Genomic DNA, 144,179 nt, shown 5'->3' with positions numbered 1-144,179 from the left:
GGGACTCAGGCAACCTGGGTTCTAGTCCTCACTTAGCCATGGCGACAACTGGGTGACTTTGGGCCAGTCACAGACTCTCAGCCCAACCTACCTCACAGGGTTGTTGTTCTGGGGATAAGACTGAGAGCAGAAGGCGGAAAATGATGTAAGCCACTTGAATTCTTTGTAAGAAAAAGGTGGATAGAAATCTAATAAATAAATGTGATGACCTCCATCTACTCCATCCATAAAAGCTGAGCAGATGAATTCTACCTCAACACTAGCGATGGGGCAGCATCCTCTCCTGCACCTGAGGGCACAAGGCTACCTTAGGGGTGCCACAAACTTGCCCCTGAAGCAGCTGCCTCACTCTCCCTAATGGTAGGGCCAGCCCCAGTTGCATCCACTACTGGAAAAAGCAGACATTCGAAGCATTTGGATCCACAAGGACCAAATCAACCCACTCATGATGAAGCCACCAACTGCGACCACACCATAGGTGCTCTGTGACTTGTTAGGCAGCAATGGACTCTACAGATGGAGGAGCAGAGTCTGCGTGGAAGTGTGGATTTCATAATGCTAATGCAGGGGCATTTGCTGTGGACAAATGGAGGGGTGGGAGTGCTTGAGTCTGCATGTACATGCCGCTGTCCCTTCATGAGCTCTCCCCATGCACCCCACCCCACTGTTTCTCCGTCCAGTTGAACTCTGAGACTAGAAATAATTGGTGGAGCTGGGAATGTGGAGAAAACGAATGAGTGGTGGACAAGCACCCCCTGCTGCTTATGAAGTCTATCCTGCACTTCATCGGTTCTGCTTGGTCATCCTGGTCCTGCTTCGAAACGTTAACAGTACAAAATCCCACACATGGCTTCTCAGTGAACCCCAATGAATTCGACGGGACTTGCTTTGGGTCAACCTACGGCGCCGACCCCATGCATACCTACACGCCTGGGGCCGGATGTGCTCAGGGCTCTGCTCCTTTAAGAAATGATCGACGCGCCTGCGCTGACGAGAGTGCCTATTACGGTGGAGAGCCGCTGGGAGGCGCCTCATCCATCAGTGGAATGCCCTCGCGCGCGGGGGCGGGGACTGAGGCTGCGGGGGCCTCGGCAAGCTCAGGCGTCCGTTTATTGGACTCTTCTGGTCCCAGTCGGCACCCGTTGCTGTTGCCCGAACGGTGCCCGGGAAAAGCCAAAGTTTTCCAAAACGAGTTGCGCAGTTCGTCCACTCCCTAGCCTCGTTCCTGCTCCTGCGAAGGAAGGCTGCCTTGCTTCCGCGAAGCTGCGTAGAGAGTCTGGCCGGAGTCCTGGCCCAGGTGAGTGAGAGTGGCTTGAATGAGCGTGGAGGGCCTCGCTTTTTCCCTTTTATGAATGGTTCTTAATGGGGCGCTTCAGTAAATGCGTTGCTAGCAAGTGTCCGCGCCGCCCCTAAGCACGTGCAGTTTCGGAAGTAAGCCTCACCGAGTTCAGGATTGTTATTTAGAAGTATGCCTTAATCCCGTTTTCCTTCAAATAAATTCCAAGCTGCTTGCACTAATGACAGCGATTATTAGTAAATACATAAGCAAGCAACAATAATATAGACTCGAGTGCGTGGAACATTGCTGCTTTAGAACGTAAGGACAACCTGGCTGGATCAGCCCTAAGTATGGTCCAGCATCCTGTTTCCCAGTTCTGGTCATCACACCTAAAAAGGATGTTACCAGGCTGGGAAGGGTGCAGAATCAGGCAACCAAAACAGTCAGCACTGAGGAAATCAGCTCCTCACCGAGGAAAGGTTACAACCCACCAGAGCGATTTAGCTTAGGAAGAAAGCAAACAGTGATAATAGAGCTTTGTGGGAAGCCTTTGTAGCATGGTTTTGTGAATATAAACTCACTCTTTCCTTCAGCTCTGCTTCTTCCTGGACCTCCAGGAGGATGTGTTCCCTAGCGCTCTTCCCACCCCCACCGCCTCCAGGAGACATCACCCTTTATGAATTTAACAATGCCCTGGTTTCTGGTCGCAGCTATGAGAAGCTCCCACTTTCTTTTCAAGGACAGGTAAGGAACAATTTTTAACAACAGGAAGAAGGCAACCTTGAGAGAGTTGGATCTGTCTGAGATGCCCTCCAGATGTCGGGTTACAATCTCAGCATTCCTGACCACTGACCATGCTGATGGGCATTGGAAGTCCAAAATATCTGCAGAGCATCAGATTGAGAGGGGTTGCAGTAGGTATTCTAGTTCATACTTAGCAATATTTTCATTAGGGGAAACTGGAAGGCAAGGGGCAAAAGGTGGACTGATTTTTTCTGTCAGTTAGAAAAACAAAAGAATAGGCTGGTCACCTGCCTCTGGAGGACCAAGGCTTTATCTCTGTTGAGCGGAATTAAATATTTTGAGTAGGACTGACTGGGAGAGAACAGAAAGTTCAAAGAGCCAGCTTCAGAGTTCTAAATGTTGTCTGGGAGCTGCAGTTGAACTACTATTTGTTCTGAATCTGTTTGATTATTCCTACCCAAGGCCTCTGTGGCTAATCACATGCTCTTTCCTGCATAAGTATGAAATTCAAAATGAAGCATTTAGCCAGAGAAAGGTTTTTAAAAGAATTAAGATGGAGGAAACATGAGGGTATAGTAAGTGAATATATAAGCTGTCCAGAGAGCTAAACCACCCACAGATCTTTGACTATGGGGCAGTATAGAAATGGAGTAATAATAATATATGTTAACATGTGTTTTCTTATAAAAATAATAAGTTTGGCCCCAAGAAAACCTGGATTCTGTGACCTGTCTAGTTTGCGTCATTTGTTCTATTCCTCTTAGTCATGTGGAGAGGCAGAAGCAAGGACCTATGCAGAGTATGAAGCTTAGTACTTTTCTTAACCATTTCACAAAGTCTGTTTTTGTAGCTTGAAGGAAGAAGTGTTTGGTGGTTGTTGTCATTGTTGCTGGTGTTCCTGTTAGGTGATACTGTCAGATTCTGAATTCTGCAGTCTTGAATTCCAGTCTGTACTTGTGGCCTAGCAGAATGGTTTAGCAAGCTCCTGCCTATTGTGCTGCTCCAAAACTTTGCTTTGGCCGGTTCTCTGTCTCTCTCAGTACTTTTTTGTTCAAGCAGTTTGGGTCAAGGCTTTTCATTCACTCTTGATTGTCTGGATGCAGCTGGAGGACCTGCCTGTCTTGACCATCCGCAAAGACAGCCTGAAAGCTCACAGCCGACTGGAACATGCCTCCAAGCCGGCCTTCATTCATCATTCTGAGTCTCTTTGGAAGAGGTGCATCAATGCTTGGTGAGTGTGCATCTTCCAGGTTACAGATCTGTGTTTTTAATACCATAGACCTGCCCCAAGTATGTAGGAAAATGGTGTGTGCATTTTGGCTGGTGGAGAGGGTCAGTTGTTGGTGAAGCACTCAGTGGGGCCTTGTTGGTGAAGCACTCAGAAGCTGCCCCCTCTGGATGCTTATCTCTTCTCAGCTCCTCTTTCCAGCATTTCTCTCTGAGCCAAGTTCATGTCCAGTTTTGGAGCTTGGTTGCAGGGAAAATAACCCCTGGAGACATGGGGCAGACTGTGTAGGGGAGTAAGCTGTTTTTTGTTATTAAATAATGCATGCACACATTTCTGCCAAGTGAAAGATCTGTAAATCCACAGATCTGCTGCAAGTGTTTAGAAAACGGTATATGCATTTGGGCTCATGCACCTCTTTCAGTGGGATTCAGACTATCTTTAAACACACAGCTCTGCCAGTTTCATGTGTCATTTAGCCCCATATATTCCTGTCCAATTTGTATGGAAAGGGGTTGGCAGTGTCTGTGGCAGCAGTCCTGTGGAGCATTTCACCCTTCATAGGTTTGTTGCCCAGGTGGGCCATCTCGTTTAGCAGCACACTGATGTGTCCTGTGATTCCAAAAGACACCACTGTCTTTGTGTCAGTCGAATTGGGGTGAGGGTGGGAGATTAATCTTGTAATTGACCTCGTAGAGGAACTGTGTGTGCTCCAGCCCTTTGACTGGTATCAGCCAAGCAGCCTCAGCCCTAGCTTCTCTGAGCCTTGGAGCTCAACTGCAAAAGGCTCAGAGAGATGCTTCGGGGCAAACCAACCAGACCTGAAGCCAAATCCCAGGTTTTGAGCTCACATAGCAAGTATCTTTGCCCGTGATTAGCTTGTGTGCTGAAGACAGAATACTCACAGCCCTCCCTTGGATGTTCAAGAGATGTCGTGTGGTTCTCTGCCCGTAGGCGTGATGTTGGAGTGGCTGGAGTGCTTGAAGAGCTTGCAAATGCAGAGGAGGAAGGAGACATGGACCAGGGAATGAATGAGCAATCTTTGGCGGACTCTATGAAGGAGCTAGGTAGCTTTCCAAATAGTTCTGCACCTGGAGATCTGCCTTTCTTTAGCTTCTCACCGCAAAGGTGTTTCCTGTTTATGGCTCATGACCTTTCCCCGCTTTCCACTTGCTCTTGCAACCCTTTCCTGGAGCCTGTCCTGAGACACCCTGCCTCTTCGACTGCTGGTTCAAATCTTCCCTGCTAAGACAGCTCTGAAGCTGAACAGAAGCCATGCTGCTGCACAGAACAGGAGCTGTGCTCCTGACACAGACCAGGCTCCCTGAACCTAGGAACAAGATTGCAACATCTTCTGTGTGGAGACCTTTGTCAAAGGAATCTCGCATGAACATGGAAGCTTCTTCTCCATGAAGATAGTTGACAGTGTGTTCACCATGGTATCTTTTTTGTTGCTTCTCAGCCCTTCGGTGGATGAAAACTGGATCCCGTTATACATTAGCATTTTGCTGTTGGCTTTCCTCTCTCCATGGCTCCTTCTTTCCCCATTTGTCGGTAAGGCTTGTGCAAAGTAGGCCTGAGCAGAACAGGAAGAAAAGGGTGGCCGGTGGCAAGAGGGTGGCAAGAGTGAAACAGTCCAAACGGACTAAGCTGTGGCAGTTTTCTTTAAAAATGAAGGCAACCTTTTCCTATGCGTTCACAGATTGGACAATGGCCCATCCTTCAAGGCTGTATTCAGGGCATGGCTTGCTTTCGATTCAGTTTTAAAACTTGTTCTTTAAATTATTGATTTATTTTCATGAAATACATTAGAAAGAAAGGAGGAAAGTATAGAAAAGAGGATACAGGGGATATTCCTCAAATATGGCATATAGTTTCAGTATCTAACAAGTTCATGAAAAAGTGAAAATTTCTGTCTATGGTTACATTTAAGTCATTCAGTTCTTGATCAGAATTCTCATGCAGATTAATCTAGTTTATGAAACTAATTGTGAATCCTATCATAGCTTTAGTATTAGAATAAGAATCACTGACAATATTTTTAAAGATTCTGTTTTCATTAGCATTAGTTCAATTGCTCATAATAAGGTTTCCATTTTTCAGTAAATTCTTTAACAGGTCTTCTGTTAACGTAATTGGTTAGTTTCATGATTGTAGCATACTCTGCCTGTCTTTCCAGTCTTCACCAGCTGGACAGCCTTCAGTCTTCCACTTGGAAGCAATTGTTACTTTTGCCACTGCAATCATATATTTAAATAAGTCTAGTATAATCTTTGGATGGGTATTTGGTATGATACTCAGTTCATTCAGTATGAATGAGTGTTTTTAGCACTCATAGGAAAGTCAATTTTAAATGTTTTTGGCATTTCCTCATGTATCTGCTTCCAAAATCTTCTAATTCTGTCATTCATCCACCACATATGGAAAAAAGTCTCATCTACCTCTTTACATTTCCAGCATTTCCCATTGTAATTCTAGTCTGTTTTCTGCATATCTTTTGGGGTAATATGCCTGTTTTAAAACTTGGTCACATTATGAGCGGCTGCTGTCACAGCACTGATTCTGTCTCCATCTGTCCTTCCTCCAAAGCTGCAAAGTGAAGACATGATATCAAAGTTCTCCCAGGCCATGGATTGGTGAGTTCTATATGTTTATGGTTCTTGCCACACATGTAATGCTTTGTTCTATAGGATCTAGGCAGAGGCTGACAAATGTTGGCAGGCCTTATTGGCCTACCCAAAATCAGAGCATTGTTTCTTGTCCAGAACTAGCCAGGTGTTGTTCTTGACCTGGTTTTCCATCCCAAACACTGCATGAAGCCTGGTGAAAAATCTTCTCTCTTTTGCAGCCCTAAGCTTGGGGTTGACGGGCAGGGGCAGGGACCACCCCACCGCCCCTCAGAAACTCACAGCTTGTGCTGGGGAGGGGAAGCTGGGCTTGCTCTGCCGCTGCACGCAGTAGGCATCTTGTGCGCAGAAGGGAAGCCTCTGCCTTCTCCCTCGAACCCAGGCGCTAGGGCACAGGCTGCTCATTCCCAGGTCACCCCTGCAAGAATCCTTCATAGCATCCAATTGCAAACTCACTGACTTCTTTCCCTTTCCCCATAAAAAATTGCACTTTTCCACAGAATTTTTACTCCCGGTCAGTGGGTGGCATATCACCAGCTGTTCTGTGCTGAATTCAGTTACAGTGTTTATGGTTGTTACTGACATTTTATGGGGTAGTTGAATTTTACGGATAGTTGCTATATTCTGTTGATTGATTGATTGATTGATTGATCTATCTATTGCATTTGTATGCTGCCCCATAGGCAGAAGCTCTCTGGGCAGCTCACAGTGCAATATAAAAATACAAAATTTTTAAAGTGTTGTGGGTTTTAATTCTACTTGAAGTCATGCTGAGTCTCATTTTGGGGAAGGGGATGCATCTCAGAAATGTAATATGGTGATAATGATGCTAATGCTGTTGATTATTATAATCATGTAGCCTGTACAACCCATTGGTTCTGTATGCTTAGTCCCCAACACAAACTGGAATCCACCGTAAGTATGTATTAAAATGTTGGTTGGGAAGGAACCTCCTCCTCAACAGTGTGTAGCCATCCTGATTGTGAATGCAAGGGGGTTTGTGGGAGCTTTTTCAGGGGCACTCACTTTGCGCTTGCTTTTTCTGAAATGTGTACTTTAACTCACCTACCCCAAATTTGGCTTTCTTCTGCATTTTAGCTCCCATTGTGCATGAGGCGTGCCTAACACTCCCTTCTCTTCTCTGCCTTGACTCTCCAGGGCAGGCTGCTCCATCCGAGCCTTTGCCTGGCATCCCCACACGAGCAAATTTGCCGTGGCCCTGCTGGATGACTCCATTCGTGTTTACAATTCAAACAGGTAAGGGCCTGGCTTCCCTGCACAGACTTGAGCTGAGCGCTCAAGGACACACCAGACCCATTCACTTGCTCACAGGCAGCAACTTTTAGCAGTGCCTGCTGTACACCAGCCTTCCTCACCCTGGAGCCATCTGGGTGTTTTGGACCAACTCAGGCCTATCCCTCGTGTCCAATGATCAGGAATGCTGGGAGCTGTCATCTGATGCAGCTGGAGGGCGCCAGATTGGGAAAGGCTGCTGTGCACAGCCCAGAAGCTTTAGCTCTCCGTCCATCGCATCACATCAGTCTATAGCATCAGTTTGCAAACTTTAGTCATTTTAAGCCTTCCTGAGGCAATGGGTTGGACCTTGGGGAAGATGCCTTGAATGGCTGACCCAACCCTGAAATCAAGGCGGAAAGAAACGTGCTTCAAAGTCCTTCGAGGCAGGTATTCTGTAACCAGGGTGGGCTGACTTCACCTAGGCTCCCCTTAGCCCACCCACAAGTTTTGGAATTTATGATGCTAAGTCTGCATGCTTTGGTTCCTGTAGCAGCTGTGCATAATGTATCTTTGTAAACTGATCCTGAACCTGAGCTTTTGTTTAAGAACTAACAACGTGCCTGGGGATCAGATCAAGGCAAGAACCATCTAAACCCAGCATTCTTTGCAGGGGTCCTGGCCAGCCCTGGGTTTTTAGTAAACCACCAGAAGTAGGTCATGGCTTGCCAGAGGAACACGGACCTGTGTTCTGCATGATGCTAGAAGTTGCTCAATTCTCCTTGGCATTGCTGCTCAGGACGAACTGAGAATCGCATAGATGCCATTGCACTGCTAACTAGAACGGCAAGGGTGAATCTTGCAACAAAGTCCCAGTTTATGAAACTTGCAGGAAGGCTGTGAGCAAATTGCCAGTTACCAATCTGTGCTCTGGTGCTGCTCTCCTACTGGGGAAGATTTCTGCCGGTTTGGCTACCTCTGCCTGCTGTTTCTTTTCCAGCGCCACAGTCCCAATCCTGAAGCATCGCTTGCAGAGGAACGTGGCGTCGCTAGCCTGGAAGCCGCTGTGCGCATCCATCCTTGCTGTGGCGTGCCACAGTTGTGTGTTGGTTTGGCATCTGGACCCCACTTCCCTTTCCACCAGGTGACCAGCCAGCTGTTGTAGGCCCACCTGCAGTTAGCTCGGTGATGGGGGGCCACGGAGCTGTGATCATTGTCACAGTTTTATTTATTATATTTATATCCCACCTTTTTCCTTACATAATTCTCCTTTTCCTCTCAAACTTATCCCCAGAACAACAACCCTGTGAGGTAGCTTGGGCTGAAAGTCTGTGACTGGCCCCAAGTCACCCAGTTGGCTCCATGACTGAGCAAGGATTAGAACCCAGATCGCCTGGGTCCCAGTCCCATGCTCTTAACCACTACACCACACTGTCTCTCCATCTGGGCCTCAAGGAAGCAGCTGGCAGATTTCTGATGCCCGAGACTGAAGGGAGCTGTTCTTCCCCCCTCCACTGCTTAGCTCTTCCTTGCACTGTAATTTTTTAAAGTTAGACTTTCGTCCCTTCCCAGTTTCTTTTTTCTCACCTCCTCCTTTCCTTCCCCTAGAGATGCATGTAGACTGTACCCCCAACATTTGTTAGCAGATTCAGTTGTGCAAGCAAGCAAGTACACATGAGTCCTTTTTGTATAACACTCAACTTCTGCTACCCGTTGGGGAAGGATGTGATGCCGGCACCCCTCCTGGCTCTTAGAAGGGCTGGGCTCCTGATTATTTTACTGGGCAAACTAGCATCCACCAGATTTTTTCTACTTCAGCTCTCATCATCCCCAGCTAGCACAGCCAATGGTCAGAAGTGATCGGCGTAATAGTCCAGCTCTCTCCTGCTTCTCCACTGGAGGGTTGCGCATGTGTACGTGCTGGAAGCCAGCCTCCTCCAGTGGTGAATCTAGATGCCCTCTCAGGTGCTCAGAATGCCCCAAGACCTGTCTTGCTTGCTTCTGTGCTTCCACATCTCCTGTTCCTGGAGGGATGGAATCCTCTTACTCTCCTGTCCCTGCAGACCTTCGTCTGGCTGTGCCCAGGTGCTCAGCCACCCTGGCCACAGCCCCATCACCAGTCTGGCCTGGGCTCCCAGCGGAGGATTGCTCCTGTCGGCCTCGCCTGTTGACACTGCCATGCTTGTGAGTACCAGGCACGGTTTGTGCTGTTGTGGTGCGTGATGATGGAGGGATAGCGCGGAAGCTGTGGCAGGCAGCATGCACGATGAGATGGGATCACGGTGACCTCTGTGCAAAAGGGCGAGAAGACTTTTCCTGCCAGCAGTCACGAAATACACTTGTGGCCAGGCGTGTTCCCAGGTACCATTCCTGCAGCAGCCTAAAATGAGGTTCCTTTTTGGCTCTTGGCTGCCTGTCACACAAGGTGCCAGAGGGAGGCTGTGTTTTCCTCCAAAAACAAATTCCCCTCTTTTGCCCTGTCCATGCCAGGTGTGGGATGTCTCCACAGAAAACTGCATCCAGTTGCAGTGGTTAGGAGGAGGTGGGGTGACTTACCTAGCCTGGTCACCCGATGGCAGCAAAGTGCTAGCAGCTACGCCTTCAGCAGTCTTCCGGTGAGTAGAAAGGCCTGATAGCCCGCAGTCTCCAGTCAGCTCTCTGCCTTTTATGGCACTGGCCAGATGGCAGATCACTCTGGAAAAGACTGAATTTCTGTCATTTCCTTTGATCTGCACCCAAAGCAATTTTCCTTGGTTTAATATATGTTTTGCTACTTTTAAATCTACTTCCCGATTAGATTTCTGTAACGCGCTCTACGTGGGGCTACCCTTGAAGACGGTCCGGATACTTCAATTGGTTCAAAACAGAGCTGCCAGGCTGCTGACGGGGACTGGGCGTTGTGTTCACATGACTCCAGTTCTCCGTCAGCTTCACTGGCTCCCCATTGAAGTCCGGGCCCAATTCAAGGTGTTGGTTATCACCTATAAAGCCCTCAACGGCTTGGGACCTGGTTATCTAAAGGAACGCTTGCATCCATATATGCCCTCCCGCCCCTTGAGATCGGCAGCAGAGGTCGTTCTCCAGGAACCCTCTGTGAAAGATATTAGGAGGGTGAGTACCCGGAGGAGGGCCTTCTCTGCGGTGGCACCCCACCTATGGAATGCACTCCCCAGAGAGGTCCACCTGGCGCCATCGCTATTTGGTTTTCGGTGCCAGGCCAAGACCTTTTTATTTAAATGACATTTTAATTGTTAACTGGTTTTATTTAATGGTTTTATATTTGCCAAGAAACTCCGAATTTTTAATATCATCTTATGCCTGATTGTTTGTTGTTTGTGAGCCGCCCCGAGGCTTCGGCAATGGGCGCGGCATAGAAATGTTATTTATTAATCAATCCTTGTATGTTTTTCTTTATGACTGCCCAGAGAGCTTCAGCTGTTGGGTGGTGCAGGAATGTAATTTTTAAAAAATAGCTTGCCTATCTGTGCTTGTGCTTCTGTTTGCAGAGTATGGGAGGTTCAAATGTGGACTTGTGAGAAGTGGCCAACTATCAAAGGCGCCTGCCAGGTATGTTGGTGAGCATCAAGCAGAAAGGTTGGGAAGTGGGCAAGGAGAACGTGTTGATAAGGGAAAAAGCAGATGCAATCCAGTCCTCCTCCTCCTCGAATTTCTACTACTTTCTTGTAGGTCTCTTTCTTTCGATTGTTAGGCTGTCCTATTAATGGCAAACAGGGTAGCTTCCAGTCATTGATCTTGTTCCCTCTTAGGATGAATCTGCTAACTCTTTGCCTGGAGGGTACAGTAACGGGTTGTGGGACTGTGTGGTTTCATGAGGCCTGCCCAGTGGCTTTGCTGAGTTCTTTTAAAAATGTAGGTGTGGGTCCCTCTCTTATTCACCCAACCACATGGGTTCCCTTCAGAGCCCATGTCTCATCGGAGCCTCACTTCGTCCGATTTCTCTGCCCCATCATCGGTTCTCATGTTTTCCTTTATGGAGCCCTCCCTCCCTAACTGTGCCTATCCGGACATGCTCCCATCTGCACAACTTGGCACAGAATGTCTTGGACGTCAGGGAGCGTCTGTAGCTCAAGATTCCAGACCCTTTGTTTTGCCTGCACTTAATGTTCTCCCACCTGTGTCTCTCCCATGTTCTTCCCCCTCCCGACCCAAGACTGGCTGCTGGAGTCCAGACGGTAGCCGCTTGCTCTTCACAGTCCAAGGGGAATCAGTGATATACTCCTTGTCCTTCTTGGAATACAGTGGTGAGTACATCTGGTGAGAATAGTAAGGCCTTGTGGATTCTGGAGAGGCAGGCAGTGGTTTTGTGCCCAGATTTCTTTCCTTTGGCCTTTTAAAAATGAAGTAAGATCCGGCCCCTAAGGCTGTGGTAGTATGCCCCTTTTTTAAAGTGCAGGTGATCATACAGTGCTAAACAAATTTTCTGCTGCCCAGGGGTTGGCTTTGGTGCCCTGTGTAGCTTCTAAACCTTTTACACCATTTGACTGACCTTGTGTAACATTCCACTGGCAGAAGACATTGTACAAAATAACTAAATGGACCCAAAGCTGCGTTGGCTGTAGAATTCAGTTTTTGAGAGGGACAGGCGTCGCATTGGCAAGTGCAGTCTTGCAGCTTGTCATTAGTGCTAGGAAATAGGTGGGGAACAAGATGACTTCTGCTGAAAAGAACTTCTTGGGAAATGCCAAGAAAGCCACGCCCTACATCTGAAAAATGTTGGCTTTGTAAGCATTTTCTATAGGATCTGTATAGAACCTCTCTCAGCAAAATACTGTCTAGTGATGGTGTGATTTCCTTTCTATCCTGGTATACTGTGCAGCTCATTGCATTAAACCACTTAGTGGCAAGATATGGTCTGCTTTGGCATACTGCCTGAAGTCTGAAGGATTCTGCAGGTTAATAATGTGCCAGGGCCAACTGCAAAGGGTGTAGAAATTGGGCATTGCTGGGTTCCAAATACCAGCAGTGCTGCCATGAGCACTTTGCCTCTGCCCTCCCTGGGTGCTCTATGCAGTGTAAGAGGATTCTGGAGTCACATGCCCTGCCTTCTCTGGGTTAAGCAGTACACTGAGGGTGTAAAAGGGCAGGTATACTCAGGTGGGCGCAGATTTCGTTTTTTCCTAAAGGCCTGCTAGACTGCTACACTCTTCAGGGAGGCCTTGTTGTTCATGCCACATCCTGCAGAGTCCCACCTGGCAGCAGCATGGCAACAGGCCTTCTCAGTGGTGGCACCCTCCCTTTGGAATGATCTCCCCTCTGTGATACACTAAGTACCACCAACCATTGGCTTTCACCAATGATTAAAATCTGTTGGCTTATTGCTTTTCCCAAACATTAACCTGCCCAAATGTTGAGCTTTCAGAATGCTTTAATAGCTGCCAATGGCTTTAAGACTTTTAAAATGAGAACTCGTATATAAGTATTTTTTTAAAAAATATCAAATAGTACATGAAGAAAATCACACTGAGGGGTGGATTACTTCCCTACCCCACAGGTTCCTTTTTATGTAAATTATTGCTCTCTGCCCCCCTCCCTGGCACCCTTGCCTTTCCTGCATTATCCCAGGCAGAAGTCTGGATAGAATATTCCTCATTGTGCCTTGCCTGGCCATCACTGGGCCCCATCCAGAGTTCTCTGCACTCTTATGGCCAGCACTTTCGTCTGGGATTATTAATGAGTCGTTGAGGTCTGAGCTGTGTGAGTTTCTGCTCCCTCGCAGCCATCAGTGCTCTGCCACAAGACAGGTCTTGCTTGCTGGTTTCCCTGTTCATGGCTTGCCCTTTATCAGGGAAGCCCGGGCCAGTGTGTGTGGTGTTTTCTTGTTCTCACCGTGTGGGGGCTGTGATGGTGGGGGAGAATGACCCTTGCACGATTTGGTAAGCACTGTGGCTGACGGGGAGCTGGATGCAGCCATTGATCTGAGAAAGTTGCTTGCAGCTGTAATGCCCTCCTTTCCTAGTACTTATTACAGAGGCATCTCTCTCAGATTTCGGACCTTGCTTTTTGTGCCCTGTCCTGCCACACAGAAGAGCCGCTCATCCTGTGCTTACTAGCAGATTCTGTGTTTTAAAACGTGCTTCTGCCATTCTCCTGTCACTTGGTTTCCCTTGGAAAGACGCCTTCATCCTCCTGTTTTTCAGGTGAACAGCAAGGGCAGGTCGGTGGATCAAAAACGGCTTCCATCGTGGCGGATTTGTCGGAGACCACATTCGAGACTCTGTATGGGGAGGAAAGGTAAAAGAAAGGGACTATAGATGAAGCCATGCATGTGCCTGGATTCCACAGGAATGCTGCACAAGTGCAGAAGCAGGTGTTGGGTGCTGCTTGGAGTTGCAGGGGTAGTCTTGGAAATATGGATATGCTGATTGGTGGACTCTCCTAAGGGAGCAGTTGGGGTTGGGGCGCTTCCCCGGCAGGATTTCCAGTGGTCAGGAGGCTTCAAGTCCCATCCCGCTTCCTGTTATAAGCAGAATAAGCCCTCACCAAAGCTCTCGTGCTTTAAAAAAAAAAAACCCTTGGGATTATCCATGTGAAGTGCTTAAAATGCTTATTTATTGCTTTTAAATGTTTGTTTTTGTGCTTACATTGCCCAGTCCTGACGTAGCCTTCCCCATCTCACTGCTGGAAATCCTACTCAGCTTCCACCTGGCTTGTGAAGTTCTGCCAGGCACTTCCCACGCAGCGTCTAGCCCAGCCTTTCCCAGCTGGGCGCCCTGTGGGTCTTTTGCATTGCATCTCCTACAGTCCTTACAATTGGCTATGCTGATAAGAGTTGGTTGACGGTGGCTTATGCCCAAACATCTGGCAAATTTATTTATTTAAAACTTCCGTATGCCATCAACACATGCCTTGGCATGTCAGGATGGCTCACCATACAATTAAAAACAATAAAATGATCTTTATAAATAACAAATTCAATAAAAGATTACAAAAAGACAAAAAATCGAAAACAGAGAGAGCGACTGTTCAACAATAAAATATTAGTTTTTTAAATGGCAATTAAATAAAAAGGTTTCAACCTGGCACTGAAAATAATATAAACTTGGCACCAGGCACACCTCTCCAGGGAGCACATTCCATAATCTGGGCGCCACCACAGAGAAGGCCCTGCTCGAGGTAGATGATCTTTTTATCTCCTTTAAAGAGGGTTCCCAGAGCAGAGCAGAGCCCGCAGATCTTAAGGGGCGTGAGGGCATGGCGCTCCTTCAGGTATCCCGGTCCCAAGCCATTCAGGGCTTTATAGGTTAAAACCAGCACCTTGAATTGGACCCGGACTTCAACTGGAAGCCAGTGTAGCTGGTAGAGGACCGGCGTTATATGAGAATAACGACCGGTCCCCGTCAGCAGCCTGGCAGCTCTGTTCTGTACCAGCTGAAGTATCCAGACAGTTTTCAAGGGCAGCCCCACGTAGAGCACATTACAGTAATCTAACCATGTTGTACGCCATGTTGGGGAACCTACTGCCTAATTTATCTAGTCTAACTCCCCAGAGGCTTGCTGCCAGAACATACCGTACAGCCATTATCTCCCCGAAACTGCTGAGTTTCACAAACTGTACCCACAGCAGAATATACACAACCCTGGCATTAAACTAGGTCTATTTTTGCATTTTTGTTATGTTTATCCATATCTTTAAAATATGTAGCCTTAATAAGCAATGTTCAAGTTCTGTGCTATTCCTGCCATGCAACTATAATTACTAAGGAGGTGATCATTGGCATTCCATTCTGTTCTGGATCCCAGCCCTTCCCTTCCCATCATGGCTGAAGTTTGCACGTGGATCTCTTTCTTTGGGCCTTTCTTGGCTTCACCTTTGTTGATTTTAATTTCATTTTATCCCTGTGCTCCAGGATTGGAGGGGAAGTACAGTCCATGGTTTGGGACCCAAGTGGTGAGAGGCTTGCAGTTGTCATCAGAGGTAAAATTGTGTACCTTCAAAAATCTGATCAGTCTGGGGGAGATGATGTGTGTGTTTTCCATGCAGCACACCAGTGTCATTCTTGTTTGTACTTGCCCACTTTCTGAAAGCACGTGATCAGCAGTCTGGTCCTTTCTACTTGGTCTTTGCATGTGTTTTAAGGAGTAAAGAATGCCATGAGCACATGTTTCTTGCTAGTTAGCTTTGCTTTTTTAAATTTATACTGATAACTAAAAAGGGGAATCAGCATTAGGTACATAAAAGAAAAAAAAATGTCAGGAGTCCCAGAATAGCTTTCTCCATAAGAAAAAATCTTTTATTTTGGAAACATCATTCCTGCACAGAAAAATTATATTCCTATATCCTTGAAGAAGGCCTCAACAAAATAAGTTGAATATGTTATGTTTTTATCAGGACATGTTTTTTATAAAATTCATAGGATTTATTACTACTGTTTTAAGATATTCCCTCTTTTTTGCTTCTGTGTTTCTATCTGTTGCATCATAAGGACCTCAGTGAGGAGTGCATGATTTTTCCCACTTTTTTTCCATCGTTGCAACAGCCCTGTGAGATGGAATGAACTGGGAGGGTTATATTCTTAAAGACAACCTAGAAATAATTTTAAATTAAATAACTGGTTCAAGGTCAGCTTGTGAGCTTCATGACTGAGCGGGGATTTGAACCTGGGTCTTCCCAGCCCTGATCCACTGCCATTAACTGCTGCACCTCACTGATTAACTTAGCATTAAGTCTGAACATGTTGGAGTGCTGCCTAATGTCATAATGGGGACCGAACATGCAAAACAGTCTGGCTACGAAGTGAGATAAACCTTTGTGATCTGTTTCATGTTCAGTGGAATAAATGATGAATGAAACATGGCATAATGTACACTAGCCTGATGAATTTTGCAGCCAAAAGGGAACATCAAAATTAATTTTTCTTTATGCAGAATTTAAATTTATTTACGTGCCAAGTAGTCATATTTTCAACACAGTTATTTAGACTGGGCTAAGGAGCAAAGCTTCGTGGTGATCTTCCTTTTGCTTCCTCTCAGCCCAGCTGATTCCAACTATATGAGGGCCCATTTTACTATTCTTTTTGCTGCCATATTTGAGCATGCATACTGAAAATGCACGCATGCCTCACCCAGTGAGAAGGTCATGCATGTGCACTCTTCTGTGTGTAGCTCTTAAAATAGAAAGCCGCCGTTGGGAAAAGTTCTGCTCATGTATATTTGAAAAAAGAACAAGGCTGAAAAAATCCACACTTCTCACTTGACAGAGTCTGTGCGCATATTGCACTTTGCACATGCCTACCCCGCTCCAAATGGTGACACAGCCCTTTGTTTCACCCTGTCCTCCTGAAGACGGGACAGGCACACCACGCATCAGTCAAAGAGCATGAAATGGCTTGTACTTACAATGCTTAAAATAACACTAATCTGCATTTTAAAACAGTCCGTGATTCCTTCTAAAGCTGGAGCTTCAGAGAGAGGGCAAAAGGGGGAAGCTCAGGCTGCATCTTGATTCAACATTCCTACCATGAGATTCCAAATCCAGCAGGACTTCTCTGAATTAGCAGTGCGATTCTTTGCATGTTTCCTTCAATGCACGGCCCCGCAGTGTTCACTGGGGCTTGTTCCCAAGTAAGTGTGCATCCAGTGGTGCCGGAAAAGCCAACCTCATAGTTCCTGGTGAAGGTGCATGGTGGGACTGCTGACCCAGCTGATTCCCCTAGCTCAGGCCTTGCCCTGCTGTGACCCAAGAGCAAACGCATTTGCAGGGTAAATTTCAGTAAAAAGATGGCTCCCCTCCAATGTATAAGCAGTCTCCACAGGAATGAGAGCGACAATATCTCATCACATGAGCATCAGTTGATCTACTAAATCTTTAATCCCAAGCTAAAATTGCTTCTTGCATTTCCCACTAATGGAAACAGACAGGCAGACAAATAAACACAGGCTCTGGTATCCTTAAAAAGCCCAGCAATTTGTCGGCAGGCGGACTGCTTCCTTCGGCTCCATATTTGATGAAGGATGCTGCTGCTTTCCAGTTGATGTGCCCTTTGTAAAGCGGCAGCTGCGGTGTTCCTTCTGACATGGTAATTGCAGAGCACTGGTCTGCTGGCTTGCCGTCTCTGATGCTCAACAGGTTTGAGCCAGGCCGTTACAGGGAAGCGGGATCCTCCAGAATCCCCGCACCTGCTAGGGAGCTCGTTGTTGGAAGATCTGCCAGGCCGCAAAGGTGCAAATATGCCTGAGGTGCTGAAGCCTTGCCCGGAGAGCCTTCTGCCCTAGCCGTCTCCAGAGGTCCCACCTGGTTTCCAAAGCACATGGTTCAGCCTCCCATCATGGCCCTGAAGGCCCAGGCTTGCAAGAGCAGGCTCTTCGTGTGCATCTCCACATTCCCTTACATTTCATTTTCCTTCTGGTAGGAGGCCGTGATGAATCCAGCAGAAGGGCCATCATCGCCGTGTTTCGGACCCGCAACAGCCCTGTGTTTGAACTCTTGCCATGGTTTGTATTGACACATTTTGGTGGTTTGATCTGAAACTGGAGATGATCCCCCCAGCCTTGCATCCTCCTAGCCCTTGTTCTGCAGGGGCGAACATGTTCACAGCATGGCTCTGGTCAGGCGACTGTCCCTTTAGCTCAGGATTCTTCTGTCTGGCCTGGCAGTGGCTTTGCAGGGTTTCCGGCAGAGGTTTCCCCCATTACCGGATGCCTGGTCTCCCTTTCTGGCTTTCCCTGGAAATGCCAGGGGCTGAATCTGAGGTTTTCTGCAGATGGACCACATCCCTCCCAGGTGCTACAGGCCCCTTACAGCTCAGTAGTAGGAAAGCGTGATTGGGTGAGGGGACTTCACAGTTCTGTTCCCCCAGCCATAAAATGGAATGGGACTTGCACAAGGCTGTCCCACATAGGAAAGACAAATCTCCCAGCAGCAGCATTCATGGTTGGGTGTGAAGCCTTCCTATTTGTTTTTCTGCATGTCTTCATCATGAGATGTTCCAGGGGTACATGCAGTGAAATTGTGTTGGGCTGATTGCGCACGAGGGTGAACATGTGGGAGGGGAATGCCACTTCCTGCGTTGGAGACCTAGTGTGTGCCTTCTGTCCCTCAGCCCATTACTAGGCGTCTTTGTGAAGATCGGTAAGACATGCAGAGCGCTCCCTCCTATGAAAGTACCATAGTGCTGAGAGCCCTGGCAGCATAATGGTGAGAGTGTTGGATCGGGACTTGAGAGAACCAGGTTCACTTCCTCACTTGGCCATGAAGTTCACTGTGTGACTTTGGGGCAGTTGCTGGCTCTGAGTATAACCTACCTCAGAGGGTTGTTGGGAAGATAAAATGGAGAGGCAGGTTATGCCTTGGGTTCCTTGCAGGGAAGAAGGTATAAATATAATAAATACACAAATAAATAGAGACACCACTTTTGTATTAACTGCATTTAAGAAAAATAGGAAAGCTCTATATCAAACTACAAACATTGTTGCTATAAATTATGTAGATTAAGCAAAGCTGAACCAGATTTGCTCTTCTGCATTATTTGGAAAAGCAGCAATGACTGGCACTGATGGGTCCTGGGCACCAATAATCATACTGAGCCTGACACACACACACACACACACACACACACACACACACACACAGTGAGTGACTGAGTGGGTGAGTGAGTGCACCTAAGCAGTGCACTATATTAAAATTCAAGCACTGAGATTTTTAGATTGCTAAATTCTCTATGCAATGCCATAAAACTCAATGGAAGAGCACCGGAAAGGTTTTGGATCCGGTCTCTGGCATCTCCAGAGACCTTGAAGATCAGCTGTTAGCCAGAGAAGACACTAAACCATAAGAAAGACTCCGCATAAAGCAATTACATACCTACAGGATTCAGCAACTGTACACATAACCCTGCTTATGAGTAAGTGTTACATTACTTGAAGACTGCAGCCCTTTGTTGAGTTCTTTCGCTATTTTTCTTCCTCCAAGTAATAACCATACCATTATCAGCAACGGGAGGGAAATTCAACCTGGTAGCTGGTGTCATCTGCCCCAGTCCGAGGTGTGTCCTGGGAATGAAGATGTTTTGGTCTGACTGCAAGGTGCCCCTCTACCCCTGCCAGAAAGCCCCTCAGGGCCCTCCCTGCTGGCAGTCACAGCAGTGGGCATGTTCTGCTGCCTCCTGGGAAGAGCTGCGCAGGCAGACGTCCCTCGTGTGTGTGGGGCGAGGATCTCATTATCCTTTCTTGTGGACCCCGTAGGATTGCACCCTAAAGGTATTTGAATTAAAAGCAGTCCCTGATTAGATTGGGCCACAGATTAAAAAACATTTTAAACTTCGTATCCCGTCCCACCTCAGGCTGCTGAGTGCACTTCTGCTTGTGTTGCCTATACATTTCCTTGCACACACACTGGGATCCAGCATCTTTCAGCTTTCTGATGGTTTTAAGGTCTTCTCAGGAGTGATGGCATTATTATGCCGTTAGCATGTGTAGTGTTTTCCATTTCTGACTAGGTGTTTATAAACAGAAGGCTCTAGGATGCTTCCTGAGGACTTCAGATCTTTGGAAAAGGAGGATCTGAGTGTTCAAAATGGGTTGGCCCAAGATCACCCTGGGCAGAGGCCAGCAAGGGATGAATATGTCCAAATGCAGTTGCTCATGCTTAGTCTTGTTTGGGTTTCAGGGGACAGGGGGGTAGACTAAGGGGTTAAGCCCAAGACTTAATGTGTTTCTAAGGAAAGTAGGATGTGGTGCCTGTCTTTACAATTGGGATGCACGCAGAATGGAGTTCCTACTGTATGGGTGAACCAGTGGACTTGTCTTAACTCAGCATCTGGCATGGCTGGTGCAGTGGGGAAGGCTGACCGGTGCAGGCTCCGAGACCAGCTCCAGCAAAAGCCTGCAGGTGCCCCATGCAATAATGGTCTCCCCTCTCTCCTCCCCTCCCCTCCCCTCCCCCCTCCTTCAGTGGTTTCTTGCAGGGTGAAGATGGTACACAGCCCCAGCTGGTGGCTTTCCACCCTTGCTTTCAGAAAGGGGCCCTCCTGACAGTGGTGAGTTCAGCCTTCGAAGGCAGAGGAGTGGCTTATGCAGAGGCATCGTACTGGCCTGGGCGAAAGCAGCCCCAGCAGCTGCTCGCTTGTCTAAGCTGTGCCTAAAGGGATTTAGCCAGACATGGACCAGTAGAACTGAGCGAAAGAAGAACTTACTGGCAGCCTTCCTCAGAAATCACACTTTAAGTGTTAGCGCTTCAGAGCTTTGGTGGGCCGGACCTCACTTTGGGCGGAAGGGGGACAAGTGGTCTGAGGCTGGTGGCCCACTTGGATCACTGTTCAGATTAGTGGGGAGGGGGCAGGATTCTGCTGTCGGCACGAAGAGGTCCATGGTAAAAAAAAAGGCAAGGGATGAATTTTGCTCACAATTGGGACTTTAACCAGTCACCATATTTGGGATTGGATGTTTTCCCCCGGACAGACTGGGTTGTTTCCCAGTTATGTGGAGCTTGGCTTGTTTGCATGGGAGATCCAGAACAGGAGACTGTTCTGATTAAGCATACCGTGCTCTGGATTGCATGGATTGTACTATTCAGATGGGTGGGACGGGGGGTGGTATCTCAGACACTGTTTTATAGTTCATGATTTTGTCCTGGACTAAGTGCAGAAATCAGCAAGCTAAGAATCTAGTTTGTAAGTTAAAATCACATTTCGAGCCCTTACGGCAATGTTTCCCAAACCTCTGGTAACAGTGGCATGTATTATTCTCCTGAAATGAAGCAGGAGTCATACTTCACTATTACCACTGAAAAAGCTTAGAATTAGTCTGGAAGGGACATTGCTCCTCTCAAAGGAGGTCATAGTGGAGGAACGAAGCCCAAAGCAGTGACTCATACAGAGATGCAACAAGCGTACTCCTTCAAGAATAGGTCATTTTGTGGCATCCATCCATTGGATGTGGTTGAATGAATCCGTTGCTTTTGAGAGCAAGGGAATCCTGGCGTTTGCTCTGCACCCCAAGACAACAGATAGGATGGAGGCAGTCCCAGAGCAGCAGTTAACAAAAAAGCCCAGCAGCAGCTTCCTCTATTTGTTTTTATTTATTTGGTATGTTGATTTTTTGGAGCATCATTATTTGTTGCAGCTAACTAGGCAAGTTCTCTCATGGCATGCTAGCATTCTGGGAACAAGTTTGGAAAGAAGTACTGCAAAGAACCGCTTGAGAAATGTGTAACATGGACAATTCAGAGACACAGCCAGGAGGGCAGGATCCTTGCAGTCATCCTAAGGCTGTTAAATGATGCAAACGAGCAAGAACGTGCCACTTTTAGACACCTTTACCAATGATAGAAGCCCGCCCTGTCCTGCTGCTGGAGTTGGCTAAACAGCCTTCTCCAACCTGGTGCTCTCCAGACAACCCCGACCATTTCTGGCTAATGGGAGCACTGGCCATATTGACTGGGAATGATGGGGATTCTGACCCAGCAAGCTGGAGGGTTCCAGATTGGGGAAGGCCAGGCTGAAGTTCAGCCTAAGCTGTATGATTGAATCAGCCTGCTTGATGGACTGGAAGGGGACCCCTCTTCTCACACTGCATTTTTTATTTCTCTCCTCAGTGCTGGTCAACTGGAACCATCAGCCACATACCTTTCTTCTTCGTGACTGCCCAGTTCCCCTCTTTTAGCCCTGGGCAGAGTCCTCTTGTGCCCTTGGGCGGCAGAAGCAGTGCCCGGGACCAGCCACTCTTTTCAGAACTGTGAAGGTCAGCACGCACTGGGCTTGCCCTCAGAACGGCTCCGACTTCCCCGCCAGTTCTGCATCCCAAAACCACCAGAGGTCTCGACTGACAGGGCAGTCCAACATTTAGAAGAACATCTTTTGTCAGATGCAGCTTGGCATGGATCACAAGGCCTGCTGCCTACCTGTCCACAGGTAGTCTTCTGAGGAATGCCTGCCATCTGAGAGGGACAATGTTGTGGTTATGTCTGAGGCAGAAAATAAGAGAGACAAAGGATGAATGCCTTATTTCTGCCTGCTGTTTTTTCTTTTCCTGTGCCTGTTGATGCATTCTCAAAGCTTCTGCTTCTACAAACAGAACCAGTTTGGAGTTTTTTGTAATCAAGAGCCACGTTTGTCAGAGGGCAAAGAAAGCCCATTTCCACTTGCTGCCTGTTCTGGAACTTTCACAAACCACTGTGCCGCTCTGTAAATTTCATGCCGCTAGAAATAGAAGCCTTGCCACTGTTTGCCTTTTTCTTTATGCTGGTGTGAAAGGAGAGGTGAGGGGCTCAGAGGTTGCAATGCAGAAGGATCTTCAGTCCCCTGCACCTCTAGGTAGGGCTTGGGAAAATGCCTGCATGAAATGCCTGAGTCCCTTTGCTGCCAGCAGTACTGGGCCAGGCAGGTCCATGGCTTGTCTCTGTAGAAGGCGGCTCCCTGCCTTGCTAAATAAAGGCCAGGTGTTGTTATCCTGGAATGCAGATGGTGCATAGCTGGTAGGAACAGAGGTGGTGGGGAAGGAGTGGGAGGCAGGTGATATCTGCCCCTTCACCTTGTTGGAGGGGAGAAAACTCCCAGCAGTATCTTCTTGCGTTCCCATTGTAGGTCTACAGACTCAGCTCTTTCCCAGTGCCACTACAGCATCCTGGCATTCTTGACATTTATCTTAGATGGAAAAGAAAAACAAGTTTCTGACTTGTACAGTTAAGCTGCAAGCCACATGCCATCTGTATTTGATGAAATATCTAATCTGAATAGGAAAATATCAGGCATTCGTTCTCTTCATTTAATTCAGAAATATTTGAGACTGTGTGAAGACCACATGTCCATGTCACTCCAGAAGAGTTTAGGGAAGTGGAAAACATGGGATCAGAAAGCTTTGCCAGAGTATTCTCTCTAGGGCAGCTGAGAGATGGCCCAGTGCAGGAAGTACATTGCAATCTGGTGGAGCACAGATTTGCTTCTGCCAAAATGGCTAGCCAGTTTGGAAGGGGAAATATATTAGGATTATAACATGAGGAATGGTGTGAAGATGCATATAATTTTATTTACAGCAGGCACGCTTTCCACATGTTCTGGTGGAATGAGACAACCACATCTGTTGGATAGTTTCCTATTTATTAGATTTATATCCCACTTTTTTCTTTTTAAAAAAGAACTCAAAGCAATTTACATTTCTCCTGTTCTCAATTCTATCCCCACAACAACAACCCTGTGAGGTAGGTTGGGCTGCCTGACTGGCCCAAAGTCACCCAGTTGGCTCCATGGCTGAACGGGGACTAGAACCCAGATCATCCGAGTCCCTGTCCCATGCTCTTAACCACTACATCACACTGGTTTTCACTGCCTCATTCTATGCATATGTAGCTAGAAATGGGTGACATTCTCAGTGGGAGTTACCACTTGGTAGAACATAGGATTGCAGCCCTGGCCAGGTGCCTGTCCCTTTTTTTTTTTAATCTAGCACATTATGGTACAGTCCTAACAATTGCCATTGGCCCACAGCCACATGATGATAAAAGATGTCCTCTCTAAGCATGGTGCTTACAAAATGGAACAGTTTTAAGATAAAACGGCAGGGAATGAGACAATCTTTGCCTTGCAGAGGACAGAAGGAAAGCCTGCATGTTTTAATAGTACAAAAGATCCTGTTAAATGACTTCAGACGCTTGACCAACTACAATAGCTTGGGCAGCAGTCCTTGGCAATAAGCAGAAATGATGAAATCTGAGGAGCTAAATTGAAGTCTCTGCCTTTCATCCACGATCACTAAAAGCACATTTGGAAGGAAGTGCCAAGTCTTACATTATTGGGTTTCATTCACTTTATTCTACCCCCTGCTTTCACTTTCCCCAAAGACTCATGAAGGACAGCAACTTTTTAGAACTCTCTTTAGAAGAGGTGACATTTAAAATACCCAGTCATCCAAATAAACTCTCCTCCCCACATTGTATCTTGCAAGACTTTTGCTCTAGGCCTAGTTTTATCGCATACGCCTGAGCAGGAGTAACTCACTTGCAGCCCTTACAGTGATTTGGCACCCCGTGCGCAAGCCTCCCCATGGCTCTGGATAGCTCCACAGAACGCTGGCCTCGTGCGTCCACAGTAAGAGCCAGCTTGATCCCTGTTGCTGTGCCCTTGTGAGCCGTGTGCTCCATAGAGAATGGGCAGAGGGAGTGCAGGGTCGTGTCCTGCCCTGGGCCCAGAGCTCCTGCTCACAAAGCAGAGGAACAGGCCAGGTGCTTTTGCATTGGCAACTCCCTTAAATGCTAATAAACCCATGATGGCAGAGCAAGGGCCAGCAACTCATTGGCCAGAATTTCAGTCTGCCCTCGCAAGCGTAACAATCGTGAGGGCTGATAGCACTTCTGGGCTGATTTGTGGAAGGGAGCCATCACCTCTGAACACTTGTCATCAGAGGTAACTTTACCCTGCCATGTTTCCCCTAGCTGGGCTGCACTTCCAAAGAGCACTCATTTTTTTTACTGCAAACCTCTTTTGTTTGAGGCTGTGGGCAAGGCAATCCAAGGCCCGAGTCAAAGGGCCACCCACTTTCCCCCATTGCTCTTCCTCCGTCCGGCTCTTTTTTCCTTTTCTTCATCGCCCTGCCATTTCTTGTCCTTTTCCTTCCTCCATGCCTTTTGCTCTCTCCCTCTCTTTCCCCATCCTGTGGGCTGCCAGGGCAGGGACGGCCGGGCTTTGGGTGTGCTCCATATCGAGGGCTTGGAGAGGGCTCTGGAGATCCAGACAAGGGCTGCGGGTTACGCACCCTGACGCAATGCAGACAACAGGAAGGAGCCAGGCTGGGTAACTCAAGGGAAAGTGGCTGGAGTTGAGCAGATGGGGCAGAAATGCCCCTGGCAAAAAGACGGGATTAAGGGACTGGAATTTATTATTGTTTTCATTGTTAATCCTCTAGCATTAAGTTGTAATAGCTCTGCCTAAATCCCTGACAAACGGGAAGAGAGAAATGGGAGGCCTCCCTGCAAGAGGAGACCCAGTCTGACAGAGGGATGCCCCGCAGCCTCTTATCATGACAAGCCATCTTGCACCAATGGCTGCACACCACAAAGGAGAGGTGCCATGGATGATGGGCCACAGGCAGGCCCCTTATCAGTACTAGTTGTAGGGTGGTTATGCATCAAGGTGCAAGGGCCATTTTCAAGGGGAGGCAGGACAGGGAGAACTGCAGCTGCAGCTTTTTTGTCTCATGTGCTGCTCCTGAAGTCACTTGGAGCCCAGATCGGAAGAAAGATGGCAGCCCTCGCTGTCACTCACTCCTGTAGGATTTTGAAATTCAAAATGGCGGCCACTGGATGGGCAATCAGAGAGGGGCATTGTTGGCTAGGGTGGGAAGTGGACGAAAGCATCCACTGACAGGAAAAGTCTGAGCAATGCTTGGGGGACCCCAAAAGAGGAGGTGTGGTTTGCCATTCAAAAAAAAAAATCTCCACAAATAACTCCAAGCAGCGGGTTCTTATTTTTAAAATTTGGAAATGTAGACTATGATGGTGAGGTTAAAGTATTTTGAGGGTGTGGCTCCTTTAACTTTGGAGTTTTTCTGAGGGGGTGTTTTTGCAGGTTCCCAATTAAATGTGTTTCCTGATGAGCTTGGGAGTGGAATACAGATTTCCCAGGCTTATATTTGCCCACCTGTGAATTTAGAAAATGCTGCCATGTAAAGAAGCCAAGGCAGATCTTTAGAGCAGAAATTAGTGCAAGGGGTTGGTGTGTCCAGCAGTAAGTGGGAATGTGAATCAATAGAAGAAAAATATCTGGCTGTTTGGGTTTTGTTTGTTCGTGTAGGTATTGTTTACTATCATTTTAGTCCTCCCCACAGCGGATGTTCTACCAAATGGTCCTGGAAATGAGGCAGCACCCTCTGCCCCTTGGAAAGCACAGGGGGGCTTTACAGACAGCTGTGTGCACAGACAGGTGTACACAGACAGCTTGGTCCTCCCAACTCCACCTCACCCTGCCTCATGGTCCTGCTACAGCAGCAGCTGATACTGGGACATGCTTCTTCCCAAGGAACTCTGGAAACTGTAATTTTGTGCAGGGATGGGGTCCTCATCCCAGGATTCTCAATTTTTTTTTCACAAACCCTGCAATCCTTTGGTTCCTCTGAAGGGAGAAGCTATTAGAGTTTAAAGAAGTCATGGTGAAATACTCTGAAGATTTGCTGCCCACACAGTTTAAACACTCGTTGTGCATTTCCCCACCTCAAAACCATTGGGCAGATCCAGCCATCAGAGGATGGTGCTGAGCGTGTCACCTTCTTCCAGCTCCTCCTCAGGGCTGGGTTGCTTGCTGGGCAATGGCAGGGATTTGAGATACTCCAAGTGGCGCCGGGACTCTGCTTGGTTGCGCCGGACGTAGTAGATGACGTATGTGATGACCACGGCGAACCAGCAGAACATGGTGAGCAGCATGGCCAAGTCCGTGTTCCTCTGCTGGCTGAGGCAGAAGTTGATGCCCGAGTGGAGCAGATGGGCCAGAGTCTTGCCCACATACTCCTCCCACGTGGCGGAAGAGCACACGATGTCCTCCACGCTCTCCGCGTCCAGTGGGAGGGCTTCCAGCAGCTCCTGCAGGGAGCAGTCACAGTGCCAGGGGTTGTCGTAGAGCTCCAGTCGCACCCAGGTCAGCATGACGAACGGCGCAAGCTCCATCCTCTGCAGCTGGTTTCCCGAAAGGTCCAGCAGCCTCAGCCCCCCGCCCAGGCCACGGAAGGCTCCGGGGGCAATGCTCTCAATGAGATTGTCGGCCAGGTGAAGCTCCCGGAGCTGCCTCAAGCCGTGGAAGGCACCGTTGGGCACGTGAGTGATCCAGTTGGAGTCTAGATAAAGGACCCGGGTGTCGTGAGGAATGTCCAAAGGGATCCTCACCAGGTCTCGCCTGTTGCACCACACCACACCACTGCCTGGGGGGCAGTCACAGCTTTGGGGGCACAGGAGGCCGCTATGTAGGCCAAGGATCAGAACCAAGAGGGAGGTCAAGGGCAGCATCTCTGCATCGTCCTTCCCTTTCTCAGACAAGAGACACGGAGAGTCTGGCTGAGAAACAACTGAAAAGCAAGGGAGAGGGGCAAATGACGGTAACAAAGGCCCACTAGAGCATTTCATGGGCTGCTTTTAATAGTACTTCCATGCCAGTAATTTGGAATGGCTTCTTCTAACATTTATTTATTTATTTAAAACATTTCTATGCCGCCCCCATCGCAACAAAGCCTCGAGGCGGCTCACAAAGGATACATAAATACATAAATAATAACAATACAACAAATTTTTAAAAATTGTTTAAAAACCCCCGGTGCATTCTCGGCTAAAAATTTAAAATCCTATTGATTAAAATAATTCAACAATTAAAATAAGTTTTAAATAAGAAGGTCTTAGCCTAGCGCCAAAAAACAAATGACGGCGGCGCCAGGCAGCCCTCTCTGGGGAGCGCATTCCATAGATGGGGCGCCACTGCAGAGAAAGCCCTCCTCTGGGTACTCACCCACCTAATATCATTCACAGAGGGTTCCCGGAGAAGGGCATCCATTGCTGATCTCAAGGGGCGGGAGGGCATATATGGGTGCAAGTGTTCCTTTAGATATCCAGGTCCCAAGCCGTTTAGGGCTTTATAGGTCATAACCAACACCTTGAATTGGGCCCGAACTTCAATCGGGAGCCAGTGGAGCTGACGGAGAACTGGGGTTAAATGAGAACAATGCCCAGTCCCCGTCAGCAACCTGGCAGCTCTATTTTGCACCAATTGAAGTATCCAGACCGTCTTCAAGGGTAGCCCCATGTAGAGCACATTACAGAAATCTAATCAAGAAGTTACCAACGCGTTTGCCACTGTCGCCAGGCAGTCGTTCTCCAGGAAGGGTTGCAGCTGATGGATCACCCGAAGCTGAAGGAAGGCACTCCTCACCACCACCGTCACCTGAGCTTCTAAAGACAGCTCAGGGTCGAGGAGCACTCCTAAGCTGCGAACCCTGTCCCTCAGAGGGAGTGCAACCCCATTTAGGACAAGGCCCAAGTCCCCCATCCCGAGGCCTGAGCCACCCACCAACAGGACCTCGGTCTTGTCTGGATTGAGCTTCAGTTTATTGGCCCTCATCCAGCCCATTACCTCGGCCAGGCACCGGTTCAGCACAGCCACTGCCTCACCTGGATTGGTGGAAAACGAGAGGTAGAGCTGGGTATCATCAGCGTACTGATGAGTCCACAGCCCACACCTCCTGATGACCTCTCCCAGCAGTTTCATGTAGCTGTTAAATAGCAAAGGCGACAAAATGGACCCCTGCGGAATTCCATGGCATAACTGCCATGGCGCAGAGCCATAGTCCCCCAGCACCACCTTCTGAAAACGGCCGTTGAGATAGGAGCAAATCTGAGTGATTTTCTCCCTGAAATGCTTGGCAAAGTTGTCACAGTAGGCCTTCGAGGGTGGCACAAGATCTTTCTTTGGGCCCGGATGTACCAGCCCCTGCACCACCCGAAAGAGCTCCGCCGGACGGCATTGTGAGGAGGCAATGGAAACGGAGAAGAATTTCTTTTTCGCCGCCCTCACCGCCACAGCATAGGCCCGATAATGGGCTCTTAAGTGTGTTTGGTCAGAATCACCCCGTGATCTCCTCCACCTATGCTCTAGACGTCTCCCAACCTGCTTCATCTCCCGTAATTCAGGTGTATACCAAGGAGATGAATGGGCTCTGCCAGGTGGGAGAGGACGCTTGGAAGCGATCGTGTCAATAGCCCTAGAACCCTGGAATGGTCTGCATACCCCACATAATGCATGATCCTGTTGTGGTTTGTAGTCCACTCCTGGCCTTTCAATGGATTGTTAGTATTTCTTTGCATCTGTATCTCACCAAAAGCAGGGGGTTGGACCTGGTGGCCTTCATGGCCCCTTCCAAATCTACTATGCTATAATTCTTTTTGTGAGAAAACCAAAGTGGCTTCCAATCTCATCCACTCTATTCTCACAACAGCCTTGTCAGATAGGTTGGGCCGAGAGGGAAGGACTGCTGCAAAGTCACCCAATGAGAACCCAGATCGCCCGTGTCCCCAGGCTAATGCTCTACCCGCAAAACCACACGGGTCACTCAAGCAGCTTTCACTCACCTCCTGCCCTTGCCCTTAGCCAGTCTCTTATCCTGTTGGTCAGCAGCAGGAATCTTCTGGCTGCCCTAGGTGGCCATGGCCCCTTCCCCTGGTCCTGCCACCTCCCCTCCACCATGGATAATTTGAGGGTTTCTTGCCTTTCTTGGCAGCTTTCCCCTCTTCCGCAAGGTAGAAATATCTCTGCTGTGGCTTAGAAACAGTACAAGCTTTGGGTTAACAATCCAGATGTTTTGCCCCCACTGCCTTTGGTCCACCCACCAATGTAGTGTGGGCCCCAAGAGTTCCTCTAGAACTGAATTTGGTCCTAGGACTAAACGTGGTTCCCTGCCACACTCTATCTGGGTGATCAGAACTAACTCTTCTAAATATTTTGCTTCTCCTACTCTACATTTCCTCACCTCTGATACTTCCATAGCCAAAGGCTGCAGCACACACAGCTGTGCATGTAGTCATGTGCTTGTTCTTTTCACAATCCTATACATATCTATTCATGTATTGAAAGTGTCATTGAGTTCAGCAGAGCTTTCTTCCAAGCAAAGCGGGCACAGGATTAAGTCTTCCCAAAATGTGCATTCTTTTCTTCTGATCTGCATACAGCAGCCTGTCTTATCTTCTGCTATATTTCATGGCACTGCTTTTGGATTTTTTCAAACCATCTCAAATTCAGGAGTGTGTAGAGAGAAATGAGCTGGATGCAGGGGGATACTGGTTTTTTAAAAAGAAATTGCCAGTTATTAGGGGAGCAAGGGAGACATCAAAGTTATTTGGGAGGTAAATCTTATGAGAAGCACGATGCACAAAATGCTTGCAGAAGATGCAGCAGTGGCAACAGCAACAACCATGGGTCTCAGCAGCTATATAGCCTGCAAGAATTATATTAAAAGGAAAGGATTCTGCCCCAACTGAGCTTGATTGGAAGGCAAAATAACAACAAATCATGCAGAGTTTTAGCAGGATTCCTCTTCTCGGCTTAGAATCATTTGTGCTGATTGCATGTGTGGGTGTGGGTGATTTCGCATAACAGTGCTAGCAAACTACTGTTCCTAAAGCACCATTTGAAGATTACTGGCGTTCAGTTACACCTGTCCATCCAATTCTACGTAAGTCAGTAGCAGGAAACATGTAACTGCAAGCAGCAAGTCCCATTTTCATTTCCTGGCACCTCCAGTTAGAAGGACAAATTGATGGGAAAGATGCTTTTTGGGCTGAGAGCAGAGGCAGTGATACTGGGGTAGATGGCCCTGGCATTTGGCTGGAAAGAAGAAAGAAAGAAGAACAGGTGCTGAAAGTCTGGCCATGCCTTTCTGAGTTGCATATGTATCATTTATAATACATAGGCCTCCAAAAGAGGTGGATTTTTTTTTAAATCCAATTTAATCTTTCAGCAGCATATGGACCTATTTTAATCTTGTCCTCCTCTCCCTGGGCTTTCAAGGGGTCTGCATCTTCTATCCCCTAAGAAGCATCCGGGTGATGGGAGTAGGACAGGTGCAATCCAATGCACACCTTCCTGGGGGTAAGTTCCATTGAACAGATTTCAAAGTAAATCTGCATAGGTGTATGCTGCAACTGTGCGGTTCTATGCATTCCTACTGAAACATAAGTCCCATTGAGTTCAATGGCGCTAACTCCCAAGGAACTGTATAGAGGACTGCACCTGAAGTGATGAAAATAAGATGGCCAGATGCACAAGGGGATGGGATTCCTGAACTTTTTCATAGTTGCACAGAAGAGGCACAGTCTGTGTGCTGCAATTCTCTCTTCTGTGTGACTACAGGAAGTTCAGGAGCTGATCCACTTTAGCAGCTGGCTGTCCTAGAGGTAATTCCGGACTGCGTTCGTTTGCTTGGTCACCTCTTCCCAGAAAGGGATTGCCCAGGAACCTTACAGAGCGCGCTAGTTGTACTCACTTGCATCACTGTGCCGAGTTACCTGATGAAGGACCAGTTCAGGTTGCCAAGTTTTCAGGTGGCCCTCGGTGCCCAGGAGGGAGAAAGGGTCGTGTTTCCTCCCCTGGCGAGTCTCACCCCGTCCCCAACCACGCCAATGAATCCCAAGTAGGTTCAACCGCCAGAGAAGCGGCTTCCAGAGAAAGGGGCACTCAAGGCACAGGAGTCAAACACCAGGGGCGGCTCGCCGCCTCACCGGAGTCTTCCCCACCTGCCGTTCCCGCCGCAGCAAACACACCTGCACACCTGCGCTCCGCCGGGCAGTCTCGTCGTGCGGGTCAGGGCAGGCTGCGCAGCTCACGGGGCCGTCGCGGCGGCACGTCCCGCCGTTGAACAAAGGCAGAAGCCGCCATCCTCGGGGTCCCCTTCGCGCGGGCGTCCTGCCCTGCAGTCTCCCCGCCGCTGCCCATTAGCGGGCGGTGTGTGATGCAGAAGCAGCCGCGCGCTGCGGGAGGGGGGCGGGGCGGGGCGGGGCGGGGCGGCTGCCCCTGCCGGGCTGCGCGAGGGGGGCCGGGGCACGTCTGGGCGGCTCGGCTCTGCGGCGTGGAAGTGGCGCCGCCCCTCGGGGGGAGAGTGCAGCGATGGGCAAAACCGGCACGCGTTAATTTTGGTGTAGAGCTGCTTCGGAGTAATAGCTATAATTGAAGTAGAAACCGCGCACTTGCTCCTAGGGGTGGAAGGCTACGCCCCGCTAAGGCTGCTGGCTGGTGCCCCACGGGGGCGGGGCGGGCTGGTCGAAGTGGCTGGGGACCCAGGCGTCCGGGGTCGAGCCCCACATGGCTGTGAGGCGCTCTCTCGGCTTAACCCACCTCGCAAGATTGCTGTGAGGATAAAATGGAGTGGAGAACTATGTGATCTGCCTTGGCTTCCTCACGAGGAAAAAGGCAGGTTCTAAATATGACAATACAGGGTGATGGGAAACTTCGAGGCTTTTCCTTGCTCCCTCTCTTCTTCGGGTTTTTGTCTTTAATCAGCACAGCCTTTCAGTTGAGGACTGCCCCCTGTATGGCAGGTCACCTGGCCACCCAATGGCCGGTGCCTTTACTAACAGCGGCAACCACTGCCACAAAGCAGTCCAGAGCCAAAGCTGAAGCCCTGCAGGTGAGCAAGGTGGAGCAAAGGGTGAGATGTGGATGGCATGAACTTTTCAAGGGAATGGCAGACAAAACTGTGCAGCAAAACTCCTCAGCTGGATGCAGGAAACATCAGGACCAGCCCTGCTACAGGTACTGGGCTTGATCAATCCCAGTAAGTCCAGCTATGCTAGCCAAGATCAGGTCAACTAGAGGTGCCAGAGGTAAGAATCAGGGTGCCACCACTGCATCAGAATCATCAGAGGAAGCCCATCTCAAAGGTGGTGGAAGAGGTGCAGCATGCATCAATGAAGGGGAGGAGCTTTTTTGTGGTGGCACCCCGACAATGGAACATCATCGCAGAAGTCCTATGACTAGTTCCTGTATTATAGTTGGCTTCTCCTCAGCTCCAGGTTGAAAGTTTTAGTTGGACTGGGTACATCCAGCATTGGTCCTACTTAGGGCAGATCCATGGAAATAAAAGGGACATTTATTACTAACATTGGATACAGCTTCTTTTTGCTGGTTGAGGAGTTTTCTTATTGTCTGTCAGTTTTGTCAGGCTGTTTTAATTTTTAATCTTGTTTTACAATAGAAATTATTTTTTTACTGTGCCCGGGGAACTTGTTTTTGGATGAAAGTGCACTTCTGTTTTCTTAATAAAGAACTTATGAGCTCTGGCTCATATTGCTGTTATTACTGCATTGCATTTCTGTCTCACCTTGAAGAAACCAAGGCAGCGTACATAGCCCCATTTTACCTTCACAAGAACCCTACGAGGTAGTTTAGCCTCACCCAGCAAGCTACACGGCTGAGCGGGACCTAGAACCTGGCTCTCTTGGGCCCCTACTCAAACCACACCTCACTGCCTCTCAAAGGCGTGGCCCTCCAGATGTTGTCAGACTGTAATACCCATCTTCCTCCCCACTGATTGACCAAGCTGGCTGGGGCTGCAGGAAACAGGAGCCTGAAGTGTGCTGTGCAGACTGCCCTGCTGGGCAAGCTGTTCCCATCCAGCGGCTCAGTACAGGAATAGCAAAATTACCCCAACAGCAAGAGACACTGCAGTGGCGTGGAAAACCTGCCCATTTCTCCCAGTGAACAGCTGCAAATGCTTCACCTCCCCAGGCTGGTTTTGTGTGGAACTTTACATTTAAATGTACCACCCTTAAAGCTCTTTAAGAAAATTCTTGGCCCCAAATAAGGCTGAAATTATCTGAAAACAATAATCCAGGGTAATCTGATGGGGGGGGGTAAGCAGATGTATGAACTGGGGGATGGGGTGTAATTGCAGAATATCTTCATGGCGTGAAAAACAGGGCCAGGAGTAGGCATGTCATGAGCGGAGCCAGCTGGAGCCAGGGGTCAGACTAGATGGCCCAGGAGACCCCGACTGACTTGCTCTGTTTCTGTTTCTAACTCTCACATTTTCAGCCTAGCTTCTTACAGAAATGTTTGATACACCTCCTATCACCCTCACCAGTAACCCCATGGCCACTGGGTTGGGGATGATGTGGAATGAAATCTAGCACATCTGAAGGGCGCTCATCTGCCCCGCAAATGAATCACATTGTGATTTCTATTCCTAGCACGAAATGTACATCATCTAGATCAGGGAAGGGCAACCTGGTCCCCTCCAGATGGGACTGCAACTCCCCTATCACCTAATTACAGCCTGTGCTGGCTGGGGCTGATGGGAATAGGAGTCCAAAAATCCAGAGGACACCAGTTAGCTGACCTCTGGTATATTGGACCCTCTCTAAAGCAGGTTATGCATTTGTGCCAGTCTCTCAGCCTAGTTTCCTGAAAGTGTAAAGCCAGGTCTTCTGTAGACTGAAGCCATGTCCCCTGGACCTCACTCTGCATCTCCTGCCAACAGTGGAGGGATGTGCCGGGCTCAAAACTGCTGCCTTACACCGTGGGCCTTTTACAGCCACCAAGAAACGGATGATCCGAGGTCAGGTGCCTGTTGTTCCTGGCCTTTCCCACCTCAGTGCCCTTCCAGCTCTTTTGTACTACTATGCCCATCAGCTCAAGGCAGCATGGTTGTGGTCACAGCACAATGGGGCTTGAAACTCAAGCTTCCAAGGCAAGCAGCTTAAATTGGAAACCAGTACTTTGCTCTTTTTATTTGTTCTACTGCAAGGCTCTTTTCTTTGCATCCATTGATAAACCCATCCTGGTTAAACAAACGTGTGTGTTCAGATGCGGGGGGGACCTTCCACAGACAAATCCTTCCCTCCTGAGGAAGGCCAGTCCTGGATCCACGCCCCAGCACAGCTTTGCGGAACCAGCTCCGGCTCTCCATCCAACATTTCCTCTCAGACACAGACATACACGAACAGGGTGATTTTGCTGCTTTCGAAACAACCCACTGAAAAAGTAACTCCACAAGTCCCACGGGGTGGCATCTAGCTGCTTTCCATCTGCCGAGCCAACGTCTTGCGTGCCATTTCCAGCGCACCCTCCTTAGTCTTGTTCCCCCCGATGAAGCCACTGGCGTGTACGAAGATGCAGCCGGGGATCCCGCTGACCTTGGAGAGCTCCTCATCACGTAAACCCTGCCACTCCTCGAGAAGTGACAGTCTGTGGAGGGGCGGGGAAAGAAAGCCAAATGTGACCGGAGGGAGGGGCAGGAAGCATCATCTTGCATCCCTGGAGGACCTTAAAGCAGGGGTGGGCAACATGCAATCTACAGGCTGCGGCCCCTTCCCCTTTAAAAAACTGAATGAGAAAAAAGCATAAAAAGCAGCTGTTTGGAGGTATTTCTGTCTCCTTTTCCATAGCTATTGCAGAGGACCCAAAGGGTCGAAATTACTTTGAAAATGAACTAATCTGGACCCTTTTGCTGCTCTGTAACTCCCCCAGATGCTTTTCCTGTCATTGTGGGGTGGGGAGGAAAGGCTGTGGGATGGGGGAAGCCAAAGCGACTGGCCGGAGGAAACGTAGAGGGATGAAAAGGTGAGATAATCAATGCTCCTTCAATCTGGTCAGCTGGCTCTGATGATCATCTCCGCATGCAAAGACGGCCCAAGGTAACTCATAGGTATTTAATGGCTACTGAGCATGACCTGAGCTGCCAGGAGGGCAGCAAAGAATAATGGGCACTCTTACAGCACCCCAAAAGACTCTTCAGGGGCCACAGCCTATGTCAGCTGCCCATGTGGGAGGCTATGTACCTACTGGGGTAGGCACTGGTCTCGGACAGCAATCAGTTCGATAGCCTTTAAAGCACCACTGGTTGCTTTTAAGATTGTAAACATGGATGCTGCAGGAGAGAAGGGTATCTGGGGCCTTCCAGAGCCATGGGATTTCAAAACTTTCTCCCCGACCCCAACACCCGAGAGAAAGGATGCCAAGTAAAGAACAAGTGAGGACCCTGCTCACCGGTTCTGGAAGGTGTGCAGCCCAGCTGGGACACTCTGAACCCGCCACTGGCCAGCCAGGTCTGTGTACAAGACGAATTTGAGAGGCGTCTTCACATCCAATTCTTGCTCAAGGCTAAACAGGTGCTCCTTCCATGGGCAACCGCCCTGGCCAAAGACCAGAATCTCACCACTGGGGTCGACCTGCCGAGGAAAGGGTCGCAGACGATCACGGTCACCAAGTACACCAACTTGATGGCTTCCAGGACCAGGCAGGATGATTGGCTCTGATTTATTATGGCGCTTTATTGCCAGAGCCAAACACGACATCCACTCTTCTCCTGCAAGCATGCTAGAATTCAGGCCCAGGGCAAATTTTGCCCCTCTAGCCACGTACCCTTCTGCTAGTCCTGGCCCTTGCTCCCAGCTGCTGACTGTTTGGAGATTTCTTGGCTTCTGTACAGTTTTTCCCACTTTAAAAGGTTCAAACATCTTCAGTAAGGCTTGGCGATTACCAGCACACGATTTGAGAAAAATGCTGGTATTTTTGTTTTCTGGCCATGCCTTTTGGCCTTTGGTCACAGATGGCTTCTCTCAAAAGGCATTCAGCCCTCCTGCTGCAAGAGACTTCACGCCCCTCAAAAGGGGTACCATTAGACTGTGCAAGGCCTCTGCCTTTTTATCTCTAGACCCCCAGCTGAGAGTGAGCAGCAGGCCCATTACAGGCACACTCACCATACCTCACAAGCTACCAGCGGAATTCAGTTTCCTGCTCGGGAATTGCTTCTGTGTGAGACATTTCAACTTGTGATGAAGGTGGTATTTACTGAAAACAGAAGCTTGAACAATATCAAAAGCTGTGTCTGTGAACCTGACATCAGACTCAAGTTCCCATCATCCCCAGCCAGCATGGCTACTGCATTCCAGCAACAGGCCTGTTCATGCATCATGACAGCCCACTGTCACTTAAGCTACCTTGAGAAGCTGTGGCTTGTCGGGTTGTGTGTACCAAGGAAGCAGGCTTTGTTCCTCAAACAATTCTAAAGCAAGCCATGGGTTATTCTAGGGTTGTTTAAGCCACAAACAACCCCTGCTGCCTGGTTCTCACAACAGCACAAGGCACTGCTCAGATGTGGGCTCCTGTCATGAAGCGACAGCCCTGGGAGGTAACTGAAGCCATGGTGGGCAGCTGTGTCATGCAAGCAAGGTCCCTATCCAGAGGCCTGGGGGTTCTCCACCCCTCCAATATCACTCACATGGGGCAGGGGCTACGGATGGTACCTCAAAGCGCTGCTGGATGGCCTTCTCCACCAGGGTGCGTGCAGGCAGCCAGGAACGGTAATAGTAATCCAGCCGGTCCAAGAATTCATTGCCCACCAGTTCCATGGCCTTCTGGAAGCCAGCCTGGGAAAGACAAGACAAACCCTGCAGCCCAGTGCAATGACTTCCTTTGCCCTGCAGCCTCTCCTAGCTGCCCACCCATCTGGAGAAAGACAGGCTGCTGACCTGCAACTGCCATTCTTCAAGTGGCCTTCTGTGAATTGTACCTATGGGCTCTGGGCCTACACACTCAGAGACCATGAAGGGGAATGGAGAGGCTGGCACTGGCCAACTCCTTTCTACGCTGCTCCAGACAAGCCTGAATGCTTAAACTCCCAAGATTTACTAGGCAGATAAGAAAAAGCTGCTTCTACAGGAACCACTTCCTAGTCAGCAATCCTTCTGCAGAGGGACACCCAGGCACGGCCCCCACGGAGCCAGTGTCCAGCACTGTACTGGCCTCTTAATACTTCAGCCCCACTGACGCTCAAGCCAAAGAAAACACGGTGCCAAAAGAAAGGGAACGAAGGATCCGCAGAAATTTCTGGCTAAGTTCAGACAGCCTATCTCTTGGCCATCATTAGCCCTCGAGGCTCCTGTGCTGAGGTTTGCATCAAGCAGGCGAGAAGCAGCACTGCTGCAAATATGAACCCTTCTGTTTGCAGACAAAGAAGTATTTCCCTGTCGGTTGAGTTCTGTTCCCAAGAGAAAGGGCAAAGTTCATGCCCTATACATACTCATACCCAGTCTGCCCCCAGTTTGGCTTAAAGCCCAGGTACCTGAAGAAAGGAAGCCTGCGTCCACATTAACCACTTCTGTCATCTTTAGAAGTTCTGCTCTGGATGTCCCAACACCTAACGTAAAACGTAGACAGAAGGCCTTCTTTGGGGTGGCCCCTTCTTGTGAAACCCTCTTCCCACGAAGAATGCCCAGTGCCTCCTACATTACTATGCTTTTGGTATCAAGCAACATTTTTTCTTCTTCTCCCAGTATATTAAAGTCTGATTATTTAAAATGCTGCTTTTATTTTTTAAAAATGCTTTGATTTAATTTCACATATGATTTTAGCTTTTCCGGAAAGATGGCTGGAGGCTGATACACATGCCTTTTAAAACACGTAAAAGAGATTGCCTGGATCCTCAGATTCCTACCTCAGTGTCCTGATCCTTGTCATTCCAACGGGGGTTCAGGTACCCGACTCTGGCGCTCACATTAGTGGTCATGGCATAGCGGGGCTCCCCATCCCACTGGGAGATGCCGTTGTCAATCGCATCAATCTCCTCCACAAAGTTCTCATACAGCTGGAGGAAGAAGAGGAAAGAGAATGGCTCAGTTGCGCAGCAGGGCCTGAAGAACTGATTCTGGCCCAGTGAGGAGGAGCCACAAGCTGATGAGAATGATAAATGGAAAGCATAAGCTTATTAGGTAAATTTACCTAACAATGAAAATAAAGCTTGTAAAAGTATGATTAGTGAGTTATGTTAACACAAATGCTTTGTTTGTTGTTGTTTAAAATCAATTTTAAAAGAAGCAAAAATAAGTTAATATTAAAATTATTAATATAAATTAGAACAATGGCTCTATGAGTTTCAATTAAGCACTAATTAAACTGAATGTAGAAGAAGTAACTGTTGCTTTTTGTGAAATTCTTTGAACTTGATATTATATGTAATATTTGTACAAGATCCCTTACTGTCCTTTCTCTTTTTCTATATTCTACTTTTTAATGAAAACAATAAAAAGTTAACCATAAAAAACCCTGTTTCTGGCCTTCAGTTGTTTGGGATTGCAATACTCAAGGCCGTGCTTCTCCCAGTAGGAGTGGTCATCAGTTTCTATCCTGCGTGTGAAGAACTGCAGGATTTGTTAGTATCTAGGTCTGGCCACTTTTATAGCATCATGTCCAGGAGTATTTACTGAAGCTGCTCAAGCAAAACGGCTAACAGTCCATGCTGCAAAGGCTGGTTCTTGGTAAATAATATAACATCCAAGGCTTTAAATTAAGCAGTAATGGATAAGAGAACTGGGTTCCACCCCCTTTGGCAGCTATACCTTCTCACATCTAGGCTGCATTTTATTCAGGAACTTTCTGTTGGACATCACAATGTCCCTTGACTAATGGACTGTCTAATTCAGCTATCTGCTGGCAGTGCAATGGAGCCAGTGCCCTTTAAGCATGCTTTGAGCAGTGCCCGATAGCTGCTTCTCTTTGGGAGGAAATTCTTGCACCAATAAATCGTCTGCTGGAACAGGCTGCCCAAGTGCACATTGTTTTAGATGATCTACCTGCATCATGGAGCAACTAACCATGGGTTAAGCAGTGGGATGTTGTTATGTGCAAACAGCCTCTCTGCCTCTGAATTAAGGCTGTTAAAGACGGGGGTGCAGGGCGAGTTTACTCACTTCATCTTCACTTTGATGTTGGGAGGGTCTCCTCCTCTTTCTAGCACACACTTACCTTGTTGTGAAGCACGTGCACAACAGGATCATCCTCTGGCAGGCTCAGCTGGTTGGCCAGAATCTGGAAGCCGAAGTGGAAGTACACAAGTCCTGCACTGCTCAACTTGGTCTGCCAAGGCTTTTCAGGATTCAGGCTGTGCATTGACTCCCCAAATGACCTGAAGGAAGAAGGCAGGACTGGGGAAACCATGAAGAGTAGAGCTTCTGCTTCCCCAACAACCACATTCTAAGCCAGCAAGGACTCTGGTTCAAGTGCCTCAAAGCAAAAAATTTCCAGTGGTTCGGAAGCCAAATTCTGAAATTCTCCATTTTATACACTGACTGGTGGAATCATAAAAACAAACCAACAAACCAACCACAACTCTGGCAAACCAGAGAAGCAATAACAAGAAAAACAATTAAGAACTAGTGCCTCCATTTATTTTTAACTCTTCCTTTCTCTTCTCTCTTCCTTTTGTGTCATGTCTGTTTGATTGTAAACCTGACTGTCTTATTACTGATCTTTATAAGCTATTCTAGGAGCCTTTTTCAATTGAAGAGTGGCATTAAAACATTCTGATGAATAAAGAAAGAATGTAAAGAGCAAAGTTCTTCTGATGGCAAAAGAAGAAGGGGACGGCAGAGGATGAGGTGGCTAGATGGAGTCACTGAAGCAGTCGGCTTCGGTGGACTCCAGAGCTCAAGTGGACTCCGGGGGATGGTGGAGGACAGGATTGCCTGGAGGAATGTTGTCGATGGGGTCACAATGGGTCAGACGTGACTTCACAACTCACAGCAACAGCAAAGAGCAAAGTGGGTAATAGGAATGGGGTGTGGAACATTGTGTTAAAGGTTAGCACAGAATGGGAAAAAGAAGTGGGCATATTAATCCACAAAATCTATTCAAACTGTGCCAGTTTTCCTAATTATAGACCCAGTTAGGGTCACCTCTACATGGTCTCCCAATGCAACAGCAGCCTACAGTACCCAGACTGGTTGCCTCCACCCTTTTCCCTTGCTGTAGTAAGTATTCTGTCTTAGACTCTTGTAAACACTGCTGTTGCATTGCCTTCATTTTATTCTTTTGCAGTCTGTCAAGAGGATGCTTGCTCTGGGGTGGACTAAAAGGGAAAGGTGGGATGTGCACAAGGCCCCAAGTGGGTTGCAGAGCAGGTGAGGAGAGGCAGCAGGGCCAGGAGGCTGGAGGGGCCGCCGAGCGATTTATGACCTCTTGGTAAGGGTGAGGTGCAGAATCCTCCCTGCCACTGCCAGTCTATCTGGAGGAAACATGCAAGGGACTCAGGAGTACCTCTGGTGATGGTCATAGCGATGCTTCTGAGGGTCATACTCGCCCCCCACATCCACCACCACATCACAGCTGGACAGCAGTTGGGGATCCCGCGTCCGGATTATCTCTGCATCCTGGAGGTACAGCAGGGAGACAAACACAAGCAGGGAATCAAAATGTAACCTGACGGCTGTCCACCTGGGGTTTTCTGGTCATGCTCCTTTCCTGCTAGTCACTGGTGGTTTCAGAGGAAAGGGAAGAATGAACAGGCGAGAGGACAGAGATCAACTTTGCACTGGTGCTCCCATGGGCAAACTCTGGGGTGCAAGGATGCAGTTTATTAGGCAGCACAGAATGCTTGCATGATGAAGCTTTCTGTGTAACCTGAAATCTCATAGCCATTGCAAGATTTAAGAAGCCCCTTGCTGGCTTCAATACCTCTGAAATGCCACAGGCTTGAGCAACTGCAGTCTTCAGAGTGCTTTGCTGAAAAACAGGGTTGGTGGGAAAGCTGGAATATTATCATAACCACTCCAAGATGATCAGTGCTTGCAAACTAGCCTTGTATAAGAGCTGTGATATATTTGCATGTGTGTTAACACTATATATAGCACATTTGTTTACATAAACAACATAAAAGCTGGCCTTAGGCACAGAAATCAGAAGAAATGTGGCTTTAAAAAGTACAAGTTTCTAGCTCTCATGACTGAAGACAGCTTTTGAAGGCATATGGTCAACGTGTGGTGAAATCCCAGAAACTAGGGCGGAACAGGGCAGGGAAATGTCCAGTGATTATGGGCCTCTGCATCCCCACCCTGTGGCAGGAGAAACACAAATATTTGTAAATTTGTACGATTCACACAGGTTAAAGATAAACAACTATTCTCAGTGTAGAACTTTTTAAAAGTGCAAAATAAAGACTCCTGGAAATAGAGAAGTCTATCTTGCAAGTGAAACGGAAAAGAAGGTACTCATTTTCTGTTCTGCTGCCCCAAAAGACTCAGTATAAGGAGAGATGTTGAATGCAATCTAGGAATGCTCAAAGCTGCTGGGATTTAATCTTGCAGCTAAATCTTATTTTCATTTAGCTACAATACCCACCAACTGCAGCAGGCATGGTATTTTAATTCTTCTGTGTCACATTAGGAATACTTTTTTGTACAAAAAAATATAATAATCCACAAATAAGCAGTCCTTAAAGTGAGTCGCTTTGGGTGGTTTTGTCTGCGAAAACTGCCCGTGCCAGCATTCGTGCAACTCCTAAATGAGCGAGGTAGTTTCGCTTAGCCAGCAATATTGTGTGCAGCACGTGCTTGTGGGGTGCTCTTTCATCAGCAGCGGGTATGCAAAAGATGCTGCGCTCCACTCGGGTTTTATTGTCAGACCGTCCCGAGACCTTGGAATAGAAAAGTTTTAAATAAATAAATGAGGCGTGGGGGGGGGGGGTGGCGGCGTAGCACTCCAGCGTGGCGGCTGTAGGGTCAGCACCCCCAGGGATGAGGCGTCCAGCTCAGGAGTTGGAAAGCCAAGGCCCTACTAAAGAGGCTTCTGAAAAGGTTTCCTGATCGAATCCAGATCAGGACTGCAACAATTCAGTTTGTTCTCTACGGCAGCCCAGTCCAACCTGGTAACCCCCAAATGTTCCGGGCTCCTAAGCTGGCTAGGAATGCTGGGAGTTGCAGGCCGTCACAAACGGCGGGCACTACGTGGGGGAAGGCTGATCTCCGGAGTGAGCTGCGCGAGCACGCTAAGGCTTACTTCGGAGTGAAGACGCACGGGACTGAGTGTACCTAAGCGGAGAAGGGGAATGCGGATCCAGACTGAATACCTGATAGCAGGGAAGCAGCCGCAAGAGGAAGCACGCGAGCGCTTCATCGCAGTGGAAGGTCCCCCCGTGGGTACCGATGCGGGCCGGCCGGGGGCGCTTCGGGCCAGGCATGAGGCTCTGGGTCAAGCGTGGAAGACCCACGAGCAAGCGGAGCATGCGCATTGCGAGCAATGCTTGGGCCTTCTCGCGCCGCAGTTGCGCGGGCGCCTTTACCGTAAGGCTAGGACTCCGAGCGCAGGTAGAAGCGCCACATAGTCTCGAAAGCGGCTGGAAGTTTCGTAGCTTTTCTTTATTTAAAATTTCCTACAAGTGCATATAAGAATATCGTTTCCGGGAAGGACGAGGAAACACCTCAGGCTTATAGCAAGATTATCAGACGAATTAAATAAATGTGCATGAACGACTGCAAAACAGGTCGTTTTATAAGGTGGCCCGTGCAAATCCTCGCACTCCGCAATCTCTTCATGCCCAAGCGTGGCGCGCGCGTGTTGTAATCCAATCGAAAGCGATTAAGCCCTACCAAGTTCAATGGGGCTCTCCACTAATTTTATAGTGTTGTACGCCCGTGTTTGTGTGTGTGTGAGAGAGAGAGAGAGCGAGAGAGCGAGAGAGAATGAGGTGGAATCTTTCCCGAGTTTGTTTGTCAAGAGGGGAACTGTGTCTGAGGTTCTCTTACCGAAGTATGAAAAATAAAAGGATACCACACCTAAGTAGAAGGAATCAGAGTTGAGTAGTCCTTCAAAGGGTGAGCCTGCTGGCTTGATTTTTCCATCAAGGCAAGATGCCAAACTTGCTGGTAATTTTTTCTTTATGGATATCTTCCAATATATGAGCTGGTTGTTACCATATGCGAACTTTATGCGACTTTTGTGCCCCAATATCCAACTAAAACAGACATGGCAGTTTCAGGACCTGGGGTTGCCCCTGGTTTTGTGGGTTGTGCCTGCTCAACTCGAGCTGGTTTCCAGACATCTGTGGCCACCAATGAGCTTCATCATGGTAAAAGGAGCCTTTGTCCTAGAATCGCCAGTACAATTTCTTTTATAAAAACATGCTGTAGCTTAGCGGGGGGACACTTCAAAGTGTCATTTTCACTTCATTTTCAATGACACGCAGGGACATACTTCAGGGACCTTTTTTGCTACAGAAAAATTATACAGTTGTATAATATCACCAACCTCATTTACCCATATGAGAGTAAACTATAAACCATCTGTACTGTCACCAGATTTTTCAGAAAGTAAAATGTTGGTAAATTGTAGAAACCAAACCACTGTCGCTATTGGCAGATATGTGACAAATGTAAAACGAGCTCATTTTTATACCCGAAATTTCTTTCACATTTGTGTATCTAGTTAATTTCTGAGCCAAATTCAAAATGGTCAGATAGGTTATGACTATACCGCATTATGTGGCTTTGGACTCAGTTACCTGAAAGAGCTCCTTGTTCCATATGACCTTGCCCAGGACTTCATATCTCCTGCAAAAGCTCTTCTTGGTGGGGACACAAAGGAGGGGCTTCTGGAAGGCAGTTCCCAGGCTGTGGAGCTTTTGGTTCAAGCAGGCCTTTTCATTCAAGCAGGACACTGCTGTTGCAGTGGGTTTTTACTGTGATTTATTGGATTTTTTATCATTGTTGTTACATGCTGTCAAGTCATGTTCAGCCCTACAGATGAAAGACCTCCAAAGAGTCTCGTCCTTGACAGCCCTACTCAGCTCTGGTAAACTCAAGGCTGTGGATCCCTTTATAGAAGCATTCCATCCCATATTTGGGTATCCTCATCTTCTTCTGCCTTTGACTTTTCCTAACATTAGTTTTTTTCCATGATGTGCTCAAAGAACAACAGCCTCAGTTTTGCCATTTTTGCTTTCAGGGCAAGCTCTGGCTTGATTTTATGTAGGACCCACTCGTTCATCTTTCTGTCAGTCCAGAGTATTTGCAAAGCTCTCCTCCAGCACCATGTTTGAACACATCCATTTTCTTCCCGTCAACTCTCTTCACTGTCCAGCTTTCACACCCATAGCAGTGTTGTGAAATACAAGTGTGCATGATCCTGGCTTGGTCTCCACTGAAATGCCCTTGTGTTTGGTTATCTTTTCTAGTTGCTTTGCTGCTGCTCTTCCAAGTCTCAGTCTTCTGATTTCAAGGCTGCAGTCTCACTTTGGATTGATGATTTAGCCAGCATATGCAAAATCTTTCACAATTTCAATTGACACAAACATTATGCAGTCTGCAGTCATGATTTGTGTTTAATGTTCAGCTACAGTCCTGCTTTTGCACGTTCTTTCACTTTCATAAGAGTCGTTTCCATTCATTGCTGCTTTCTGTCAGTAATATGGTGCCATCTGCTTATTTTAAATGATTGATGTGTCTTCCACCAATTTTCATTCCTTCCTCTGATCCTAATCTGGATTTCCATGTGATATGTGCTGCATACAGACTGAACAGATAGGGAGATAAAAATAGACCCTTTTATGACACCTTTCTTTGCTCACTGGAAACCATTCTGTTTCTCCATATTCTGGCCTAACAGTAGCTTCTTCATGTACAGGTGAACAGGACAATCAAGTGCTGAGGCACTCCCATTTTTTTCCAGGACCATCTATAGCAGGGGTCCTCCAACTTTTTATACCAGGGGGCCAGTTGAAAGCTGCCGGTGCTGGGCATGAACTGGAAAGGTGGTGCTGGTGCGCGTGGCCGGTGAGGGGGCGGGGTGTCCAGGTGCGCACGCTGAGGCGGGACAGGACGCATGATGAGGCAAGGTGAGGCGTGGGCAGGCATGTGCCACAAGGTGGACACACAAGGCAGTGGCTTGCTCGCTTGGAAATGGTTTCTCCGAGTGAGCAAACCACTCATTTTCTCCAAGTGAGCGCGGGGCAAGGTGGGCAGCGGCGGGTGTGCATGTGAATGCGGGCGAGTCCAAATGGGCATAGTCGGCCGGGTAAATGGGCATGGCAGGCTGGATCTGGCCCCCAGGCTGTAGTTTGAGGACCCATGAACTATAGCTTCTCATGAGCTACACAGTCAAAGGCTTTGCTGTACTTTATAAAGCACAGCCTGATCTTCTCATGTAATTCTTTGGCAGGCTCTGGTGGCCAAAATATATATTTGCAATATGATCTCAAGTGGCTCTTTCTGTTTGGAACCCAGCTTGAACATCAGACATTTCTGCTTTAATCAAATTTATAATTTTAAGTCACTCTGAGTGCCATTTTTCTTGGGAGACGCAGGGTACCGATACAATAAATATTGGGTCATTTCTGTACTGGCCCCTCAGCCTACGTAATCATGTGATTCCTAGTCTCCCAGGGGTGGATGGGGCTGGACCACAACTCCTGTGAACTCCAGCCAATGTAGCCAAAGCCGGGGGCAGGGTGGAGAGGTGTGCTAGTTGTAATGCATCTCCCTTGTATGCTGGTATTTATAATCTGGGACGTCAAACAAGTGGCCTGGGAGAGGAGAACAGGGGGCAGTTTTGTTTACTGAACTTTCCCCCACTCAGATGACAAAGTTGTGGATATAGTATGGTCTGATATAGTACAGATATCAAACAACAAGTTTGAAGGGGAGTCTACAAAGTACATTGTGCTTTGCATAATACAAGGGACTCATGGCAACCTATGTACAAATAACCTGCTGGAATTTTTAAAAAGAATCTGACAATCTATTATATAGATTTGGACAGCTGTTTATAATGAAATATAATTGGCGGTATATGTGTGTATTTTAAGCTATGTTAAGAGCACAATCATACGTCTTTTTAGAGGGAAAAACTCCTACAACTCCCTACATTGTGGCTGGAAAATGCTGGGAATTCCGGGGTTCTTTTCTGTCTAAATATACTAAGGTTGCACCAAAGGAGTACATCACCACCAGAAAGAGCTCCGTTACCGAAAATTTGGCATCAAGGCCAGAGGGTGTTTCATCCTGGTCCAGCTAACATCTGCGATTGATAACTGGCCCTGCTTTCTTCTGAAGCTTCTTACAGGCCATCCTCTGCTGCTGGTATAATGAGCAGAGTCAGAAGGCGTTCCGTTTTGTTTTTGTTGATAATGGAATTGTTTTGGAATAGGCTTATTATGTATTTGGTATGAAATTGTTCTGACATTTCTTTAATAAATAAGGAATGTCATTTTTTTAATAATGCTTTGTGGTGAACTGCTTTCAGCATACTATATGGAAAACCAGTATAAAGTGACTGATAGGAGAGTCTACTAAGGCAAACATCAGTAAGAAACTTTAAAAATATAAGTCTGGATTTAACCCTTACATTGAAGGAGCCCGACCCTCTGCTGAGTACAGGTATCCAGTGTAAAGCATCCAACAACTGGCTGTATAATTCCTGCCTAAACACCTCCAGTGATATGGCATCCACTACCTCTTTCAGCAACGGGTTCTTGCCAACCTTCCCTGATCATGAGTAAAGGATTAGATAGCCAAGCAGTGCTTTGCCTTTCTGTTTTATTGTACTGTTGTTTAAAGTGTTAGGTGTAAAGCATCTGACATTTTTGAGTGTTGCTGTGTACATTGCCATGAAGCCGAGTTTTGGATGAAGGTACAGTTCATACTTCTAAAAAATAAATAATAGATCCCAAAGAGAATGAGGTTGCAAGCCTGTACGAGCTTATGTGGGAGTGAATTCCACTGGAGTTAATACGGCTGCCTTCTCAACAAACATGTCCATCATTGTAAACAGATTATACACATAAATTAGTCCTTTTCACAAAGCAATATATTTTTATTAATAAGGTAACAGCATATTACATTCACAACTATGTAAAACAGTATTCACTCATTCTTTATCTTGTCAATAAAGCTCTGGAATAGTTTTTATATTAAATTTTCTCTTTATCCATTCAAAAAAGCCCAAAGATGTACAGAGGAATAGAAAGATAACATTTGCCTAAATCCTTTTTATCACCACCACCACCACCACACTTAAAAATAGTTTTGTCTCTTTAAATCATTCTACTGATTTTCATAAAGTGCACTGCATGACAATTTAAATTATACAAGGCAATAAACAAAGTAATTTGTGTTTCACATTTGGAAAAAGAAACTACTCCTCTCTTAACTGTACAGGTTTGGCTTTCACATGCAGAGTTGGAAAAATAAATCATATCCCAGCATCTCTCAAAAGGAGCAGCTTTGATTCAAATGGTATTCTTAAAATGTTTAAAATCTGACTTACATTGTACAAGAGAACATTTTCAACTTATATTAAATAGCTATTTACACATTCAATTTTGCCAGAAAATTTGGTGCAAATTATTCAGCAGAGTCATTGCTAAAGGATTTAATAAAAGGGGCAGATAACTTATCTCATATAAATTAATTTAGAAACTATGGTGGCCAGGTTTATTCTCTAAGTGACTGCAGTCACAACACATGTTTTTAAATTTAGAAAGCTCAGACAAGGCTCACCAAATGCTTCTAATCTGAAGGCATTGTGCAGCAATTCCATCTTTTTTCTTAACTGATTTTCTGGGTAAAAAGGCAAACTAAGTGGTGGTAAAATATGTGTGGGTTATGAGCAGAAAACAGTAATGTCTGGACTGCCCATAAGGAGGGCAGCAACCCCATAAAAGCTTCATTTGGAAAACACCCCTAGCATCAGCTCTGTTCTGTCTGCTTAAGGTTGATAACTAAAAGGCAGAATTAGAATTTATTCTTCCCTGCCTCCAAGAAAATGGAATAGATAGAAATAAGAGAAGGATCTTTATAAAGATGTATAAAGGTTCACAATAGAATTAAGAAGTGGTTTCCATACATTTGTTTTAACCAGGGCCCATCTAATCTAAGAAGGAACTTTACCTGCTTTTTGGAGCATTTAAATTATGATTATGATCAGTCAAGCACACAGGTACTGAGGTCACGCCTGGATGCACTCCTGGCCAGTACAGCATCCAGTATGCCAATTTTGTTCAACCGTACTTATTTTTAGACTGCCTTTAAGGATAAGACCCTCCCAAGGTGGCAATCTAGACCACAACCTCAGTCCCTTTAGGTTGAGAGAGTGCTTTCAGGGATGGAAATGTGTGATCCAAATCTCCCATCCATGATTGCAGCTCCTTACAAAGGTTACGTCTTTTTCTTCAAGTAAGATGCCCTCTTCTCTTTTCTTTTCAAACTAGGAAAACTTAAACAAGGCTGCTACTTTTTCACTTGCAAAGATGTCTTAATAGCAAAGTGACACAGAAAAACCTACTGAAGGTTAGGATGCTTATGTTTACTACTTGGATGTCCACTCTGCATCTTGTGGGGAACACTATAATTTCCTTCTGGACAAGCACTCCGGCACCTTCCGACACTCGAGTCAAACACAAGGGGAACTCTTGCCCACCATGTGTTTGCAGATGCGTATCTCACATTCAAATGGTGGAGTGTTCATGATGCAAGCATATGGCAGACACACAGTCAACCCATCTGGCACTGAAAGTGACCCAATGTTGCCAATGGCAGTATGGCATCCCAAACTCCATTCACAATCCTCTATGTGCCTACTCGGAAGCAAGTTCCATTGTGTTCAATGGCTCTTATTGTGAGATAAGGGTGCACAGGACTGCAGCCCAAGGGAACAATCCCATGCCTGTCCAAACAGAAATATTTCTACAATTCCTAGCATTCCTCAACCAACCATGCTTGCTGGAGAATGCTGGGAATTATAGGACTTTTCCTGTCTAGGCACACACAGGATTGCACCCTGAGCATCTAAAGGTTGGGTGTATGTTGCTGAAATAGCCAAACACCACAGCTAAGATTTGCTCCTGCAACTGAAGGGACAGAAGTTTGGAAAGGAGATCTGAAGGCTTACATGGCAAGCACTTATCAGGAGACATGTAAGCAATGGCGCTTTCTTTCCTCCTCATTTAAGTCTACAAAGGTGTGGTCTTTAGTGGCTTTGCCTCCATAGACATGGAAATGTCCTGTTTATGGGATTCCCACTGGAGCGTCTGCTTGGCCACCATGAGAACAGAAGGCTGGATTAGAAGGGTCCTTGGTCTGATCCTGCATGGCTCTTAGTATGAGACAGCGGTGTGGTTGTGGGAGGAGGGGAACCCACATGCGCACGCTCGCGCGCACACACCACAGTGACTTACTCCATGTGGGTGGGCTGCTCTTGTGCCAACTCTCAAACAAGTACAGAAGGAAGTTAAGACTTTGATGAAGCCTCCCAATCCTAGTAATTTAGACTAATTTTAGAGTATAACGATCTACTCATAATTTGGGGGGAAGATTCATTGCTATGCAGCAAACCCAAAGCACTTTACATCAGAAACACTTTCTGTCGTGTTACCCTACTGACACCTAGTGAGTAACTGTGAGAGTTGACTCCAAAAAGGAAGCAGTCACCTCAGCCTTGTGCTGCCTGCGTGTGCTGCTTCTCACCAACACAATCCCAGCCTTGCCATACTGAGGGTGCGATCCAGTGCCCCCCGCCCCGGATGCAGCCTTGGAGGCTATGGGCATCCTGTGCACAGAGTGAGCTGTGGCGATGGCGAGGCTGCTGCCACCCTCCTGCCTTGTCTGTGCATTTGGCCCTCTTGACTTAGCACTGGGAGGGGAAGGGAAGGCAGCTGGGGTGCTGACCGGGACTGGCCTAAGTCCATGGCCCCAGCCTCCTCTCCTCCAAGGCCCAGTTGTGACTGTGGAGGAGGCAGCCAGGGGCATGCCTTGCATGTGAGCTGTGAGTGGGGGCAGGCTGGAGCTCAGCCTTTCAAGTCCTAGCTCTGAGGAAGCAGGACCCAGAGCTGTGGCTCTGAGTAATCCTACTCCCACCCCACCAACACAATGTCAGGAAGCCCCGGGATCCGCTCCATGAAACCATCTTGTATCCATGCAATTCCGTTCCTCTCATCTCACCGGAAACTTTGGGGATCACCTGCAGCTGTCTGCAGTATGCAAACTGCAGTGATCTCTGCAAATACAGTGGCATGCTGGTGTCAGGGGTAGTATAGGTGTTTTCTGAATGGGCCAGTATCTATCCAAAACAATGGGGAAAATGCCCGACTGTAACCAGCTTTGTGCTCTCTCTGCAGTTGACAATTAACTTTTTCCATTTTTCTTGTTTAAAAACTTGGTGCCACCCAAGCACTTGCATACTCCTATACCAGACAGAAGTTGGTCCAGTAAAAGAGATTGTCTTATTTCAACTTCTATATATAGCAACAATTACCTATAACAAATAGCTACTCTGCAAAGACATTATTTGACTTAATACCGAAGACAGATTCCTTCCCTTGTCTGCAGACAGCTCACATGTGCTTAAATTTTCCAGAGGTCATGTTGCTCAGAGGTTGTCAAGCTCACAGTAAACATCTCATGAGTGACAAAAATAAATTTCAGCTTCCCTGAGTATGATGAAAGTCTGACTCAAATGTCCCAACAGGGGATCGCTGAAAATCACTTCTTCATATGGCAGCTCTGATACTTAGGCTTTGTACATAGCTTGATCTGATCACCAGGAGACTCGCCACATCACTTGAAAGTGATACTAAATCATTATTCTAAGCAGCTCAGCCCTCTTGGACAGACTTGAAGTCAGCTCCATACCACCGGGTTGCTTGAAATCACCTCCTAGCAGTTAGTAGTGTTTGAAACTGTAAGGACAAAAGCTGCAACCATGGCATGGGCCTGGGGGGTTCCTTTTTCATGGAACAGCATGGAGATCCTGGCAGGGGCTGGGCTGTTCAGGATTCCCCACAACCGCTGAGTGAGGGGAGCACAGCTAGTTCAAATTGGCCCCTCCTATTACAGATTTATTTAGTGCCAACAATGTGCTGGGCAAGTTTGTACACAATGGACCAATCACTTAAAAAAATACCCTTGGAAAGATGATACAGGTTATATATTTCAGTAAACCTTTCCTTCCTATTAATTATTAGGCTAATAAATAGACTTTTTTTGTGCCAAAGAGCCTTTGTATTGGGCAGAAAATTAGATGGATGTGCACAGGAAAAAATAACCCCTTCGACCATCTCTGCATGCTATAGTCATCCTGGATGGAAAACTCTCAGCATGGCATGGCAAGAATACCCAATGGCCAGTCTCTCCCAGGCCCTAAGCTCCACCAATGTTACGTGGAAGTTCTCATGCGGTCATTGCCTTCTTTAACACACGGTGCAGAAGTTTCAGCTGCTGTCTTGGAAAGCTCAGCAGTGAGGAAAGCGGCAAGCAGCTTCATCAGGGCAAAGCAGCAAGTGAGAGAGCGGTTTGGTTTGGACTGGCAGGAGAGAGGGGCTAGTTCGCAGCTTGCTGCTCAACAGCAGTGCAAAGGCCAAGACTCAGGATGTACACACAATGCAGTCCCTCTGGTAGTGTGGATTAAACCCAAAAGGAAAACCCCCTGCCAACACAATATGCAAAACGACACTTGGGCCAAAGTTCTCCATGTGCCACCAGGGGATGCTGGACCGACACCTTCCTTCACTTCGAGTGTTTGTGCCTGCTGCCAAGTCAAGAGATCTCGTTGCCAAAGACTTCGAGGACCAGCGGAGTGAGCTGCATGCTGTGCTCAGGCAGAAAGGAGAGGCACCGATACTGCTTGGAATGCTCCTCGTTCAGGCTCCTCAGGTCTGCGAGCTTCTGGATCATCTTGGCGTAGAGCAGACGGTTGCCTGGAGGGGGGTGTCGGCAGAGAATGTACGTCTGCAGGATTTCTGAAAGATTATCTTGGATGGACTCCACCAGAGCAGTGTCCTGAACGCCTGGGCGGTCTAGGGAAGAGAACAGATAACACACGCACCTAGTGACTAGGGTCAAGGGACGAAGGTCAAGGTTTAGATGTACCCAGTTCCTCTTTTTTCTTGTCTGCTGTCTTGAAGCTTTCATGCTTCCATGCCTGACTGACTCTCTGTCTCTCTCTGTCTCTCTAAGTAATACTGTATTTGAACAGTTACACCCACATATTCACTGTCCTATCATGTGCCACAAAATAAAATTTGGGAATAATGAAATCCTAAGTGGCAGAAAAAAAACCAGTTGTGTGCCCAAGACAAATGAATGCAATGGTGTGGATTGAACAGCTAATCAAAACAAAAGAATGGGGTTCTCATCCTGGAGGGGGCTGGCGGGGACTACTCTTTGGAAAAGAGGCAGGACAAGACTTTTGTTGAGACTAGCTGTGGGACGTTTGGGGCCTTTTCTGAGGTAGATGCTTTGGCATGGAAAAAAGGGAAAGCAAGAACAACGGTCCAGATCAGACCGTGCCACTCAGACTGTGCCTTATGCAGTTACAAGAGATGAGGCTTATGTGAACTTCTTAACTGTGATTGAGCCCTGGCTGCTTGTCATTAGGCTCTGGGAGAAAGGAATCTCTTTCCTTCTGGAGCCTGTGTCAACAGCGGACAAGCCTGTTTCCACCACTTTCTATATGTTCTTGTAGGACACTTCTGGCAAGGAAAAATTCCAGGGTGCTGCTGTTCATCCAGTGACCCCAACCTTCTTCCAAAAATGGGGGCAGATGATGCTGGGGAAGCACCTCCATGTACATTCTGGAAAGGGCAGCTCTCCCGTGGCTGCTGGAAGGAACACAGCCATTCCCAGGAGGAGGCACTGCTATGGCAAGCTCCATGCCCTCAATGTTTTATATAGGAGGAACAACTCCGAGTACTGCAAAACAGCTCACTGCACTGCAACTTTGCCTGTGCAGACGAAGTCTTAACAAGCTGACCATAATGTGCACTCCTGGGTGATGAAGGGTAGGTCCTGAGGAGACTTTTCCTATGCCAGGACCTGTCCAGCCAAGGACATCTTACATTTTTGACCCTCCCATGTTTTCCCACCATTTCTCTTCTTTTTTCTGTTAAACCTAAGGAAGGAACGGATGGAGTAGCTTAGCAATGCCTTCTGACTGGCAGTACCAAGAGTCATCTACCTGGAGGCCTCGAAAGACAGGACGCCACTGCTTCCCCTTTTTTGCCAATGGGAAAGCAACAGGTCTGCCCTGCATTTAAGGACTCCTGTGTGGAGTATATTTTTCTTGTTGAGGCAACCTCTGTGCCAGCCCAGTGTGCCAATGTATGCAAGTCTAAAGCAATCACAGAGATCTCCTTGCATGATGTTTGCTGCGCACGCAGCTGTGTGCGTTTTGTCCTATACAGGCATCGCATCAGTGAAGGACAGATGTCTGGCTTGAAGGCGCCCAGGGCTGCTGGCTGCTGTTCAGGGGCAGCCTCCCAGAAGGCAGGTGGAGGTGAGGGCTTTCTTACCAGGGGAGAGGATGCAGATGGCCATCAGAAGCACATGCTCTTCTTCATGCAGGTTGAGTTTCTTCAGGCTGATTTGAAATCTCACGAGGGGCTCGAGAAGGTCCAGGCTGTGGCCAGCTGAAGCAGACACAGAAAAGCACAAGCTGCTTTTGAGAAGCAAACAAAAGGGACTGAAACAAAGCCAGGAGAAAATGTAAGGATAAGCTTAAGCCCGGGAGTGTGGCACATATGGCTTGCTTGACCAAAGGGCACACTCATTCTGCCTCGAAAGCTCATAGAACCAATGAGCTTGTGTCAGGTCTGTTGTCCCAGTGTCCCTGTGTACTGGATGGGATGTACCCATTTCCTCCAAGGGCCGGCTTCTATGATTGCCTTTTCAACTTCCTGCATTCTCTGTCCTGGTCTGTAGTTTCTTTGGTTTTCCACAGATGAAAAACAGAGATGGCAGCAGAGACCCAGCTTTTAATTTTGCACATCATCACTGTCTTTTTCAAAGGTCATGCAGCTGCATGCTAGAACACTACCCAAGATGAAGCCCACCTCCCATTCCAATGTGCCACTGAGAGTTAACGTATAATCCCTAGGAAAAGCCTAAAGACCATTATATGAATCAGTTCCAAAATACCCACTGGCTAACACAGCTCCCCTTTATTTTCAGACCTATTATTGCCATCATTTGACATCCATTTGTTGTTTAAGTATCCTAATAGATTGCACGGAGCAACTGCAAAAGCAATGCATGGAGAGCAACATTACACTGCACATTGTACAATAAACACGGTGTGCCCCAGCACCCTTGTTTTTGGTGCATTCCTCTGACTTTCTTTTGGCTCCACTTCTACCTTCCTCAGTGATGCCTTGCAGAATGTGGATGGGGATCAGGATAAGGCAAGCCTGTTCACATGACTGCTCCGGGGCAGCCTTGCGCTTTGCACAGGCATCTCAAGTCCTTCACACCAGAAAGTACTGTACCTTGAGTGACATCACTGATTTTGTATTTAAAGTCGTTGTTCCCGCAGGTCCAGGACATGTCTTCCAGTGAAAATGACTGATTCGAACGGAGCATAATTACTTCAATGGCACTGGATTTCAACAGAGCAATCTGGTCCTCTGCTGTTAAATCCCTAAATTTTGAGAAGGGAGAATATATACCTGAGACCTCAAATCATCTATCATTAATCATCTATCATACAAAAAGGGTGAGGACTGATGATCATTTGCTTCCTCTCAACTGAACAATTAGGAAGGCAGTACTCAAGGGAGCTTCCTTGGAGAACAATTTTATTCTTCTTCATTGAGTATATCTACAACTACCCCCCAGGTGGTAGCCTTCAATCAACTCTGCACAATTACATGCAACTACTGCAGGTTGGTTCATATGTTTCCATATGTAGCTCAGTGAGTAGCAGGAAGAGATGTGAACGAGCTGATCAAACATCGCAGACAGAACTTGTTACCTGATGCCAATTCAATAGCAGTACCTTTAACATAGTCCACACACTGGAGTAAGGGTAATCAAACACAGAGTAATCTGTGTGCAATCTACACAGTTCAACTTTAAGCCAAATTAATTTCTCAGGTTTAGCATGGCCTTTACACTTCAGTGTAAAAGAGTAAGTAAAGTCCAGATAGATAAAGACAACTTAGGTTCAAATTCTACCTCAACCATGTGAGGTCATGGCTGATATGCATGAGCACCTGCGCACACACACACACACAGAGAGTAGACAAGATGGGAGCTGAGCAAATTGTTATTCAAATCAGTGGCACAGCTGAGTGATCATGCAATCACTCTATCAATGCTCAGTTTGTGAGATTTGTAAATAACCCCCTTGACTGCAAACTATTTTGGCTGGAAAGATTTGCTCAAGTCAGGTCTGGCCATGGAGGGAGGCCTGAACTGTGCCCACAGTTCTCATTCTGTAAAATTTGAATAACTGTGATTTATTAAACAGCACTGTTGTGAGGATGAATGTAATACAGCTTTAATTTCTTTGCCTAAACATTTTTGTTTAGAAATCCTCAGCAGTGATTAGTTAAAGCAAAATATCCCCCCCCCGTGTTTATATACAAATATAGCATGTTTAATCTTTTCATCTTTGATGGACTTCTAGGGATTAATATTCTATTCTAAGATGGAGGAAAAACATTCAGGGGCAGAGTGCTTATTATAGGCATCCCCAACATGATGTCCTCTAGATGTGCTGAACTACCCAGGGATGGTGGGAGCTGTAATCCAAAACATCTGGAATACCAGCTCAAGGAAGCTGCTTTGGAGGCATGGTTTTCAAACCATGGCGGAAACCCTGTGGAGCAGCATGCTATATCTGGTGGGGGGCATCAAGGAGGGAAATGATCCTGCACCAGGCAGAGTTATGGACACTTTCTTCCTGGGAACGGAGGGTCAACTTTGTGCCATCAAAATGCCTATGCTAACAAACCCGGAAAAGTACAGAGAGTACAGTACTTAGGGGAAGCTCAGGCCTACAGTAGTTTTTAGCCCTACTAGTTCCTTCTTGTGCTGGTTTGCTTCGGAGGGCTCTGGAATGCCCCGTTCCAACCCTCTACCAGTGCCAAGCCTGCATTAGCACTGCAGTCTGCAGATCCTCAAGCTCACAGCAATGGGCTACCTGCATCCAACGTATGCGAGGTTTCTCCACACTTGCCTGCCAAACAGATGGCTGCTGTTGGGTTGCGGGGCACAGAATAGCAGAAGACCTTCAGGCCTGTGTGGTGAGGTTCATTGTCTAATTTAAAACAACAAAAAACACCCAGAGAAAGAAAAGAAATGGAAAAGGCACCCAAGCATTCCAAAACCAAACGCATCCTTACTTGAAGCCGGGAATCATCTTGGCAAATCCAATCACTTTCTGGATGCTGTAGCTAACCAGGTCAGCGAGGTGAGGCAGCATGGAGAGGTGTGAGAATTCTATGGCCATGGCTGAGCTTTCATCACTGTCATCACTCAGTTCCAGATTGGAGAACATCTTTGGCTCTGCAGAGCAGGAAGGAGAGAGCCCACCATTTAGACTTCTTATCTCAGGCACAGTGCTGGTATGTTTTAGGAAAAGGTAAGTCAACACTTTAAAAAATCCCTGTTTTAGCTGTGAGAATCTATGCAAAGAATAAATAGACAGACCAATAGATATCCATCCAGCAATGGATCCATCCCACCTTTCAAGGATGAATTACCCAGAAACTTGAACACATAGGCTGATGTGGAAAGAAAGAAGCAGACACTGATTTAGTAATTCTGGGCTCCTCCTAGGGCACCAAGACATTGGGCTAGCACCAAAAAAGGCCCCATTGTGTCAAGCTATCCCCTTTCTCCCGCAAGCTCTGATATTTCACACGTCTTTCACTTTTACTCTGTCACAGGCTGCTGTGACATCACAATGCCAGGTATGTGATATTACAGCTTACAGCAAGGAGAACTTAATCACAGAGGCACACGGTTGGTGGCAGCTCCATGTCTCCCATACAATGTAGCCATGCCCTTCTTCAATAAGGGTGGTGGGGCAGGCCAAAAAGGTAAGGGAAATCATAAGTCCTCAAAAGAAAGCAAATCCAGGAAGGGACTTTGGCCATATAAGTCAGCCACAATATAGGATAAGGTCTGGAAAACCTACAAAGGGCAACTCTATGAAAAAACTCAGAGTGCCGAATTTGCTGTTTAGAAAACTAATCTGCAGTGGTGCTAACATTCCTGTAATTCTTTACTGTGGGCACAGATGTTATTTGTCACCTGGTGTATTACCTGGGGAGGAGCTGAATGTATCTGAGGAGTCTTCCGAGGAAGAGAAACCTTGAGTTACGACAGAGGACGATCTAGTTGTACTTCTTTTCCCTGAACTGTCTCGCACAGGAGGCTGAAACAGAAAGCATAACCATTCCAACTGCTTGAGAGAGTCTTTGTTTTCATTATACCATCCGCATATGCACCCCCACACACCAGCTCCCTAATGCTACTTGTTGGGAAGACTGTACATAATAGAGATGCCTTGCTAGGAGGCAAAGGAAGGCCTGGGATGTTTTTAAAATGCTTCAAGCTAGCTCTCCCATCAAAGAATCCAGTGCAAATCAGGCCAGCTTAGTACAAAGTATCTTTGCAAGTATCCACCTCCATGTTTCATTTCTATTACATTCTGCTGCTTAATTTGACTGATTGCCCCATTTTCTAGAGCAAGAATTCCCGAGGAAAAAAACTTTTCTGATGGACCATCGTTTTGCCCCAACATGGTTGATTTCTCCAGGAATATAGCAAGATCCAGAAATCATAGCATGAGCTAGAAAGTCACAGCAAATAATATTTCATGTCATCATCTCTATTTGCATATTGATCTCAAAAGATAGCAGAAAATGCAAATACAGGACAGGTAAGGCATATTTACTTAATTATCAAATTTGTGCAATTTTCCACGCAATGTCAGGAGCATCAGGGCTTTTTGGAAACTCTCACCCCACCATGGTATTGATTTTGCTCAGAATATATGAACTGGTCAAGAGAAAGAAGGGTGGGGGGAGAAGTCTGTCGGGAAGTGCCGCAAAAACAACAAGTATTACCAACACTGTTTCCAAAACCATGAGTCAACAGTTCTCCTACTTCTACTTCTGCTCTCTGCCCCAGCCTTTCTTCCTAGTTCTCATGTGCGTCACTCAACCCCCAACCTCAGCTCCGGTTCCCAGTTGTTTTGCCTGCTGCTACGGGACAGGAAGCACTTGTGGTTGCTTCAGCCGCAAGTACTTTCTCCTCCCTACTACTACTACCCTGGAACTGAGGAAAACAGCCTCTCAAGGGCTAAGCGCAGATGAAGAAAATGGGCCCACCTGACAGACAAATGGCATCTCTTACAGGCCTGTTATCTACACCAGGGATGGGCAACTCTGAGATCTTCAGATGTTAATGCACTGCAACTGCCATCAGCCCTCACCATTGGTGGCTGCTACCGCCTCTGAAGGGCCACAAGTTGCCCACCACTGCTCTGCACTGTCCACTGGAACACGTGGCTTCAGAATCAGACTTTGAAAAGGATGCGATGCACTGAGAATATATACGATTTCTGAACCAGGCAAAACTATTCCTTCCCTTTGGTTCCATCAAGTGATTTTTTAAAGGACAGATTGCTATTAGCTCAAGCAGGTTCAATGCACATGTGGACTTTGGCTGCGCAGAGCAAAAATTTTCTTACTGGCTTGTAAGTACAGCAATTTAAAATGCACTTTATAAGCAAATTTCAATTTTGCAGCCAATTACCCACATAAGGAGTTTCTACCCAGGGCACATCTCCAATTTAAGGAAATATTAAATGGCTCCTGCACAGACATATAATGGCAAGCTGACCTAAAGCGAAGTGTCAAATATGTGCTCCTCCAAATGTTTCAGCATACAACTCCCATGACCCCTCACTGGCTAGGGCTGGTAGAGGTTATAGGCCGATATGTATCCAGAGGCACAAGCTGCCCGTCCACGATTGAACTGATTCAGTTTACAGGCCTCAGCCTTCTTTTTCCAAGTGCGAAGCTGGTGAGAATTTCATTACAGCTGTTGATTCAAAAGAGCCATGGTGCTGAAAAACTCCTCTGTACTTCAGTTCACCTGTTTTACCAGAAGAGGTCCTACTTGTCACAGCTGTACCAAGACAACAAAGAAAGCAAGCTCTGCTGCTTACCCGGAATTTGCTGAAATCAGAGTAAGTGGGATCGTAGGTTTTGCGGTGGGCCTCAAGGAGCACCTCAATGACTCGCTGTTGCTCCTCCTGCAATTTGGGCTTCAGGCTCTCCTTAAGAGCTTCTTCCTCCTTTCTCTTCATGATCATATCTCTTTTCCTCTGAACCTCTTCATCTGTCAGAATAACTGTTCGTGTTGGAGAGACAGCAAACAGGCAACAGTTAAGTTCAGACAGCAGGAATCAGCTGCAGAGTCAGCCAACAAATCCAACCTGCATTCCAAGGGCTGTTTCTTATAAAGCCATGGAATACTTTCCAGGGCATATTCGTGTCCGAAGAAAAAGCAGCCTTCTGTATGGACAGGGTGCCTAGCTAGCTGAAGCAAGATGGTACACAACAGATGTTTTGAGCCAGAATTCCAGTAAGCCACAGCCATTATGGCCAATAGTCAGAGATTTGTAGTTCCAAGCATTTAAAGGGGACTAGGTTATCTATCGCATCTATGAACTTTAGAACTCTAGGAGACATTCACAGTTCCTGGATCTGGCTCACAGCTTATTTTATCACATAATGTAATAGCATATTTGAACAAGACACATGCACATTGTGTGAAAACATGAAGCTACATGTGTCCTTTAACATGACCCAGCTGGGCTTTGTACACATGACCCTCTCTTCACTGATGTTAAAGAAACACAAAGCCAAGAGTAATTTTTCATGTACTGTCCAATACTGCAGTAATTTCTGAATATGAGTCTGTAAAATCACTGGAGAAACTGTGACATTTCATCATCTTTCACATCATCTTCCAAACTGAATAGTTGTGGAACTGCTGTGCTTGTTGACACCATCCGATGCCAGTACATTGAGCATCTTAGCAAAGAAAAAGTTCATTTCCGAGGATAATAATGGCCTAGAACAGCTTGTGGAAAATTCAGAAGAAGTCCACAGATATCTGGTGTTTTATAAGCTACAACAGATCCTCACAGCAGAGCAGTGCCTGTGCATGCTACTGGAGAAACATTTCCACTCCTGCATAAGGAGGGGCTGCTGCAGATGTCCATGTCGTTGTATTGCATTAGTAGGCTACTAGAAATACTTTTTGACAAATAAAAAGGCTGTGGTGAGAAAACTAATGGCAGAACCTTAACTCCCAATGCATTGCATGACTAATATGGGTGGAGGTCTAGCCAGAAAAACATGCATGACACGAGTGTCTATATCCTGGTTTGTATATGAGTCCAATTTAATCAGAAGGTGTGTTTCCTGAATTCAAAATAGAGGGAAATTCTGCCTGGTCCTTGGGATTAAGATTTTAGCAACTGTAGAAAATGTACCTACATGCACAATGACCATGTCGCATGTTACCTTGTACATATTGTGAGTGTGTGTGTGTGGGCGGGGAGGTGGTTTGCCTGCTCTTTCACACCTGCACAACTAGCTCCTCAGTCAGGTGAGTAAATGTGTAAGTCACCTCAATATGTTTAAACTGACATGTGTCCTCTGGGAAATTCCATCACAGCAGGGCAGCTATGTGACTATCACAAATCGTAATCCATCATTATTTTGGATACTTATTTACTCTCACAAGGATTATAAAGGAAATCCCCTGTGGCTGGGACTGGGGACAGTCCTGATATGACTGCCAGGAATATAGGTGTATATGAGCACCATCCAAAATACAGCCTGGGACAAAACTACAGCTGTCTACATTGGAAAGAATGTTGGGAACAGGAAACTGGGCAACTGGAATTCATATCTTAACTCGGCTATCGGTAGCTTTATCGATCAGTTTCAATGCCTGAAAAGTTTAAAAAATGGCCTATAACACAGAAATGAGCAATAATGAGATAAATAATGGATAAACAATAAACGTTACAAGGGTCACCTCGCAATAGATTATCTGTAGGAGGGGCAGGACATCAAACGGGATTCTGCAGTCTGAGCCAAACTGTTTGCATGCTGTCACTGCTGAAACCCCTGCCTTCTTTTCTTAAGAGGCAAGTATGAGTCATTGAAGAAAGGCCGGGTCCTGTATGGCTGCTGTGTGGCTAGGAGCAGGAGGCCGGCTGCAGCCTGTAACCTGCTCTAAGGAGGGCCTTAATGTTGGGAGGACTCCTGTGTCCATGCAGACTGTTTTAAAAGAACTGGCAGGGTCCCATGTGGCCTGATTCCTTGTGAAGAGCTGGGTATTCACATAACATGCCTCAAGGGCTACTAGCCATGAGGGCTGCGTACTAGTCCCTGTAGCATCAGCAGCTGCATACCAGTTGCTAGGAAGAGGGGCAGGGGCCATGCTTTTGCATTCATGTCCTGTTGGCAAACTTCCCATAGGGAACTGCAGGAACAGGAAACTGAAACCAGCAGGCCTTCAGTCTAATCCAGAGCAATTTTTGAGTTCTTATTCAGGAGTATATGAAGGCAATCTATTTAAATGTACATCCAATACATTTTAAACTAAGGAGTGGATCCTGTTATCCCAAGGCCCCACTTTTGGAAATCGGGGGCAGAAGCTGGCTGAATACATGAGAGAGGAAGGAACACTTTGAACAGCTGGATTCAGGTGGTAGACTCCACAAGGAGCTTCCCCATCACCCTCCATAATCGCAAGGTCCCAGAAGGCCATGGCATGGGAATATTGTACTGGTTCTAAAATTATGTTGGCAAATAGCTAAGGCTGATAGTATAGCCTTATAGGCTGATTGCATAAGCCTTATTTCTTCAACCCCATTCTTATCGCATCTCATCTGATTTCACCCTCCTGATTTATTGTACCATCAAAAAGAGTCCAATAAAGATTTGAGATCAATGTATCTCATGCACTACTCTAATTATTACAAATTCAAGAGAAAGGGCAGTATGTGAAAGGGCAGAAGCCTTAGCCTCTTGCTTTAAAAAGCACTTGTGCATTTGAATGTCTTCCAACAGGGAACCAGATGAGCAACTCACACATTTCAGGCTGTTTACCAAAGTGATAGGATTTCTTTTTCTCTGAATCAGACTGCTTATGGGAAACTTGCACAATCCCACCGTGTGCATAAAACTGTTTCTGTAGCAAACAAAATAGACATTCTAGTTGCCTGAGGAATCCATACCACACCCTGATGTGTATCTACAACCTCACACAATTTCTCCCATTACACTCAGAGACTTAACTGTACATCTAATAAGATCAATCTGCTATGCAGCCAATCAAATCCCCTTGATTTCTTAAAAACAAAAACATGGGACAATGTAAAACAAATAAGTGAAATAAGTGAATCTGTCCAATATTTACAGAATCAATTATAGAAAAACTCTTCTGTTAGGTGAAAGTATATGCCTCCTGCTTCATAACTAGTTTTATTTCTAAGTTTTGTTTCTAGATTTTGCTGTCGCCTGCCAGCATCTTCCACTACCACATAGGATAGCACCTAATCTCCAGTCTAGTCTGTCTACCCAAAGTTCACTGTTTTCTAGATGTGCATCCTGATCAGCCTTTGGGTACCATAAACAACTTAATTTCATCTATCTCTCTGTTCCAGCAGAGGCTCTGGGCAGTGCCACCTCCAGGTATTTGGGAGCCCTTAGGGACTGTATGTTCCCTTTGGGTGTCTCCCGCAGTAAGTCAACACCTTCATTGCCACTGCCACCAGCTGCTCTTGGCCCTCTTTTCTCCCATCACTACTTCCAGAATGAACTCCAAGAAGCCCTTTGCAGGGGCCCGGTCATAGTTACCCTTGATGTTTATCCTGCTTTCCATGCAAGGTTCATGTGGATTGGCTTCTAACGCAGCACCGAGAAAGTTTTTGGTGTCCCACAGACTTCTTAAAGTTTCCTGCTTTGCCAATACAGTGTGCGCCTAATCTAATCTGCATAAAATGTCAGCCTGAAGTTCAACACAGATGTATGAACAGTTTGATCCAAGGTGGATGGGGCATGTATGTCCAAATTAAAAAGAAAAGGATAATGCCCAAGTGGCTGTAATGGCCTCATGTACAAAACTGGGTAGTGGAAAGAGAGACGTTGCTACTCAAGGCTTGAGAAAAGACTTGAATCTGAGATAAGGTTTTCATCAAAATAGTACCACAAAGATGACCAAAGAGTTTGTACTGCAAGCTCTTTGTCAAAGCAAGTCACCTCTGAGTCCATACAGTATTGCAGGGGATCTTTTAAAGGATATTTTCAAGGTATAAACAAACTGGGAATTTCCAAGGTGAGCTGAACTTCCATGATGGTCTGGCTCTGGGAACAGCTGGAGCTTAGCATTTTCTGAAATCGCAAGACAGCTCCTTTACAGGAAAGGCTTCTGGGCTCAGTGTAGCTCATCGAGAACAAGAGAGGGACTGACAAGATTCATGGGCAGGGCACTTCTATGATGCAAACTGGGCTACCATCCCACAACAGCTCTGGGAGTAGCAGTTTTAACAAGTTTCTGAGTGAGCCCTAAAACCTTCAAACACACAGTTTCCAGAATTTAATAGGGAAAAGTCATGACAGTTATATCTATTTACATTTCTTTTCTTGTGTTGACATTCCCTTTGTCCCTGCCAACTCATGGGGGAAGAAGGCAACCCCCCCCCCCGAAAAAAACCCCCAAGTTGAAGTTGAATATTCAAAAGTCACTAAATGCACACTCAGCACAAGCCTGAGCATGTTTACTCAGATGCAAGCCCCACTACATTCAATTGCTTACTCTCCAGCAACCGCATTTAGAAATACAGCTATAATATCTACATCATTGCCTTTATAAGAAATCATTGCAAGCCATGTCATATTAGCAGGACAGAGCTCACAACGTAAATCTTGCAACACAGGGGTTTTCTTCCACCATTTCTACATTAATGCTATAGTCACACATTTGTTTTGAAAGACCCTTTTCATGCCGCCACAAATCAGAAGGACCTGTGAAAAAGCAATTGCAGTCAACAATAATCAGTGTTGGTTTTACCAACTCTGAAGCACAGGGTATTAAAAATAACAAGGCAGCAGTCATCGTATGACTGGGGTGTGTGTTTTTCATACTGGGCAGAAAGAACATTTTATGGTTAAGGTGGAGCTTGGAATGAGTGATCTGGCAAGGAAAAACAGCAGCCAGTTCGTTTGTCGCAGTGGCATACATGGCATACATGGCTGATGCAAAGCCAGTGAACTGCTATGTAGCCTGCAGCTACTTAAGCTGAGGGTTAGTTAGCCGCTAGTGTTTTTCCAATACAAAAGTTGCACAACTCTGTGCATGCCTGAAAATGATCTAAAGATCAAGGTGGTATCCAACTGTGTGTTTCCAGGCTATGAAATGGCTAGAATACCAACATTCATTCAAGGATGTAATTAGTTTTTGCATAAGCTTTGTTTTTAAAGACCTATCCTCAAAATTAACTCGGATAAGGAACTTGTATAATAAAAATCATGCTCCCTTTTTACTGTTTATGAAGGAAGGAAAATGAACAGCCCTTAAAAATGGTGTTAGGACCTAAACATCATGGTCTCGGGGGATATCTTCGCATTGCAGGTTCTGTCCTTAATTTGGGAATCATTTTTGCTTCTGTTTGTACCTACTCTTAAATCTGGGACATGTTTTCTCTCACAATGATTGGGGCTTTCCCTGCAGTTGTTGAAAAAAGATCCACTTGGCCCTAAGTATTCTACACAGCCACACCACACTAAATACACTGTCATTTTTCTGTACAAAATGCTGCCACTGCCTTTACTGAACCTCAGCCCTTGCAAGTACTGCATATACCCCACTGATCAACTAACTGGGAAGTGCCACTTTGTTTACATAACAGCTGTTTGTGCAAGGGGAAATGGGGAAAGCTTCAGGGAGAAATGCAAAGGAAGTCTTTACAGATTAATCCAAATGGCGGTGGTGGATGTGTGTGCATGTTTCGATTATAACATTAAAGCTGAAGCACTGGTTTTAAGATGCGCTAAACTGATAGGATGGCAGCCTTTCCTTGGAACATTATGGGGATAGAACTGTACCGGCTGCCCATGACTTCACGCACTAATCATGAGGTACTTAAGCAACTTGTTAACAGAGACACGGTGTTTGTTTTGGAGACTCTTGTGTTTTCTAGGAAGTGATTAGCAATCTTTTTACCACTACCCCAGCATGGAGAAGTTTTCTTTAAATGCTTAAAGAGGGGAAAAAATCTTTAAAAACACCTGTCACAGTAAATTAACTGTGCAGTCAAGAGACTTTAAAAAGCGTTTTCAGTATTTTCACTTGCATGAGATGGAAGAGCAAAAGGGTTTATCAAGTATGCTTCAGCAAACTGACAAATTCACCCTCTGCGTTTAACATCCTCTTGGAATCCAGCCAAAGTTTTCCCCATATGAAATAATGAAGAAAAGAGTGCCACCTCTGAAGGCTCAGTGAATGCCACGCATCAACCATTTTGCAAGCACAAATGAACAGATCTACTGAAATCCAAGTCAAAGCTCTGGCTAGCAAATATAAGCTCACATCTAATGACTACCCTGTTCTAATACCTTGAGACACCTCTTTAAACAAGTACAATGTAAAATTCTTCTTCTTCTTCTTCTTGAGGCATATATAGATTTGAGCTGCAAAGTACAACAGAGATTTTAAGTAAGTTCAGGAAGCATCTGCTTCCAAACATTCTGGCTTTTCTTTCTTTCTTTTTTTAAAGAAACGAAGAGTTGCACCCCTCCCTTTTTTTAAACACAAGCAGCTTCAAAAGCACATTTTTATTTCTTTTTGTAGTACCAAATATTGAGAGATTCACAAGGGAAAGTAGAGAGGAAAAAAATCATAGCTACTTTTTTGGATGGTATTTCTAAACAAAAGGAAGTCACAGCACAAAACGTTTAATAAAGAAAAACATTTTCGGCAGTGCTGAAATGTCTGTTGCAATAGCTTGCGTGCTAAGGCTAAACGTCAGAAATGAATCACTGCAACTTCCCTTACACCCATACGTTTAGAAAGATTAAAAGCAGTTGTGCAAATATCTTCAGCTCAGTGGAGATAAAGCTGTTAGAAGTATGTCCTAAATCCTGAATGTCTGGTCTCTCTAAAATCATGCCACAGCACTACCCCGTGATGAACTTGACCACAGCCATTCGGTCTGCCAATCCCATCACTAATCTGTATGCTGGCATCCTATATGAGCCGCTGCCAGCTGGACAGCATGGCATAAACATCTGCAAAGACCAAGAAAAGTCAGCACGACCTTTGTGGTGCTTTCGACGGGGCTCCAATGGTTTGTGCCACCCCCAATGTTTGCAGCAACATACAAGCAAGCTGTAAGGAAGCATTCTGAAGGGACGTGTTGCATGCTGGCAGTCATTAGAAAAAGGCATTACTGAGTTAGAAAAAGTACAGAGAAAGGCAACAAAAATGATCAGGGAGCTGGAGCAACTCCTCTATAAGGAGCAGCTTAGAAAAAAGTTGTGTAAGGGAGGACATGACAGAGGTGTTTAAAATAATACATGGTGTAGAGAAAGGGGAGAGGGAGACTTTCTTTCTCCCATAGCACTTGAACCCAGGACCATCCCAAATGTGGTGGGACATTTAGGACAGATTAAAGGAAGTACTTCTTCACAGGAGGTATAGTTAAACTTTGGAATTTGCTGCCATGGGAAGTGGAGATGGCTGCCAATCTAGATGCTTATAAAGGAGAACCGGAGAGTTTCATGAAAGAGGCTATCAGTGGCTACTAGCCATGCTGTCTATGGGCTACCTCCTTTACCAGACAGAGGTGCATGCCAGTTGCTGAGGAGCTTGGGTAGGAGGAGGCCTTGCACCCCTCTTGCTTGAGCAATTCTGTGGGCAGCTGGTTAGTCATCTTCTGCACAGAGTGTTAGACTAGATGGACCTTTGGTCTGATCCAGCATGGCTTTTTTCTGTTCTTATGATCTCAGTCATGTCCCTGTGGCTCTCATACGATGCTCCTGCACTATTCCCTATAGAAGGAGCTCAATTGCATACATTCTATTACTATTGTTTGGCTGAGGAAGCCCTGTTAGGGAGGCATATACTCTTAAATACTGCATTCTAAGCAGAAGCAGAAGTCTGTGAACATTCCAGTGGCTTCAGGAAAGGAATCAAAGGCCTGTTTTGTACAACAGACACAGGAGACAGATATGCAGATTGCTGTTATCTTCCTAGTTTGTGTATCATACCCCATCTTAGGTGCTTTTATGACTAATGATTCTGAGCAATGTTTCCTTTCCACCCTTGATAACTGAGATTTTATGATAATTTTAAGCCACTTCTGAATTAGACAAATTGTTTGCTAAAATCTAGCCAAACCCTCTGAAGTTTACTGAGTTTGCTGAATCTAGAAAATGTGGCCAACATGCAGAGAAGCAATAGCAACAAATCTCAGAATTCTCTTGTGTGGTGTGAGTTGGGGTGGGGTAGGATGAGGAGGCTGAGGCCACCATCTTGCACCCTGCATATATAGGCAGCATGGTGTACAGTGGCCCCTATCATTCCAGAACTCCTTTCTCATTCGCAAGGCCATTGCTGCTCCAGACATGGTGGAACTGGACCATGCCACTCGCTGACTTCCAAGACGTAAAATGATGCATTTTCCACTAACAGCTTATGGGAGCTAAGTTCTATGGACATGAAAACTTGCGCAGCACCGAGGAATGCTTTTTTCCACAATCCAGATGGAGCAGGCAAAATGTGACTACTCATGAGTAAATGTTTATAGCTGCATATTTAGGATTAAATTCCTATCAAGACTGGTATAGTTACAAATATGCTTTTTAAACCATCTTTGCTGCACAGACAGAGACTTTGTCCAGTGGAACTGTTTTCAAAGCCATGATGGATATTGTCTCCCAATTTAAACACAACCCCTTGACCAACTTGATTTCCATGAACAGCTAAGATGACCGCAAGGCTGCATGTGCATGGGTACTGACTCAGCACCAAATATTAATGCACACACTGGTCTCCCTCCACACAGAAATGGAATTTTAAAATGCTCACATCTATAGGACCATTCTGAAAGAACTCTCTTACTTTCATCCTATCTCTTCATAAGAGTCAAGCTGACAGAGAAAGTATGGCTTAATTTGAAGGAAATATCCAAGATGCTATACACAAGCCTTGCCCAACTTGGTACCCTACAAATGTTTTGGACTCCAACTCCCATAAGCCCCAGCCAACCTGGTCAATTATCAGAAATCCTGTGAGTTCTAGTCCAATAACATTCAGAGAGCACCAAGCTGGGGAATCTGCTTTATGTGATGCCTATGAAAATAACTCCACTGGTAAGAGGAACTGTCTAAACCGTACAGCACAGATTTTTCTGGAAGATACATTTCCTGTTATGTCATATTTGAGAGGTCATACTTGAGAGGTATACATATTAATACGTATTAATATACATATGTATAATGTATATTATAAAAATGTGGCAATGTAAATTTACTCACAAGTAGTCCTACCAACTTCACTAAGTTTTACTTGGTCCATCTAGCCTGTGAGAGAAAGTGTGCAGTTTGCAAACTTCCATATGCAGCTTCCTGGAGTGCCATTTCTGGCTGCAAGTCAAATAAACTGATCGATACATTTACAGTTCACACCTGCAATGTGCACCAGGAGCCAGGCAGGCGCCGTTTTCACTGTAACACATGTGATAACTCCTTTGATTATCTTTGACAGCCAGTGCTCATTCTTCCCCTCACCCCCTTAGGTCAATGGTAGGCCTCAGCTGGAATCAGCGGCCCGGTGGAACTGAAAGAGCAGTGGCACATTCAGAGAGGGAAGATTTAGGGTGCTTTTGGGCACCGTTTCCATTGTGCAATCGTCTTGCCGTACTCATGGAATTTTACAGAAGGTCTCGATGACATTGTGATCCCACTTATAACCCGCCTGCATTTTTCCCCTGCTGTGCTCATCCTTTTTCTAACCACCTAAAACCTAGCAAAGCAGAGAAAGCAGGACAGCAGTGCAATTTTTTCACCACCTGTGGTCAGGATAGTATGCTTCTGAGACACTGCGGAAGGAGATGTCCTTGGGAATGATGGATGATGTGCTCCTCTGTTGTTGAGGATAAAAAAAGGTTACGCTTGACCCCTGTTGTTTGGTCATCAGGGAAAAAATGTATTCTTTACCACTCTCTATTGCCTGCTGGACTTTTGGGTTGAAGAGACATTTTGTGTCCTGAAAAACAATTCCTTTCCCCTCCACAAGGATTCTCCAAATAGACAAAAAATGGTAAATGCCTACTAAACATGCTAGCATTTATTTCTGAGTAATCATGTGTAGCATCTGGTATTCAGACAGGGGCAGGGAACAGTTGGGCGGCCACACATCCCTGCTGTAGGGCTGAAACTCCCATTTTACTAGTGGTCAATCATGTAATTCAGCATTTCACTGTGCTGGACTGTAACACTGCACAAGAACAGCTTGCTGAATCATTTAAAAAGAGAAAGGGAGGCAAAACTGATGTGCAACTTGTCAATTTAACTGCTACTTTCTCTTCCTCCTTTGAAGAAGCAGTGTTTGGAAAGAATGAATCAAGACAGCCACCTCAAATGTGCGGAGTAAAGGTGTTTGAAGATGACATGAAATTCTGCACTTTTCTAGGTTAGTTGTGAAACTCATCAGGAAAATCAGGGATGAGTTTGAAATTGTCTGGAAGAAGCAAGTAGGCAAGATTCCTGGCTGGGTTCTGAAACTGACTAGAAAGTCAGAATGCATTACCCCACTGTAATCATGTTCACTTGGAAATAAGATTACAGGTAACTGACCCTACACTACAGACATGGTAAAGTGGGAAAAACTGCATGCACAAATCCAATTTGCATGGAACAATGCAAAGTGTGGGTTCCTGCCTTACTCAGAGTTTAACCATGATTTGTCTGCCAGGTAACGACACAAAGCACAGTTTTTTATTTGCTAGATTATTTGATTCCCATTACTTTTACTTGTTCCTTTCCAATATCCCAAATGCCTTTCCAGTGCCACAGCACTTCTATAAATGGGTGACACTTGGAGGACTTCAGCACAACTCATTGACTCTAGAGCTAAACATGGATAAAAATCAAAGTTAGTTAGTTAGGGGTGGGGGTTTTTTTTGGCAGCTTCAGCTTTAAATCAGTCCAAAATCTGCCATTTTTATTTTCAAAGCAGGGAAATTTGTTTGTTTAATTTGGGTATTTTTACCCTGTCCAATAACCAGTGGGTCTCTGGATGGCTTACAAATTTACATTAAAACATACTCAATGTATGCAAACGAAAGCCATATTTTGTGCCTGCCTTTAAAAATGTACAAATTGTGGCAACATTTAAAAGGGAGACTGCTATGCTGGATCAATTTTCACAGGAGTGAGACAGTACCAGTCGTGGTTAGGCAAAATGGAATTCAGGGGACTGAGCCAGACCAACCTGCCAGATTTTAACCCAAATGAATTCCTCACAGAAACCCTAAGTATGGCCATGTCATAAGGTTGGGTTTTTCTTTTTGCTGTTACTCACCACCTCTACAACCTGGTGAACCATCCTAAGAACAATCCATGGTTCTGGGTTCACATGCAATGAAACCCATAATTAAAGCCACCCAGAATTCACAACCCAACGAGAAACCACTGTCTGTTCTAGGGTTCACCCTCAGAGAGCTGGCATGAAAAGCCACCACAAAAAGGATCTGTGGCTTTCTTATTCAACATGACAGAACACACCATGATGCCCTGAGACCTAATGAACCCAAAGTGGCTTATGATGACAACTGACACATTATGTGCTTTTCCTGAGCTGTTTGTAGTGAACAACTCATAGTTAAGCCACAACTCTGGGTTTTCATGAAATGACAATCCACATGCAATCCATATTCAAGGTTGCCGTTACCTATGAGCTAGTCTCTCCCTCCCTTCCTCTTCCCCCGCCCCCCCCTCTCTCACACACAGAGTATAGTGGCAAAATGGTGCTGAGAGGCATGCATCTCAAAATTTTGAAAGAAAGGGCTTGTGGGCACCATGAGCCAACGAGAGGGAGCAACATGGCACATGGCTTTGTTGTGCCCACTGTGAACAGGGCACATGGTAGGATGTCCAAATCAAATAAGATCAAACAAGTATCAGACCTCCTAATGGGGCAGTCAATAAGAACAGTTTCACCATTTGATCACATGACCAAATGGTGTATTGCTGCAAATTTGTGATAAGAAGGTGTTTGACAGTTTCAAACCTCTTTTTTGTGAGAGAGGCTTCATCAGCAAAAACCTACTGAACTGGAGGGAAAGGAGCATCTATTGCTTTTGTAACAGCAAATGAAGCAAGAATGGTATTTAAATGTTTATTATTATTATTATTGGTAGTAATAGTAGTAAAATTGAACTAATTACCAGGAATTTATTCAAGCTACAATATTCCACAGCAGGATCCATAATCATATTTGCCATCAATGGTTGGTTAAAATGAACCCATTTGTTTCTATCTGCCCTAGATGGGAAGGTAAAGGAGGCTAAAATACCTTTTTCATGCAAAGGACAGTGTTCTCTCAAAGCATTATGTATGCCATGGTGTATATATTTGCACAGGGCATAGTGAATAGAGGATCACCACACAGCACAGAACACAGCGGACTTTAAATAGCTCCTTCTACAGCTTGCTCAGCAGAAACATGGGTCAAGTGAAAAAGGGCAAAATTAATGAGACCCAGTGTGGTGCTGTGGTTCGAGTGCAGACTGGGATTCAGGCAATTTGGGTTCTAGTCCCCACTCAGCCATGGAGCCAACTGACATGGAGTTTCAGTCCAACCTACCTCACAGGGCTGTTGTAGAGATAAGACTGAGAGCAGCAGGAGGAAAATGATGTATGCCACCTTGAGTTCTTTAAAAAAGAAAAAGTTGGGATCTAAATCTAAGAGATAATAAAATAAAAGAAAGAGTGAATATGCTTTTCTTGTTGAACCAAGCACAAATGATGACATGCCATGTCATTCACTACAGAAGGGATGCAATAAGCTCTAGGCCAGCCTGAGACAGAGATAGGTAACAGTCCCACTCCTGAGGCCTTTCCACTCTTGAGGAAAAGCTTAGGGCTCAAGGGATTCAAGAACACTGAACACTCTGTTCCAGGGACTACAATTATCCCCTGCTGGCAGTACATCCTTGTTAATGGAGCTTTCTATTAAGCGCAGCTAGAACCTCTGGCATGGACATACCACCTCCTAACCCCTTCCAGCCAGTGGATCAGATAATACACTATGACTGTCCCATAAATGGTTGTAAAAATAATGAAAACAATCCTGACTACCCAGTGATTCATCATTAAGCAAGAACCCAGTGGGAGTGTATTAAGTGAAATTTAAGCATGCTGAACCAGGCAAAATTATAAACATCTGAATCACTCTGTCTCAGTACCTTTCCTCATGATAGGACCATTAACAATGCTGCTGCAGGACTGAATGTACTCCCTAGGACCCACTGGTATTTTTCTTCCATATTCAATATAGAAACAGGAGTGAAAATGATCCCTTAGATAACCTAGTCCTAGCCTGACCCCCAGCACACAGCTTCATAAGGCAGCTCTGCAGTATCTTAGATCCAACCTTCCAAATAACTTGATGACCTAACATCATATCATTCCATGTGGACGGCAGCCTCAGGACCAAACCACACATGACCCTAAGTTAATTCAGGTCAGCTGGGAGAGCTAATGCTAAGTTAGCCAGAGGGAGGGGATGGGAAGGAGGATTTCCCTACAATGCAAGTACTAGTTTCAGAGGAGGGATTTTCTTGAGGACTACTGCAGGGGAGGAAAGAATTAGGTTCCCCCTCTGTGACTGATGGGACCCTGACGAAGATCAGCCATCAATTAGTATAATGCTATTCACTTAAAAGCCACAAGAACAACCCTGAATATTATATGCAATGATGCATTTGATGCCAGATCTAGTGTGGTTTCATCATTCAGAAGCACAAGTGAAAACACTGAAGCCAAGCCACCAAGGTGATTACTTCCAGATAGCACCATTTTCTTTCACCATATCTCAAGTTGAGCCAGATGGACTCCAATTTGAGAACTACACCAGTGGTCTAATGCTTTCTCAGACTGAGCAATTGCACAGGGCTGAATATTATCACTGAACAGAACAGTTCCATGTCTTAACTATATTTTTTCCAACCAGACACAGAGTATTATCATATACACCTTTTGTCCTGCTCCCTGTTTTTGTTTTGTCCTGCAAAACAAAAATGCCCCACTGAAGAGGTCTACTGTAACCAGTGGCAGTTATGAAATATTTGCAACAAGTGTATGGTTTGTTTTTTTAGAATCGAATTTACTACCCCTCTGCATGGGGTTGGGGCAACTTTGCCTGAGGCCTGCTTTGGAGATAACATAAATGGTGAAAGCAGAGCTGCAGCCCACCCAATGAAGGAAGGGCTCTGGCTTGCCTTGTGCCTCGCCTTTTAAGGCAGCCTCAGCTTGCCCTCTGGGCAGTTTCCAGCAGCCAAAACCCTTCCATGCCTGAAGATGCAACGGTAACTAGTCAATCATCAGAGAAACGTTTTGCTTCCAACTCACAAATTGGTCAGGGAGTAGATTCCGCTCTTGTCAGCTGGAATCAGGCTTAAATGGAGGCATGCCAGCAGCAGGTCAACTTCAATTCAGCACTAACTCACAATGAACAAGAGGGGGGTTTGGTTTTCTGTCTTGGAGAATAAGCAGTCTAAGAGCAAGAAGTGTCAGATCATGCTTTTATGTATGTCTGTACCTCACTTTCTATTAGGAAAACCCTCCATGGCCAGGAAAAAACACAACCTCAAACTTCTACCCTAACTCCACTATTCTCTCAGTGTCAAATGTTAGATCGTAAGCCCCTCAGGGCAAGGACCTGCCTTCATGTATTCTGTGATGCACATTGGCTATGCTGCGTAATTAACAAACACGTAAGTAAATAAATCAATATCCAAGCATGCTGCAGCTGCAAGAAATGACATTGTATCAGATGATAGGTAGGTTGTCACACAGGTCTAGCCTAAAGGCCAATTCAGCAACTGCTAGTCATCAGTACTGCATGTTGAAGTGGTGGCAGTGCAGGCTTGTAGCATAGACAAAATTCTTTGCGCACTGCTTTTTAGCACAGAATTCAGCGTGATAAATGAAAGAGCACGGCAGGCAGAGCTCTGTTTAAGCCACTGCCTTGTGCATGACCACATCCATGCAAGTTCCTGACAGGGAGCAGCTGTGAGTGGCAGCCACCATGCTGAGAGCCACCACAACAAATTGCCCAGTGCCTTAGATGATACTGTGGAAAAGCACTATGCATTTCCCAACTGTATCTTGACTGCCTCTCCTTCATAGCTCCCTGCTCCCACCCACAATGTATTTTCTGCAGGCAGTTTCTGCACCCTTACCAAGAGTCTTCAAGAGCACAAAAGATAAGGAACTGAACAGATGGAAAATTGGAAGATACAGAACTTCACAACAAACCCCTCTGAGCAGTAAAAAGAGGCACAGCATGGCCTACCAAATAGAGTGGCTTCTGAACTCGTTGCTGACATGTGTAGCAACCATTCAAAATTGTGAGGGCAAACATGCAAGCGAAGTCCAGAACAGGCATCCCTGTCAAGTGGAGTAGAGACAAAGGGGGTTTTGTTCGACATTTTCACTCCGTGAACTGAAGGAGCCCTGCTTTGTGAAAGCTCCTTATGTCCACAGGAAAAACTCTGGAAGGATCTAACTCCATGTTTTGACTTCTTGCGTTCTTAAAGTCAACCATTTACTCCAATTTAACAAGCACTTAATTTGCTGTCATCACTGACACAGGACCTGAAAATAAGGGAAGGGTCTACATATATTTTCAGAGTCACATGTACCACTTTCAGTGCACTTGACAGTTCATCAGAAAATCTTTATTTGACACTTCCTAGGACTCCTCTTATCTTGTCACAAACAGGCACAATCGTATTTTCCTAAGAAGCATTGTTCAGTAAAGCTCTTTCCAGTGTTTGATTAAAGGTAAGACACATGAACAAAAAGAGTTTAAATTATATGATTCATATTTATGGCATCATAAAAACACAGAGCAGTCCATTATTCTGGGATACTCCCATGTGTCTTCATTAACACTTCCTGGAAGGCAAAGGGTGCATATGTAGCCCCATAATTAAGTACGTAACTAATAAAACAAAGCATTCACTTCTTATTGCTAAACACCACCTCCAGAATTAGTAACAGGTTCACCTTTGGTCACATTTAGGGAGATATACTGTGAGGTCAGATTTAATAATGTTTCAAGGTCAAATGCCATAACCCTAAGAAGCCTTCCCCGCTTCTTCTTCTCCTCCTGTGGGTGGGGGGGGGGGGGCTTTATTCAGGAATCACATATGAATTGCAGTTAATAAACAAGAATATGTGAGAGGTTAAAACAACTTGTAGAGACAGCAGAATTGGAATTTTACCAGATATAGCAAGTTCTCTATATGCGCAACAGGTCAAGTTTTCCCCTATAGCAAAGAAACTGCCAAGAAGCACAAGTTTGTTTGTTTGGGTCATGGTGGGCTTGGCACGGCCAAATCAGATATGTTCCACAATAGGCAAGTAATAGTCATGGGAAGCTGGTTTCTCCTCTCATTCGTATCATCATCATCATCATGCAACAATCCTGCAGTGACTGTTTACACATGCTGCCTCCATAATAGGCAGTGTGGTGTTCAGTCAAGCAAAGCTACGCAGGTGTGAGTGATGGGCACAGTTATGAGAAACACAATACTGATCCACATGTAATAATAGGGCCGAGGTCCACAAAGAAAGTTCTTTTGCACATGCACTATTGGGTTGGCTCTGAAACCTTTCGCCTGCAAGCGCTAGTTCAAATCAGGCATTTTGTGCAGAGCCCTTTGAATCCCAGCCTAGTGATTAAATAAAATTTAAAAAGTAAATGTTTGCAAATAGAGCAAATGTTTTTAGTGTTACGCTTGAAAATCATCTCCAGGCTTCCCTGTGTTGTTGAGCAGGCTTCTTCTGTTGTTGCTGTTAAATATCACCAGCACACTAGGTGTCATTAAAGGAGGCAACAGGTCAGGACAGTACAAATATAAAGGGCAACATCCATTTCTGCAGGAACAAACTTCCACTCATATACTAGGGCTTCCCTGTCCCTTTCCTCTTATCTCTTGCTCCCACATCTCTCCAACTCTACTTTGGAGAGCTCCCCCCACAGCTCCCCTGGAAAAATGGTGAAGGGGATTCTGTCACACCTATAGAATTCATAGGAAACTTTAAAAGACATGAAACACTATAATTTTATTACAGGACATCTTAGATGTATTTCCCCTAATTTTTGTACTTACTGTACATCTCTTCCTACAACTGAGTCTATGCCTCTTTTCTTTGCTTGTCTTGTAGTCAAACAATGTAGTAAAAATAAGCATTCTGTTATAATAGTCAGAACATCTCTCTGACAGTGTACTAGGTCTTATGTTAAACAACCACAGATAATAATTCAGTTTATACCAATTGTAGGTGCCGGCACATTTTCAGATTCAGATTAAAAAATGATTCTATTTTGCTGCCATTTTCTATTTCATATTTTGCTGCCATTTCCTCTCTAACCTACCAGTGTTTCTGAGTAGCTCCTCAGACATATAAAGGTTCCTAATCTCATCCAAATGTTGTTGGGTTCTTTTGCTTCTGTGAAGGCTTGCTGAACACTAGGAAAGAGTAGGCATGAAAGCCACTTTGTGGACTGTCATTTCTATTCTACATGGTTTTGTCCCTGCTTTCCACTCCTACGCTAAGTCAACAGATCCATATTTTACACATGCTTTGCCACCTTTATGCTCCCTTCCACTATTATCTTTATCCATCCTCCAATTCCATTAGCTCAGCACTTCCTCCATCACAAAAAATTTTCAATCTCATCAGATTTCTCTCACTTCATACACTTCCATGTTTCCATATTCCTCTTTTTCCACAGCATCATTTGCACTTAGTTTTTCACACGTGAGGCTTAAGAAAATGAACACTTGTTCATTACCACAATGTGATTAGTAAACAGAAAAACACAATAGCTAGAGTCATAGAAAACTAACAATGTTGCTCCTAAAATATAGTCTAAGGGCAAATCCACACTTAATCATATCTTAATATTACCAGAGAAATGCATAATACATTCATCTTTGCTATTTAATAAAATGTATAAAGGTTAATTTGAGAGATGATGCAGACAAGATATTCCAACAAACATTACAGCTTTGTGAATAGACCAGTTTAAGTCTATGTTGCTTACAATTTCAAAAGTTCTTTTGAAAACTACCAGTCTTGAACACAGCTCTGCTCAAAATTCCACATCCTAAACATGAAACCATGCATCAGCTGATCAGACATCATTGGACACAATTAGGTGAATCAGTACTGCCCTGATTATGCGGTAGGTTGACCAGATCAGGTATAATGAGAAGAGTTCTTAGAAACTGCTCTCCAAAATCCCCTGGAAGGAAGTGAAATCTGGGAATCCACTATCACAATTGGGTCTGTTCAGACAACTGTGGTGTAGCACTATGTGTTTTCATATTCCCTCCTCACCTCCCCAAAAAAGACTAAGAGGAGATGGCTGATATTGCTTGATACCCTGTCAGTATTACAGGGAACCAGTCAAAAGTATTACACAAGTGTTGGTATCAGGACTGACCATGACTTAACTCAGAATGGTTGAGTTCAGACACCAAATTGAACTGCAGTTAAGGGTTAGGGTTGAATGCAACTATGGTTTGTTGTTACGCTTGCACCCCGAAAACCCATGTTGGTACTGAAGTACTTAGTACTGAAAGAAGGTCAGTATAAACAAAACACAGTTGATAATGGTGGCTGAATTGAACCAGTGTTCCCAATTCAGCTGGCAATGAAAGGACAGATCTGGCTGGTGTCTCCCTGCAATGAAACTCATGGAGCAACAGGTGTACAGAGACTGGTAGCCTTCAGCTGAGTTCACATGCCACAAGGGGTGGTTCATAAGCCTCAGTGGTTTATTAACTACCTGCATACATGCAAACCTGCTCTTTGTGTCCTTTGCCCTGCTTTTGTTCCTGCTCTCCTTAGTAGATTCACTTTGGAGAAGGTGTATCCATTTGCCATGTATAATACAGAGTCGGATCTACTTGTGGCTTAAACCAACAAACTTGTAGTTGCAGGTACCATGACCGAGCAACAACGTTCAGAAGTGGAGTCCTAAACCCAGGGTGGAGTATAGATGGCAACAGTTGTTTCCAGGAAAAAAAAGGATCTGGTTCTGCAGAAGCACTCTTACAAAGTGCATGACCCTTTCAGTAATTTGGCCTACAGCCCTTTCAAGCACATTCTGTTCCCATTCATTTAACTAGCAGTCAGCTTGGAAAGGCTATTTTTAGCTATAGTCAGTTAAGGTTTCCTTTATCAAGTAACTATTTCACTAAAAAGATTATTTACAAGTTAATAGCTACACTGTATACTACCACCGCATCCTAGAAAACATCCTGCTCCTATGCTACTCCTGGAGTTTAATGCCAGTTATGAACAAATAGAGAATGGGTCCACTTCCGCTGAAGCTGCCCTTTGCTTATGCAAAAGGCTACCGAAATCAAAGTCCTCAGTCTCTCTTCAGGGCTGGTTATGCAAAGAAATTTCAAGGAGTACAAAAGCATTAACTTCATTTAAATGCTACCTGTCTAATGATTACAACAAGATAACCAAGTGGGATGAAAAACATTTTTACAGGAGAGTGGTCTCCTGCTGTTTTGGGTTAATGCTGGTTATGAACTAGTTTAGCCACTGCAAAAGGCTAAACATCTATTTTTAAAGCAGACAGTTATATCCCTGCAAAATTATTTTTAATCACAATTGGAATATTCTACATTGCAGATATACATCTGTACCTCAGATGCTAATCTAGTTCAACAATTTCTCTCTTTGCAACTAAAGCATATAGTATTAAATCTTTAAGGGTGTTCCCAGCACATGACAAAAGTTTAGGAAATTTACAAACTGCTTTCTTTTATCCTTATGAATTAATCATTTTTGTCTAAAGTCCTGATAGTCTCACACAATGCACCAAATGCAAATGCAGCTTGATCTTTAACTATGTTCACACACAGATATACAGGTAAATACACACAACTAAAGCAACTTCTGCTCGAAGCAGTGGCCCTGTTCACATGATCATGGTACAGGAAATAAACTTAGAGACTTGTTTCCCCACTGTGTATGCCAGCAGAGTTTGCACAGTTAACCCTTCTGGTACTCCTTACCGTGTTGTGCGTAGCTGATGGGAGTGGCTTCTTGCCCATGGACTGTGGGTGGCTCGTTAACCGTGGCAATGAGCCAACCTCACTGAGTTCACATTACAGCAAATTATGATGCAGACCCCCATAGCATGTGACTGACATGTCACAAAGGAAGTAAGCCATCCAATGACCCCTAACATGATTATGGGAACTGGGTCAGTATAAATTTTGTTCAGTTAACCAACTGAAAGACATACCTGATTTTCAGACAAATATTTTGTACTATCTCTTTTTCTTTTTCACAAAGGGTTATCATTAAAAAAAAAATAATTTAACTGATTCTCGGGAATTTGACGAATGAAACCTTTTCAACAGATTATCTCCCTGCTTAATTTAAGCCTGTCAGGTTGAAGTTAAAGGCACAGGAGTGGGGCTAATACAAAAGCATTTAGGTACCAGTTTGCCCATCTCTGACAACTGTACACATGTAAAAAGAAAACTTGGGCTTTCTCATATGAAGCCTAGCATCTTTTGTCCTTGATGCGAGGCTTCATTTCAGACGTTGCAATGCACAACCTGTATTTTAGCTGCACCTTTTAAAGGGACATCATAGTCTCCTTTTCCATAAATCTCACCCACTAAACTCATTGAATTAGTTTATTGCAGTGAGCTTATTTCTTGGAAACAAGCTCTGTGGGAACAAAGAAGAGAAAGGGTTATATTCTGGAGTGTTCACGTAAACTCTAGGGATTCCCCACTCTACCCACAAATGTGTTTTAGGAAGATACCACAGTCAATCACACTGAATGTAAATGATTAACACAATCTGCTTGAAACACACATAAAAATGTTAAGATTCCAGGCAACTGTTGGTCGCCCTGTTACAAACCTACAGAGTCCCATCTAGTCTATGCATCCTGCACAATGTTCTGATTTCTAGAAAGAATTCCTGGCAGTCTGAAAGTACGGCAAGGCCCACTCTCATTAACTAAGGACCAGAGAAACTCTTTTCAATATGAAATGATAGTTTCCCAAATGCTGAGATGTATTGTGTATTCATAAGACTTGAACATGATCTTGTTTTATTTTCATTCCAATTTGAGTCTCTCAGACATATTATTAGAACTGGACAGCTTTTAAGAAGGAAAACCATGTGCTGTACAAGCTCGGGTGACCAACAGCATCAGTATTTTATCTTTTACATGTTTAGACCACCCAGTGACCAAAGTTCTTTATTCAAAACTCCCTGTGGAAACCAAAACCTACATGAAAACGGGAAGGATGAAATTCTACAACATAGCCATGCAAATACATTGCTTGGGAGACATGTTATAAAATAAAATGTATTTACAGTTGCATATGTGGACAAAGTACAAGAGGACCAAAGTCCACATGATGATTAATTATGCCTTCGTGCATAATTCAACAACAATCACTTCTAACTGGAGCATTATCCATCTCAAATGCCCAGAAAGTTAAGAACAAAAGAAATAGTAGAAAGGAAACAAAATCCAGTCATCTGAAAGTTATTCTCTTATATAAGTATAGCATACACAAATGTATATCTAGCAATTGACTGGTGGTAACATATGTTTTGTAACCCCATCTCCACTATTTTTAATATTCAACTGCATGATCAGGTTGCTAAAGTGTTGAATTTCTAGCCTTTGTACCAACCTCCTTGGTATGGAAGATTGCTGTGTTTCTGTATGTGCGCCTGCCATCTTGGCCTTTACCTCAAGAATCCAACTGCCTTGGCCTTTCTTAGCTTGATTCATATAAGAAACACCTGAAAAGTGAACTTGTAATGACATGACAAAACTGTGTTGGAAGCCTATTCATACCACAGAGAGACTCCACGCGTTTGTATTTCAAGCACTGCATTCATATGGGTGCTTGCTTTTCTGAATCAAGTCTTATTTAATATATGTACTTTTACTCCAATATTCAACCAAATTTCCAAGTTGGTCTTAGTGCAGAAGTATTATATTAACCATTATGGCTTGTTAATATTCCACACCTCCTAGAAACATTTTGAGAAACTAAAACGTTACGCTGCTGACATGAACTTGTTGTCTTTCCCAAGTTAGAAAGATGCAACCGCAAATGAGTTAGCTTCCTAAGAAGTGGAGCAGTTCCAAGTAGAGCAATAGTGTGAATAGTGCTTCAACTATCACAACTAACAGATGGAAGTACTTTCTTATACATAGATTTTTACATCTTTTATTGTCCTGGTGGGACAGCAACATAACTTCTGTTGAAGGCAGGCAAATTTTTCTGGAAAGGAAGCAAATCCAGGGTGGATCTGGATTTTATTTATATTAGGTTTTAGGTTATTTTATGTAAGCTGTCCCAAGGCTATGCGATGGGACGGCATACAAATACTCTAAATAAATAAATTAAAAATAAATTAAAATAAAATATGCTACCCTTCCAATTTGCTAGTTTTGACAGCCTGACAGAGTAGCTGATAGTTAATTTTGAAAGGAACTTCTGGTGCTATATAGGTTCAAAAGTATTGCTGAACAAGTGAGGTTTCACTGATAAAAAGCTCAGTTCTATGATCTTTGGGAAACAGAATATAATTCAAATCTAAGATGTCATCTGACCTAAGCGCAAGGAGGAATAAATATACATGTGTGCACTGATTATTCCATGCAAGTTTGTTTAGTATAGTAATGCCATCTGTCAGGACTCTAACACATATCAGGACCTAAACTTGAGCCCTGAGAAATATCAGGCAGGGATGTAGCAAATGCACCTCTATCAACATTGATGTATGTATTTATTTGGGATATTTCTAGGCTGTCCAATCACTCTGTGTCTCTGGACGGCTCACAAAAATACAACAGTATGTGCAAAATTCTATGGTTCCTCTTGTCCTTTTTCGTGCCTGCCATCCTCACACCTCCGAAGCTGCACTGCTGAACTGTGGCTTCTCACAGCAACTAGAACAAAACTGTTTTTGATTTGCAACATGGTGTATGGGGAACAAACCCTGGTTTTAATGCAAAACTGTGCTCCCCTTGAGCTTGCAGGGCCATAATGTTGCAGTAAAACAAGGGGCATGCTCCCCATGCTCCTTTAAAAATGCACCTTTTTCTCATGGCTGAATCACTTCCAAAATTTGCTGGGAACATGGCAAAGTGGAGGACAGTCCAAGTGGTTGAAATTAGTCCTTAGAATCCTTCAAAGTTGCCTATCCCTGCTCTTAAAACTTCCAGGCCAGTGGGCCAGTATGGTCTGAGCAGCTCTATTACTCTATAGCCAATTACAGACCCACCACCACTGCCTTTGTCCCTGTCACCCCCAGCTACAAACAGGACATGAACTCAGCATCGACAATATAATCTCCTGCTTCAAATTCTGCCAACTGCAAAGATCTCTGACTTAGCTGCACATGGCCAGAAACAATCTACAATTCTATTCTGCTTACAGAGGAATTCCTACACCTACACCTTGGTAAGACTGAATTAGTCAGTCTCTCATACCCTGGTCTAACTAGAAACATCAAGGGGCATGTATCCATTTGAGGCCAGAATTACTACTACTACTACCAAAACATGCATACACATATTTATTCCTCTGAGTAGGCACATAATTTCTTTACTGAAAGACAATTAATGAAATGGGTCATTGCATGTTGCCAGAAGAGAACATGAGAAAAATGAGCCAGCTTTGACCAAACCTAGAGGCTGGGAATTTCAAAAATGTTTTTAATAAATCAAAGCTATGTGAGAAAGTGATCTGGATTTCAGTGCTGAACTACTGCAAATCCACTAACGCAAGCGAGGATGTGAAGTGCTTACTCACACTCTTTCATCATGCCTATGTCAACGCAACGCTTCAGCCTGCAAGCCTGGCAGTGCCGACGGTTATCTTTGGTGATCTTACAGTCGCCATTGAAAGGACATGTGAACATCGCTTTCCTTTTCATGCTCCTCCTGAAAAAAGAAACATAAAATATGTCATCCTGGCTTGCGATTTTTTAAAAAAAGTAATTCATAGTCATTTGTGTGGACACTATTCTGAAAACAGTGTGGTAGATCTGCTTACAAAGCCAGCTATCTTCTAAGTACTTACCTGGTATAGGATAAATATCTTAAACGTAGCTGATGTTACATTTCTCTGAAATCTGGTTATTTTAAAAATCTGCTCTGTCATTACATGTCACAGACACTAACAATTTGCATGTCTTAGTGGTTTTCTTTCTAAAAATTACAATATTTTATGGGCCGCACACTGAAAAACACAGTTTCTTGTCAAACAGAAACAGCTTGTACTATAAACAGGAAGACATTAACCACAATTCAACTGGCACAAATAGCTGAGTCTAAACCTGGCAAACTACTTGGAAACTGCAAAGAAGAGGGCAAAAGTACCCCTAGGACTTAAGGGCAGGTGATAAGAGAGCCAAAGATGGGGTATTTGTCAATTCATACAGCTCTTTAATCACTTTATGAATCCTGGAAAAGTAGCTCACAGCAACAGGGTGATAAAACATTGTGGTATCTCAAAAACCAAGCAGTTTATTGTGTGAGCTTTCACCAGTTGAATGAAAATGTGGTAGGTGATGCATACTCACATGGGTTTAATTTCACTATAGTGTTAATCAAGCAACAAGGTAAAAACTACCTAATATAAATAGGGTAAAAAGTAGACAAGAGATTTGAAACATACCATCAGTGCAATGCAGAACCAAATACATTAATGTTGGCTGCATCATTTCCAACAGCATATTTTTGAAGCCTGCCACTACAGTAAATCCCAACAGTAAAAGGTTAATCGAAGCTATACTATCTTTTCTGGACTTCAAAGTCTTTTCTTTCTAGTAGATAAAGCAAGATAGGCTTGCGAAGGGGAAGGAAGTCTAACTTGTTCACTTGGGAGTTAACATCATGTGCAATACATAGCATTGCGACTTTGTGAAAAGTCACAGGGATTTGTACATTTTAGCATTTATGTTTATAGCACAAATATGTGCCCATTCTATAGTACAGTGCCAAAATTGCAGGGCTCTACTTTAAAAAATGTGTGGGTGTTGAGTTCTTATTTTTGTTTCTGTTAACTGCATGTATACCATCACTGCTGCGTAAAAATGAATTAAAAATAAAGTGTGGTTATTCATTAAAAGTTGCATAACTGAGTTAATTAATTTAGCTAATTAATTATTAGTTGGATAATTGAATATTGAGGAGAAATAGCAAGATGATACGAGCTAAAGTAAGCTGCCCAGGGAGTTTCCATTGGCCATGAAAAACCGCTAAGACTTCCTCAGAAGATCTCAGGGTTCAACCAGGTACATGTAAGAGATAGTTGGCTAGGAATCCTGTTCCCAAGTCATGCAGAGTGGTGCATGCCAACAGCAAAAACTTGTGCATGGCTCTGTAGCTAATAGGCAGCCAGTGGATCTCGTTTAATACAGGTACAATACGTATGTAACTAGAAGTAGAGATGTGGAGAGGTCCATCCTAGGGCTGGGAATCATGGCCCTGAGTCTGAGTTCTTGGTGACCACCCAGCATTTGCAGGGCACTTGTCTGGATAGCAGCCCCACATGCTGTGCAAGCAGCATCCCGCTTCTGTGCCACATGCCACAGCTGTTGTGCTGCAGCACAGCAGAAGAGGGACACTGCTCAGGAAGCAGTCGCACGGGGGTCACCTGAGATGGAGCTCCACGCAACGAGTGCCCAAGCAGCATCTCCCGTCTGCAGCATCTGCAGCAGTGCTGTTGCACCTGACATGAAGGAAGGCTGTTGGCATGGGGCTCGCCAAGGATGGAGCCCCATTCAACCACAGTGCAGCAGCATGATGTCTGCAGCATCTTTTCTGTTGTGTCATCTGACACAGAAGGAGACTGCTGGTTGCACAACCTTCCTTTCGTGAGCATTTGTGGACTTCCTCTTAGCTCACTTTGCAAAACTGAGCTAAGGACCAAAGGAAGCTTGTAAATGCTAGAGGGATGGAGTCCAGTGAGTTTCATCCCAAGCGTAACCAGGAGACCCACTAGGAATACTAGATGCTGCTTTCTGCAGTGACAACAGTTCCCAAACCAGTTGCAAGGGTAGCCCCATGCAAGGAGTTTGACATAATTGTATCTGTGTTTGGAATCACACATGAATGAAGCAGAAATACAGGTTGTTGTTAAGATGGTAACCATGCATCAGTACCCCATGTCTGCTTCGTATTTACAAATACCTCTGCTTCCTAAAATGTAATTCAGCCCTCATAGGGCAAATAACCCAGGCACAAAAAGGAACAATCATGCAAAAGCAAACAAAAACAACACAACTCCAAGTTAATGAATGCTAACTAAAAAAGTTAAAAACAATTACTTTTGGAAAGAAAATTACCTTGAAATGTACTTTAAAGGAACAGAAAACTGAAGACAAACTATAATCATGAGGACAAGGAGATTTTTATGAACCACCAATGTCACCTAATATATTAAAGTTCTCCCGTGCCACTTAATACCATAAATGGCACTTTGTTACACATCCATTGGTCTTACCTTTGACCAAAAGTTACCTTCTTTCCCAGGAAGCCAAGTCTTCTCCAACCAACCATAGGAATGCTTGCATTGTCCTAGCTTGAGCACCCTTGCCTGTCAATTGAGCCTTTACATTTTTATACCACTTTATCCCACTTACCAAACAGATCTGCCCTTTGCTTTGCAGATCACTAAATTCATTAAAGTTGTTTAACATTCAACCCAATTTCACTAGAATCTCTCGTGTGCTAAGAAAAATCTTGGAAACCTTTCACTGGCAAGTGGGAAAGGAATTCATGCCTACTTCAAGGGAAGATTCAGAGCCTTGGGGTAAGAAAGCAGAAGCTAAAGAGGCAATCAGGAAATTATAGTAACTATGGATGTCAAGTAGAACAGAAATAAGAGCTGCTGGATTGTAGCTCCACAACTGACACATCATTCTGAAAAGAAATGTCAAATCAAGTCTCTGAGTGACATAAGAATAACAATCCTGATGTACAGCCAAATACGACAATTCAGGCTCAAATCATCCATTTCACAATCTCTTACAATGGATGAAGCTAGGTAGCTTTGATTAAGAAAAATGATGCTCACCTTTTTCTATCTCTCACATTCCTTCTCTCATTTGATGCTCACATTCCATATTCAGGCAGCCAGCAAATATTAACTGGCCTTTTGGAGTCAGTCCCTACTTGTGCCTGCCAGTAATCTGGCACTTCATCATCAGAAGGAAGGGCAGCAATCCTGTCCAACTGAGGAAATGTCCATGGGTGTCACTACTCTGTTAAAAGATTCTGAGCCCAGGCCTGCAGGACATAAAGCTACATAAAATTTGTTTAAGCTAATTTGCTTCTATTGTTGTTGTTAGTTGCTAAGTCGTGTCCGACCCATCGTGACCCCATGGACAACATTCCTCCAGGCCTTCCTGTCCTCCACCATCCCCCAGAGTCCACTCAAGCTCACACCAACTGCTTCAGTGACTCCATCCAGCCACCTCATCCTCTGCCATCCCCTTCTTCTTTTGCCATCTATTGCTCCCAGTATTAAGCTCTTCTCCAGGGAGTCCTTCCTTCTCATTAGGTGGCCAAAGTATTTGAGTTTCATCTTCACTATCTGGCCTTCTAAAGAGCAGTCAGGGTTGATCTCCTCTAGGACTGACCGGTTTGATCGCCTTGCTGTCCAAGGGACTCGCAGGAGTCTCCACCACAATTCAAAGGCCTCAGTTCTTCGACGCTCAGCCTTCCTTATGGTCCAGCTTTCACAGCCATACATTGCAACTGGGAAAACCACAGCCTTGACTATACGCACTTTTGTTGGCAGGGCGATGTCTCTGCTTTTTAGTATGCTGTCTAGATTTGCCATAGCTTTCCTCCCCAGGAGCAAGCGTCTTTTAATTTCTTGGCTGCAGTCCCTGTCTGCGGTGATCCTGGAGCCCAAGAAAATAAAATCTTCCTGGGCTCCAAGAAGAATTTGCTTCTATATATGCAAAATTGGATAACAGATCCCAGCCTATTCATTTCCCATCTCAAATAAAACATCTCCAATTATTTTTTCTGCCTTAGATCATCCCAAACAAAATGTCTCTCTTCAAGTACAATTAAATTACAATTCCTTACTGTCCCTTCCTGTGTCCCTCCAATTTTGCCCTCCCGGGGGAAAAATGCCTGCACCTCCTGCAATGACACTTAAAAGCTTCCTTAACACCAAGTGAAGTTTCGTTTGCATTTCTTGGGGTGGGAAGGTTGAGAAAGTACTCACTCCTGCATGTACGGAGAGAGTTAACTCTTCCCTCCCAGCTATAATCTCCCCTGAAAACCACCCCGGTATGACAATTAAGTTGCAAAATCCTCCACTGGTATTAATGAATGCTCAGAGCTCTGCGAAACAGATCCAGAGCCCTATGAAATAGATTTGGAGCTGGGACCATGTGAGTTCAGGCCTGAAAACATCCTTGATGATGTCAAACCTTGGAGACACTGACAAAGCCATAGGAGATCTCATGGGCTTCACACAAAGTTAGCAAAATATAAGGAGTAGTGCCCACTATTTCTAGGCTCAGAAGGGCAGAGCTTTCTCCAATTTAGCTCTCTTGCAGGTATGTTCGGCACTTACTGAGCAAAACCTTATCCAAGGACAAGTCGGCCCATCTACAATGGTAAGGGGAGTCATGGGATTGCAGAGTGGGGGAGAAATTAAAGAGAGCTTCAAAATATTTTCTAACAAAAAATAAGCAACTGAAAGGCTAGTCCAAACAAGTTCCCTGAAATCCATTTCATGTATTTTCCTTCAGCGTATCTGAAGGACTTGTCATGAAGGTCCTAGCAGGCCCTTCAGAACTATTTCAATCTATTCCTGAAGTAGCTGAGAACTTTGCTTTCAGATATAAAATGCACAGGGGCAAGCAGCATTTGACACAGTTGGTCACAGAAGACTTCAGTTCACAGAAAGGACAGAGGGCAGGGTGTTCAACAAACCCTTTGAATCATGTTCAGGAAAGGAAAATGACCAGAGGGGCAGGCAGTTAGTAACAGGCATCTCATTTTTAACCTCCTGGTTTAAGATATCATTATCGTTGCTTTGAAAAAAAATAGCCTACTGCAGGTTTCTTCCATGACACACCTTGCCCAACTGACATTTTTCAGACACTTTCAAGGTCAGATATTACCACTGGGAGTTTGGGTTTTGACCCAGGCCATCATTCATACCACCGACTTTTCTGCAGCTACCAGTATATGAAGCACAGGAGCTTGTGTTTGCCTTGAGCAGATGTTTTCTGGCAAAGAATTTTCAGACAAAGATCTAGAGCTGGTCGGGAGGCATGGGAACCTCAACTTCCTTGGCAACCTACCCATGCTATTGTTCCATATTTACAGGCCAGGGAGAGATGCTCCAAGAGACAGAAGCAGCTACTAGCCTGTGCCTCTTTCTCCTCTCTTCCTGGCAATACCTTAAAACACAGTCTGTTCCATATTATCACACTGTGAATTTCCCTGTCTCTGCCTCATTATGGTTGCCTTGTTGTGATGCGTTGTCAAGTCGTTGCTGACTGATGGCAACCCTATGAATGAATGAATCCCCTCCAAAATGGCCTGTCCTTGAGAGCCTTACTCAGCTCTTGGAAATGCAAGGCTGTGGCTTCCTTTACGGAGTCAATCCATATTTTGTCTTCCTTTTCTCCTTCAGCCTTCCACTTTCCCTAGCATGGTGGTCTTCTCCAGTGAAGGCATTGTTATTGCTGCCTGGTAGTCCTGAAATGCACTACACCAGTTATATTATAAGGTGTTATGCAGAACGAGGAGGGAAGCATTGCTTCCATCTGGCGAAAACAGAGGCCTGATTCACATGATATGACAACCTATCATGGGTGATCAGCTGTTGTGGCTTGTCATGTCATGCGAACACAACACAGTTGCTGCAGGGCAGCAGTTTTCCATGAACAAGCCACCCTGCGGCACCCACGGCTTGGTTTAGGCTTGCTGATTCCCAGGGTGGGTCATTGTGTCAGCTGAACCCAGCAGGATGGTTTTACTGTGGAGTGGCAGGAAGAGCCAAGGAGCTGGCTGCACAGAACAGCAACCACCTGCCACTGCGTGTGCTCTTGCATGTCCCACTGCCATTCTCCCTCATCTCGTCTGGTCTCAGCACTCTCTGCCTCACTCCTCTAAAAAGTATACATATCAAGATCATGGGAGACCAAAAGAACTTTGAAAACAGGTGCTCTTACTTCAGTGTAAAGTGAAGCAGTCTTTAAAAAGACAGGTTCCAAAAGAGAGGATGAAATGGAGAAGAGGGAAATACCAGTATGCCTAGCTAAATGCTGGAGAATCCATCATGCTCTGTTGTGCAACATCAAAATTCCCCAGGAGGAAAAAAAAAAGGCTGGTGAACAAATATTTGCATTCATACGGACTCTGAAAATCCATTCAGTTTGGTGACCTGATTTGGGCCAGCTGCAGAAAGGGTGCTGATGTAAGTAAGGGCTGAGGCAACAAGTGGTTCTGCCACAGAGATGCCTGGGACATATGCCAGAACCAGCAGGAGGACAGAAGGGAAATGGGGCGGGAAGAAAACCATAACAAGCACAAGTATCTTTTGGGAATGTAATGGGCTGTTCAGTGAACAATCCACCCAAAGTGGCTTACTAGCTTTGTGTGATGTCTGAATCCACCTAATGTGCTTCTGTGCAAATTAATGCTATACTTTCCTGAGTCCCGACCACTCATGAGTGTACACTCATCAAGTCTGCATTGAAAAAGAAAGGCAGCCTTTACCAGCCCCACCAACATCGACCTCCCCTTGTCTGCATCATTATGGTAGGAAGATGTTCAAGATTTTTATTTCTCAGCTTCTCAAAAGCTTGAAGCACTCAATAATTTTCTAAGTTAGTAAAATAATTTAAAAAGCACTCTGCTAAAATCTAACATTTAAAAGTTTCTCTCAAGCTAAACTGTTTTTATCTTTTTTCTTCCTCTTTGAGCTCAGTTCCTCATAATCTGTTTCCAATTTCTTTCATCCCCCTTCTGCTCACATGTCATGTCTAGACGTGTAAGGTTCAATCCTTTCCATCTTCATTCCACAGACTGCCAGGTGTTCTATGGCCTGGTCCTTGATAGAATCAGGTTTTTTTCCCCCAATTTCACTTCTGCAAATTTGCATTTCTGGAAATGCATGAATTCTGTCCAAACTGAGCATTTCCCCAATCTAGACTATGGGGAGAATGTCACTTTTTAAAATGTTTTATTCCCCCGCTCTGCCCCGTACCACGAATATATTTGCACACCAGATTCTGGAAGGTAAAAGCACAGCCTGAAAATCTGCAGCACTCATGCAACTCAGGAAAAGCTGGTCTTCTGTAGAATCAATGAGATGGATTCCTAGAACTCCAACCTCTTTTAAATCCATTGAAGATTTCACCAATATCCCTTTCATGTCTATACTAGATAGTCAGCCTGTGGGCAGGGACTGTGCTACGCAATTATTCCTTGTATAGCGCCCTGTTGGCATAGGCAATAACTGTTGACTGTATTATTCAAATTGCAAATTTAAATTAACCCCATGCTTGCCTAACTTGGCTACTAAGACATTTCACATTTTACATTGTAGCCAAGGTAAATCAAAGGTTTTCTCTGGTGTTCCCAGACTGCTCCACAGAGTGAGGGTCACCAAAAGTCCACCCCTCCTATAAATGGTAACTGTACAGTGCTTTCATAAAATTCTCAGACTCACAAGAAAATGAAAGCAATTCAATCTCTGTGGAGCTTTTAAGCCCTTCAGTCTTAAAATTTGCATTTCTTCACAACTGGTTCTTTGTATCACAGCTGGCTATTACCTTTGGGTGTAGTCATTCAAAACTGATTTTATTATTTATTATGTTGCATCTTATAAAGTTAAGTTTTGCTTTCTGGATTGCCCAGAGCACTTCAACTATTGGGCAAAATAGAAATATAAGAAATAAAGGAAATAAACATAAATTGCATGCAATAAAAGGTGGTACAAGATGCAGTCGAAAACACGAGCAACAGCAGTGATAGCTAGAAACTTCCAAAACAGTGGAAGCAGCAATACAAGCAAACAAGACCTGGAGAGTTAACACCATCTTCCCCCTTCTTCTGCAGGCACTGTCACTGCAAGGAAAGGCTGGGAGTCGCAGACCATCCAGCTGCCCAGGAAGAGCTGCTTCAGCTCCAGGGGTGATTCTGACCCTTCAACATGCAGCACAGCACCTTTTCCAGTCACCACCGCCTTACTTATTTAATAAAAAGGTACATTTATTGTGTGCTGAAGAAAACTGGGCAGAAAAGTAGGAGAAATAAATAGATAAAATAGATTGAAAGTAGGGCATAGAGGAACAACTTGACATTTAGAGGTTTTAAAAATGAAGTTTTCTTTTTCCTCCCCTTGTTCTTTCTTCTCCCCCTCAAAGAGGTAAAAAGGTAGGTGAAGGCAGGTGGTGCTACTTGCTGTTGCAAATTTTCTTGGAAGAAATGAAACAGACAGGAGACTGGAGTGTGCGTGACAGAAGCACATTACAATGAAGTATATGATTCTTACAATGATATTACAATGGTTAGTAGAGCCATGCCAGCTTCATAACTCACAAGATGTTGGCTTGTGTTGGCTAACAATTGTTAAGCCTAAACAAAGTTTGTTTGGATTTGAAGGATAATAGTTTAAATCAAGCTAAAGCTTCTACATTCTTTCTCCCCGCCACCCTGGAGGCAGAGAAAGGAGGAGGGAGCACATGAGCTTGAAAGGAGGCATTATCTGATAATGAGAAAACATTATTTATCATTATATTTGAATGCTGCCTGTCTGTGGAAATCACTTAAGGACACAGAATATAAGCAGCAAAGTACCAAGGACAAAGTCCAACCATAAAGTGGTTAAGAGATGGAAGTTTAACATGAGAAGTTCACCCAGAGTCCAAGCAGTCATGTGACTTCCACATCTAATTTTCATAAATAAATATAGGAATAGTGGTCATCCTCAGGCACTACATAGATTTGCTTGACCAATTTCTCTCAAACCAACAGGATGTTGTGCTCTTATAGGAAAACTAACTTCCAAGTGAACCCACATGGCTCCATAGCAATCACTTCCAAACTATGCACTAATACATCATAGCTGGATTTGAGAGCGCTATCCATGAGCCATTAGCAATGCAATAAATTACGTCTTTGAGATCTCAGTGAAGTTCCAGGTGTGACCCATTGCATCCAGCCTGCTCTGAATGTCTGAAGTGTGTCTACACTGAGAAAGAATGAACAAAACAATTGCACCCAACACAGACACAACAGAATGGCGTATCACTGTGGAAGTCTTCTATTACATCTTAGTGTGAATCACTGCTCTAGATGAGTTCTCTTCCAAGGCACAAAAGCAATATGCCTTCCATTTTAATTCAGAAAAATAGTGTCTGTCAGCTACTAGAAAGTTGTGGAACACTGCCCTATCCTGTGAATGTTCCATGAAAAGAGAAGATCTTCCTTGGCCAAGCCTTTTAGCCCAGGTTTTCAGAATAATTCAAAAAGAATTCATTCAGATTTCCTTAAAATGTTGTCAGGAGTATGAGACTCAGCTCTGCAAGTGTCACCCTGGTCAGGTTTCTTCTAGATCCTTGTGATAGGTGTTTTAGCCAAAGCCTCACAAATATGATGAACAGCTGACATGCACTGTGTTTAAGACACATATTGTATGACTGATTAACTGAGGGTACTAACCTTATGTGTGGAAATACACACTTGAAAGATGAGTTACTCATTTAAGCAACTGTAATTGAAGAAAATGTTGCTGTTCCAGTTAGCCAGGCTGCACTGTGGCCTGACTGCAAATCTAGATGCGATTCTGTGGAACGCAAAACATTCCATCCAACATTCTAGAAAGTAGACATGTCTGCTACAAGGTAGCCATATTAAGAGGAAATGGTCTTTTTGAACCCCAGTTTTGCTGTCCACGCTAATCCCAAATCTGTGCTCCTCCTATCTTCCAATTATACCTTTGGATACATTTGGGGTTTCCCCTAATTAGTCATACAACAGCTTTTAATTATGTGATATTAGTCATCCCTTTTTAACCATGAGTTCCCAGGAAAACCTCTTATGTCATCATTACAGAAATGCGCTTTATGATAAATAGGCGCCTTGTTGATGAGATATGCTAAATCTAAAGCTCTCAGCTATAGAGATAGTTTTTCCAAATGCTCTGGGCTAATGCAGATGTAATGCTGGCTGAAACAGTAATATAGCACAAGGGTGAATAACTAGACTTGTGGCTTCCAAAGGATCTACCTGAACACTGGGCACTCTGGCTGGGGTCAGCGGATGTTATGAATCTAACAACATCTTAAGGACTATCGCCTGCTCATTCCTGACTTAAAACATGACCACAGATGACCCATGACTATAGCACTATAGAACATTTTTCAAGATCAAGGGTGGGCAATTTGGGGAAGTCCAGGACTAGTTTTGCCCCTGGATCACATTTTTTTGTAAGGTGCTGCACAATCTGCAGGTTCCTTAAGATGACAAAACCCAAACCAGGAAAATTGTCTATTGCTGAAATTCAGTAGCAAGCTGCATCATAGTGGTACAGAGTACTGTAATAGATAGATTAAACTAGTTTCTAAGCTAATTGTAACTGGTTTGATGCTGTGTAGCTGCTACAGACCCCTTCTGAGGGGGTATTTTTAAAAAATTGGAGAATAGTAGAGGAAGACAGGAGCTGCACTGGGGCAACAGTGGGGCCACATGTGAGGCCAAGGGCCATATATTGCCCATCCTGTATATCTTGTGTGTGTGTGTAGTAGGTCCCTCATATCCGTGGGGGATAGGCTCCAAGCCCCCCAGCAGATGCCTGAAACTGCAGATAGTAGTAAGCTTTACGTACTGTACAGTTGGCCCACCACATTTATGGGGGTCAGGAGCACAGGACCCCCACAAAAGTAGAAAAACTGCAAAAGCCTCTAGTGAAAAACCATGAATATCTCTAAGGAATCTGTCTGGGGATGCCACATGCTTTGTCTTGGTCCTGGCCAGCCTCACTCACATATGTTGTCTCTCAGTGAGCACAAAACTCTAGAGATAGTCAGGTTTTTCCAGCAGAGATAATTGTAGTTTTTCCACTTTTGCAGGGGTCCTGAACCCTTAGACCCCTGCAAATATGGAGGGCAGTGGTCAAATGCAGTAACTGACACAGTGGATGTGGCACTCCTATTGTGTGTGTGTGTGCATGTGCTTACGCATGTGCACATAACCTTAAGGCCTTATTATAGAAGATATTTAAAAAGTGAAATATAGTCACTTACTCCAAAAGGTTCAACTGTACCTTCCTCTGCAAATCTGCTTCCCTTTGCTTTTTATCAAACTTATCCCAGAATGCATCTATTATTATGTTTTGCTGTAAGGAATACTTAGACCAGCATGAATGTCACTCAGTTCAGTGATTTCTGTGGATTCTGAATAGAACTGGCTTCACAATCTAGCAAATTAAAGAAATGATATGCCAAATATTCCTGTGATGTCAGATTTAGTCCATTTAAAGCAAGTTTGCATCTATTTGGCTTTCCTGGCCATAGGAAACCTACATAATTTACTATGTATATATTGAAATAGAGGGGGCACTTCAGCACTTAAATTTTCAGTCAGATTAGAGTTTTTCCACCCTAAGCCTAGCCTCAATTCTAGAGGGAAAGTTTCTTTCAAAATTCTTCTCCACATATAGTCTCTCCTTTCCTTAGATAGCTGATCTACAGACAGGGTCTGCAGCACTCTGTTTAAAGATGCTGTACAAATACTATAATCAAAGTACAAGGATAATACGAAAAGAAAAATTATTTTACAGATGAATGTTTGGTGGAAAGAGTAATCTGCTTGTCCAACAAAAGATCTGGTTTTTGGGACACAGGTCAATCTATTAGGGTAGACCTCTAAGAGAAATGTCAAGTGTCACATACCTAAAAAATCCTTTGCAACCTTCACAGGTCATCGCATTAAAATGAAATCCAGTAGCTTTGTCTCCGCATACACCACAGATACGGGGAATGTTCCTGTCAAAGTCACTGGCTGGATCTGGAAAGGATGGGCAAGATGCCATGGGCTCCATTTCTAGAACAGAGGAAATATAAAAATTATCAATGTCACCACAACAGGTTTTGGAGTAAAGTCAGAATCTAACATTCTTAGGCTATGCAAAATCCAATACCTCATGAACACTTATTACAAGACAAAAAAATTAATATTCAGGTTCTGACACATATATTCCTGATTTCCAATAGAATAAAAAGACAGAATACTTTGATTTCTCATCTTCACATGAGTAGATGAGTAAGAAAACACTGCAGCTAAAGGCAGGATATTTTTACCTTAGTCTTTCTAAAAGGAATCTGTAATTTCTATGATCAACTGAGGACATGGGAGAAGGAAATGCAATTAAAACAGAAACAGGGTGAAGAATTATTTTTCTTACCATAACATCTCATGTGAGAAGATGGCCTAGTTCATACAGAATGCAAAGCCATAACATGGTTTGTAGAAATTCAGCTTGCTATTATGTCTGAACTCATCCCCATTAAACAGCTATGGTTCGTTAAACAGCTACAAACCACAAATAAAGCCATGGTTTGTTGTTGGCTTATGAAGCCTAACTTGGTTAAACCATAGCTTGTTATGATGTCTGAAACTAGAACTGTGGCTTATCTCTGGCTTGTTTTGTGCTCCTGCAATAGAGGCACCCAGCAAGAGCAACCAGAACTGAAACTACTTGGAAGGCTGGCAAAATGGACAGTAAGGAAACAAGCCAGAAATAAGGAAAACAAGCTCCTGTTTGCTCATATTTAAGACAATCAGTGACTAAAGCAACAAACAATAGTTAATATAAGCCTTGACTTACAGTACATGTGAATGCAATCAACAAATTAAAATGGTACAGTCAGAATTAGGCCTTCTATTTCTAGTCTTATAGAGGCATCTAACTGAAATTGCATTTGCGCACGTTATTATTAGTTATATAACACATGCCATAAAATATGTCCCAATATCTTCATGTTCGTTTAACAGAGCACTGGGTAATAAAACCAAGTGAGCAACTTCACAATGCCCCCACATTTCCTCTTCATATCTCCATAGGCAGGCAAAGAGGCCTCTTTTTAACGAGAGCAGAGTACTAAGAGAGGAGAATTTGGATACATTCCCAAGAAGCTAGGTCCAAGCGGGTCTGCTATGGTTCTACTTCCATATACTATCTCTTCAAGCTGTTGTGCAACACATGAGTAATGTGTGTACCAAAATGTAGGGAGATGCACAGATTCAAACAATGTGTGCACAGTATCAAATCCATTTGTTGAAATCTAGGTCTGCCCCAATCACAAATCAAGTGTGGGAAGGCTCAAAGAGCTGGTGAATAGAGTTGAACTTTTTTACACTCTTGTAGGCTCTCTTTCACAAGCCCTCTTCTCCGGAGTTGATTTCAGTTCAAACATTAGAACTCAGCTGAGGTGGAAAATACTTAGGGGACAGACTGAAGAATCAGGCATTGCTCTGTCACTGGTATACTGTTTTTTGCCTTAAAACATTATGCATGGTCGGGGCACATCCAAATTTAAACCTAGTCCTTGACAAACCTAGTCTAGCTCTCAGAATTATAAAATAGAGTGTAGAAAATGTTTCATTGCCTCTAATGGCAAGTCTTTTCTGCTATTCTTCCCCTATTACATTCAAAACGCCCATTTCTCATGTCTGGCTAAGAATCTGAAGTAATTACAAAAAGGAGATGTAGATGAATGAACCACAATGAGTTCTGGTTGTTGGGCAGTATAGAAATTAAACAAGCAAGCAAGCAAGCAAGCAAGCAAGCAAACAGTTCCTTTTTCCATTTAACTATAAATTCATATTTATTCTTGACTATGGACTCAACCCAGCTAATATGTAAGGCAAACATTGACAGCCCTTCAGGGATAGGGAGAGCACTTGTCAGGCACTATGTTAACACCATGGCTAAGCTTGGACTAATTAGCGACGAGTTCTTAACTTGAATATCACCAATTCCATTTAAAACTCAGGTATGGTATCCAAAAACAACATGTGAACAAGCAGTAAACTTGTCTTGCGTCTTTCATAAATGAACATTTTATAATAACCAGAAAGTAGAGACATATGCTGCTCAGCTCTTGCAGCCAAGAATGGGGACTTTCCATATTGTCCATCATCATTTGTTTCCACTATTGACCATGGGGGAAAAAAAAAAAAACAATCTGCAACTAAAATAGGATTGTCAGATGGTATTTTATGATCTGACTGAATGCAATTCATAGCATTGTGTCACTATTTAAAATCTCCTGTTTAATAAATAGAACAAGAGCTGTTAAACACTTTAAGAGGCATACTCTGTGCACTGGCTATTTTAACTCAATTCAGATGGTCTTTATTGGGCTAGTGGCAGCTATAAATTTTTACTAAAAACTGAGATTTTTAAAAGTCTTTTCTCATGTACTGCATGAATTCCTTCCAATGCTATCCTCATGGAGCTAATATTTTGCAGTCAAAGCCAAGATGGCAGCAAAGTATTCCAAAATGTATTTGCCTTTCCAAATACTTCTAAAAGCTTTTCTACTCATAGTTGATGAAGCCCTTCATAAAAGTGACAGTAAATATATAATGAGCTAACAGAAGCAGCATATGTAAGGAACAAAGGACAAACAGGTAGCATATTATTGAACCAACATCTTGCTGTTGGTTCAGAATATATAGACAAATTTTCCAGTTTATATAACTCATACTGATTAACTGCAAACTTCTGATTGGCTGGAAGGGTCAAATAAGAACTTGCTCTTGGGGTCCTAATAAGTTTGAATTCTTTCAGGGTCAAGGTATGTATATGTCTGTTTCAGATGAAACTGAATACTTGCATTCGTAATCAATAATGAGCTGTGCATTCAAATTTATAGATTTATAGCCTGAACTTTTTAATTTAAAAACTGGGGCTAAACTCCAAGCTCTCTACAACTCCTTATCTCAAACCTCTGAACCTAATTCCTCAACTGTCTGGCATAACAACATCAGTGCATGCTTTGTGCCCCTCCATGTTTGTTCTGCGGCCTAGTAAGAGAAACATCTTTAGAGATAAGACTTCATTAATTCTCCAGTCTGCCTAACAAGGAAACATCCGTAGCCATACCATTTAGCCTTTATATGGCCAAAGTATACTGATTGCAACATCCTTGCCAAGTTTGTAACAAAACTGTGTAAAATAGGGCAATGCTATTGTCCCCATGTTGCAGATGGGGTGGCTGACACATGGAAAGTGTGTCTTCACCTGGCAAGTTCATAGCAGAGGTGAGACCAAAGACAACCTAATTTAGAGCTCCATGTCTTAGCCACACAAGTAGTTAAGAAACCTAAAAGTTGCACCTTTGCACTTTAACAAAAATTTCACCCTTCTATTGACATACTAATTTTATTCAAGAGCAATCCAACATCATCTACAGATACCACCAAAAAGAAATGCAAGAAAAAAAGCATGCAAGAAATGAGTTATTCAGAGGAGCCTCAAGGAGCTCATGATCTTCATTCTTCCTTTAGGTTTGTTGGAAAGGACATGATGATGCAGTTTTTAAAGTTTACACAATTCTCTTTTCCCTGACTAGGGAAGAGATACTATATGACATCACAGTAACATTTTGTAAGAAAGTGAGATACTTTACCGACATCCAGATCATTTGGTATTCTTGACTGGTATAATTCCCACGGGCTCTGAAACTGTGACATGGAGCCACCTGTGATTTAAAAAAATTGTAAAAAGTAATTTAGCATCCAGCGCTCCTCGGGAGAGTTTGGTAATCTCAGATTCTGATTTGAGCCTGTGAATTTGCACCAGCTTTTAATTCCAGTGTATTGACGTAAGCAGCATTACATTAAAGGGTAAGGCGTGGCACCCAAGTAAACCACCACACCCAAATGGGATTCACAAAACTTAAGGTGCCAGCTTAGCTCTGCTTCCCAAGCTCTTGCAATATTGCCTCATAGATGTTGAGAGATAATATTAGCCCTGCAGCACATTGCTTTCAGGGCACCATAAAGGAATAATAGAGAATTCAGAAAAATATTCAAGAAGAAATAGTGCCCACTATCCACATGGGGAACTTCTGACATGGGAATTGATTTTGCCTTCTGAAATAACTCAAGACCCACTTAAGTAGGAGGACTATAGCAATGAATTGAAACGTCTTTCAGTTTTATGATTTCCTCTAAATTAGATTTTTAAAAAAGAACTACAATGATCTTCTAGCATGCAAAAGAAGTAGACTGCTGTTTAATAGATGTCCCATTATCCTACTCTGTTTTTAATTTCCCTCTGAGGCAAGTGTCATATAATGCCTATGGGTGCCCAACTATATAGCAGAGTAGTTTGTTCACAGGTACTGATAAGCATCAGGTGAAAACATTTAGCTATATGAACACTGGTAACCACCAGCTCAATGATACCAAGCTTATTTATCCGAAATACGTAGAACATTTTCTTGAGCCCATGAATTTGAAGTTGGGGACAAAGTGGGGTTCAAGCTTTGTCACCCGCAGATAGGACAGAGCAGTCTCCACTTCCTCCACTATATCTAAAGGCCATCTATATCCAGATGGAAACAAACCATCTTATTCCTATAACAAAGAAATTGATACATCTGAACTATACTGACAAAATCATCTTAGGTTTTAATTTGCTTTCCAGATAAATCAGCATGGTGGACACTATCTTTTAAAAGCTCTGCTAATTCTTCATTGCCTTTCCTAGAAATTCATCCTATTTTCTATTGCAATATATACTACTATATAACAACTCACCGTAATCCACTCTGAGCAGGCTCTCTGTTTCTCTTTAAACTCAAGCCATGCTGATTTGCCTAAAATTGCACTAGGTTCCTATCATATCTTTGTCCTTAGCTAGGACAAGCATTCAGTCAGTACTTTTCAAGCATTCTGCAAAGGTTGGTTACCAAACAAACATATATGTTTAAATATGAGAACATACATAGAAAAAAATTTTTTTTTGCTCTGCAAAAGGTATGGCACAGTACAGGCTTCCCTAGAAACATTTTGGGTTGACACTAGTCACACAGAGCTCCTTCAGATTCACAAAACCATCACCCACACTCCTTTTAGAACTGAAACCCCTTCTCTTGTTTCCTGGGCAATGTTTGTACTTCTTAATACGATGACACCCACAGAATATGGAGTATCTTGCCAGTTGCCTTGTTTCCAAATATGCAAGACTCAACTGCCACTTTGAGGAACCCAAATGAAAATACTGTGTTTGTTTCCTTCATTTACTACTTGTTGTCACTTGATTTTCTCTATCAATCAAGAAACCCAGGTAACAGAGATTTCAATTATCACAAGAAATCTCTAATTTTGGATATCATAAGGAAAGAGACAGTGAAAGTTGGAGTCAGATAATTTTCACAGAATATCAGATAGATATGCATATATAGTATATCAGCTTTGCCCTATGTCAAAGAGCATTTCTAACATCTTTTAAGCAATTTATTTTGCCTGAGATAGAGAGGGAAAAGACAAAAAGACACTTTTCTGTGTCCAAACTGATCATATTTGGCCAAAAAATGGGGAAAATATCAGAGGTGCCAGAACAGAAATGACTTTTTTAATAATGCTGTTCATGAAAGGTGCCCTTCTTGGAAGAGAAAAAAAGCTCTCAGAAAACCTAGTTGTCTTGAAATCTGTAGGTCTTCAAAAGCTCCAAGAGTTTAGCATGAGTATCAATCTAATCTGATGTGCATTTCTACTTTCCCTTCAGATATTACAAAGTAGTGTTGCCTGTCAAGTAGAGAAGTCATTTGTGCATTTAGTTGATGGCACTTCTGATAACTTTCAAATCCATTGAAGTATCACAAAATCTGCCATGAGTGTCTGTTATCAAGAAAGGCGGAGTTTGAAAAAGCATTGGGTTGTTTCCAGTGTTAGTCCTACTTAGAGAAGACCCACTGAAATGAGTGGGACATGTTATCTTGTTTAAAACTCTTTATCATGCATAATCTGCACCCCTTCACCTTCTTCTTTTTATTTCTGCCTTCCAACATTATCAGCAAGCCAAGCTAGGGTCCCCAGACTTTAGTGCAATTTTTATCTAGATGTGTCTTAGCCAAGAATCTTGGCCTAGTTATATAAATGCAATTAGGATGCTTTGAAAAGTTCCCTATGATGCAGAGATAAATGCTGAAGACTAAAAAGGTATATAGATTTCCCCTGCACACAGTTATGACTGTGCCATTAAGGAATGAATAATATAGGTTTAAAGTTAAGTTCCCAAAACTGAAGTACCTACTGTGGCTGCATGGGATATAATTGTCCTCTTGGGAAATAGGCCACATTAATTATAACATCCACTGTTCAATTCCCATGTTGTGATTAAATAAATATATATTTGATGTAGCAATACTACAATATTTATGAAGTGATAGGTAAGAAATATTTTACCCTCCAGAAAGGCTTAGCTCTTCTGGTCTTTTAACTGGAATCAACATCTCAAATGCTTCTGTTAAAAAAGGTTGGGTTTTTTTTTAAATAGTACAAAATTTCCAGAATACAGACTGCCATGCCAGTTGTATTGCATCCAAATATGCAAGCTTCAACTGCCCCTCTGAGGTACCTAAATGAAAATATTAGGCCTGCCTCCTTTTTGTTTCTTTTCTGGTAGTTATTTAATTTCATTTATATACCATCCAATAGGCAATGTTTTCTGGGCAGTTTACAACAGTTCATAAAACAGATAGAACAATAAAATACCACAAACATTCCTAAAATACAAACATTTGAGAACAATTTAAAAACAGCGAAACAGTATATGATATACTGCAAGTCCTGTAAAGTACTTGGAATGGTTACTCCTCTCAAATGTCCTAGGATGTCAACTGCCTCAGCACAGAGGACCGTCTCAACCTGATGCCAAAAAGCTGACAAGAATTGGCAAAGGAAGGACTTGGTGGGGAGCACATTTAGAATTGAGGGGCCACCACTGAGAAGGCCTTCCTTTTTGCTACCCTCCAAGTCTTTCTTGGAGCTGCACATGGAAGAAGGCCCCAGTTGTTGAACACTATAGTGTTTTATAGCTTTATAGCTCTATAGGTTAAAACCAGCACCTTGAATTGAGCTTGGAAGCAGATGGGGCAAAAATGGACTTATATGCTTAGATTGTCTGGTCCCAGTTATTATTCCAGCTGCTACATGTTGTCCAGGCTGCAGCTTCTGAATAACCTTCCAGGAAGCACCCCATATAGAGTGCAATGCAGAAACCTAACTTAGAGTTGCCTGAACACAGGCTACTAAAACCAAGTTAACTTTGTCCAGACAGAGGTATAGTTAGGCCACCTGCCCAAGCTGGTAGAAGATGCTCTATGCCACTGAGGCCATTGGCATCAAGTGACAAAGATGTTTCAAGGAGGACTCCCAACCTGCAAACCAGGGTGGCCAAAGCTGTTTCCACAACAAAAACCCAGCCTGAACCCTTTACTGAATTGGGTCCAGATAACTGGTCTTATCCAACGGGGCATGGAACTGAATGCTACCTTCACAAGCCTTGCCCAGGGAAGGAACATTTGCTACCCACCCATGGCTGTCATGGTCTTCCAGATCCAAGGATAATTTCTTCAGGAGTGGTCTTAACACTGCTTCTTTCAAGTGGCATGGGACCACTCCCTCTTCTAAAGAGGCACTGATCAACTTCCTGGCCCAGCCAGTTATTGCTTTTCTACTGGCTTTTATTAGCCCGGAGGAGCAAGGGTGCAGTACAGACATAGTTGTACAAATCTGTCCAAACACTGGGTCAGCATCTTCAATCTGTATCCGCTTAAACTAATCCAATCACACTGGACCAGGCTGTGCTCTGGGTATCACCCCTGATTTAACTCTTGAGTCTAAAGCCCTGGCAGATGCAATAGATTTTATCTTGGAAGTGCCCAGCAAATATATTGCAGCAGGTCTCAGATGTGTCCACGATGTCCTTGGGGCTGAGATGTAATACGCCCTGAACAAGCCTATAAATCTCCCTTGGCCAGCAAACAGATCGAATGGGGCAGTGAGACGTTAGCTCTATGCTGCTGTAACTGTCCCAGCTGTGCCTGGCTACAGACAAACCCGAGTTCAATTGCATCCCCTGGGAATTGTCCTGCACTTGCAATCAAGCCATCTCCTGTTGTCATTTGATTTGCTCTACCCAACTAACAGAGAAGATGCTTTCCATCAGAAAAAGCTGAACGTTTCCTTGTCCAGTCCTAATTTGCAAGAAGTTAGCACCCTGTGAACTAATCGACAGTACTAAGGAATTCAAACCAATTCTATTTAATCAGTATTTATATAATGTTGAATGAGATACTGTGGCTAGTAGTTAAACATACAACATTAAAATGACATAGAAACATCTTATCTAGGGTAGTGTCAGGCACACACTTTCCACCTTGGAAGATAATGTTTTAAAATATAACACATGCCATTAAAGGCAGCTTTGAGCAACATGATGGAAAATTACCAGTCACTGAAGAGACTTCTGTAGGAAGTGACTGGCATCATACTTACAAAAGCCTACTGTTTTGGAAGTGTTATGACCTATTTGAAATCCACAAATGCGAGGAAATGCAAAAAAAAAAAAGCAAATTAAGGGCACAATCATACAGATATTTAGACAGAAAAAGGACCTACAATTCCCAGCATTCTCCAGCCAGCCTGGATGGCTGGGAAATGCTAAGAGTTGTAGGCTTTTCTTTCTCTCTAAACATCCACAGCAAAGTACCATTATTTCTTGGTTAAAAAACTAAAATATTCAGTTTTCAGAGATGTCACTCCCTACCTATAAAACGTAAGACAGCAGACAGTTGTTTCCTACAAACTATAGGAAGGCCTAGCAATTTGCCAATATGCAGGTTATATGTGGAAAACACAGTGCATTCGTGCTCAATGAAAACTAAACAATGCCATCTGTCAATAACTTAGCAGTTGTTATAGTCTGCTAATTGTTACTGCAGTCCATGTCATGCCTTCAAGTGATTTAACAGACAGTGTAGCACAAATTCAGGATCAGTTTGTGCTATCCCTCCTAGTCTATAAGAATCCTATGAGTTTGTGGAGTGTTAATTTAACAGCGAAAGAGGGGAACTGTTTGATCACACTTTTAAAGTGATCTTGTTAAGGGGTCCCAGTTACAACTTTCTAACACTGCAGACTTAGATATGCCAATGCAGAAGCAACCCATATATATTTCAGCTTACTACTTCTACATTAGCACCATTATTCATTTTGGTTTCCATTACAGCTATTCTATATGATCACAATCTCAAGTAACTACCATACTCTGGATTACTGAGTTTTGATTGTGGTGGGCACACACAAAGATGTTATGCAGAGAACAGTTACTGCATTCAGTCCCAAAGTTTAATAAAATCAGGTATGCTGAACATGAAAAGATCTGATGGACTTAAAGAGGAAAATTGTAAATTTTTTCACGTAAAGACATGCAAGAATTAACATACCTAGTTTAAAACTTATAAAAATAAAAACACAGTAACCATAGTTTCTTCTGGGAAGCCTTAAACATACCTTCTCAGGGTACAAGCGCTTATGTAAAGGTAGTCCCGGGGTTACGAGTGTCCAGGTTACAAACATTCCATACTTACAAACGTATGGTTGGTTTATGGCTTCGTTGCCCTGTGCTTTGCTGAGTAACATGTTCTTTTGACCTTGCAACTATCATATTTAACACATTTTAAAGACTCCTTCTCCTTTCAAAAAGCCACCTAATCTAGCAGTCCTCACAATGACGGATAGTATCAAATTCATAAGCTACATGAACACTAGGAATGTACAAGGCATAGCCATGCACTCCTCTTATTCATTTAGTAGAATAAAATAAAGTGTGATAATTTCTACTGTATTTAAGCACTCACAGTGCATCATTTATTTTATTTTTTATTTATTGATTTATATCCTGACTTTTTCTTACAAAGGGCTCAAGGCAGCTTACATCATTCTCCATCTTATCCCCACAACAACAACCCTGTGAGGTAAGTTGGGCTGAGAGTCTGTGACTGGCCCAAAGTCACCCAGTTGGCTCCATGGCTGAGTGGGGACTAGAACCCAGATCATCTGAGTCCCAGCCCCATGCTCTCAACCACTACACCACACTGGCTCTCACATGTAATTAACTCAGCAATTCTTCTAACAATCCTGTCAGGTCGGCTAATACTATGTAGCCCATTTTGCAGATGAAGTACCCAGGGCTGCAAGAAATCCTGGTTTGCCAAAGGCTTCCTGAACTACAATTTTATGGCTGGAGACTTCTGAAATCTCTACATTTTCTACATGACTATGAAACACTAGCTGCTAACCTCTACATCTTGCCCCATTCTTAGTTTACAGATAGTTCGTTTTCTGCTGGATTCTTCCATTATTAGTGCCCTCTGCTCAACTACCCCCCTCCACACTTGCACTCAGGGCCTCTTGTTTACTGCACAGACAAACTTATGGAATGCTGAATTTCATGACTAACAGACCAAAAACTTATATTATAGAGTGCTACTTGACAAGGACTGCACCAGTTCATACCAGCAGTGAAGACATGCAATTCATTTCCCTAGAGGGACTGCTGGACTCTTCCACCTTGATGAATGCTTCAAAGCACACTTGAAGCCTTTGAAGCAAGATTATATATGACTTGCATTATGACAAAGGTCAAGGAAATTCATAGATACATAGAATAGTAGGGTCAGAAGGGGCCGAGAAGGCCATTGGGTCCAACTTCCTGCTGATGCCGGATGGCAAATCATACCATCCCACTCAGATGACTGTTCAGTTTGATGAGATTAGTTAGCACCTTTCGAATACACTTAAGAATCATGCGTCTATTTGCCCAAATGTTCACTGTATAAGCACATGTGTAGGGAATGGGGGTAGCCGAACAAATATGACAGTGCCTTTGTTAATCCAGTTCGGGTTACAGCTAATAGCAAAACACTCTTAAGAGTGGGGAAAATACTGGCTTAATTTTGGGTGATACTGAATCCAGTTACTCTTCTAATTACCTATGTTTATCTGGGGAGGGAAACTGTACTAAATAAATGTGCATGTAATGTTCCCAGATAAGGAGACTGAATGTGTATTTTGCCATTTAATCTTCAGTGTTGCTTGTACCAGAATGATAGAAGTATAAATCAGTTCAGAGGAAACAAGAATCAGTTTTAATGTTCCCTAATTAAGAATAGCTACATTACACAAAGGACACTTAGTTGATAGTCTGGTCTTTCAAAAGCTAAGGTGAAAACAGCACATTCTTCTGATTTGGTGGTGGGGTGGGTGAGCTTACTTTTGCATTTACTGTTAGCTATAGAGCACCCTTTCATTATTATGTTTGTATTTGTTATATCGATGCAAATGAAAAAAAGAACTCAAAATATTAAATATACAGAGAGCACAAAGTCCTCACTTTTCTGAAGTACTGAAGGGTTAGGAAAGCATCTTTCAGCCATTTTTTCCTCTTGTGCAGGATAGTAAGCAGGAGTGCGATAATTTGCTGCCATTCAAGTCAATGAAGTGTACAGTATTTGCATAGTTTTTAACCAGGTTTGGTTTGCCTTAGTTCCAAAATGTTCCCAATGCTAGCTGTTGATAGTATGACAACAGACAAACCATGATAAAGATGCATAGTAATATCTAATGAAGAAATGCACTTTTACTTCTGCAAGATATAAAAATGTATCCCCCAACTTATAAAGATAAGTGAAGGTTAATATAGCCAAACTTTGCCTTTGAGCCTTCTAGGAGCCAGCTTTTTTTTTTTTTTTTTGCCTCAAATTATGGAAGAACTTAAGTAACAAAATATAAACTGGGCTATAATCCTATGAGCACTTTACTGTAAGTAAATCTCATGCAATGGAAAGGAATTTGGACTTAAATAAACTGCATATATGAGTTCACTGAAAACTTCAGACATCGTTAAGCATACTTGCCCTGTTTTAGGGTCACCGCCACATTGCTTTGATCTTGCTCCTATCAAAGACTAGTTATAACTGTTTATTGGCTGATATAGGAAAATGTCACCTACAGACTAGTATTTTTGAATCCTTCAAGTGAGGCTGTCTCTCACACACACACACACACAGAAAACAGAAACCAAGCACGGATATATGGGTTCTATGCCAAGCCTCTTTTGGAACTTCGTAGAGCGACAGCCGCAAGGGCTGCTTACCACAATTAGAGGTAAGCAACCTGACTACCTCTGTGGTCTCTGCATAATCCCCTCAAAGGAAAGTGGGTGCATGTGCTAACTCAAGCACTACAACCATAGAACATATCCAAAGTTCTGCTTTCAGTACAAGTACAAATATTTTAAGATCATGTGAGAATAAACTGAGACAATAATTTTTCCTTCAGTCTTGGCCACAGATCTTTGGCATGTCTCTGTTGAAACTGTGGTTGTGCATTATTTCTATATGTACTACCTACCATCTCCTTAGTATGCCACATATGAATGAAAGAAATGAAGAATGAACACGATCTCATCCTCACTCTAGCCAGAGATCTGATGGCCAGCACCCAAGATTTAAAAAATAGCAATAACTCTACTTATTTGTAGAGTGCAATGAAGATGCTTGCTTGGCAAAGGCGTTCTCCAGTAGTAACCAAACCGTTCATGAGAAATTTAGAAATGGTGCTGAGGAAAATGAACCACATAGCTATGAAGAATACTATGTCCTACTCCCCAGTCAGACATGGTTCTGCCTTCCATTCTGTCCCCAGCTCCAAGTTTGTACAGTACAAAGTAACAGTCTATTTTTATCTTGGTAACTTAGATGATGATGCAAATACATACACACTACATTGACAAATATGTGCTACTAATTCAAGAAACGTGATTGGGAAACATCCTGGGCGTAACATGTCTGCTTCAGATTGGTATAGGTTTTGCAAATATACCAAAATTAAGACAGTCTGAAAAATGAAGCTCTCCTTCCATTGAAGAAAATCTACCATGCTCCAACTCACATTATAAGAGAGAAAATACAGATGCTGAGACCATAGTACCTGATCAAATTTGTTCCACTGTCTAAATTACTGGTATTTTGCAAATCAGCTTGCTTGTTAAAACTATCACTGTGATTTACCATACAAGTGAAAAATGTGTACAACAGATGCATTATTGAAAGTCAGCTTTCACTTTATTGAAGAGTGAAAAAACCCACATTTCTAGGCCTTTGTATCTGCAAAGAAGTTTGACAATGAACAGGCACTATTTACTTAAACCTCAGAAACTAGACACACAAATTCACTGGGTACTCAAGTAATCAGGGATAGTAGCTTTTAAGGGCTTGCATGGAACTTCCCCACCCATGGCTACTGTTTTCTGTTTCTTCCCCCAAACCTCAGACCAGCTATTCAATGGGAATACCATGAAATTCCCATTCACTTCACCACAATCATCCTGCATGCCCCATCCTCCATTCTTCCCATGTCAGTGCCACAACTGTCCCAGACTCGTGCTTTCTACACTAAGACTGCATCCTCTTTCAAAATTAATGGACTTTGCTGGAATTGTTTCACACAGTTCTAACCAAAGTTGCATCTAATGGGAGTCAGAAATAGTCCCATGCCTGTATTATCCTATGTTTTTAATTACATAATAATGTTATCTAATAGCACAACTTTATATCCAAGATGTAACAACCTAGATACCTGGGCCAGGTACTAAAGAGATTCCTTCTCCTAGAAAACCATCAGCAGCTGAAGCTTAAAGAGGCAAACCTAGAAGCAAACAAATGAGCTAGGTAACACCTGATTAGCACATCCCCCTAAACTGAGCTACATCTCTCCATAAGGTAGAACTGATTAGCTTGAGGCTGAGTTGTACTACTGTCCCTATTCTGTTGAAAGTGAAAGGCACAATTCTTTCCCCCAGAGACCTGAAGCTGGTTTATAGGAAGCAGTATAAATTTACACATCAATTTTCAGAATCAAAGCATGCCCACCACTAATTTGTGCTTTCCAGATTATTATGCTGACATTAAATGAGACTGACTCAAGTCATTAAAATAAGTCAGCCATGTTTTACAGCTGAACACAAATAAGCTAATAAAGACATCCAATTACACTTGCACAAAAATAGCAAGAAACATATTTGATTTCTACTTCTTAACTATAGTCATTATTTCTGCAAACTGCTTCTTCACTTCCCTAGAAAGGCACAGCTTTTCACTTGGTCAACACCAAGTGATGTATCGTTACAAAGCTAATTCCAAACAGAATACCTCTCCTCCCTTCCAAACTGAAATCAAGCCACACTTTCAAGGTGGATCTTCCTGCTTAAGGGCCGATTGCAACTGGTCCCCCCTCTTAATCTGATGCTATATGATTGGACTAATGATGTTGCATCTGTCCCCTCAGCTAGCTGCATGCTCACTAAACTATCTCAAGAAAACTGTCCGATTCTCAGCGACTACCAGGCTTATCTCTGGGCCCACTGGCCTTAGCATTTCAGCTGCAGATTCTGGCCCCTGGTCTTCATCTGACCTGAATCCACAACTTTTGAAGGCTCTTTATAGGAGGAGTGGGCCCAAATGCTTTAGCAGCCCAGCTGGGGCAGGGAATGCAGTAAAAGAAGTGTAAGAAATGAAGAACTGAATGGAGGCAAGTCATAGGAGGGTTCAGCTCCCAAGCACCCCTTTTCCCTTTCAGAGTGCCATGCCCCCCTGCAATTTAAATGCAGAACCACTCCAGTCAACAGATCTGTCATCATCACAGGTTGCTTAAGCCTGATAAACTGGTTTCTTTATCATTTCAACATATGCAATCCTGTTTAACGTCTGATGACACTGGGGCAATTCGCAGAACATAGGAAGTAATTCTACTCCCATATTATTTCTTCCCACAGGTTATTCTCTGTCTCCAGCCTCAGCTAGAAACATGTTACTAGGGAAATAAGCTACACAATTAACTCTTCACTGGTTAAATTAAGTACACAGTAGGGCATGGAGATACTTTTCTGCCTCTTGAGTAATGGGAATTCCCAAGGGACCTGAACCAATAGAAAGGGTTTACCAACAGATTCTATATAACCATCAGAAGGGAGAATTCTCTTTTTGTCTCCTTTTCACATCACCCTTATTTTTGGACTCTCCCCTTTTACTTTCTGCATCTGCTTCAAGCTCTTAAGATTCCTGTTTATTTTGTTTACATTTAGGGCTCTCACCCCCCACCCCCATTCTCACCTACTAAAAGCATTCTGGGTTCCCTTTCTAATTTTCAAACTTGAAATTTTTCTGTTATAGTTCTTACTATGGTACATTTTCCAAGCTGTCAGTTGCCAACTAGTTCCCCTAGAAAAATGGTAATATTCCATCAAAATATTGTCTACTTTTCTTTGCATGCAGCAAAGCAAATACATATGTAGCTGTCACATAAACAGGGCCCATTTTTTCATATGCTAACATAATATCTGCACAGAAAAGTCATAATGTGCAAAGTAACACTTATCACTCTAAGTTTTGGAGGGGTGAGAGACGTTACTTTGGTGCAAAATTGCCATTAAATTCAGCATCAGTAATATTTTTATTTATGAAGTACTTCAAAAGTGGGGGCACTATATAAAAATTCCAAACATAAGACAGACCTCTCATGGTCACAGGCATACCAACTAATGAAACAAGGGTAAAGTTAATGAAAAGTAACTAAGGAACAATTCATAGACTGTAACTGACGTTATTCTGAATCACGTGTTTGACAAAGTCAGCAAACAATTGTGATTCTACCAATAGACCCTTTAAACCAAACACCGAGCTTTCTTCTTGCACAACAGCACACTCTGCTGTGGTTCTGCTTGCCACCCCATACTCAGTTCCCTATTTCTTAGGCCAGTGTAATTGCAAATGTTTGTTATTCCTATTACCTTGGTGCTGAATAAGTCTACGGAACCTAGTTATTTCAGCTCAATTCTATCTCAGACTTCAAGTTAATTGTAAAATACAATATAGGAACACAGATGGGATAGTCATAGGCTTACCTGGATCTTGTCTTACGGAACACTCTTAAAATAACTTTTTTCTGCACTCAAAGCATAGCTAAATTTAACATTTATATCCTACCTACAGCTTTACATTTACACCATAGCTACCACTTCAAATTTTCTACAAGCTGATTAATCACCAATAGTTTAAAAATACAGGATTTGACCGTATTACAACAAGATCAAAATCTTCAAAATGCAAACTTGTCTATTCTAATCTAGTCATTGCATTTTGTAAATTCTAATGAAAGATGTGCAGTGAAAGTACTACTTTAAATGTTAAAAACTGTGTTTGCATATAAGTCTAAAAACTTGAACATAACGGCATGGAGGTGGAGGGAGTGAAAGAGCCCTGCAGCAGAGAACTAATTGCCCAAGGCATCTATAGATTTGTACAATTTTGGCTGAGAACCTGCTGATTTCAGCCATCCCCAGGTCAGAGGGAGGGAGGGAGGGAGGGAGAGATCCCCGACCTAGAAATAAAGGCAAGTGCTCCAGATCTGTTAGGGACTTTTTAAAACACGGTCAGGTCAGCTCAGCTCACTTTGGCATGAGCATTCCCTCTCCTACTGGGCTGAAGTTGGAGCTGGCATAACATACTAGTAATACTTTCTTGCTCTGGAAGAAGTAGTAGTGCTTCTAAATTGGTAATGGATAACCATGCAAGTTTTAATCACACTTTATGCATGCACCTCCTTCCTATTTTAACTACCCATTTCAAATACTGTAGCTTTCCCTAGATGCAAGATCAACACAAGTCAAAAAAGACCACACAAAATAAACATTCTGTGCTAAATCAAAGTTGTTGAGATACTATATATAATGCTAGAAAGTATTTGCAATGGATTTACAATTCTGTGGTTCATTTTCTTGAAACTAGTTTGCAAGTTTCAGATCAAAAAAGGCTGACTTAAAACAAAAGGTAGGGATGTTAAGAAACAAACATGCTTGAATCTATCTTGAAAAGGAGTTCACTAAATCAAAGATTTACAAAAAGGCAATTTTAACCAATATCCATATGGAAAGAAAAGATAAACTTCAGTGCTAGAGCAATTAAGAATGTTTAAAGCAAACCTGCCTTTACTTTTTAAATTGATTCGTAAGCATTCCTGCTTTTTGCCAGAGTACAAAAACCTGATCACACTGTGAATATGATGAAAATCCAAATGGGTTTCTGCTAAACTTTGAAGAAGTTGGATTGGAGAGGAAAAGCCAATCTACTGATTAAATCACTATAGTAGAAACTGAAAAGAATACTTGCCTGCAGTACTCGTTTGCCCACAGCACCTCTTAACTACAGGAGATCCCAGCTCCCAGAGTCTATTCTATGCCTTCAGCCGTGAGTGACTGGTTGAACTGACAATTTAGACTCTTTGGTAAAGCTGTAAGTCACATGACTCACAGGCACAGTCAGCTTCCAATGGTGAGCTCCTTTTCTTGCATTGCCAACAGAAGTTAAGGAAGTTAAGCTGGTTCTGCTATACTGAAGCAGTCTTCAAAGGGGAGAATCCCAGGAGGTTTATTCCTCTATACAACAGTGAGCTTACCAGTCCATATCAAGAAAAAAATGTATCCACCACACCTGTACATTTTGCTTTCTGTCAGTGATAACATCTAAGCTGAACTGGCAGAATTCTGGAGTTTCTATACACCTTTGCCAAATTTCCCTTCAAAAATGTCAGATTCCAAATATGTTTATATAGAAATGAATTCCATGAAGTTCAGAGTGGCTTTGCTTCAGCTAAATGTACACTGGAATGCAGTTTTAGATGTAGATCTCACTTTTAGAGGGCCAAATTCTACCAAACCCTCCAGATTTTGTGCCCAGTCAGCAGACAAGTACCCAATAAATTTGCCTGTATAACTTCAAATCAACTCACTGTCAACTTTTTACAAATGAGAGCAAAATAAATAAATAAAAATAAAAATCTAACAACATGCATTAGTCATTCAGTGAAGAATGCAAGCCATCTACAACTAGTTTGCATAAGTATTTTGCAATGCAATTGTTTTCTTTCCTTTCTTTTTTCGGTATAATCACTTGCTATACTTAAAGATTCACTTAGTTATTCATATATGCCCCCCAACTTTAGTAATCAACATCAAGTTCAAAGATCTGGTAGACTACATTGTGAGCCGCCCCGAGGCTTTGTTGCGATGGGGGCGGCATAAAAATGTTTTAAATAAATAAATAAATACATTTGAACTGATGAAACTGTAATTAACAACTCCCAAATCCATCTGTGTGCTAACTGGCATCATCTGGGATTCCTGTTCATACTCTGAGAAACAGAACTCTTAAAAAAGGTAGTGAAAAATTATAGTAATTATCAAGTGTGACAATCTAGTTGCATACTCCTTCTTTCTATCTGGCCACAGTCATATAGTTAATGGACACCCAGTGGCACAGACATTTCAATTCTCTGTTTTTCACTAGACAGCGTCGTCAGACATGGCTAATTAGTTAAAATCAATATTCTTTCTGGAACCTAGATATGGAACATTGAAACTCCTCTCTGCATGATCTCTTATGATTTTTTCCTTCCTCCTAGTTGTTCTGGTATTTGACTCCACCATATCCAAGGTCAAAGAAGACTTATTTTTCCCAATTCAGTTAAGTGAGGGACCTTGAAGATTCCCCCCTCCTTTCCTCTGCATTGAATTGGCTCATGAGTATGTAGACTGGCTCATTCCACACTCAGTTTAAGCTGTTTGCCCTTCAAGCCTGTAGTTTGCTCTGTGTGTATATGTGACACGCTGAGGTCTTCATTGAGTGCCATCTTATTTCTTACTGTAAATATTAAAACCAACAGGACCCCTGTCTCCTTTTTTCAAATCAAAATCTGCTCCTGAAGGTTATGATCCTGAGCAGAGAGCCATGGTCTACTTAACCATCACTCCTTCTATTGCATTTCCTGTTCAGAGTTGGCTCACCCCTTCCCTGTAACACACAGTTTTTAATCCCTGCAAGGAAAGAAACACAGCAACTCCACAAGGGAGGAAAAAAATAGGAAAACTGGACTGACAGGAAAGAGTTAAACAGACCCTCAACAAAACCACACACACACACCCTCTGTTCAACATGGTATGGCAACTTATCACTTTATACAATTTTACCCTAAATTTTAAAGAAACCACTCGGGGAAAATTTACACTTAATTGCATGTAATGGGTCATTTGCACTTATCTTTAAACATTTTTTTCCGCCCCAGGATGGGATTGCACATAAAATTTAATGCTGATGCCTAGGAGTCTGAAACACTTTTTCTGGCCCTTTTCCTCTTCCTTTAAAAGGTACACAGATGACTTTAGCAATCCATCCAAAGTGTGGTTTTTTGTGTACATGACTACTGCTGATCAAACGAGGAACAACTGCCCGCACTGCACCTAGTGATCTACCACTTGATGCCTGCACAAAAAAGTTTAAATTGCATTGAAGAGAGATACACTCTTACCTGAAATGAGCCCAAACAAAGGCCTACCAATGCCCTATTTTAATCATTATCATTCTCCATTGTTTAATTTGCAGAACTGAACCTGGTGCACCCATCCACCCATGCCTTATTAATATCTGCCACTTTGTTAAGTAGAATATAATAAGCCTGCCAACTCCATTATCTCAGACCGCAGTTCTTCCATGCTTTTATCTCAAGACCCTCTCTCCACCATGCCTTCTGTCACACTCTTCAACACAAGGCACAGACAGAAAATGCAGGTTAGTGCTTGACTGCAGGGGAGAGGGATTTGGTCATTTGTAAAGTCATCCTTTACACAGTTCATCTTTCATGTATTGATTGATGTAAGGACAGCCACTAGTTCAGATGACTCTAGAAAGGCAAATTAAAGGACAAGAGGTCTTGCAATGGTTACTAATGATGATTATATGGACCTGCAGCTTCAGAAGCTGCATGGGCCTAGATACGAGTGGCTAGGAAGCTAGGACAGGAGAAAGCAATCTCCTTAGTAGTTTGTTTGTATACTTCTCAGAGGACTCTGGGAGACCACAGGGAGAAACAGAAGCCCAGACAGGATGGACCCAGACTGGCATGATCCAAGAGAACCCTTTATTATATGACTTGAATCATGGACTCAAGAAAATGCTTCTTCCCCAACTAAGAAAATGCTAAGCAGACTAACTTACCCCGCCTTCCTCCTAGTTCCCTGACCCAGGGTGCCATGTCTCTTCGGTTCCAAGCCTAGAGGTACAGACTGCCTTATTTCTTAAATTTACAAGCTACTCAGGGAAGTTTTTTGGCTCAAGTGCAGAATGAAAATGCTATCTATAAACAATCTGTACCGCACCTGAAAGACCAGGGGCTTAAGATCATGCCAAATGCACCTTCCAGGATTGTGCCAGTTACCTCCATTGCCTTCCTATTATGAGATAGAGCTCTGAGTAGCTGAAGAAGCATTTAAGAATGTGCATTTGTAGCACCTACTCTGCATTGCACTAAAAATGCCTCTCCATGCTGAATCCCAACTAGAGAGCAGCCCTAGGCTGTGCCACTCATCACAAACCAGTCAAGGATAGCACAAAATTTGCTTTAAACAGACTAAAGCAGAGACAGCAGCTAAATTTCTCCCCTCACAAACTCAGTCTCTTCACCCCACTCCCTCAGCTGAATTTAGGTCCAGCTGCAGTCATTCTGAAGCAGTTTCTCCTTCAATATTTGGCGACTATTTTGAAGCAGTGGCTGATTAGAGAAACTGTCTTTGGTGATATCACAAAATGGCTGCCATGGTTGGTAAGGCAACACAAAAAAAAGTAACAGAATGTGTGTGTGTGTTTTAGAGTGGGAAAACTAGGGCATCCTGGTGTCTGCCAAGTGGCACACTGGTACCCTATCTCTGGACCACAACAGTGCAGTACTATACAAATGCAGTCCATAATGGCATTTTTAGAGGAAAATAGAGGAAACTAGAGGAAACTAGAGGAAAAGAGTTATGCTCTCACTGAGCATAATGACCAGTATCATTTTCCCTTTGAATACATAAAGTTCAGGCTATGTGCAGCTCTAGCATTTCCCTATTACAACAGTCGGGTTTGAAAAAAATAAAAGCAGCCATTAGCCCCTGCTGCTTACAAAAGTGCATCTGGCAACCAGCACCTGGGTTCCAACAGAAGTGAGGCAGCACTTTTTTCTGAACCAAGCTCACTGGATAAGTCTCAGGAGCACCTATGCTTTGTACACACAGTCACATCTGTCTACCAAGCTGCTAAAAGTACTTGCTGGAATAAAATCTTTTCATACTATCCACCTGTTGGCTCCCCTTAGCTTCCTTTTTCACCTCCCTTTTTAAAAAGTGGCTTTAAAAGGATTGTTTAAATGGGCTTTAATTTTTGTATTATCTTTTGGAAAGCTCCCAAAGCAGGGGCTTAAAACCAAAAAAATCACAATTTGCTAATTGTATTCTACAGGCTTCTAATGAATACAAGCTAGGGTGGAATTTGCCAATACAAGTTCTCTTAAAAACAAATGACATAGAACACATTTGTAACCTTTTAAAGGGAAGCTATTTAGCATTAGAAACATTGCAAGTACTAAAATGTACTGACTGAAGTCAAACTATTAGAGAGTTGTTATGCTACATGATTTGGGGCTCTCAGGGCAAGACTGGCACATACAGGGAAACAGGAAAAAATAGGAATTTAGGAAGAGGAATAAGTCTATGTTGCAAACTTAACAGTAAAATTGGCTTGAATTCAAGATAAGTTATATACTATAAAAAGAAATCTTATCTTTTATAAGCAATTCAGGACTGACATAATTACAGTCTGAACGACAATTATGCTATTTTAGAACTTAACTGATATAAAAGGTTTCTATCCTTATAGTTGCAAGTCCAATGAATGCCAGGAAAACACCACTAGCCAAAGTACAGCTGATCTCAATCTAGAAACTTCCCAGTAACATTTTGAAATTGGAAAATTCTATACATAGGATTAGTCATTATGTTTTACAGAGGCCATAGAAATACATATTCCGTGGTGTGGAAACTGAATTATGAGGCTTCTGACCGTGCACTTTGTATAAATTCCCTCTTCCATGTAAGTGCTTAGGTGACAACATTACATTTGCTTTATAGCATAATAACAGACTTCCCCTACTTAGGGATTTTTTTGCCTAACATCCAACTTAGATCACTGCTATGCATTATACATGAGGCTCCCTCTGAACAGAATCCAGAAACTTCAGTAAGTGCAGAGCAGAACCGCGAGGCTGCTTACTGTCAGGTTCAAACATATTACTACAGTCATAAATCTACTGCAGCACTAGTTGCCTAAAGCCCTAAATGGCTTCTGACCCATCTATTTGAAGGGCAGTCTTCTCCCTTTTGTCCTGTTAAGATCATGTTTAAAGGTTCTTCCCTGGGCGTCGGGGTCCACAGTGGTGTAGGAGGCAGCCATCAGGCAAAAAACCTTTTCTGCATTTGCCTCCCTTCCATGCAGTAGCCTTCTCAGGGGGATGCACCAGATGTCTTCATTATATGCTTTTAGAAAACAGGTCAAACACTTTTATTTCCAGCAGGTATTTGTTCTTTAATTTTTATTAGCCCTAAAGCTGGCTTTAATAAGCGAATTTTATGATATTTTCTCAGTGGTCACCTTATTATTGCTTCTTTTGATAGGAAACCATCTTGAGGACATTTGTCTGTTGGGCAGCACATAACTCCAATAGAGTAAATAAACTTCTATCAACCCCAATAATTAGCCACAATGGCCCAAGATAATGGGAACTGTAGTTTAAAATGTCTGGAGAATACCAGGTTGGGGAAGGTCGAAAGAAAGAGTAAAATATTAGAACACTCTCAATACCAGAAGCATGTTTTAAGGGAGTTAAGTAATGAACACATTAATATGATCTGAACAACACAAAATGCATCTGCCCCATGTACTCCGAACCCAGAATGACTGGGTAGGATTGTCAGAGCCAGCCACACCAGTCACAGAGCCCTGGCCCATCCACTGATCAGTATCAATAAAGGAAGGTGGTTTTCTAACATTCTGCAAAGAATGGCTGGCTCTGAGTAACCACAATTCTATAACCAACTCTAGAACTCCACTTTATAAGCATGTCTGCACTGGCACAGCAGTCCTGGACTCAGGCACATGCACTCCTTTGTTGGCCATTAGCTGCTCACCTATCATTATCTCAGCTGATATCATAACAGGCCTCTTTAACAGATGTTTGAATACTAAGTTCAAGATTCCACTTCATTGTGAAGCTTTGAATAAAACTCTTGGCTTATCCTGAAAACAACAGTAAAATAATCCCATATCATTTAAATTCCTTGAAAGAAAGATGGAATACAAATGTGATAAACAGTTATAAATCACTGTGCCTCATGAAAGAAAATCCTGGGTCCTGGAAAATTTTGCATTTCTAGGTTCACAAGCTAGCTATGTATAGCTGAACAAATACATGTTAACTACATAACATGGAATTTCATGAGAGCAAATTTGTAAGCAGCTTCTGAGAGTTTTGAGGGATGGATACATAGCACTTGCAGCTTATATTGTTTTCATTTTGTATGTAAACTGCCTCATACAGAGTTGCTGGAAAGGCAGAAGTATAAATCTTCCATATTGATACAATTATTCAATAGAACAAAAAAGCAAATAAGTTGTTCCAAAATACACAATATATCCCTAAAGATTAATTTTCTTGCATCAGTTTTATTCCAAAGAACACAGAGTCTCAATTTCACTTTGATCCATCAATACTAAAAGGTCACAGATAAAATACACAAGCAGTCCTTTTCATTCCTCTGCCTAGGTCAAAGAACTTTAGAGTTTCCAAAGTTCCTTGACGGGTTGCATGAAAAAGCCCAAAGCAGAACACAAGCTGAGACAACCATGCTAAATAAAGCAAGGCATTCAAAGAAAATTCAAACATTTTAGAATGTGCAATAATTTAAAAGTGTATAAGAACAGAATAATAATTTAAGACACAAATAAAGAGCTTCTCACCAATGTTCTTTACAAGGGTTTTCGAAGGCAAGATATGGTAAGCTTCTTGGCAGCTGTCAACCTAAGCTAGTGTTATCCAAGGCAGGCAAACCCTAGAACCAAGAATGATGAATCAGGCATTGTTTCATCAGGCTTTCCATCTTGTATTTACTATTAATTGAAGCAGAGAGCAAAGGCAAACAAGTAACATTAATAACAGCAGCTCTGAAGTATCAAACATTTTCTAAACATGAATCAAGAACCTACTGGCCCTCAATCTAATCTATATGATACCAAAGGATTGTAAGAAAAGACTGAAGAGGAAAGGAAGCACAGGAACAGCAATTTCCTGTGGCCAGGTTGGTCTACACTATGTCATGAAGCTTCTCCTGGAAGGCAGGGAGTGCAGCCTCCCCATGCTCCTGGATTAAGGAATCCCATGAAGATGAACCAAGCCAGGAAAATACACACACTCTTCTACATGTAGGTCAGTTTTGTAGGATTAGAGCAATTGTGTTTGTATTTCCTCGAAGGCCCTCCACTGAGCAACAATGTTGGACAAAGAACCACAGAAAAGTAGAGAATAAACTGGGCTTAAGACCCCCCCCAACAGTATTCAACAAAATTGAAATGTAAAGTGTTACTGCACTGTATAATGCACTTTCTTGTAACTACAGCAAAACAAAAGATCTAGTAGGCATGCTTCATGCTGTCCCTAGCAGACTCAGTAGGATGGTAGGGATAAATGAGCAGGTGACAAGAGTTAAAGTCCTTGATGGAAAACTTAGGCCCACCCCCTGCCAAAAAAGTTTGTACAAATGGAGTTACTCCATTGATACCAGCAAGAAACAGTTCCACAGGACAGTACTGATTCATGCATTGAGTCCATACAATAAGCTACAGAAACTGCCAAATCCCTTTCCCACCCAAAAGACAGACAACTTTTCTAACCCACCATTTCATTCTTCTGGGTGGGGAGGGGAGGCCACATGTACAGAAAGCATGGTTTTCTGCTAAGCAAGCTCCATTCCACATGAGGAATATTTGCTGCTCCAATCAAATAAGAGTAGATTCAGACCAATTCTGAAGACCAACTTCTAAGATACTGCGTTAACAACAACAGCTGTAGTCTTTTATTCAGGAAGTTTTCAAAGCAAATCAAGGCATTTATAGTGCAAGTGGGACTCACTATCACTACTGTGGAAGATTTTGCAGACAGAAACGTAGTCTGACTTCATATTCATCTATCTAGAGACTCTCCAGGGCTTCTAGCTGGGCAAGGTCTTTCCCACTAACTTCTATCCAACCCATTTTAAACAGGAAATGCTAGAAACCAAACCTGGACCCTTTTGCTGATTACTTACTGCTAATCCATAGTCCCTTCTTATTCTGTGGTATGAACCAGTTCTGGTGTTTAGTTAACTAGGCTTTTAGTATGCTACTCCTTCACAGTGTTAGTTAACACAAAGTCATTGCCTCTGTAATTCACACAAGTCAGAAATCTCTCAGAAGTACACATCTAAGATCTTACTCTAATCAGAGACAACAAGTATGGAAAGCTCACCTGACAGCTTCTTTAGATATTTCCCTTGTTGGATCTTATCCTCAAAAAGCAGTAATTTGAGTTAAACATCTTGCATTTAAACATTCAACCCAAACATATTAATGTTTTGGCAAAAGTTCAGATGGTACAAAAACACTAAAACCATCTAGTAGCATAGAATCCTGTTATGAAACTCTTTCACACAGTCACAGCTTGACAAGCACACCATTTGTTTACATACAAAATAAATGAGAAACACATTTAACTATGGAATATTTCTGGTTTTTACATTTTGAAAACGTTTTCTTTTTGCTGCTACTGGAGGAGAAAGGTAATGTTTTATTTCACTTTTATTTAACTTCTGTAAGACTTGCAGCGATAGAGACCAGCTTAAAGAATGGCAGTCAGCTAGTCGAGTTCTTGGTGGTAAGACACACTGCAGAGTCCTATAAGACCTGGCAACCATGGATACAGACACTTAAAAAAACCCTGCCTGAACAAAGCTTAGACAAGGACAGGAACACTGACAGTGCAAAATAATCACACACACACACACTTCAGAGTTTCTGAAAGGCAGCTGGTTGCCTGCTTTGTGAAGAGAAGGCAGGACCAGATGACCCTTGGTGTGATACAGTAGGGCTCTTCTGCAGGAATTTTAATTTAGGCAATTATAATTGCCTAAAAGTAAGGGAGATGCAGAAAACCTCAACCCTTTCAAATAAGTTCAGATTTCTATTACTAGCTTTCCCCAAGTCACATGGATTCTGAGGACTTGCAGAAATGTCTTTAACATTCCTTGATTATATGCAAATTGAGTAACAGATTAAAAAACAACAACCAAAAATGTGCACCCTTACATAGATTAAAGCAGGAAATGTGCACTTTGAGGGGATTTATGCATTTTCATTAGAGTGAATTTGTCCAAATGCATAGAAACATATTTATACAAATGCATGTGTATGTGCAAAACTCAATTCTATCTATGAACATACAACATGAAAAAATGCACCTGAAAATCCATGACACAGAACAGATTTTACTAAGTACATACATTCCTTCCTTAAACCTTACATTTCTCCAGAGTATATATAGAGAGAGCCATATTTAGCAGCATCAACACAGATTTAAGCAGAACACTAATTCTACACACAGAGATTTGCAATGGATAGGCAATAGACTTGGCATTTGAAAACCATGTTTCCTCAAAGCATCAGTATCTCAAATCAGCAGATTCCAAGGCCAAGCTTACACAGTCTATAATGGTCAAAGTACACCACCGTCAAGCTCAAAATGAATATAGCACAGTGTGCACCACACCTACCTACTAGACTTCCTAACTATCAGTTGCCCTTTTCCTAACAACTACTAGGCAGTAAACTAATCTCAAACATACTCAGAATATTAAAAATATAAAATTTCCAAGCTAATCCCTGCCCAGCTTCTATTTTCGGCCTTTGTCCATGTTGCAACAATACTTAACATTAGAATTAATACTTTAAAACTCACAGCAGTCTTTGCCCTGCCTTATCTGGTTGGACTCCTGCTCTCTCTTATCCTGCCATTTATATTCTTATAATGCACGGTCCCCCTCTCCATTCTTACAAGTACAGACAGTACCCAGGACTACTGATAATGGCCTGCTCATTGACATTACACTAAGCACATCTGAAACAGAAAAATATTGATAACCCAAATGTTTCTCCAATAAAGTAAATTACAAAGATGAATATTCAAATTCCATAATTCTTGAATTATGCATTTGAACATATGAAGCTGCTTCTACAGAGTTAGACTACTGGTCCATCAAACATAGTGTGATCTACTTAATCTACAGTAGCTCTCCAGGGGTTCAGTTCAACAAATGGATGGATTCAACAAATCATACAACAGGCACAAGCACAGGCCTGCCCATCTTAGGTCCCATGTGCATCCTGGTAAAAGTAGAAGGGAGTGCATGGAAATGGTAGCAGCAGAAGCAGGGTGAGGAGGATAGGGTATTACTAAATGCAGTCCTATACACATCAATAGGACCAGAACATCACCACTACCTCTACTGGAATAGTTCTCCACCCATAGAAAGGATGAATCCCAAGAATGAAGGCCCACAGTCTAAGGAACCCAAGCTGAGAATGGATCAGGAGTGTGAAATCCTGTGGCATGCAATGGCCAGGAAAGTAATTTGTGTAGTACACTGCAGAGCCCACCACATACAGAGACTTCCTAACTATGGACCACAATTGGAAGTGCATAAACTAAGAACACAGAGCCTCAGCACACTGAACAGAATTGTGCAGCAGATCCCAGACCATCACAGAGTCAACCATCTTGCAGAGGATTTAAGGTGGATGCAGGTGTCCTTCACATTGTGCAGCCAGCATTTAAGTGATGAGCATCTGTGCTTTTCAAATTTACTGGCCGTGAATTTCAGCATGCAGGACATTGCTTTGATAAACAATTCATGGGAATGCCAATGAGAGAAATGTCCATCCCCATCATCAAAGTGTATTTCCGGGAAGAACTGTAGGTTGACAGCAGTCCCTCTTTCTACACAGCAAACAACCTGAGAGTCAACTTGTGCCTCCAGCTGCTGAACCCCACCATACTAGAATATCAGAGGTGCCAAACTTGAGGAATGACGCTATTATTCTTGTTGTAAAAGTTCCATAAATTTGACATGTGATTTGCAAGAATTCTGCAAGTTTACAAAATGCCAGAAAGAAAACAAAACAATGCCATGTTTGCAGTAAAATAAAGCAGCAGTTACTAGGCACTTTTAAACTGCAGGAGCAGGGTACTAGGCTGTTTTTTTAAGTGTTTAATTGAAGCCTCAGTGTCAGCACTTCAATATTTTTTCAGTTCTTGTTTACTTTCTTTCAAATTCCTAAGAGTCAGGTCTACACACGGCTAGGAAAAGGCTCAAAATTCCTAGGTGCCAGCATGCCATTTTAAGTGCCTGTGTTCTCAGGTTCCTGGGATTTTTGTTGCTCTGAAATTCAAGTCCTGAGGCCAAGCTGACACACATGCTGCAATTTAGTGACAATCACGTCTGTTCTGTAAGCACCAGCAGCTTCCCAGAATTTTGAAGACACTCCAAAATAAAGCTAAACACTGAAAAGAAGTCTCTTTCAGAAGGAAATAGTTTTTCCCCCTGAACAAGTTACTATTGCATCTGATGCTGTAAAGGAAACTGAGTCATTATCCCATATCTAGTGTGGGAGGCAAGTATGCTACAGAACAAAGCAAGCCCTGGGACAACTGTGTCTAAAAGTTAATTTGTACAGAATGTGAGCATCTTTCCTTAAAAAGTTAAATCATACAAAGATTAGAAAGAGATGTCTTTTATTAGAGCATGAGGAAGATTATAATACCTCTTTCTCTATCCTTGGCTTCTGCCTGCTTACAGTCTTCCACAAAGATTCCACCCATTTCTTAATCTGGTGCCAAACAAACCACAGAGATGCCTCACCCTTTTTATGCACTTCCCAGAAAGCCATATGAACACACAGTCACCACCTCCCATGTCCACAAAGAACAGAGAGAAAGCCTAATCCAGCCTTCCTATCTGAGGTAAAGAGCCATACCTAATGTACCCTCTCACTTCTTTAAAGGATGAAAATAAACAAATCCAATCCTGGTACAAGAGACAAAGCCACATGTCACTTTAACATCTGAACAGGTTATCAGAGCTACAGAACAAAAGGCAAGCAGCAGCTGCTATATTTAAGAGCTGGCACAGCATAGACCAAATTTCGAGCGAGGAAGACCCCGTTTTGAATCTTGCTCTGCTATGAACAACGCATTACTTTCTCAGCCTCCCTGCTTGCCCCTTCTTTGCAACATCAAGACAGTATACTGGTCTACCTTGCAGGCTGGTTGAAACTCTCACATAATTATAATATATATTAAATGCTTTAAATACTCAGTAATGCTAAGAATTATTTTTTGTTATTAAAAAAGGAAGCCTCTAGTTAATTCCTAACTAGAGATAGCTAATCATTATTAATAAGTATCAGTATGTTTCACATACATTAGTAAGCAATCTTTAAATAACTGTGAGTCTGGTCAGTGTTGTTATCCCTCTATTACAGATGGAGACTGAGTCCAAGGCTGCATATAGTCAGTAGTACCTTCAAACTGGAGTAGGTATGGCATTTTCTAACAACATTTAACATTTAAACCCTCGAACAACACACATATAATTTCAGGATTCGACACTGGTGCCGACCATCTGCCCACACTTTAGGCAGGCTATCTTCACTGTTTTCAAGTCTCTTTCATATTAATCAGTTTCAATAGTAGTTCAGCACTTTAAGCATTTTACTCAAAAATGAATGTAAAAAACAGTTTCAAAAGTGGGTGGAGGAATGGCTTTGTAATTGACACAAGTAACAAATCACGCACTTTCCCTGCTTTGAGAAAGGGAAAAATGTTAAGTCTATGCCTGACACCGGAGCTGGCCAATCTGTGCTGATCCAACCCAGCTTCTGTTACAGCCAGAACAGGCTTCCCATGATCTCAACCCAGCAGAAAAGGTCAATGTTACGCTCCCGCAATATGCAGGTAGTGTAGCATCCTCCCTTGCTAAAATCATGCATGTCTGTATGCACCCCAAGAGATAGTAGCAGGCTCAAGGCTATCCAATGAATTGGACTGAACTAAGATTAATATCAGGGATTTCCACTTCAAGCTCTTAATCAGTAAACAAAACTAGCTTCCTTGGAGCATGCGAATTACAAAGAAGTTTCTGAGACACATACATAACCTGAAACATGCATGCAGCATGACATTTTCCATTCTTCTACAAGCAGCTGCCTGCCTGCCTTTCTATTGTGGAGCGGGAGGGAGGGAAGAATTTCAAAAACAGCTAGAAATGTGCCATGGGAGAAGCTGCTATTAGGAAAACACGACCTATTATGCATGTGCACATTTTTGCATCTGCATGAAGAAGTCTCCGAGATTCTAGCCACTGAAATAATAATTGCTGTTCTGTGTAACTATTGGAATGTATGTATGTATTAGAAGGTTAGATTGGCTTTTGTTTTCTGTCTTGCTTTTACTTGGAGTATATGGAACTTTCACATGAGTAAGGCCACAGTCCTATGCTGTTTTTGGAATAAAAGTCCTACAGCTTCTAGCATTCTCCATCCAGCATGCACAGGATTGCACTCTGAAGTAATTAAAGTTATCCATCCTCATGAAAATTCTATGAGAATTAAACTGGAGAAGAGTTAAAACTACCTGTCACCACTCAGAAAAGTTCACAGCAAATTATTTGGCTCTCACTAGACCAAGCTAAAGGGATGCAGGTGACCAAGCTAATTTTCAGAGCTTTTATTATTTGGACAACCACAGCAAGCACCTGAAAGTGTGTTTTGTATATATGCATATTAAAATAAATGAACATGAGGAGTGGAAAATCTAGCAAGACATTTATGGTGAGTTTATCTGATCTGCTGCAAACCCAGAATTCTCAACCCCATGCTGGCTGTGGACTGCGAATATTTGGACTTGGACTCCAAATGTTATAGCAGTGGAATCAGGCAAGATATCCAGAGCACAGTCTGGTCTGGTTATGTTGGATGAGTTCCAGTTAATACAGCTCAAAGGTGTTAGCCAGGTGCTTGGACAGGTTCATGTTATCATGTCCGTTCTGGATCCTTGCCCCTCCTGGCTAATAAAAGCCAGTTGCAAAGGATCTGACAGCTGGGCCAGGGAAATGATTAATGCTTTTCTAAGAGGTGTAGTCCTGGGCCACCTGAAATAAGCAGTGTTGAGATAACTCCTGAAGAAACCCTCCCTGGACCCAGAAGAACTCGACAATTGGAGGCCACTGGCAAATATTCCCTTCCTGGGCAAGGTTCTTGAGATGGTGGCTAACCAGTTCCAGGCATTCTTGGACGAGATCATTTATCTGGATCCATTTCAGTCAAGGTTTAGGCCTGGTTTTGGCATGAAAACAGCTTTGGTTATTCTGTATGATTACCTGTGTCAGGAGAGAGACAGGGGGAGTAAGACCCTGTTGGTTCTCCTGAACTTCTCAGCATTGACCATGGTATCCTTTTGGAGAGACTGACTGAGCTGGGAATGTGGGGCACTGCATTGCAGTGGCTCTGCTCCTACTTGGATGGTAGACTCCAGAAGGCAGTAATTGGAGGATATAGCTCTGTCCCTTAGATTCTCCAGTATGGGGTTCCCCAAGGGTCAGCCTTGATCCACATGTTGTTTAGCATCTACATGAAACCAGTGAGTGAGGTCATTTGGAGTTTTGAAGTGCGCTGTCATCAATATGCTGATGACACACAGCTCTATCTCTCCTTTTCATCTTCAGCAGGGGAGGCTGTGGATGCGCTGAACTGGCTGCAACAATGGACTGGATGAGGGCTAACAAAATAAAGCTCAATCCAGACAAGACTGAGACACTAGTAGTGGGTGGTTCTTCTGACTGGATGATGGGAATTCAGACTGTTCTAGACGGGGTTGCCCTCCCTTGAAGGAGCAGGTTTGTATCCTCGGGGTGCTCCTTGAGTCATCTTTCTCACTTCGGGGTCAGATGGCTTCAGTGGCTTGGAGTGCCTTCCACCAGCTCAGCTATACCCCTTTCTGGACAGAGATTGCCTGCTATCCGTGATCTATGCTCTGGTAATCTCTAAACTAGTTTACTGCAATGCATTCTGTATGAGCCTGCCCTTCAAGACTGTTCTTGTGCAAAATGCAGCAGCCAGATGAATAAAAGGAGTCAGATGATATAACACCAATTCTGGCCCACTTGGACTGGCTGCCTAGGCTAATTCAAGGTGCTGGTCTTAACTTATAAAGCTCTACATGGCCTGGGACCACAATGCCTCTCCTGACCTTCTTCTATCCAAACACAACGACCTCTCTCTGACTGCCACCTGCAACGGAGGCTTGGTTGATGGCAAAAAGGAGAAGAAGCCTATTTAGTGGTGGCCCCCTAGTTATGGAATGAGCTCCCCACTGAGATCTGCCTGGCACCAACTTTACTATCTTTTTGGCACCAGGTAAAGACCAACCTCTACTGCAAGGCATTCAAGTAGCTCCTGGGGCCCCCTAGCTGCCAATAGGTCTGGATATTTCTTCTTTTTTCTTCTTTTATTAATTTTATATACACACACCTGTTTAATATGTAGTTTTAAATTTTGTATTGTAAACTTTTAATGATGTTTTAATATATTTTTATACAATGCAGGATGGATAAAAATCAGTATTTTTTCTAAAAATCAAAAATCAGATTTTTAAAAAATTAAAATTGGATTTCTTTTTTTGAGGAAAAAAATCTATCTAAAGATAGCTTTTTATTTACAAACATTATAGTCCAAAGGTTATCATCATGAAATAATAATTAATTTTTGATTATGTAGTATTAGGCTTTATGTTCATGCAATGTCTAAATTTTTTGGTAAATGAATTGTTAATCCATTCAAAATGGCATGCTCTTCTGTAAGATTGGGCAATGATTCTATCTGGAAGATATTATCACAGATGCTTGGTTTTACAGTTCTCAAAATGATGAATTTGTATCTGTAGAGATTACATGCCTCTTCTTCACAGCAAAAATGTTATTAAAAAGACATACAGAGTTGAGAAAAAGACCTTAATCCCACTGCCACTTTGCAAATCTATGTAGACAGAATCAACCCTTTACTTCTTAACAGCTAAGCTTCAAACAATTCATTGAACAGAAGAAGATTGTTGGGAGTTGAACAGATCTGCACAAGAAGCTAAGTGTAAGGAGGGAGGTGCAAGCAGTAAAAATGAAAGTGAAACCTTGTGAGCAGAAAGCTCCACAAGTTTTTGGACCTTTTTGTATATACCCTGAGGTTTAACATGTCATTCTTTCCCTGGAGAAAAAAACCTATAATGGCAGCAGGGCATAAAAGAGACACAGTTTAGGAATATTTTAATGCAGTCCCCCTACTTACTGGTAAGGCAGGCAGTGTGCAAAACCATGATTTGAATCTAGTCTTAGTCCACCCTGATACAATGTATCTTTTATTGTTGGGGGGGTTTTAAAATATGCTTTGTGAACTGCCCAGGGAGCATTGGCTGTTGGGCAGTACAGAATATATTTGCAGGTATGAGTCAGTGGGTGAGAGAGAAAGACTTGAATTTCACTCCCTTTCTGCATAATCTTACTCAGACCAAAAATCAACCTGGCTTGAGGAGAAATACTTTAGTGGAATAGTTGTGGAGGACAATGAGCAGATAGGAGAGCATTATGGTGACTCCATATCCAACCTCCAAGATGTCTTCAGTCTCTGCAGTACCGTTATCTGGCAGAAAGAGGTGTTTGACTAATGCCTGAATTGGACTCAGAATGGATAACAGAAAAATCCTAAATTCTTTAATGCTGTTTCAAGAGGCTCTACACAAACACACACACACACGTATATAACCTAGCATCAACCTTCCCTAGTGTGGTACCTTCCAGATGGTTTGGACCAAACTCCTATCAACCACAGCTTACATTGTCAAAAGCTATGGGTTTTCAGTCTAAAACTTCCGGAAGGCACCAGGTGAGAGAAGAGGTGCTTGAGGAATTAACAACTACTATCACATGCTTCCCCCAAACCACTCATGCCAGCATGATACACAGCCCTGCAATCCATCCTAACCACAGTGTAGATACAGACAAGCCTACACTCACACTAACCAGGAGAAAATAAACCAGAGACTAAAGCAAGGAATAATGAGTGCATGAAAGCATTAGTAAAGACACTTTAAAAGATTAACGTGCTATTATTCATACAATGCAATGTCCAGATCTTATCTTGGACAATGAAGCCCACACAGTGGCTCTAGGCCAGTCACTTCCTCTCAGTCCGGAGTGTTGCATGGTTAAGGGTGCAATCCTAAGCAGAAAAAAGTCCTAAAACTCCAAGCATCTCTCTCCCCAGCTGCACTGGTTAGGGTATGTTGGGGCTGTAAGTCTTTTCTTTAATCTAATAATACATAGGAATTGCATTCTAAGGCGGGCAGCTGTATCCCAGTATGCCTTGGACACCCAAGGATGGGTGTGGAATAAATGTAAAACAATAATTAACACAGATGGCCCCATTTGTCTTGGATTTAAGGCAAATTGCTTCTTTGTCTCATTTTAAAGAATATAACTTCTAGTCAGGATTAAGCCTTGGCATTTCATTTCACAAATTAAGCACTTTCAACCAGGCCTGACCCTGCTTAGTTTCCAAGATTGGGCAAGATCAAGCACTTCAGGCTATATCAGTGTGGCCAAACCAAGGCTTGCAAGCCACATGTGGCTCTTTGAATTCATTTTGCAGCTCACTGCCTGCCATTGTCACTTGTGAATGCCCACTTGTAGCTGACATTCACTGTATGTGGTTCTTCCATTGAGCAAGTCTGGCCACCCCTGGGCTATAATGAAGCTTACATATTTGACCATGCAATAGCAGTTCTGACATACTGCACTAAACCCAAGATGCCATTTCAAATGGCTCTAAATTTCCATATGGTTCACACAAACTGTTTGCTATTGTCAGCAAACCAAATCTCAACAATTCTTAAGGTCTTAAAGAACCCAGACAATCCATTGTTTTCAAAATAGTTAGGAAAGTAACAAAGCTAGGGCATGTGTACACCTTATACAAGTAATCTCTGGTTTAATTCCCTTCTGACCCACCAAGTAGTCAGACTGTTGAGAAGTTCTGAAGTCTTGTTTACACATTACAGCACTAGTGAGTTCAGGAGGACAGGATCAAATGCACGTGATCACAGCCAGATCTATGGCCTCTGTTCCTGGTCTGGTATGTCAGAAGACTATTTCCCCTACTGCATTCATTACTCACAAATATGCCCCAGAACTAAACTTTTCTTTCTTTTTTGCTTTTGAAATTCCCCTCCAGTGCTTTCCAGAGACAATCTAAGCATCCTCCAAACAACCATAACTGACCATAGTTCAGTCCATGCACTATCCACCTGGAGGGGTGTGAGAAACAGAGCCAATGGCTGATGATGAAGATCCTATTCACATATATCTCGCTCTAAAAATGTGAGCCCACCTTTTTCCCAGTTGTTCACAAAACAAGTGTGAATACAAACACACACAGCTTACAAAAGTGTAGACAGAAAATAGTGTTATACAACTCCCAGCATTCCCCAGTCAACCATGTTGTAGGACTTTACCGGTTAAGCATGCATAGGATTGTGCCCTTAATCACGTACCCATTCACATTCTCGTTCTCCATTTATATGCTCTCATAAGAGCATGTGGGAGGAGGCATGAACTGCATTCAGGAACTATGTTCCTGCGGCTCAATTTACAAGTTCCTGTCCTATTTCTTTGGAAGGCTATCTGACACTACGTGTTGCAGATTAGTTTAGAACATTACATTCTTAGATGTTAGCTGTAGCAAACAGAGCCTTCCTCAATATAGTGCCCTCCAGATAAGTTGGACTATAACTCCCAGCATCCCCAGTCAGCAAGTTGTAGTTTAATACTTCTGAAGGGAACCAGGTTCAGGAAGTCTGGATGCACAAATCATTCAGCAGGGGAGAGGGTATAAGGGACATGGTCTTCACTGATCAGGAAAAGTAAGTTTTCAGAGAGTTCTCAACTCCCTGAAAGTGGCTTAACTCTTTCTGACAACCACCAACTGGAATGAGCACAGTGTCAATTCAAGTTAGTTAAAATATACATATAGCAGGTTTCTTTACCTGCTAATAATAATTCACTATTATTACTTTAAATACAGACGATAAAGCCATAAAATTAAGGAAAATATAGTGGCATATTTACGTAACACACGCCTCTCTCCCCTCTCAACTTTTATTTCCCTCCAGCCCATTTTATACCCCAAGCAAAAAACAAACACAAACCCGGTTTCGCACTAATAATCCACTTGCTTCCCACCCACCCCCCTCACACACCGACTTTTTTTTTAATCCCCCGGCACTTTTCTCCTTGACGGGAAGACGCCTGCCCAGGAGACACAACCTCCCACACGTGTGCGTGTCTACGCGTTACACATGCATAGTCCAGACAAGAGAGAGGGAGGCAAGAAGCGCAGACCACGCAGTCCCCCAGACACGCGCACCCAGCTGAGCCCCTCAGCCCCCACGGAGACCCCGCTCCGCCCCGTACCTTCACTCCCCGTCCCGGCTCTCTCACTCAGTAGCCTCTCACTCACCCACCCTCCACCCCATCCAGTAATCGTCTATTAACTGGAAACCACCGTCTGGCTCCGCCCTACCCCCGCTCTCCTTTCAATCTCCTCAAGCCCGCCCAATCGGGAAACGAGAGTCTTGCTTAACTCCTCCTCCGAGGACCAATGGCATTGAGCGGTCCCGAGTTCTAGCCCCGCCTCCTCAAACCGCCTATTTGCCCTCTCCCCCCCCCCCCATGTAAGTATGACAGATCATTGTGAGCTGGATGAGTGAAGCGGGGGAGGCGGCGACCCTGTGCCCTCTTTCCTAGTGGGCGCTCCTTTCACTCAACCTCTCGCGTCTTGGCGAAGAGGGCACGTGATCTGCCCCCACCTGGGGAACTTCACACAGATTCTGTGCGGTAGCGGCCACGTGTTCTAGGAGCGACCGGCTGCAGCGGCTCTCTGCTGCTTGTAACCTGGCATACTTAATCCGAAGCAAGTCCCACTGAGTTCAATAGGACTTACAAGTAAATGTAAATGGGACGGAGTTCCTGTGATCCTGAGTACTGTGTTGTATTATAAGCATTTAGACTGCAGACGTACCTGGGAGTAAGTCCAGAACTTATTCCTTAAGTCTTAGTAAGTCTTAGAATTTATTCCTGAGCAAACAGGATTGCACTGTGGAAAGGAGGCAGCCTCCACCTATTTATTGATTTATTTAAATTTATATGCAGCCCCCCCCCCCAGCCAAAGAGTCTCTGGGCTGCTTGCTTCAACTTCCCTTAACCTCAGCTTTCTTCCCTTTAGTGTCTACTGCAGCGGTTCCAAATTTTTTTCGGTCATAGAACCTCTAATCCTCACTCTATCCCTGATTTTTACTAAGCATTGTGAACCCACTACGTCCTTCCTTCTTTCATCTGCTCCTATTGCCTGAGTGCTTTGCATAATATAGTAGGTTTGGAAATAATGATAAAATATTTTAAATATAACAAATGAATAAAGCGATTGTATGGTAATATCCCAAATGAATTCTTTCAGTTATTCCCAACATCCTAGGAACCAAATGACATGATGCATTTCCTTGTTTGCTGCTTGGACACCAACTGACAGTCAAATAGTTGGCCTTGTGTGGTTTCATTTTAAAATCTGCTTTAAAGGAGATTTTTGAGATTTTTCATGGAACCCCTACACAGCTTTTGCAGAATCCTAGAGTTTCACAGAACACCGTTTGGGAACCGCTGGTATACTGCACTGGTGGGCAGTAAGTAGATAGCCACAGGTTTTGGACTTCAGTTCCCAGCATTCCTGATCATTGGCTATTGCTGGCAAGGGCTTCTGGGAGTTGAAGTCCCAAAGTCTAGCACTACCTGATCTATGGCAGCCTTTTTCAGCCAGATGTCCACCAGATGTGTAGAACTAACTCCCAGCAACCCTCAACCAGCACTACAACACATCTAGAGGACTCCATGCTGGGGAAAGCTGATATTTAGACTTGCAGTGCAATGTTATACAAGTACATGTCCACTCATAAGCCTCATTGAGTCCGACGGCCTTAAACCTTATTATGTTCTATACATTCCAGCGGGACTCCTTTATAAAATATTCCTTTGTTGCAGAGAACCCTAGAAACTGCAACTGAGTCTGAGTTGCTCCTTAGTACCCTTACCAAACTACAGTTCCCACAACTGCGGGGAGGGGGAGACACAGGAAAACTTACAAAACTAATGAGTTTGCACTGTAATGGGAACAGAATTAGCAGTGCGATCCTGCACATGTCTACCCAAAGGTAAGTTTCACTGAGTTCAATGTGGGTAACTCAAAGGTAAGTGAGTATAGAATTGCAGCCTAAATCAAGTTAGTGGCTCAGATCTAGGATTTGTTGGGGTGGGAGGGAATTTAGCTCAACAAAGCTTTCAGTGAATATGAGTGGATATGGCCTCTGGGAGAGATGTTTGCCCATAAAAGTAGATGAGCATTTCCATCGCATTCTAACCATGCTCAGTTATCCAAAATCTATGTAAAATAATGATAAAATTAGCGTAAATATAGCATTAGTCATGTTGTCACATTTACAAATCATTATTTTAATTGGTTGTGTTTTCCTTGTGAAGCAAAACCAAACTGTTTTGGCTGTATCTAACTAGTTACTAACATTTTATTAGCCTGAACCAAAGCCATACTAGAAAAACATCAATCAAAACCAGAAAGTGCCATCATTTGGATTCCTAATATAGACACCTCACTGTTATAACACATGTACATGCTACCAATTATGATTTTTTTTGTTCTTTGTCCATGAGTTTTCAAAAATCCTGTACTCCAAGGAACCCAGTACAGTTCATTTTATTCTCAGAATAACATTGCAAGGAAACTGAGGCTGAGATATAGGCCTTGTTTGTGCACAACAGCAATCTCTGAGTTAAATAAGCCTGGGTTAGGGTTATTTAACCCAGAAAGTGGCAAGTGGGAGCAAGCAATGCACTACTTCACACCTACTTTCAATCTATGACCCATTCCTGGTATTTACTTTGATCTGCAAGCTCCAAAACTTTGGGTTGTTTAAACCCCAAGCAATCCAGAGTTAAGCAGCAAACCAACATCGAGTTAACTCTGGATTGTTTAACCTTGAAACAACCCAAAGTTCTGGGTTGAGATCCATGATAACCTAGGAATGGGGTATGCCTGGGTTGTTGCCTTATAGTAGAAGTGAGCACACAGGAGATAGCGCATTTGCTTGTTCCTGCTCAGCCATGGCAATTCTTGGGTTAAACAAACCAGGAGTTGCTGTTACATGCAAACCAGATCAGTAATTTTTTTTTCAAATTTACTTGGCCTTATTTCATACTTACATGGCAGCCCCAGTTATTACATTAGTGTACTTACCCAGTAAGACACAGTGTGAAGGGGGAGAAATAAACATCTAAATGTGCCAGAAGTGGACAGTTTGTACCCCTCTAGATGTGTTGACCTGCTATGCACATCAGTCCTGTGCTTCTATAATAGGAGCAAACATACAGAGCACATAATATGTTTCCCTGCTTATCTATGCCCCTTATCTATTCAGGATAACATTGATTGATTGATCTACTATATTTCATATCATCCAATAGCTGAAGCTCCCACAGTGCTCCACATTCTCTGATATGAACCACCAAGAACAACTCCCTCAAAATAACATTTCTGAATGAAGGAGAATGAGGCTACCAAAGAATCAAAACTGTAACCTCAGCGCAGCTCCTGGCTTACCTGAAGCGCAATGTTGCAGGTGAGAAGGCTAGGAGGGGGGCAGTGGCACTCCCAATGGGAGACAAGGAGCTACCAGAGCTAGACTGGCTCAGCAGGGGCACACCCTTTTCCTCCTAGGCAGAAGGAAGAACCTCCTTTTAGTCTACCAGAGGCCATTAAGCATGGGCCTCCAATGTGGATTTGGCATTGACCTCGCAGACTTACCCACCCATCGCCTTCAGGGTAGCTCATTTCTTGCCGCAGAGTACAGCTAGTCGCTGGTTAGCAGGGCTAGGAAGGAATTTTGCCTGCACACAGACTGATATGGGAGGGCAGGGTTTTTACCTTCCTCATTACAAGAACATTAACCCAGTAATATATGGATTTGTTTGGCAGGACAAGTATGAGCTATAATGTCTTCAGTTCTGGGTCAGAGCTATTATTACATTCATGCTAAGTAGGCATGAAAGTGATTGGGCTGGATCCACTGGTTAGGAGGATGGGATTTGGGTCCCCAGTGTTTCTTCCAAGAAGAGCATTTGGGCTCAACTCAGTGTGGGGCTACAATCCACTCACACCGAGTGGGAGCAGAAAGGGGCTCACTTCAACGGCCATTGCTGTGGGGTGTGCCTCTGACTCATGCTCCCGCCCCCACTGAGGAATCTGGAAGACAGGACAGAGCGCACTGATCAGACTGCTGGCGAGCACGGGGATCCGTGCCCTGTGCCCCCACTCATTCTATTCCAAGCTGAAGCCACAAAAGTTGTGGCCAGTTATTTAACCCATCCAAGCCTGTGTCTTCATTTGTTTCTCTATCTCCCCATCCTGTCCCAAAGGAACTGGCTGCACACAGTATGTGCTTAACCACTCCAGGTGTGTGCAGTTCAAAAAGCAACAACAAAAGACTGGCAGCCCTCACCTCTGAGCCTACGTCGCCTGCTACTTTCCCTTCCCATTTTAAAAGTACACAGTTTGCACTCTCTGTATGGAAACCTACAGATTAGTGAGGTAAGCAAGCCACCCACATGCGTGCCTTTTTGTCAGGAAGGAAACAATACGTCAGCATACAGTGTACACCAAGAAGGAACCCAGAGTATTTACCCTTTTTTTTTAAACCCACTTTTTTGGAGGTAGGGATAGCTCAGGCATTGTTAATGACAAGTGGCTAAGAAAGAAAGAAAGAAAGAAAGAAAGAAAGAAAGAAAGAAAGACAGACAGACAGACAGACAGACAGACAGACAGACAGACAGACAGACCGACCGACCGACCGACCGACCGACCGACCGACCGACCGACCGACCACAGGATCTAAAGAAAGATCTGAGCAATTTTGTTTCCTTCAGCAGGATAGTCACTGCCTGAGGAAAGGGAAACAGACACCTCCAGCCCCAAGCTAACTTCTCCTAAAAATATTTCAGTGACATTCATGGGAAAAGAAGACGGGCGCAAACAAAGATCCCCCTTTTGCTTTGAAGCAATCCCAGCTATCAAAAATACATTTTGTTATTTGAAAACAAAAGAAAGTAAGAGAGGTGGGACCAAGACTTGGCAGGCACCAAGAAAGGTATCCAAGAGTACATTGGCATCATCAGGCACCACAATGCCTTTTTTACCCTGTCCAATACGTTGCAGGTCTCTGGATGGCTTACAAAACCAATAAATACATATAAACCCAAATAATACAAAATAATCCGTGACTGAGCACAACTGAGAATGCCTACCCTTGGATTATAGCCATAGTGTTTCTTTTATAATAACTGATTTTTCACAAATATCACACTTAACTTCAGGCAGGATAAATTACAATCACTCTGAATCAGCATAAATTCACCCAAATGGAAGTATATGCTTTTCAAGCTTCTTTTTGTCAGCCATTGCAAAAACACACAAAACAAAACCCACCCTCAGGATTTTTATCAGTTTCATAGGCCCCATTATTAATTTCAATCTGTTTATCTCTAGTTCTTACCCAAGCTATATAATAATTAATAGCCATTAACCAGAAGAAGCTGTGTTTTAAAAGAATCTTCTACCTATCACGTCTATTAAGAAAGCAATTTTAGCTACTAGCTATACAAAAACATACGAGGGGTGTTCAATGTATTTTCGGTATCAGCATGAAGAAAAAGGAATAATAAATTGAAATAATTTTTACTTTTCAATGTAATCCCCCATAACTTCAATACATTTATTACATCTAGAAATTAACTTTTCAATTTCCAGTAAAAAATACCCTTCCTCCTTGTCTAAAAATGTTCGTTAATTGCTGCCTTGAGCTCTTCATCGTCAGAAAATCACTTTCCACGAAGATCTTTTTTTAAATTCAGGAATAGGTAGTAGTTACTGGGGGCCAGGTCCGGGCTATAGGGTAGGTGGCTTATTTCTTCAAAACCACAGTCTCGCACAGCAGCCTTCGAAACACACGCTGTGTGAACAGGTGCGTTGTAGTGAAGAAGCGACACACCTGCGGTCAGTTTTCCCCGCCTTTTTTCTTTAATTGCTTCTCTTAAATTATGCAGAGTGGTTGCATAAGATGCTGCATTTATACTTTCACCTTTTTTCGTGTACTTGATCAATAAAATTCCCTTTGAGTCCCAAAACTCTGTGGCTATGATTTTTCCGGCCGATGGAGTGACTTTGAATTTCTTTGGAGGGTCAGCACATTTTTTTAATGCCACTGCATGGACTCCTGCTTACTTTCAGGGTCATAGTGATAAACCCAAGTTTCATCTCCAGTAACAATCCGGTCAAAAATACTCGATGGATCTTCACCACAGAGCTCTAAAAACTCCCTGAAGCACTCGACTCACACTTGTTTCTAAGGCGCCACGAACCTTCACGGCACCCACCTTGCACAGACCTTTGAAAGGTTAAGATGGTCATGAAAAATAGTAAATATGGTACCAACCATTTTGGTACCATTTTGATTTTTATTTGGGCATCTTCCAATACAAGTTTCTCAATTTTTTTCACATTTTCTTTCGTAGTGACAGTAACCAGCCCGCCCGAGTGAGGGTCCTCTTCAATGCTTTCTCTGCCCCCTTTAAATTCACTTGACCACTTTTGAACAGTAGATAATGAAGGTGCAGAGTCCGGGTAAACAGCCACCATCTCTTCGTGAATGATTTTTTTACTTTTTCCTTGTTTTGTAAGGAACTTAATCACTGCGCAGCGCTCGATTTTCTTCAACATTGTTGTGTCAGTCATCATGGTCGTCTTTCACTAAGGATTACTAGGGAACTAATGATCACACTTATTTGAAATTTTGCATGTATACCCTCAGATAGTGTCATTAGCTAATGAAATAATTAAATTACCCACATCAATAGCAAATCAACTCGATACCAAGAATACATTGAACGCCCCTCATATTTTAAAAAGTCAGTTCTTTATAACAATCTTTAAATCCAACTTAGTCCGTCTTAGTAACCCATGGCCATGAGGTTTTTATTATGCCCACACATGCACCAGTATTTTGCATACTATAGACTGGTTGCCATGAAGCTGTAAAATCCTTCATTTACCTATTGAAGAATTGAGGCCTTTGAATTGTGCTGGAGGAGACTCCTGGGAGTCCCTTGGGCTGCAAGGAGATCAAACCAATCAGTCTTAGAGGAGATCAACCCTGACTGCTCTAGAAGGCCATATACTGAAGATGAAACTCAAATACTTGGCCACCTAATGAGAAGGAAGGACTCCCTGGAGAAGACCGTAATGCTGGGAACAATTGAAGGCAAAAGAAGAAGGGGACGGCAGAGGATGAGGTGGCTGGATGGAGTCACTGAAGCAGTTGGTGTGAGCTAAAGTGGACTCCGGGGGATGGTGGAGGACAGGAAGGCCTGGACAAGTGTTGTCCATGGGATTGCGATGGGTCAGACGTGATTTTACGACTAACATAGGTACATGCCTATCTAACCATGCTGCTTGAGAATAAACCTTGCCAGTTCCTTCAGCATCTTGTACCCTGTGCATCCCCAAGCAACTTAAAGAGAAAGGATGCTTAAGTGTGGCCTTATCCATACCTGTCTTTCCATATCCGTTTTGTTTCATCACCTGTTTTACCCCCGACATGTCTTTTACATCATAATTGTCAATCTGCTTGTCACAAATGACTGGATCACTTCAAGCTGCCTTCACCTTTGAGCCCCAGCCTTTACTGACAACAAGAGGGTCTCCTTCAATGAAACACTACAGAGAGTTATCAGATTTACCTAGGAACTCAGTTCTAAACTGGTAATTCCATTGTCCGGAGACTGGACTTTCTAGCTACTTTTGATCCTACCCCATTTTTCCTTTCTTCTGCAGCATCAAAGTGATGGCTGCCAAAAGAAACAATGGAGAAATCCAGGACTTTAGCATATTTGTGATTAAGTCTCAACATGTTGTCATCACATTCCTCAGCAAAGCAGAGGCAAAGAGAGAAGTTCGTGCTTTTTGAAACGCACGCCTTAACGAGTGAGTGAGTGTGTGTGTTGGAGTGGGAAGGGAGGAAGGGAGCAAGAGAGACAATTTTATCGATTGATTTGTTTTTAATTTAAAAATGTGCTGCATATCTGGATACAGCCCATAGCCATTGCAACCCACATGTGTGGTGGAAGGGGCTTGCTGGTTAGAATGGTGTGTGTTCTAGTGCCTTAATCTTCCTGTTGCAGTTTGGGGGAGAATGAAAGAGAGAGAGAACAACCACCCTCCACATATCTCCACATATGGAGGGTTGGGGGCCACGTTGGGCATACAGCAAGGAGATCCATGAACAGGAGATCTACTTTTTTCCAGCATTAAAACAACTCCTACTCTCAATCAGGTCAGAACGTGCCATTTTCTCAGGGAAAGCTTGCCAAAGCTGCTATTTGAGATGCCACCTGGAAGGGGTGCATTCCAGGCAGCAAAACATTGAGAAAAGGGATAAAGGGGGAACTCCTATTCCTACTTAGAAAAAACCTACAACTCCCAGCTGGCTTGGGGTATGCTGGCAGTTATAGGATTGTTTTTCCTTGAACATGCATAGGATTGTGCCCTGAAGGAACTTTCCTCCAAATGAGCTTCATGTTGAAAGACGTTCACAAACAATCTTGTTTACAAATGTCTAAAATCATTTCCATTTTGGCGTAGGATTAATAGTGACTCACAACAATTACCTGACCCAGGTTGTAAGAACTGTCACCTTCTTGCTCTGTATTGCGGAAATATCAGAGTTCACCATCACAGTACAAATATTTCAAGTGAGCTCATTCTGAAGGGTCAGAAAGCATTCGGCCTGCAGTTAACTATTGTTTTGTCTGCAATACTTTGTTCAGCATTGTCACAGTTTTGATGCATTTGTAAAGTATGAACCTTAGTAACATGCTGGCATGGCACTCTAGGACATGGTTTTAATTAGTGAATTTCATCAGGGAAAGTGTGCATAACCCTGAGAATACATGATCAAGATGTATTATTCTTATTCTTATATTTATGCATATCCTGCCTATTCCCAGTGACTGGGAATACAGGCAACAATATGAATACAGACAATATTTGGCACAACAATGAAAGCTGGAATATGCTTCAGTAGAAGTTACACTTCCATCCCCACCCTGGGTCCTTCCAGATGGAGGGATCCTAGTGCTATTGATTAGCAGGCACTGTGCCTGCTCATACCATCTTACTGTCCTTAATGGATTTTCCATGGTAGGAAAAAAAGGACAGGAGATGCAACAAAAGGAGGGTCATGAGATAACAAATTGTGGCCAGGGCTCCAGTAAATTTGTATGAATGGTTTAGGCCCTAAACTGTAGGGAAACCCTCACTTGGAAGCACCCCTAATCCACTTTTCTGTTCTGCTTTTATGGATTTCCAGGAAAGTAGATCTGTACCCAAAAGAAAGATGCAGTAATTAAACGGCCAATTCCATTGTCTTTTCAAACTCCAGTTGCACCCAAAGTTGGCCCTCAGATGAAAGCAGATGTGCCGTGTTTTTACCTACAAACAGTGCAAGGTAGCTTGCCAGAAATTTCCACTATAGGCTGAAGCCGTAATGATACCAAATGATCAGAAACAGGAACCATAATGTCCTGCACACAGCTATAGATAAGGAAGGCCTAATGGGAGAACAAAAGTGCAAAGTTCAAATAAAGTTCACTTATTGCACACTACAATAGCTTGTCTGCAAGCACTTCATCTATTCTTACTGAGACTTAAGTATTTCTGCACCCTTCCATCTCATGGTTGTGACATCCTGGTATGTGCAACTTTTTTAGTTTGCACTTCTCCATGGTGGCTCCTTAAGTAATCCATAGTTCATTAAGCAGTTTCTACTGACTAGCCATTCCTTTAATTATCAATGGCCAGCTGGGGAGTCAGCATTTCCTTAGCCGAAGCTAATGGTACAGCCTCCCTCGATGCTGTCCAGATGTTTTGGATGTCACTTCTGACAACCCTTAGGCAGCATGGCCAAATGGTTAAGAATTCTGGGTGTTGTCATCCAAAACATCAGGGAAGGGACCAATTTGAGGAAGACTGAGTTAGCAGATGGTCTCTTGGTGGACTCTTGCATGTTAGCCATCAGAGGAGATGATCCTCCCATATGTGTGAAGGGACAAAATGAGGCTGTTATGGGACAGAAACAGAGAAAGAAGGTATTTGGAAAGAAACCAGATATTGTTAGAATACTGTAAGTCTCACTCAAGAGAAACCAAAAACCAGGTAGGTCTACCTCTCAAACTTCTCAGTACTTGGAAACATGAAGAGTATGCTAGCTAATACACTGTAAGTTTCATATTTTACCGAGACACAGAAGGACAGATAAAAGGAAGCACTTCTTCCCATGGAAGATTGTTAAACTATGGAATTCACTTCCCTAGGACACAGTGATGACTGCCAAGGCTAATGGCTTGAAAAGGGCTTTAGATAAACTCAGAAGATAAGGCTATCAATGGCTACTAGTCATGATGGTGATATATCACCTCCAGACCTGTATGCTTCTGAAAAGCAGCTGCAGGGGATAGATAGTGCTTTTGCACTCATGTTCTGCTTCTCCTGGGCCTTGGTTGGCCAGCCAGGCCCTTCTGCTCTTATGAGGCTTTCTGTCATGGAACTAGAGCTGGAGAATGCCCACCTGACTCCATCACTGTTAGCTTTCGACTTCACAGTGAGCACGGGATTCTTTGGTAAAACCTTTGGGGAGGACCACTTATTGACAGTAATTTTCCATTCGGTTGTTATCTTTGTTGTTTCTTCAGCTGTGGTCTCTTGCCCACTCACATTTTGTTGTTGATATTGTGTATTAATAATTGTTGTTGTTTTTAAGGGGACTTTCAGCTGTCTGAGACTAGACGGATCTTTTCTAGATGGCAGGTAGTGGGTTACAAATACTTTAATTAACAGATAAAGAAAATTTGCAAGAAATAGACTTTTATTTGGTGAAACTAGTCTAAGTACAAGAATACAATCAGTGCAAGTTTAGAAATACAGCCAGTCCCCCCCACTCCCCAAAAAGCACATTCACTGTAGGTTAGTTGAACAAAAACAGCTTAATTGGGTAGCTTTAGTGATACATTTCCCTCACATGTAAACAAAATTACTAAGCCTAAATTATTTCACAGTTCAGCCTTACCACTTTGCACAATTTGTAAAGATTCCGATTTGAGGATCGGGGGTCCATGCAGATGTTAGAATTCCATAAGCTTACTTCTTTTCCCTGTTATCATGTGTGTTTATACCAGATGTCTAACAAAGCCAGTCTCCTATGTAACTTTTCTCTGTCTTATCAAAGGGATGTTCAGAAGGATTTTTAATTACTGCAACCTATGACTGTCAGTTCAATTAGATTTGCTTTTCATTGAAAAAGCATTAAAGCTAAAAATATGCTAATCAGATCAGTTAAGGCCCAGCTGTAAGAGCAGAATGAATGGAAGTTTGATTGACAGCAGCAACGAAGTGGAATATGGATTTAGAGTCCATTGAAAAAGTCTGAAGTGGCAGCTGACAGAGAAAATAAGAGAGTTAAGATGCAGAGAATGGCTGGGTTCACACATCACAACAACAACCCTGTGTGGTTTCAGAGAGTAAGTTCTTTTGCCCAGCTGTGCCTGCCAAACAAGAAGTGGTTTCTATGCTAGTGTGGTTTCCAGCCTCCTCACTCATTCCTCCTATTGTCCACATGTATCCCATTAGGCACAGCTCCTGCTGCTGCCACTCCTTCCAGGGGGACTCTTTGGTAGCTGCATACTAGGACTGTAGAAACCATAATACTAGGTTCAGACAACTGGAGAAACTATGCTGTAGCATGGGAACCATAGAACAGTTACTGTTGTTTCTTATTGTGGTTTCTAAAAACCAAATGCACCATGATGAAATACCAGAACAGGGTTTGGATGACATAACAGATCATTCTGAGCAAGAAGCAACCATGGCTTGGCTTGTCATGTGAACCTGTCCAGTAAGCTGAGTCAGAATGGACAAAAAGTGACTAGGTTTGCATGCGCAGTCCACTGTGGCTTATTTAAGCCATGGTGGGTCACAGTGCATGCCACCTGCTCATTCGCATATTTGAAAGAGTTACCATGGCATACCATGATATCTGAACCTGGTAAGGGTGGGTTGGTGGCATGGCTAACAAGCTACTGGGACCCTAAAATAGCCCATGGGTTCTGGGTGGCTTGATAACCATGCCAGCAGTCCACCCTTGCTGGATCAGCTGTCACTAAAAGCCATGACAACCAGCTACTGAAAACTGAATATTCAAAACAACAGCTGGCGCATGCTGCAATCCAACATGGCTTGTAAGTGAAGGCGGCTGGTGACAATTATACAAGCTGGCCCTTGTGAGCAGGAGCAGGAAGAGAAATTTTGT

General features: G+C 43.5%; 4 protein-coding genes across 10 annotated transcripts; 1 reads left to right on the top strand and 3 right to left on the bottom strand.

The window, feature by feature from the left end:
• Positions 1-1,132: 1,132 nt before the first annotated feature.
• AAAS (aladin WD repeat nucleoporin) lies at positions 1,133-22,289 on the top strand. Of its 4 annotated transcripts, XM_044443255.1 has the most exons (17): positions 1,133-1,297; positions 1,873-2,023; positions 3,127-3,254; positions 4,203-4,315; positions 4,711-4,802; positions 5,838-5,884; positions 7,034-7,132; positions 8,109-8,252; positions 9,172-9,292; positions 9,599-9,723; positions 10,615-10,675; positions 11,280-11,370; positions 13,267-13,360; positions 14,977-15,044; positions 17,479-17,560; positions 20,019-20,103; positions 21,660-22,289. In XM_044443255.1, exons 2-17 carry the CDS (start codon positions 1,901-1,903, stop codon positions 21,801-21,803), a joined length of 1,617 nt encoding a protein of 538 aa, XP_044299190.1. In that variant the 5' UTR covers positions 1,133-1,297; positions 1,873-1,900; the 3' UTR covers positions 21,804-22,289. The 4 variants fall into 4 exon arrangements, with proteins under 4 accessions (XP_044299190.1, XP_044299192.1, XP_044299193.1 ...); XM_044443257.1 differs by lacking the exon at positions 8,109-8,252; XM_044443256.1 differs by lacking the exons at positions 1,133-1,297; positions 1,873-2,023 and adding an exon at positions 2,130-2,193.
• Positions 22,290-26,193: 3,904 nt separating this feature from the next.
• On the bottom strand, positions 26,194-29,610 carry LOC123029898 (leucine-rich repeat-containing protein 3-like). The gene is made up of 2 exons (XM_044443298.1): positions 29,558-29,610; positions 26,194-27,109 (listed from the first exon to the last, which is right to left on the bottom strand). The coding sequence occupies exon 2, from the start codon at positions 27,048-27,050 to the stop codon at positions 26,292-26,294; it is 759 nt and encodes a 252-aa protein (XP_044299233.1). The 5' UTR covers positions 27,051-27,109; positions 29,558-29,610; the 3' UTR covers positions 26,194-26,291.
• Positions 29,611-34,279: 4,669 nt separating this feature from the next.
• MYG1 (MYG1 exonuclease) lies at positions 34,280-42,583 on the bottom strand. The gene is made up of 7 exons (XM_044443331.1): positions 42,422-42,583; positions 40,615-40,727; positions 39,325-39,484; positions 38,018-38,167; positions 36,828-36,950; positions 35,569-35,750; positions 34,280-34,767 (listed from the first exon to the last, which is right to left on the bottom strand). The coding sequence occupies exons 1-7, from the start codon at positions 42,581-42,583 to the stop codon at positions 34,593-34,595; spliced, it is 1,065 nt and encodes a 354-aa protein (XP_044299266.1). The 3' UTR covers positions 34,280-34,592.
• A 4,553-nt stretch (positions 42,584-47,136) lies between these two features.
• Positions 47,137-132,184, bottom strand: VDR (vitamin D receptor). 4 transcript variants are annotated; one of them, XM_044443039.1, is made up of 11 exons: positions 132,118-132,182; positions 119,477-119,568; positions 99,155-99,226; positions 95,411-95,561; positions 83,284-83,414; positions 59,302-59,486; positions 57,390-57,501; positions 56,465-56,627; positions 54,605-54,756; positions 53,633-53,749; positions 47,137-52,138 (listed from the first exon to the last, which is right to left on the bottom strand). In XM_044443039.1, exons 3-11 carry the CDS (start codon positions 99,216-99,218, stop codon positions 51,879-51,881), a joined length of 1,335 nt encoding a protein of 444 aa, XP_044298974.1. In that variant the 5' UTR covers positions 99,219-99,226; positions 119,477-119,568; positions 132,118-132,182; the 3' UTR covers positions 47,137-51,878. The 4 variants fall into 4 exon arrangements, with proteins under 4 accessions (XP_044298974.1, XP_044298975.1, XP_044298973.1 ...); XM_044443040.1 differs by lacking the exon at positions 119,477-119,568 and having other exon boundaries at positions 132,118-132,184; XM_044443038.1 differs by lacking the exons at positions 119,477-119,568; positions 132,118-132,182 and adding an exon at positions 118,648-119,457.
• Between the last annotated feature and the right edge of the window lie 11,995 nt (positions 132,185-144,179).

The sequence above is a fragment of the Varanus komodoensis genome, unplaced genomic scaffold (genome assembly GCF_004798865.1).
Source record: "Varanus komodoensis strain SLA01 unplaced genomic scaffold, ASM479886v1 scaffold41, whole genome shotgun sequence".
In the NCBI taxonomy this organism is placed as follows: Eukaryota; Metazoa; Chordata; class Lepidosauria; order Squamata; family Varanidae; genus Varanus; species Varanus komodoensis.
The sequence above is the reverse complement of the archived record's forward strand: the minus strand, read 5'-3'. Positions and strand labels throughout refer to the sequence as shown.

Coding starts and splice junctions, on each gene's coding strand:
- MYG1 (XM_044443331.1), bottom strand. CDS start 42,583: ATGCGCATGCTCCGCTTGCTCGTGGGTCTTCCACGCTTGACCCAGAGC. Junction 40,728..42,421: donor GGCTGCTTCCCTGCTATCAG/GTATTCAGTCTG, acceptor CTGTACCTCCAG/GATGCAGAGATAATCCGGAC. Junction 34,768..35,568: donor CTGCACACCTTCCAGAACCG/GTGAGCAGGGTC, acceptor GCCCCTCCACAG/ACTGTCACTTCTCGAGGAGT.
- AAAS (XM_044443255.1), top strand. CDS start 1,901: ATGTGTTCCCTAGCGCTCTTCCCACCCCCACCGCCTCCAGGAGACATC. Junction 3,255..4,202: donor AAGAGGTGCATCAATGCTTG/GTGAGTGTGCAT, acceptor CTCTGCCCGTAG/GCGTGATGTTGGAGTGGCTG. Junction 15,045..17,478: donor GCTTGCAGTTGTCATCAGAG/GTAAAATTGTGT, acceptor TCCTTCTGGTAG/GAGGCCGTGATGAATCCAGC.
- VDR (XM_044443038.1), bottom strand. CDS start 118,672: ATGATATCAGCTGAGATAATGATAG. Junction 53,750..54,604: donor AATCAGTGATGTCACTCAAG/GTACAGTACTTT, acceptor TGTCTGCTTCAG/CTGGCCACAGCCTGGACCTT. Junction 52,139..53,632: donor CATCTGCATCCTCTCCCCTG/GTAAGAAAGCCC, acceptor TCTCTTCCCTAG/ACCGCCCAGGCGTTCAGGAC.
- LOC123029898 (XM_044443298.1), bottom strand. CDS start 27,050: ATGCTGCCCTTGACCTCCCTCTTGGTTCTGATCCTTGGCCTACATAGC.